The sequence below is a fragment of the Pantherophis guttatus genome, chromosome 3 (genome assembly GCF_059756535.1).
Source record: "Pantherophis guttatus breed Tessera chromosome 3, ASM5975653v1, whole genome shotgun sequence".
Classification (NCBI taxonomy): Eukaryota; Metazoa; Chordata; class Lepidosauria; order Squamata; family Colubridae; genus Pantherophis; species Pantherophis guttatus.
The window spans coordinates 18,021,401-18,165,579 of NC_142065.1; the positions used below are offsets into that span (position 1 = coordinate 18,021,401).

General features: G+C 40.0%; 1 protein-coding gene and 2 long non-coding RNA genes across 6 annotated transcripts; 2 read left to right on the plus strand and 1 right to left on the minus strand.

The window, feature by feature from the left end:
- Positions 1-55,145: 55,145 nt before the first annotated feature.
- On the minus strand, positions 55,146-91,915 carry TFAP2C (transcription factor AP-2 gamma). 4 transcript variants are annotated; one of them, XM_087889078.1, is made up of 7 exons: positions 91,717-91,915; positions 74,514-74,993; positions 70,086-70,137; positions 67,731-67,920; positions 65,139-65,257; positions 60,672-60,813; positions 55,146-57,521 (listed from the first exon to the last, which is right to left on the minus strand). In XM_087889078.1, the coding sequence occupies exons 1-7, from the start codon at positions 91,744-91,746 to the stop codon at positions 57,236-57,238; spliced, it is 1,299 nt and encodes a 432-aa protein (XP_087745204.1). In that variant the 5' UTR covers positions 91,747-91,915; the 3' UTR covers positions 55,146-57,235. The 4 variants fall into 4 exon arrangements, with proteins under 4 accessions (XP_087745204.1, XP_034288960.1, XP_034288961.1 ...); XM_034433069.3 differs by having other exon boundaries at positions 67,731-67,953; positions 91,717-91,914; XM_034433070.2 differs by lacking the exon at positions 91,717-91,915 and adding an exon at positions 81,718-82,097.
- LOC148114508 (uncharacterized) lies at positions 82,355-86,007 on the plus strand. Its single transcript, XR_015732975.1, has 2 exons — positions 82,355-82,630; positions 84,742-86,007. It is a non-coding gene; the product is annotated as an uncharacterized LOC148114508 (long non-coding RNA).
- A 1,068-nt stretch (positions 91,916-92,983) lies between the features above and the next one.
- LOC148114509 (uncharacterized) lies at positions 92,984-96,308 on the plus strand. The gene is made up of 2 exons (XR_015732976.1): positions 92,984-93,201; positions 94,937-96,308. It is a non-coding gene; the product is annotated as an uncharacterized LOC148114509 (long non-coding RNA).
- The last annotated feature ends 47,871 nt before the right edge of the window (positions 96,309-144,179 follow it).

Below are 144,179 nucleotides of genomic sequence, written 5' to 3' on the forward strand. Positions count from 1 at the left end.
ATCATGGAATAATAATTTCAGTTCCTTCCTTCCTTCCTTCCTTCCTTCCTTCCTTCCTTCCTTCCTTCCTTCCTTCCTTCCTTTCCTCCTCCCCCTCCCCAAGACACAGTTAAAGCTGCATGGTTGTCTTATTCAACAAGATAAGGTTCAGTGAAGATTAGGGCAAACCCCTATTTTACCCTTGGCCCATCACACTACAGTTTTTTTTATTTCCTAAAAGAGGAATGGATTGTGTTCTCCTCTTCTCATCCTGAGACTACTGCAAATATATCCCATGCCTATTTCTCCTAAAGTCTACCACCATTTCTATAGTTTTGAGTGTGTTCAGTTCCAGATTGTTTTGATCAACTCAAAAGTGCCATTTTCTGATCAAACCAACTTTGGTCCAATGGTCCATTCTAGTAGCACCCCAGCTACTTAGTACGATTATAAGAGCTGAAGTGGTAGAGTGGTTAGAATGCAGCACTGCAGGTGACTTCAGCTGACTGCTAGCTGCAGTTCGGCAGTTCAAATCTCACCAGCTCAAGGTTGATTCAGCCTTCCATCCTTCTGAGGTGGGTAAAATGAGGACCCAAATTGTTAGGGGCAATATGCTGACTCTGTAAACCGCTTAGAGAGGGCTGTAAAAGCACTATAAACTGATATATATTGTAAGTCTAAGTGCTATTGCTATTATGTTAGAATCATTCATAAGTCAATAAGGCTAGGTTTGCTACCATTTGAAGTAAATAAATTTACTATGTAAATAGGGGGACGTTGCCTTTCTTACACACACAGACACACACACATAAATGCACACTTGTACAGACATATCTTTTTACTCTGAATTCTGAGAGTTGTTGTTCCAGCACATTCTGGAAAGTACAGGATTAGAGAAATTGTTTTGCTCCTTCTATGTCAACAAAGTCAGTTCTGCTGGATTCCAGAGATGTCATGATAGCAAAAGCCAAAGCACACGTATTAGGGGGGAAAAAAAGAGAAGAACTTGACTTAATCCATGTATGCTTCTTGCAGAGTTTTTTGTGCAGATTATCTGGAAGAGAACTGGAAGACTCTAAGTTATCCAGTATGAACAAATGATTCATGCTTCAGCTGAATATCGCTGCAGCGGGTAGCGTGAGCCGGAAAAATGAGGAACGACAATGAGAAGATCCTGCCCTTTGAGCCAGGCTAAGCTATAACCAACCATAAACACAAAAGAAACACAGGCTTTTTCTATCCTCTTGCTACTCCCTTTAGTGTCCAGAGGTTGTATTTTTAGTGACAATATCTTAGGTGTCATAATAACATGGGCTCCTGTCTTTCCATGTCCTGGAATTTCCAAAGCAGAGGAATCTTCTTCTGTATTCTTGACGTATCTGAAAACTCACAGATGAATGGTTTCTCTCTATGCCTTTGTCTCATTGGTTTTGAACTATAATGTAGTGACTCTGTATGGAATGCACTCTGCACACATCAGGGAAAGCACATTAAAAGCCAACCTTGATATTGTAGGTGAGAGAAAGATAGCTGACTTAAATCAAGTGAGATCAGCTTGTGCCCATACTGTTGTCTAAGCTGAGTAGGAAAATGGACAGCAAAGATAACAAGTAGCCTATGTTGCTGCACATTCCCCTCCACCATCAATACAGAAATACTACCTGTCTCATATCTGCACACTAATATCTATATCTATCTATCTATCTATCTATCTATCTATCTATCTATCTATCTATCTATCTATCTATCTATCTATGGCTGTGTGTGTGTGTATGTTCCAGTATGTTGTTCTTCCTGTCTAATACAGAATTGGGATAAATAAATACCCGGGCAGTGCCGGGTTATCAGCTAGTTACTGATAAATTTCAGATACCTTGTTTTTCTTGTGCCAAGGATCTTTTTAAAACTCTTGGCCAATTACATGCATCCATAAAAATGACAATACGGGATCCATACCATAAATGTAAAAGAAGTAACCCACTGAATGAATTTCTGGAGGGAGGTTTCTCCAAAGGATTTATGTTCTAACACAGGAGTTCTCAAACTTTTCTATACCACGTGTCTCTAGAATGCTTCTGATATATTCTCGCACCCCTTAAAAATAGATAATTATATGCATATAATTATGCATATACACTATAATTTTGAAACTTCTAAACTCAAGTTTTCACTTCCCCTGGAATATCCTCTTGCACTTCCAGAGGGTGCGAACACCCCCGTTTGGGAACCCCTGTTCTAACAGAAACAAGGGCTTATAAATGTCCATCTCATTCACCTTACAGAAGCTTTGGACCAATAAGGAGGTCCTTTCAGGACAATGTACTTGGGTGGGTTGAAACTGGTTAGAGAAGGCACGCCTGCAAATACTTCATTGCACAGATATGTAGGGCATTAAAGGCCAAAAATGCCACTGTGAATTGCTCTTAGGAGCTAATAGGAAACCAAAGCAGAATTTTTGAACAGAAGTACAATATGTTCTTCTTGATCAGTTCCTTCCAAAAATGGAGTCACTTTTCTGGACTAATTCAAGCTTCTGGCTAATCTTCATAGCATAGCCATCTTAACAGCATTATGGGCCCTGGGCAAAGCAGTGTACTGGGGCCCCTACAACAACTACTCACAGGAATAAAAATGTAAATGGTTGATAAAATTAAACATATATTTATTTTATTGGCACTTGCCACAAAATCGGTGTTGAAACATTAAAAATATGTTGTGCAGCAACAACTAATCAACATGATAAACATTTGAACAATACATGAGACTTGAAAAACACAATAATACTCAGTAAGCCATACAGTTGCTGTATTTATATGATACAAGGTACATTGAAGGGTTAATTTACACAGATTAGTATGGGGCCCCTATGCTCGTGGGGCCCACGGGCAAGTGCCCGTCAGGCCTATGCATTAAGACAGCCCTGCTTCATAGGGAGTGCCATGTTGAACATATTGCAGTAATCCAGATGAATGGTGATCGGGGTGTAGGTTACTGTGGTATAGGTATAGCTCAGTGGTGGATTGCCCCCAGTTCGGACCGGTTCTCAAGAACCGGTAGTAAAACCGGTGGGAGGCCCCGCCCACCACCCTGATGTCATAATCGGTGATCTGCGCATTCCCAGAAGCAAGGCACGCATGCTCACTTTGCTCGCGTGTGCGTGATCCCATTGTGAACCGGTAGTAAAGGGAAGTAGAACCCACCCCTGGTATAGCTGCAATTAATGCAGCAGTATGCAAAATTGCCTCCTCTCCATGTCCTCTCACTGCACAATCATGATAACCATAATGCCTGCATTTAGAAAGTTGTTAATCACCCAGTATTTATTAGCATATTGCAATAGAAAACAAGATACCTCTTTGTATAGAGGAAGACTTGAATAAGCCCAGATGAAAATGTAGTAGTATAATCTTCCTTCCTTCCTTCCTTCCTTCCTTCCTTCCTTCCTTCCTTCCTTCCTTCCTTCCCTCCTTCCTTCCTTCCTTCCTTTCTTTCTCATTTAGACACAATAATGTCAAGTTCACCAAATTCTCCTAATAAGGTGACAAATATTCATCTCCTGAATTCAAAGTTCAAAACTAGAAAGTAATCTAATCCATTGACTCTCAGGTTGTAAGTTTCTAGCCCTGAGGTTGTTTGATATAGACATGAATATTCAAGAGACACATAAGAAAAGCTTGACAAATGCAGATTCTATCTCCACATATTTATGTAGGTGATTATTTAAATCTGATTAATTTAGAAGTATTATACTTAGAATTTGTTGGTGGTCAAATTGCTTACTGATTGCATTCTGTTGATTTAAGGAACCCTCAGGCATTATGCAACAATGACCTTGCTTTGACGTTTCTAGGTCCAATCCATATCGTATTATTTATAACAAACACAGTACATCTATGCACCTTCCCTTATTTGCTCACTCCTACTTTATCCCCTTGTATTCCTGATTTTTTTTTCCTGCATGTCTACTCCTTTTGCTTTCCTGTTTCAACCAGTTTGTTTGTTTGCATAAAGCATTTTTTATTCCGCACTTCATCTAGCGGCACATGGAATAAACCTCAGCAACTGATAACTGAGCATAATTTATTTGTTTATGGAATAGATTTCCATAAACAACAGGCTAGTAATGTATTAACTGAAATAAAGAAGGAAATCTTCTTAGAGGTTGGAGGCCATGCTTGATCTTTTTGAGGCAAATTGAGCAGGGCAGAACCAAGATTTCTTCCTATGTTGTCCAGGTGGTTTTCTGAGGAGCCTATTCATTCATGGATGCTGCTTTTTGTGGGTGGGTTTCCCATTTTTAGAATGACAAGAAACTATACAACCCATTCCTAGAAACTATGTTCAGGAGAGTTAAAAAAAAAAAGTTCAGAAATTACAGGTGCCTATACAGCCTCAATTTGTCCACCCTTAATTTAATTGGGGTGTGTGTGTGTGTGTGTGTGTGTGTGTGTGTGTGTGTTTTGTGGTGGTAGTGGTTTAAGCATTTTTATCATGTGGTTTTACCAAAAAAGACTGTCAAGACATTGAGAAGTCCTGCTGTTTTCTTAGGGCTAAAATTGGAGACTAATCAAAAACGTCATCAAAAAAGCACAACAAAGAACATTCTTTCTGTGCCAACTCAAAAAGCTCAAACTGCCCAAGGAGCTGCTGATACAGTTCTACAGAGGAATTATTGAGTCTGTCATCTGCACCTCTATAACTGTCTGGTGTGGCTCTGCAACCCAACAAGACAGACACAGACTTCAGAGGATAATTAGAACTGCAGAAAAAACAATTGCTACCAACCTGCCTTCCATTGAGGACCTCTATACTGCACGAGTCAAAAAGAGGGTTGTGAAAATATTTACAGACCCCTCGCATCCTGGATGTAAACTGTTTCAACTCCTACCCTCAAAACGACGCTATAGAGCACTGCACACCAGAACAGCTAGACACAAGAACAGTTTTTTCCCGAATGCCATCACTCTGCTAAACAAATAATTCCCTCAACACTGTCAAACTATTTACTAAATCTGCACTACTATTAACCTTCTCATCGTTCCCACCACCCATCTCCTTCCACTTATGACTGTATGACTGCCATTTGTATCCTTACGATTTATATTGATATTGTTTCCTGATTGCTTATTTGTACCCTATGACTATTAAGTGTTGTACCTTATGATTCTTGATGACTGTATCTTTTCTTTTTATGTACACTGAGAGCATATGCAGCAAGACAAATTCCTTGTGTGTCCAGTCACACTTGGCCAATAAAAAATTCTATTCTATTCTATTCTAAATAGATAGCCTTGCAAGAATGCCATGTAAAAAAAAAAAAACAACCAAAAAGAGAGAGCAGAAAAATTATTGTTAAAGGACTGAATTCTTAGGATACCCAGCATCCTAAATTCTTTTAGAAAGCAGAAGCTGACATCAGCTGATTTCTAAACAGAGCTGATGATCCAAGAGTTAGAATGGTTTGAATTTCCTTGCTGCCTGTGGGAGCGACACAGCAGAGCGGTGCCAAAGAAGAGAACCCAGAGAGAGAGATGAGCTGCCCTCATCAATGAAGGTGATTATTAAATGCTTTTAATTCTTATGCAGATGTTTTGAGAGGCAGTTTGAACTAATGGTTCAGGCACCAGGCTAGAAACGAGAAAACTGTGAGTTTCAGCCCTGCCATAGGCCTGAAAACATGCAGGGTGACTTTGGGCCTCAGCCCAACTTAGATGGCACTGAGGAAGGAGGCAAGTTTTGAGAAATGGTTGAAGAATAGCTTTAACTCTTCATTGCAACTTAATCAGAAAGATGGATGGGGATTTTCCATTCTTGCTTTCCTGATGATTCTTCCCCATCCCATTTGATCACTTGAAATATCTAATCCACACAGTGGCATAATGGACTGTGTATTGTCACAGGGAGAGGCTCTCAAATCACAAAGGAGGTGGCACTGGGACTTTGCAACGTCTATGAGCACCACCACCATGTGTAACCTGCCAAGAGAGGTGCAGCACACCATGTGGTATATTCATTTCTATTACCCGCTGTTAAATGGTTTGTTCAGGCATGAACTAGGCCGAGGTTGCGTTTAAACAGAACACTTTATTAAACAGCAACAGGCATTGAGAAAACACGAACAAGGCTGAGGAGAACTGACAGCCTATTTATACTCCTTAGCTTGTCAAACGATAACCAATCAGCAACCACAGATACTCCCGCTTTAGGGAGGCCATGCCTCTTGGCCAATCACGGGGTGGCGTCCCCAGTTGCTGGGGCCGCCGAACACAACACCCGCTCTATCCTCGTCTGAGCATTACACATATACAAATAACAGGTTTGTGTTGGAATAGATTGAAAATTCTTCAATAAATGGTTTAGAAAAATATGAAGTGATCTGGTCTCAACTATAAGCTGGAGATGAGAGAAAGGCTGTGTCTTACAGAATTGTCCTTCAAGAGGTTAGCCAAGCAGATGTAATGGGCATGTGCCAGATGTCTTCTAATGTCCTACTTACATCCGCTACTTCAGAAGAAAAACATCTACAAGACAGTGTGTATTCAAACTATGAAGCAATGGAACAAAAATTGCAGGAAATAAAATGTAACAATTCTAATGACTCGGAAATAGGCTTGGCACCTCAATTTTCTTACCAGTGGGAAATGCAACTTGAAATATTTGCCTTGGGGCCCAAAGACTTCTACATATGAACACTATCCCCAGAACTTCCACATACCATAGCAAAGTTCAGTACTATGATACTTTAACAGTATTCCTTTATCAAAATGACATACATGGAAAGTCTCAGAGACTTAATGCCTCTGATTCATTTAATAGACATTTGCATTCCATATAATTCTTTTCAAGGGTTCAAAACATATATCTGCATCTTATCTGGGAATGTTGTTTCTCCACCCTTTGTAACTCTGATTATGAAGAATTGTCCCATTCATTAAAAAATTTCCCTTTCAATCTAAACTCAAATACTAAAGTAAAAGGAAAATAAAGATCTATTTGCTTTCTAAGCCAACCCATGAAATGTGAGGTTTATAATCACTATACTTCCTCCCCAGAGGTTCCTTCTTTAAGGACACTTTCAAGTCAATTAATTTTGCATTTCCTCTAAGCTGGTCTATTGAGAATCATCAACAGCCCAAACCTTTTGCCAATAACAGATTGAAGGGAATCTTCATCGTCATCTTACATCAGCTCATTCATGCCTAGAAATGCCATCATGAGCTTGAGGAACAGTTGCTACTATGTTATGAGTTGACCAAATCTTGATTACAAGGTGGCGCAGTGGTTAGAATGCAGTACTGCAGGCTCACTCACAGCTCAGTCCAGGAGTTCTATTCTGATCGGCTCAAGGTTGATTCAGCCTTCCATCTTTCTGAGGTCGGTAAAATGAGGACCCAGATTGTTGGGGGCAATATGCTAACTCTGTGAACTACTTAGAGAGTGCTGTAAAGCACTATGAAGCTGTATATAAGTCTAAGTGCTATTGCTTTTACCAAATCATTTATTCTGCAGTGTTTGCCCGGGAGATATTTATTGTTGGATCTTGACTGCATGTCATGGTTAAACGCTATATATTATTTAAGATGATTCTGTCTTAGGAGTGACTGAAGTACCATTCATTTGATTGGTTAAACCATACATCTCAAGTGCATCAAACTTCTACAAATATCACTATACAAGATTTTGAACCAACTTGAAAGGATCTCTGGGCCTCTGTGATCCCACAGTACATTATTGGCTGGTTTGTGAGAGAAGCAATTTATTTTTTGCTCAGCTGCAGTGCAGTTGGAATTGTAGCCAATCTTCTCATTTGTACCCTGATGAGCTTCTGGGTGGTCTGGTGTCTTCCACTAACGGGAATGTCTCACCCCACCTCCTGGTTCCTGAACTCCAGGCAGTCATTATTTTCTTCCTTGTCTCCCCAAAAGCTTCAATTTAGAAAATACCTTGTGAACATTTTCTTTTCAAGACAAAGATTTCTCTACAACCTCATCACCACCACTTCCGGCAAGCAGCCGTCTGGTGCAGAGGTGGGCTTCAGCAGGTTCTGACCAGTTCTGGAGAACCAGTAGCAGAAATTTTGAGTAGTTCGGAGAACCAGTAAATACCACCTCTGACTGGCCCTGCCGCCATCTATTCTCTGCCTCCTGAGTCCCAGCTGATCAGGAGGAAATGGGGATTTTGCAGTAACCTTCCCCTGGATTGGGGAGGGAATGGAGATTTTACAGTATCCTTCCCCTGGAGTGGGGTGGGAATGGAGATTTTACAGTATCCTTCCCCTGCCATGCCCACCAAGCCACACCCACCAAACCATGCCACACCCACCAAGCCACACCCATAGAACCAGTAGTAAAAAATTTTGAAACCCACTACTGTTCTGGTGGTTTGCGATGAGCTGGTTTGTTACTACAGATAATAGATAACACTCTTGTCAGAACAACCACTGTTCAATTCACGTGAGATATTACGGTGTGTGTATTTGTGTGTGTGATTTTTATAAATAACTCAAGGAATGAACATCCCTAAACTCCTTAATCCATTTATTTCCCTCAAAACAGCAACCCTCTGAGGTGAGTTGGGTTGAGGGAGAATGACTGGCCCAAGGCCACCCAGCTGGCTTTCAGGCCTAAGGTGGGACTAGAATTCACAGTCTCCTAGTTTCTAGGCCAGCATCTTAACCACTGGAACAAATTGGCTCTCTTAGGGCAAGGATCTACAAAGAGTTAAAGTAATCTGGGTTAATCGGTGTTTTTACACTCATGCCACGGCAGCAGCAAATCACCATGGTTAGAGCAGTTGTGAGAAGCTCTAATTTTGCCTTTGAAGCTTGTGGTGGCTTTGAAATAGGAACAGAAGGCACTGTACATTTACAGCCAGGTAGGTTTCTCTCAGAGAAACTTTTTTTTTTTTTTTTTGCAGAGCCAGGTAAATGTACACATGTTATTAAATTGTGGGTTGAAGGGGAAAGAGCAATGTTTTTTCTCTTGTTTGAAGGTGGCAGCAAGTCTGTCATATCCAGTAAATCTATCTCTTTGATCCCAACCATCCATGTTATCTGTTGTTTTCCCTTTCTTCTGCATCTTCTCTCTCTCATTGCCAGAGTGCAACTTGCACAGCTCCACTACTCGAAGTCTTGATTTCAAAGACCAGATTTCTATTGTCACTGAGCTGCCCTTATCCTTTGTGCCCACTGCCTTCTTCCTTAAGTTAACCTCTTCCTTATTTCTTTAGCATAGGGGTGTCAAACTCAAGGCCCGTGGGCCGGATACGGCCTGCGGGGTACTTAGATCTGGCCAGTGGTAAAATCCAAATTTTTTTACTACTGTGGGCATGGCTTGGTGGGCGTGGTGTGGTTTGGTGGGCATGGCAGGGGAAGGATACTGCAAAATCTCCATTCCCTCCCCACTCCTGGGGGAAGGATATTGCAAAATCTCCATTCCCACCCCACTCTGGGGCCAGCCAGAGGTGGTATTTGCCAGTTTTCCAAACTACTCAAAATTTCCGCTACCAGTTCTCCAGAACCTGTCAGAACCTGCTGGATTTCACCCCTGGATCTGGCCCACAAAGCCATCCTGGAAACAGCAAAGGACTGGCTCATGGTGCCTCTGCCAGTGAAAACACTGGCAGAAGATTGCAGGAAGCCATTGCAGCTGAAAACAGAGCTCAAGAGTGCGTTTTAGCTGGCAGAGCACTTGGGCCACCACAGGCGCCCCTGACACAAGTGATGTCGAGCTGGTCATGCCCATCCTGGCCATGCCCACTTCCCCCCCCAAGGTCAAACACAACCCTGATGAAGCCCTCAATAAAATCGAGTTTGATACCCCTGCTCTAGCATATGGACTATCTACTTTCTGTGCCTCAAAATCTGCTTGGAGGAGCTGAAGCGAACATTTGTCTCAAACAGGTTTTTATCAAGTAGAATTACACCTAACCCTTGATAAAGAGCTTCCTCAAAACATTTTAGCAGTCCAACCTATGATGCAGCTGCTTTGTTGTTGCTACTCTTGGCATTTTTCCATGGCTGCTACTGATCCTTTCCATTCATGTCGCAGACCTAGCTGATACTGTCGTTTTGACAGTAAGCTGTAAGACGGTAAATAAGAGCTGAAATTGACAAAGAAAGGATTTCAGGTACACGTAACTACTGTAATCATGTGCACAAAAGCGTTCTAGCTGAATGTAACAGCCGAAGTGCTATTTTTTTTATGATTTGTTCCCAGATTTAAGCTGGTCTTCAAAGCATTAAATGTATATATCTTTTTTAAAATCATCATCATCATCATCATCGACGAGAAACAGAAACAGCAGAATCGACGAGAAACAACTTGAAAAAGTCACCAGATATCAGGACTTGAGAATAGAACTGCAGAGACTCTGGCATAAACCAGTGCAGGTGGTCCTAGTGGTACTCGGCACACTGGGTGCTGTGCCTAAAGACCTAGGCAAACACTTAAAACAATTGGCGCTGACAAGATCACCATTGGTCAGCTGCAGAAGGCCACCTTACTGGGATCTGCTCGCATAATCCGCCAATACATCACGGAGTCCTAAACGCTTGGGAAGTGTTCGACTAGTGATTTGGGATACCAAATCCAGCATGGTCATCTCGTTTGCTGTGAATACTCTCATTTTTGTGTATATAATAATAATAATCTCCTCTAATTGTGGATTGTTTCTCACACACACAAAAAGGAGCAGCAGGAATATCTTGCGAGTTTGAAGAGAGGTTGTCCACTTAATCCATTTCAAACTACTTGGTTCTACAGTGACATAAAAACAAGGCAGGTTTGCTCAAGGAACAGCCAGGGTGTTTTGGTGCCCAAGAGTACAAAATTCTCAAATCAAACACACATGGACACACACACATGCACACGCATAATGAACATAGAACACAGAATATAGAATAACAGAATTGAAGGGACTTTGGAGGTCATCTAGTGACCAACTTCCTGCACAGCCAGGAGCCTCTATACCATTTCAGACAAGTGGCTGTCCAGTTTTAAAAAATCTTTAATGCATGAATATGATTAGAAACCAAATGTATCAACCTGAAGATTCTGGAAAAGCCTTAAGAGTTATGTTTTGTCTTAATTAAGACATTTTGGAAATCCCAGAGATCTCCAGGCTCTAGCATGTACCTGAGGAAGGTGAATGTTTGCATACATTAAAAACGGATGATGTCATTTTTTCTTATAAGAGCAAAATGCAGTAGTTGAAGGCTGATTAAGATTAAAACAAAGGGTATCATTATCTGAGGATATCAGCATGCTGGAGTGAACCTCCAAATATAACTTGTATGACAGTTTTAATAGGCTTTATTTAAAGTGGTCTTTATATTTCTCATCTTAATTTGGCTTTATCACTCTTAATACTTTTTCTACAGGTAATGTTCTTTCTGCGCCAACTCAGAAAGCTCAAACTGCCCAAGGAGCTGCTGATACAGTTCTACAGAGGAATTATTGAGTCTGTCATCTGCACCTCTATAACTGTCTGGTTTTGCTCTGCAACCCAACAAGACAGACACAGACTTCAGAGGATAATTAGAATTGCAGAAAAAACAATTGCTACCAACCTGCCTTCCATTGAGGACCTCTATATTGCACGAGTCAAAAAGAGGGCTGTGAAAATATTTACAGACCCTTCGCATCCTGGACATAAACTGTTTCAACTTCTACTCTCAAAACGATGCTATAGAGCACTGCACACCAGAACAACTAGACACAAGAACAGTTTTTTCCCGAACGCCATCACTCTGCTAAACAAATAATTCCCTAAACACTGTCAAACTATTTACTAAATCGGCACTACTATTAATCTTCTCATCGTTCCCACCACCCATCTCCTTCCACTTATGACTGTATGATTGTAATTTTGTTGCTTGTATCCTTACGATTTATATCGATATTGTTTCCTGATTGCTTATTTCTACCCTATGACTATCATTAAGTGTTGTACCTTATGATTCTTGACGAATGTATCTTTTCTTTTTATGTGCACTGAGAGCATATGCAGCAAAGAGAAATTCCTTGTGTGTCTAATCACACTTGGCCAATAAAAAATTCTATTCTATTCTAGTCTAGTCTAAATGCTGAGCTGATTCTCCTCTGAGTATTAAGATATTAGTTATGAATCAAACCTGCAAAAAGAAGTTAGGAAATCGGTTTACATTCAAGTTTGGCCCAAGTGCCCAATAGCTTCTGCCTTTTTTGCCTAGCTAATATGTGAACAATAGGTACACACTTCAGAACACAACATTACAGGTGCCTGAAGCCCCTGTAGAATTAGAATAAGTAGATCTAATTTGAATATGTAAATACCTGTCTCCAAATGTGCACCTGTCATTCATATTTTCTGTTTACTGCGGGAAACAATAGTGAAAGTAACACAAGGACAAAAGGATTGGCTTGGCAAGTAGGTAGCTATATAAATTAACTGAATGAATGAATGAATGGAATGAATGAATTAATGGATGGATGATAGCAACTTTATTATATATCTAGAACAGCTCCAAGCCATTGCATAGAAGACTATCTCTCCCAAATGTCCCTAGATATCTGTCTCTGATAAATTTCTATCCCCACTTTAGTCTTCTAAATCCAACTAGAGCTTTCTAGTCCAGAATTTTGTCACCTACAAAGGCCAGGCAGTTTCATTCACAAAACCCAGAAGCAAGGATAGATGAATGGTGGCCTTTTTCCATTGGGCTCCTCAACAAGGAGTAATGGTATTTAAGAAAGATGCCTGTGATTCATGGGATTGTTAAAACAAGTAGATATTGCTATCCCTCCAATCTGTGACTATGTCCCGAGGTGGTAAGTAGGTGATTGTTACAATCTCTAATAACAGTGAATGTCACAGCTTAATTATATATTTGTTGCAGAAACTTGTCCCTTGTCCAGTTTCAATGGATGATTGCAAATTCTAACATTATAAGAAAGGGAAAAACAACTACTTTCCATATCATTCTTGATTGTATATTCCTCTTCTACGGTTCTCTTTCCTGTCCTTCACTCTGAACTGAAAAACCTCCAATGCTTCTTAGTCTTTCTAAAACCACATAAAGTACTGATTTTCCTGTTCTATCTTCCTAATTCTTTCGAATAACCGCCCTTTTTTTTTTTGCCTTGGAAAAATATCTCATTAATCTATCTAATATTCGTATTGGAGTTATTGTTATCTTGCAGAAAGAAGTCAATTGTCGGTCCAGAGTTGCTAGATATGGGTACAGTGCAGAGTTGACAATGGAGAACACGACTGGGGAAACAGAAATTGTTCCTCAATAATGAAACTTCTGGGTGACTTTGTCATCAGCTTTGTTGAGTTGAAGTGCTATCCACCCTGCTTGAGTTGGAAGACAGTAATGCAATCTAAAAGGAACGTGGTAGTTCAGTGGCTAAGATGCTGAGTTTGTTGATCGAAAGGTTGGTAGTTCAGCAGTTTGAATCCCTAGTGCCGTGTAACGAGGTGAGCTCTGTTATTTGTCCCAGCTTCTGCCAACCTAGCAGTTCGAAAGCATGTAAAAAATGCAAGTAGAAAAATAGGGACCACCTTTGGTGGGAAGGTAACAGTGTTCCATGTGCCTTTTGCATTTAGTCATGCCAGCCACATGACCATGGAGACGTCTTCGGACAGCGCTGGCTCTTCGGCTTTGAAACAGAGATGAGCACCACCCCCTAGAGTCAGGAACGACTAGCACATATCTGCGAGGGGAACCTTTACCTTTACCTTTACCTTTAAGGCAATCTAAACTACGGTTTGTCCTTGTTGCGCCTGAGGATTCTGAGAGGTATTTTATAAGGATAAAGGAGAGATCAATGTCCACCATTTTTTAGATTTCTTTAGAAAACCGGATAGAAAAACCAACTATCGATATTAATAATAGGTGTTTTCACAGCAATAGGTCTAGAAAGGACAGATTAGGCCCAGCTGGATAACCATCATACACCCAAATGACTGCAATCAGAAAGTGCAATCCATTGCAAACACCTTGATTAGGTTACTATCTCGATCTGGATGAATCGAACATATGATCTTGGATGAAGGGATCTAGCCACCCAGTCTAATATCCTTTCACTTCACTCTTAAACCTACAGAATTCTTTTCAGTTATATTCAGAGGTGGTACTCTGCTGATTCACACCGGTTCAGGAGAACTGGTGGTCGCTATGGCAGGTGGGTGGGCCCCGGCTCCAAGTCGTGCTATTTAGGCGTGTTTTGGGGGCCACAGGCATGCACGGAAGGCATGCAAGAGAGCAAAGCACATGCGCGGAAGGCCGGATGCATGCATGGACAGCCTAGTAAAGGTAAGTGAAACCCTGGTTATACTGTATATTTGATAAAAATTACAGTTGTGATATCAGTCTCCCCTCATGATATACCTTGACTGAACCATGTGAATGCATCATCACAGACCAACAGCTCACAGACCACTTTTTCATGGTTGCTCATTCAAAAGTATTTTCAACGGATCTGTTTGGAGAGCACTGTATCCAAATGCAATCCACTAGCGCACATACCTGTGTGAACCAGTCCCCAGAAATTATCATGCACAGTCATGGGAATACAAGCTTCTTGAGGCACACCCAGTGCAATCTTTTTTCATTACTGGGAAGAAGGGGGGAGGGGGTTAGACTCTTTCTTCATCAAATTCCTAACTGCATTCTTCAACATCAAAGGAATACTGTACACCTTGAATTGTGCTTTGCCTAGGAAAAGGGGATCGGTGACTTTCCAAGGCTGCTGACCAACAACTCTGCAGTCTGTCTGATGTCAACATTTTGTTTGTTTTTCTATGACAGCTTGACCGCACTATTCTATCCGACAGCCATTCCTCCCTACTTGTAGTGAAGCTGTTGAGGGGCGGAGTATGATGGCTACATTTGACATGAATCTGTTATAATAACTAAGAAGCTCCAAACAGGAATATTGAAGGATTTGTGACTGCTTGAATTTTCTCTGTACACCTATGTAGTACTAGGATTTTTTTTTAAAAAAAAAAATCCCATTAGTTGCTTTGTGCTCAAAGATCAAAGTCTGCCAAATGCTGTAATGTCACCTTGAGATTTTACAGATGAAGCTCATTGTTTCTTTGCTGGCAACAATAAGGCAAAGCTTGAGTGCATTTAAAACAAGCAAACAAACAAACAATTCCACTTCATCTCTACAGCTGGATCTTTTCAACTGACCAACAAAAGACACTAAACTCCAAGCTACCTGAAGAACCATCTCACCCCAATGGGATTTTCTCACCCAACTCATTCCAGCAGAAAGGGCATGTTGCAAACCCCATTGGTCAAGGAATTTCTGGTGGCAGGTCCACTGAAGGGCCTTTTCTGCCAGGGTTCCCACCCCCTGGAAAATCATAACCCTTGAGGTGAGATCCAGTCCCACCCTTCTGGTCTTCTCTAAGAGCTTCAGCGATTGGCCTAAGGCCCCAATGGGGACATCCGTGTTGCAGGTGGTTAGTGGACTAGGAAGTAGATTTGAGTAGCATCAAAGTGAAAGAGAAGTGAAGGCAAAGGAAAGGGGAAAGGGGAAAGGGGAAAGGGGAAAGGGGAAAGGGGAAAGGGGAAAGGGGAAAGGGGAAAGGAAAGGAAAGGAAAGGAAAGGAAAGGAAAGGAAAGGAAAGGAAAGGAAAGGAAAGGAAAGGAAAGGAAAGGAAAGGAAAGGAAAGGAAAGGAAAGGATAATATCATGACATATTGTTGAAGTCATTGAAGTTTGCTGCAGATGCTGGTTATGTTCCAACCAATATGCCACAATGACCTGATTCACAAAACTCAGAAAGACAGAAATGCTAAATCACAAACTATCCAAACTCATTTTATCATACAGTGTTCAACTCCCAGAATTACCCAGTCAGCATACTATAATAGCAATGTATGCAAATCCAGTGAGCCATGTACCAAATAGCAGCTTTTTACTAAAAACTCTAAGAAACTCTCACTGAAGCAGTTATTACCTATTACCATTTAAAAAGCCACATATCCTGGTAGCTGGTTGGTCTTTTGGGGGCTTCAAACTAAGCAAGGCTCAGTTTGGTTAGTACTTGGATGGGAGAACACCGGGCAATTTGAGGATCCCATTCTAGGCTTCAATGGCAAAGCAATTCTATATTGCTGGCAAGAATGATGTGACAATAAAATTACTGGGATTCAGTTTCAACTTGAAAGACGCGTTATCTTTAACTGACCTCCATCAAGAGGATTCAGTAAGGCAAGGAGAACACAGGCTGCCATTTCCTGCTTTCCTGAGAAAATCCAAGTAATGAGAGTGACCAATTAGTGAATCATTTCCAATTCAGAAAGCATGGGATTTGCATTTAGGACAATTGGCCTTGGAATCGTAACATCTGTCATATACTGCAAGGAGGCAGTAATTGCTAATGGGGCTACCCAGAAAATGAAGACCAGATATCCCATGTGCAGGATGCCGATGACAACAGACAGTGACATTCCCACGGAATGACTCAGATGCCATCAACTGACCAAGAATACGTTCTTCCTATGCTTTATTATTTGAGCTGAGAATTACTACCCCTCCCTTTTTTTTTTCAGAAGAGGCATTGGTTGGTTCATCTGGATTATGGAATCAATATTGTCCTCCTTGTGAAACCAGACTTGTCTTCAAAAAAATAGGCCAAAATTAAATCTCTTTCTCCAGATGATTAGATTCTAAATCTGGTCTTTTGACCTCTTTTGTGACCTATTTATATGCCACCTCTTCTTTAATAACCCAAGGTGGTTTATACAGTGCTCTCTTGTGAGTTTTGTTGGGCTAAGAGAAAGTGATGGGTCCAAAGTCATTAAATAGATTTCTGTGGCAGAAGATGGATTAGAATCTGAAACTCCTCATTGCCAGTCCATTTTCTTATCTGCTATACAGGTAGTCCTTGACTTATGACCATAATTAAGTCCAAAATTTATGTTGGTAAGTGAGACATTTTTTTCTGTGACTTTTGCTCCATTTTACGACTTTTCTTGCCACAGTTATTAAGCGAATCACTGCAGTTGTTAAGTTAGTAACATGGTGAATCTGGCTTCCCCATTGACTTTGCTTGTCAGAAGGTCACAAAAGAGGATCACATAACTCCAGGATGTTATACAAGCATCATAACTATGAATCAGTTGCCAAGCATCCAAATTTTGATCACATAATCATAGGGAGGCTGCAATGGTCATAAGTGTGAAAAACGGTCATAAATCTTTTTTTCAGTGCCGTTGTAACATTGAATGATCACTAATGAGCTGTTGTAAGTCAAGGACTACTTGTACTTGCAATGATTCCTTCTTAAACAATTAGGATCTGATAGGGGATTTTTTTTTTGCTTTTTTTTCCTTTTTTTTCTTTCTTTCTTTCTTTCTTTCTTTCTTTTTCTTTTTCTTTTTGCTGTATATCAGGAGTGTCAAATTCAATTTCATTGAGGGATGCATCTGGGTTGTGTTTGACCTTGGGCTGGGTGGGTGTGGCCAAGGTCACCATGGCCAGCTCAACATCACTTGTGTTGGGGGCACCTGTGGTGGCCTGGGCAGGGCTTGGGGGATCCTCTGCCAGTGAAAATGAAACTCCATTTTCACTGGCAGAGGCACCACCGGCTGGCCGGTCTTTCGCTATTTCCAGGGTGGCCCCATGGGCCAGATCTAAGCATCCCATGGGCCAGATCCAGCCCACAGGCCTTGAGCTTAACCCCCCCTGCTGTAGATGATCCTGGCACCCTGGAGCGATCCTTTGCTTTCAATAGCTGCTATATGAAAATATCTCAAGTCCAATTTCCACAAAACATTGGAAAAACTTCTGGCTGAAACTCTGCTGAGATCTCCTGCTGGACAGCATTGAAAATACCTAACTAAAAGTATATATCTAAGCATACATTTACATTTCAAGGCTGCCTGACACCATAGCATGGTAACAAAGAAAAAAAAAATTCAAAACACCAATTATATGTACTGATAGACTCAGCTTTGGGGTTTATACAATGCACTTAACAAATTATCTAGTTGACTTAGTTTGCACAAAACATTTGCATTTTAAACAAAGACAGCAGATTGGGTCTATATAATATATTAAGTTCTCTCCCCACACACACAGCCCACCAAAATTAACCCAGGTGAAATGCAACCAGGTATTTCCACTTATGCAAATCCATTCATTCAATCTTTAACTGGCCTGATTTAATAAATTGCTTGATCATGGCCTGTTGATTTTCATTTCTGGCTTTTGCTAAACAGCAGAGAGATTAGACACAGAAACAAATACCATATGTACAACCCGATGTTCCCACACATTATCATCCAGGCCAGAAAGCATGGCATATGTCCGTCTCTCAGCTGCTACTCATCAAGGCAATTGTGAGAACCAAATCTTGTGAGAAAGACAACTGTAGAATGCAAACAAGCAAACAAGAAAATTATTTGTAGCTGCCCCCCACTCGTGTGCAAATCAATTATGGTTAAAATGAGCACAGAAGCTAAAAATTACACCAGCGCTATAAAATCAATACCCATCATGGTATTAAACTATTTTATTAATTAGAGATCAGTAACCCAAACTAAATTTTTAAAAATACTAAATAAAACCTATAAACATACTAAACAAAACCTACCGAGTTACAAAATAGAACGTATATGACAAAAATATGAAAACATGCTTGCACTATTTTGCTATCAGCAACATACAAGTTTTACAAGCTGAGTATTAAGCACTATTCTCAACAATGGCAAAAGTTACTTCAAGTCTTTATTAGGTAATAAGAATAATTAACTGCTACTAAGAATGGTACATAAAACTTTTCAATTCATCTTCAGTTAGAAGGAGAATTAAGAGCTATTTATGTATATCTCAGTAGAAAGCACAGTATAACAGAATATGACTTCATGTTTGGATATTATCATCTTTACAAGGGCAGAACCTTTCCACATATGGAATTTTATGAAATTTTCACCTTAAAATAGCACCCATAAAATAGAGTGTCCATTATCTATAAACTGATGGTCTGCAATCTGACATTATTAGTCTGACAAGATTTACAACAGAATAGTCCTACCATCTAATTGTATTAAGCACTATTCCCGACACCTACTCAAATTTCCCCTGCAATTCCATCTGGATTATTAAAGAGATACATTTTCACATCTCTCTTAAAACCCTCCAAAATTGTATGAGCCTGGAATAGAAATGGAAGAGAATTTCATAACTAGGAATCCCAGTTCAGAAACACATGCAGTTCAGAAACACATCCACCTGTATACTGCATGAGTCAAAAAGAGGGCTGTGAAAATATTTACAGACTCCTCGCATCCTGGACATACACTGTTTCAATTCCTACCCTCAAAACAACTCTTTAGAGCACTGCACACCAGAACAACTAGACACAAGAACAGTTTTTTCCTGAATGCCATCACTCTGCTAAACAAATCATTCCCTCAATACTGTCAAATTATTTACTAAATCTGCACTACTATTAATCTTCTCATCGTTCCCACCACCCATCTCCTTCCACATATGACTGTATGACTGTAACTTTGTTGCTTGTATCCTTACGATTTATAGTGACTGTTTCCTAATATGATTTGATTGCTTATTTGTACCCTATGACTATCATTAAGTGTTGTACTTTATGATTCTTGATGATTCTTCTTTATCTTTTCTTTTATGTACACTGAGAGTGTATGCACCAAGACAAATTCCTTGTGTGTCCAATCACACTTGGCCAATAAAATTCTATTCTATTCTAATTCATTAGAAATATGACATTTAAGGCACTGCTAATGTTCTCTGAGGAAAACATTTTCCTTGCATGATAATGTTACCAAGTAAGGTAAAGAAATGTCTGCAAGGAAAATGCCAAACTCAGGGAAAACCAAGAATCCTACTCCTGAGCAAGATATATTCTCCATTATTTCAGCATTGATCTTAAAATAACTGACAGGAATGATTAGAAAGATAGACAAAACCAAGATAAACATTGCCAGTGATGCTCAGGGATTCTAACCTTAAAACTAGGATCTGATCATTAACAAGAGAGTCAAATGATAAAATGAATTAGCATGAGGAGGCAAGGAATGTCCCTTCCCCTAGGGGGACCCAGAAGAAAAGCCTTCTCCGTGGTGGCTCCCTCTCTCTGGAACATCATTCTACCAGAGATCAGAATGGCCCCCACTCTTCCGGAAGGCGCTGAAGACCTGGTTCTGCCAGCAGGCCTGGGGAACCCAGAGCAGGATGGAGCCCATTAAATGGTTTGTGTGATGTGTTGTTGCCGGGATGAAGGTGCGGGGGCTATTATATTGTTTTATTAATTTATTATTTTCTTCTATTTGTTTTATTTTATATATATGCTGTTTTTATATTCGTGTAAGCCGCCTTGTGCGAATAGGTGGCAATATAATTTTTTTAAAAAAAATTGATCTTTAGAAGCCATTTTACATCTTTAGAAAACGGGAACTACCATTTTCAAATGCCTGTTAGGAAAATACAGAATTAGAACAAGCTACAATAATTATTCCATTTTTCCTTCTGTTTTTTAAAATAAAATTTCAAAATACTTAGCCAAAGAACTCAGAGATATAGAGATTCTGGCTTTGTTCATGATACATTTTTGTTTAGAGTAATTTTAGGTGACTGAACAATCTAGATTCGTATGCAACGTTCTTCTTAATATGCTGGAGCACAATTAAAATCCTTTATGGGAAAGCAAAGCATACAAGAAAATTATCCTTTTAGATAAAAACATGTGTAATTGTGACCCTTTTAAAAGTATAATATCCTTATTGTTAATGAAGTTATATGTTTGTTAATCAGCTTGTAGTATACTTTTATTATGCAGCACGTTGCTAAATCAGCTCTGCCCAATACTTCCCAACAGCTTACAGGTAGTCCTTACTTAGCAATTGCCTTTTTTCGTGACTGTTCAAAGTTACAATGACCAAAAAAAAAAAAAAAAATTAGTGACCAGTTCTTGCATTTATGGCCTTTGCAGCATAACTCTGCTCTTATTTTCAGTTGATCATTTACCCTATACCAAGATCAGAGGTGCAATTCATCAGGTTCTGACAGGTTCTGGAGAACCAGTAGTGGAAATTTTGAGTAGTTCGGAGAACCAGCAAATATCACCTCTGGCTGGCCCCAGAGTGGGGTGGGAATGGAGATTTTGCAATATCCTTCCCCCAGGAGTGGGGAGGGAATGGAGATTTTGCAATATCCTTTCCCCAGGAGTGGGGTGAGAATGGAGATTTTGCAATATCCTTTTCCCCAGGAGTGGGGTGGGAATGGAGATTTTGCAGTATCCTTCCCCTGCCACACCCACCAAGCCACGCCCGCCATGCCCACAGAACCAGTAGTAAAAAAAAATTGAATTCCACCACTGACCAAGATGTCTTCCAAGAGAGAGAAAGAACCCCAGTTTGCATGAAAGGAAGTAGCAAGAAGCAAAGAAAAACTAAGGTAAAATTGTAACACAGAGACATGATCAGAGGATTTTCACTTTGCTTAATGAACAAATTTCCATCCCAATTGTGGTTGCTAAATGAGGACTGAGAAATGAGATTTGATAGGATCAGCTTGGGAAAGACTGTTGAACATTTAAAGATTTCAAAACATTAAAGGGAGTAAAAATGCCATTTGCCATCCATCAATGCAAACTGAGGTGTAGCACAAAATGAGGAGATTTTACTCACAATTTTCTGTAGAAAACAAAGTCATACTACAACTTAATTAGCAATGATAAAAGATCCCTTGCATTTGGGGGGGGGGCATTTTTTTTTTCTCCTCAGCATTTTGAACTGTGTGGTTTATTGTATTTAATTATGACTAATTGCTGGATGTGATTTGAAAACCCTTTTCCTGTATTTTAATTTTTGTTCCATTTTCACTAATTTCATCAGAAATGAGACATAAAAAAGAAGATTAGATAGGTAAAATCAAGAAAAATAAATATTTGCCATGTTATCCCGCTGAGATATATGGAAGACATGAGAAGTAGCAATTTTTCCACACAGGGAAGAATTGAATTTGGACATAAATAAACTTTCAAATTACATCCATTATAGTTTTTCCTACAGATTTTTCAAGTTTTAGGAACAAGAAAAGGCAAAAAAAACCCCATAAAGCTTTGAATTAGTTCATATTGCTAGCTGATTTAACAGTCTTGCAAAGTATAAGGACAAGAATTAATTTGTGTTCATTAGTTATTTGAAATCAACCAAGTTTATAATCATATTGCAGACAAGTAATGCGTGCAAATATCTTAAGAGGAAAACAATAGAGGATATGACTTCCTCAGTAGAGATTCCTTTTTTTATATAAAAGTTTTTTATTTTTATTTCTCATAAAACATATATAAATGTACAATCTCGTTAACCATTCTTATCACACATATTATCTTTTGGTTTCCATATTGATTCATTCTTCATCCTAAAACTTTAAAATACATTCGGAGTTGCCATTCCATATCTCCCTTCTTCCACAACAACCATTCCGCTACTTCTCCCCTCTTACCCTTCCCTCCCTTCTTCTATTCTTTTCAACTTTCTTCTTTTTTTTCTCCTCTCCTTCCCTCCTTTCCCTTCCTTTCCCCTACTCCTCCCCTCTTCCTCTCTTTCTAACCCTCTCTCCTACTCTTCTTTCCCCTTCCTTTCTTCCTCTCCTTTTCCCTTTCTTCTCTCTCTCTATCTCTCTTTTCCTCTCTTTTCTCTTCTTCCTACCTGTCCCTCTACTCCTCTCTCCCTTCCCTCTCCGTTGTTATATCCATTTTCAATTCAATATTTTGTCAAGATGGTATTCGAGCAACCCCGATCTTATATTTACCCACATATTCTTTTCAATTTCTTTTCTATTTTGCTGGTTAGACATATATCATCCTTAACGTACATTTATATAGTACCTCTTTTTTCATTTCCCCCCTCCTTCCCTCTTTTTCATTTACTCAGGTGTCATCTGGGTTTCTAATTTTTTTTTGTCTTTCCTCTCATTTATTTTTATTCATATTCCTTTTCTAGCCAATCATAAAAACATCCCCATGTCTTGAAATACACCGATTCCTCTTTATCTTTTATTGTTAATGTTAGTCTGTTCATTTCTGCACATTCTAAAATTTTCTTTATTATCTCTCCTTCTAACAGGATTTTTTCTGCTTTCCAGTCTAGTACAGATTCCTTACGCTAAGAAAACCTGTTTAAATTTGCTGTAGCCCTTGAGATAGTTTCTTAGGGATCATAGATTTCTTTTTGTTTTATTTGTCCTTCAAAAATTGGAAATAAAGCTCAGATTTTGGAAGAGGAATGACAGGCTAAGATTTATCTTCTATTACTCACCAACCCCCAAGACAAGACTGGCTTTCCTGTCTTCAGTAATCCCCAGAAGACAGGATGGTGAGGTTTTGGCAATTGGTAGAACAGGAAAAGCTTTAGATCTGAAATGCTTCCCAAACAAAAGAAGCCAATGTAAACAGGTTTAGAGCCAATCTAAATATATTATCTCCCATTGCCTTTAATCAAATAATACTCCTGTAAGGGGATAGCAGATACAATTCTCTCTTTTGTTTCCTGTGTCTTTACTTTCTAACCATCCAATTTGCAATCAGTAGGAATTCAGATTTTCAGAAGGTCCATCAAGAAAGAACTCTCTCAAAATCTTATACACATCTGAGATGAACTTCTTTTGGGCTCAGTGATTGGGTTTGTATAACATGGTAACCCTAATTGCAGATTTTTAAAACACAGCTGCTGTATTCATATAAATATCTTGTCTAAAGAAATCAACCATGTTAGAATTACCTTCTTACCACATGTGTTAAAACAGCAACCAGATTCCCATAAAGCACAATACAGAATAACAGGATTGGAAGTAACATTGGAGGTCTATACTCATTCCGGATGTCCAATCTCTTCTTAAAAATTCCAATGAAGGAGTACCAGCTTCTGGAGGGAAGCCATTCCACTGATTATTTGTCCTTTGTGTAATCTTGATACTTTTGTTGATGCAGCCTAGGTTTGCATTGGCTTTTTGGGCAACTACAATATACACTAGGACTCCTAAATCCATCTCACAGTAACTGCTGCTTAGCCAGGTACCACCTATTCTATACTTATGCATTTGGTTTTTCTTGCCTAAGTGTAAAACCTTACTTTTCTCGCCCCTGAATTACATTTTGTTGGATAGGGCCCAGTGTTCAAGTCTATTAGGACCCTGTCTCTCTTGAGACGTCTATAATGCTGGAAAAGGTGGAAAGAAAGAAATAGAGAAAGAGAAGTAAGCTGGATGGACAATTACAGCATTGATAGGTACACTATTGGAAAACCTGAAGAACAAGGCTGGGGATAGATGATCATGGAGAAGAGCTGATTGAGGCTAGATATGAATTGTTCAGGGTCTTTATTATTTTTGGCTTTGTGAAAACGATTTTACCAACAACTGGCTTCAAACAATGGCTTCTTCATACTTTTTCAATATGTATTTAAAAAGTAACATTCCCATAATCTACATCTTATGAGAAGCAACTTTCCACCCATCTAAAAATCTCTTCACATGAGAGATTTGTGAGAGGACACTTCAAATTACCTTAAAAGAAAAAAAACTCTGTCCTTTCACCCTGGAATTGTCATTAAAAAAAAAAAAAACAGCCTTCCTGTCCTTAGTCACACCTGTTTGTGTGTAATCAATTAAGAGACAGTAATCATCACAAACAGTTTCCACCATTTAGTTTCACAGGTTTAGGCCTGTTTGTTGCATTGCAAAAGATTGTCTCCTTCTCTTACTTCTTCCTTCTTCTCTTTCCCACAAAACTTTAAAAAAAAAAGTGCTGCAATTATAAATTGCTAAAGTCTCGCACATTCTGTGTTGCATTCTGGGATGAGTACAAATTAAAGCAATTCCCATGATTTTTTAATTAGTTCATTCCTGCTTTAATTGCCACCTTTAGAATCTTCACACTATCGAATTTTGAGCCATCTTGCTTGAGTGATGGCTTTTTTTTGTTGTTGTTGTACTGAATTTGTGTCCCACCTTACCTTCAAGCAACCCGGGGTGACATTTCAGCTTCACAGATACAAGAGAAAGGAGTCTAAAGGCAACCCAATAAGTGCAGCATCTCCTATGATCTCTGCTTATCATTAGATAAAATCTGTTTTTTCCCAGATTTCCCAGGTCTGTCACTGTACAAATTCTTTGATCAAAGACATGTCAGGGAACACTGATACTTTGTCCTTAGAGTGTGATGGTTAACTGGTAAACCTTGAGACCAGTAGGGTCTTCCACCCTAATTTCAAATGTCAATTGCACGTCTCTATAAGAGGGGTATAGGGATGCGGTGGCTGTTGGGGGAAATAAGCGTATTTCCCCCAACAGTTTGGGTCCTCATTTTACCCACCTTGGAAGCAGGGGTGAAATCCAGCAGGTTCTGACAGGTTCTGGAGAACCGGTAGCGGAAATTTTGAGCAGTTCGGACAACCAGCAAATACCACCTCTGGCTAGCCCCGGAGTGGGGTGGGAATGACGATTTTGCAATATCCTTCCCCCAGGAGTGGGGAGGGAATGGGGATTTTGCAGTATCCTTCCTCTGGAGTGGGGTGGGAATGGAGATTTTGCACGCCCACCAAGCCACGCCCACCAATGAGCACAAGCCACACCACGCTCACCAAGCCACACTCCCAGAATCAGTAGCAAAAAAAATTGGATTTCACCACTGCTTGGAAGGATGGGAGGCTGAGTCAACCTTGAGCCTGCTGAGATTCGATCTGCCAAATTGCAGGCAGCCGGCAGTCAGCAGAAGTAACCTGCAGTACAGCATTCTAACCACTGTGCCACCATAAGTTCCATACTGTAGATCAGGGGTGTCAAACTTACGTCCCAATGGCAGCGTCATGTGACGTATCAGGACCTTTTTCCCTTTCACTAAACTGGGCGTGGGCGTGGCCATCATGTGATGCATCCGGCCTGTGGGTCGCAAGTTTGACAGCCCTGCTATAGATTGATTATTTTATGTGCATGGGCAAGGTTTGCACATCTATCAGTGGAATATGTGAATGTGACTTGGATATTGCTAATACCTGGATCAACAAATGGCTAATGCCTCCCCTCTTTCCTTTCCTTTGATTATGCTTGGGTTTACTTACCCAAGGACAAGATATTAGCATACCATACATTTTTTGTTTTCACAAATAACAGTTATTGGATGTTTTCCCAGTCTGGTTTGCTTCATTATAGATGCAAAACAGCTGAGAATTCTGGGAGTTATATAGCCAATCACTGAAGTCTATAACTCTAGGGGACGAGGCTAAACTTGACTGTGCTTCTGAACTGGGGAAGGAAGACATCTCATAGAATGAGTTCCAGAGACTTTTTCTGTTGATAATTACGGAAACTATTACACAGCTCTCTCTCTCTCTCAAAAAAAACAACAACACCTCATTCATCCCAAACAGGCAGACTTCTAAAGACTTAATGAAAGAAATGTCCTTCTGGGTTCAGTTCCAAGTGGGGAGAAAGACACTTGGAAACATGGTGACTGCTTGGAAAGATGGTTTTTATGGTGGACAGGATTACATGCCTTGAAGATCTTGGGTGAAGAAAAAAAGGGAAGAGATGCTGAGAGTGCCTGAGTTTTATGCCCTCTCTGGGCTTTTGAATTTGAGCTTGTATTCTGATTGGTTGTCAGACTCCCATGGGGCCATGCAGGGGCAACTCTGTAGGCTGTGTTTTTAAGTCCCAAGTTTGGTTGACTCTTGCTGGGTGATGATGTAATGAAAGGGCTTTGAGCAATTCCTAGTATGGCTCTGCCCAGGGGTGGGTTCCATTTACCTTTACTAGCAGTTCGCAACGCTTTTACACATGCGCAGTTCGTTCATTCGTGATGATGTCCGGGCGGGTGGGCAGAGCCTCCCACCGCCATTACTACCGGTTCGCAAGAACCGGACCAAACCAGGAGCAACCCACCACTGGCTCTGCCTGAAGGAGGTAGATCTTATGTAGAATAGACTGGCCCAGGCCTTAATGGCCCATTGACAAGGGGGGACTGAGTTTCTGCCTCCTTTTTAAGGGAAATATTCTGCCCTTTTAATATCTGCTAAAATATCTCATTTTCCTAGGAGAGGGGTGGGTGCTAGCTTCCTACATACTAATGGCTGGCTGTCTTTCCTACCTGATAGCAAAACCAGATTTGCTGTGAAGTAGGTATTTATTTAAAGCTTTGTGGGTCTTTTAAAATATTACTCCAGGCTAGATTGCGAGAGGCTATAAATCAGGGATGTGTAAATCTTTCTATTGAAAGATATATTAATCTGTTGTGTGCAAAATAGTGAGTGAACAAAAGCCAGAAGTGGGTGTTATGAGAGAAAAAAAAAAAAGTGGGACGTTCATTTTGTCTCCTAAATATCTCCTTTTCTTTGTAACATCTTGTACTCCTTTCTGAGATTCTCTCTTTTCCAACTGGATTTCCAGTGGATGTGGAAGGAATGAGACCCCTCTTATAAGGTAAAAGTTCCCCTCATACATATGTGCTAGTAGTTCCTGACTCTAGGGGACAATGCTCATCTCTCTTTCAAAGCCGAAGAGTCAGCGCTGTCCGAAGATGTCTCTGTGGTCATGTGGCCAGAATGACTAAATGCCAAAGGCGCACGGAACGCTGTTACCTTCCCTATTTTCCTATTTGCATTTTTTACATGCTTTCAAACTGCTAGGTTGGCAGAAGCTGGGACAAGTAATGGGAGCTCACCCCGTTACGCTGCAACTAGGGATTCAAACCGCTGAACTGCCAGCCTTTCAATCGACAAGCTCAGCCTTGACGATCCATATATTACGATCCTTGATGCCTCTGACAATCCAAGCAGAGTTTTTTAAAAAGCCTCTGCCATCAGGTAACTCAGCTGGCATTGTCAGAGGCATTTAAAAGGAAAAAACCCTATTTTTCTTTTAAATGCCTCTGACGATCCAAGCTGAGTTTTTTAAAAAGCCTCTGACGATCAGGCAACTCAGCTGGGATCGTCAGAGCCTTTTGAAAGCATTTTTTTACAACCTCTTCACCGAAGAGGTTGTAGAAAAAATGGTTTTAAAAGTAAAAAAAAAAAAAAAAATTGGCCACATCCACCCAGTCACATTACCCCCCCTCCCACCAAGCCACGCTCACAGAACCGGTAGTAACAAATTTTAGATTTCACCACTCCTTCCAGTCAATGTGGGTGTCAGGCCTGGAAGCCATCTTTTGCATTGGATCTTCAGGCCTGCCACATTTACTACTGTGGGAAACTGGGAGGGGGGATTGTGTGGAGCAAGAGTGATATATAGTCATAATAACATTCCTTTTTCAGAGAGTCAAGGACATCTTGCCCTGCACCTGGACGGATGAAACTGGGAGTCATCTCCAGTTGGGACGGTGCTTTGATTGGACCATGTGATGGACATGTGGGTGCTGAGCAGGGACTTGGACTTTCTTTTGGGTGAGGTAAACATCTGGGTTTTCCCAGATGTACCAATATGACATCTCTAATAAAATGGAACTTTGAGGAACTTCAAGCCTCAGAGTCTTTTTTCGTTGGGGGTGTTCCTTGGAACCCTGACAGTGGGGTCACACATACTGTGCTAGAAAAGAGAGAGATCGAAGGACATAAATCATTAGATTAAGTACATCTGATATTGGGCAAGAAATTATTAAATTTAAATCTTTGGCTAATCTATACATTTTGAGGGTTTGTTCCAACAACTAGGTAATGCTACATTCTTTGGGCTTCATTGACTGTAACCTGGATTGCCAACCAATATTGCTTTTTGATCTTGTTGATCTGAGAAAGGTCAGCTATATGTACCTGTCCATACTGCCTGGGGATGTATATTCTTTCTATTTTCAGAGTTCAAGAAGAACCTTTTCCTTATCCCTTCAAGAGGGGTTATCATCAGACAGCAAAACTCCTCAGCGTTCACTTCATAAAATCCTTCTTGTTTTGGAACCGTAGATCTCATGACTTAAAATATCTTTCTTGCTTCTTTTCCATCCTTTACCCCTGAGGTTTGAGTGATTTTTGGCAGAGTGGTGGCTAACACCTGACAAAGATTTCTGGAGAACCTCCCTTTTTATGTGATTTCCGTTGGTCTTAATGAAAACACCACCAAGATATGGGATCTAGAGTTCTATGAGCTCCTCATCATTTTGGGTTCAAACCATCATGATGGTTATTACCTGCATGGGGCAGGGGAGTTGTAATTTTTAATCTGAACAGTCAGCCACTCTGATATTTCATGAAGTGGCTGGGAGTAGAACTTTATGATTAATTTATTAATCATGCTTTGTAGGAGTTGAATTTACTGCTCCTTTGAAAGATAGATGGAAGCATAGAGGTGTGGTTGCATAGTACATGAATGTTGCACTGCCCTGATAGGCAATTCTTTGCCTCAAAGATGCTGGTAGACTGAAGCCTTTTCCTGTTCCTTCTGTGTTATAGGTAAGAGTTTCGTCACCTGTGTAAAGTTACATGAGTTCTCAGTTCTTTTTTAAAGGCTGCTTTCTTTTTTAAAGACATGCACCTTTTTTTCACACATTCTAGAGATCTTAATCTCTTCACCAGGCTATTCCTCATTTTTTTTCTCTTCTCCTTATTGCATAGTCATACAAGAAAAGTTAGGGAGCAGTGGTGGATCAGAGCCAGCCAACTAGTTCCACCTATTGCTGTTTTTTTTTTCTTCTTTTCTTTACCTCTTACTAATGCTTGAGCAACCAAGTTGTAACCTGCAAAAGTTGGACAGGTTCACCCCATGCTAAGTCTATCCCTTTGGCCCACTTTTAAGTGGCAAAAACAACATGATAGAATATTTCCCCCATAACTGCAAAAGAATAACACGCCTGGAGAGCATCTGCTCTAGGCATCATGGTTATCTTTGCACAACACAGCTTGACTATGGTTTGCTCACTTAACCCAATTTTCCTGGTTTGCACAATACACTAAACCACAAAATAACCGCCCAAGCTAAATACACATCAAGTCATATGAAACTGAAATGTACTTGATTCATTTGTAGCTTTTTGAGTTTGGTGTAAGTAATCTGTGCCTACAGTATGAGGGTCCCATAGAGCTAAACTGAATGACCCTTGTAAATATATGGATTGCAAATCTCTTTGTTAGGACAATAGAGACATCCATAGGGGGGTGGTCAAATGATGAAATCCTGTGTCAATATTATATCAACTCTTTATACATAGATTGGGGTGTCACATGTACACAGGCAGAAGTCATTGTTAAACTTTCTGGAGAAATAGCAATAGCAATAGCACTTAGACTTATATACCACTTCACAATGCTTTACAGCACTCTCAGAGGAATTTACAAAGTCAGCATATTGCCCCCAACAATCTGGGTCCTCATTTTACCGACCTCAAAAGGATGGAAGGTTGAGTCAACCTTGAAATAGGGACTTGAAATGAAGATAGCATGGAAGCATCTATAGTTACATGTGGTCTAACGTAACCCAAAGAATTTTCATTTTCCAAGAAGAAGCTGAAGATCTTGCTTCAACCTTATTGTCAATCAGACCAAATGTTTTTCTGGTTCCTCAAGATGCAGACAACTCTGTTCCAGGTCAGAAACCTGCAACTGACTAATATAATAATTCCCCAAGCCCAATTCCTTACAACACAGCCATACACATCTATATGTTCCTTTATTCAAGAGCTGACAAATAAGGTAGTCCTTGACTCATGACCGCAATTGGGATTTGAATTTCTATGACTAAGCCAGGCATTAAGTGAGTCATGCCCAATTTTAGGACCTTTTATGTCATGGCTATTAAATGAATCATGTGGTTGTTAAGCGAATCCAGCTTCCCTCCATTTATTTTGCTTATTGAAAAGTCACAAATGATGATCACATGATCCCAGAATACTGCAACCATCATAAATACACAACAGGAGTCAAGCACCTGAATTTTGATCATGTAACTGTGGAGATGTTACAAAAGTTGTAAGCATGAGGATCAGTTGTAAATTACTTCTTTCAAAACTGTTGTAAGTTCGAATAGTCACTAAAGCAATGGATGTAAGCCGAGGACTTCCTGTACAACAGATGTCTGGGCATATCAGCAAAAATACATATTTCTTTTTTTTTTTTTTTAAATTAAACACAATATTTAAAGAGGGGGAGAATAAGAAAGAAGGAAGGGAAGAGGAGCAGGAAGAAAAGAAGGAGGAGAAGGAGAGTGGTTATGCATTAAAAGATACCCTTTTTCTCTTCTTGAACGGTGATGTGACACAAGTTTATCCAGTTTGTTTCATAAAAAGTATGAATTAGTTAAGTTCACATTAAGTGTAGCCAAAACACAATTTTTACTCTTATACTTAATTACACTTTCCATGTGCTAGATGCATAATGTTTCCCATCTGTTGGTCACCCAGGGACATGAGACAGGCTATTTTGATTTTTATGTATAAGCTAAGCCTACATTTCTCACATTTTGGTGAATCGTATGTAGAAAAAGCGATTGCATATTACAAAAATTCTAGCCGGGGTTGGAGAAGAACACCCTCTAAAAAGAGATGGGTTTCATTCTTCTCATGGAATGTCCAACAGAGTTTAGTCAGCTACTACCCAAATGGTTTAATGTGTTTCATGTACATATTTCCCAGTTGCACCCTTTCTGGATTGGGACACCTTGCGCACAGTCACTCACGCCTTCGTCACTTCCCGTCTGGACTATTGTAACGCTCTCTACATGGGGCTCCCCTTGAGGAGCACCCAGAGGCTCCAACTGGTCCAGAATGCAGCCGCACGAGTAATAATGGGGGCAACCCGTCGCTCCCATGTAACACCCCTCTTGCGCGAGCTGCACTGGCTCCCGGTGGTCTTCCGGGTGCGCTTCAAGGTGTTGGTTACCATCTTTAAAGCGCTCCATGGCTTAGGATCTGGCTATCTACATGACCGCATTCTGCCACCGATTGCCTCCCACCGACTGGTACGCTCACACAGAGAGGGCCTCCTCAAGGTGCCGTCAGCCAAACAATGTAGACTGGCGACCCCCAGGGGGAGAGCCTTCTCTGTGGGGGCCCCTGCCCTCTGGAATGAATTACCCCCGGACATACAAGGGATCCCCGACCTCCGCACCTTCCGTCGTGCAGTGAAGACCCTGTTATTCCAGCAAGCCGCTCTGATGGGATAAATGATTTTAATTTGGTTTTAATGGAGTTTTAAAATTGGTTTTAAAATGAGAGTTTTAAATTCGGCCCATGATTTAATTGTTTTAATCTGCTCTTAAATTCTATTTTTGTACATTGTTTTTATTATGGCTGTTCACCGCCCTGAGTCCTTCGGGAGAAGGGAGATATATAAATTAAATAAAATAAATAAAATATATAAATATTTAACTCTGCCAACACTAAGTTTTTCATCATAATGTTTTTCTTTTTATAAATGCTATTGAAACTTTTACAAAGAACACAAAAACTAACACAAATTAAAAAGCGTAAAGAAAGAAAAAAGCAAAAGTGCAGGCGGGGGGAAAGAAAGAATCAACTTTCAATTTCCTTTGCAGCAAATCTAAGTACAATTACAAAATCATTTCTTATTCTAATGTTGCAAAGAAAAAAAGCTCACTTTTCTCTATCCTTTTTTTCTAATCATCCAAAACTACAAATCGTAAGGGCATTTTTTTTTCCATTTCATGCAAAAAGTCTATGAGGCAGGGATGTCAAACTCAAGGCCGGATCCAGCCAACGGGGTACTTAGATCTGGCCTGCAGGGCCACCGTAGAAAAAGTGAAGAACTGGGCCATGGTGCTTCTGCCAGCAAAAATGGAGCTCGGGAGCTCGTTTTCACTGGCAGAGCGCACGGGCCGCCACAGGCACCCCTGACACAAGTAACGTCAAGCTTTATAATTTATAACCGTCTTATATTTTTTTGAACCCCAAAATAAGCGCTTGGCCTTATTTTCGGGGAGGTCTTATTATTTTGGGGCACGTGGAGCAAGATGAGGCTCCTCTTGCCATCTTACCTGATTTCCAGCTCTGCGTTTAAATATTTTTGGGGAGGGCTTATTTTCGGGAAAAGTTTTATTTTAGCGCATGCGCTCAAAAGTCCAATTGGGCTTATTATCAGGGGATGTCTTATTTTTGGGGAAACAGTATTTATCTTGATATGTCTCTACTTCTTCTGCTATCAAGAGGTGTTTTGGCATGCTAGGCTTGTTTCAACAGTTTTACTTTGGGGTTAAGCAGGGGTGGTATTGACTTACTTTCCCTACCGGTTCTCAAATTGAGCGTGCGTGTACACACTCTGGCTTTGCTTGCACACGCCACTTCCATGCATGTACCCAGCCTGCTGCACATGCACATTGCTCACATGCCCGCCTTCCGCGCATACACCTGGCCTCAAAAATGTGCCTAAATAGGACAGCATCGCCCACCTACAATTTCTGCTACCGGTTCGCCTGAACTGATCCGAACCGGCTGAATACCACCTCTGGGGTTAAGGCAATTTTATCTACCACTATATCACTTTGGCTACCCATAGACTACTTCTACATGCTGTCGGGCAAAGCTACTAACTGCCAGGACCAATACTCCCTTTCCACTCTCTCATCAAAGACACAGCTCGCTTGTTATGAGTCAGTCCCTCCTGCTGTGCCACACATTCCTCTTCATGCCTGTTAGCCTTAATGACGGGTCACAGCATGGAGAAGAGGTACGGCATGAAATGAAAGGGAGATTTCCCAAAGAATTGAGAAGGAAAGGTCTCTTCCACCTCATTTTTCACTCCTCCTCTGCCTCGTGACCTTTCAATTGGGCTATTTATTTATTTGGACATCAGTTTAGCACTCTTTCAAAAGAGCACTAGAAAGATGTTAAGAAGTAGCTGGAGAAGTCCCATATACAGAATATTTTCATGCCTGAAAACTAATCATTGGATAACCTAACCACTAGCTAAACCAATTATTAACACTCACTTAGCCCCGTCTACCCCACAATAATCTTCTGCTCAGAAATAAAATTCCCTATCCCACCAGGCTTGAAATTTTAGGCCTCGATAGCCTCGAACTATGCCGTCTATGTTCCGACCTAAGCTTAGTTCATAAGATTATTTACCAAAACGTCCTACCTGTAAATGAGTACTTTAATTTCAGCCGTAATAACACAAGGGCTATCAATAGATTCAAACTCAACGTAATTCGCTCTAATCTTGATTGTAGGAAATACGACTTCTGCAATAGAGTAGTAAATGTCTGGAACACTCTACCTGATTCTGTTGTTAGTCTTGCTAATCCCCATACCTTAAACTGTCTACCGTGGACCTTTCACGTTTCTTAAGAGGTCTCTAAGGGGGCGTGCATAAGCGCGCCAGCGTGCCTACCATCCCTGTCTTACTGTCCCCATTTATATGTAATCATTCTATGTGTTTATGGCTATGTTTTGCCTATTTATATCCTTTTATTTGTGCCAATTTTTTTTCATGTGTCCATGTCTATGTCTATACAGTTACTTGTTTCCTTGTACTTGTTGACAAAGAAAGAAAGAAAGAAAGAAAGAGAAAGAAAAAGAAAGAAAGAAAAAAAAGAAAGGAAGGAAGGAAGGAAGGAAGGAAGGAAGGAAGGAAGAAAGAAAAGAAAAGAAAAGAAAAGAAAAGAAAAGAAAAGAAAAGAAAAGAAAAGAAAAGAAAAGAAAAGAAAGAGCATGATTGGTTAGCAGGGGATGCTTGGTGGGAAAAGAAAAAAAGCCAGGTCAATCTATTAATCAGTTACCTTGAGTTGTCCTACGCTAACAATGTAAGAGCAGCACTGTCTGAAGAGATTGGAATTCAACAATAAGCAATCTTTTCTGCTGTCTTATAGTCTACAGAGTAAAGGACTTTAACTGACTGTGGAAAGGACAGAGATCATCCTTTTATTTCTTGGTAGCTTAACATATGGAGAAAAAATATTTGTAAACATTTTGATGAGTTGGAATGGGTGGACCTTAAATTTCCAGCACATTTCCTCCCCGTGTTTTGTAGGATTACTACCTGTTTTTGAGATAAAAATAAGTGTACTGGAACGGGCGGCAGAGAATGGGCGGCAGAGAACAGGTGGCAGAGAACAGGACACAGTGGATGGGTGGTGCCAAATGGGCAGTGGCAAACAGGCCGTGGCGAACAGGCCGTGCCGAAAGGATAGCAGCAAACAGACGGCGGCAAACAGACCATGCCAAATGGGTCGCGCCAAAAGGGCGTCAGCAAACAGGCATTGGCAAATGGGTGGCGGCAAATGGGCATCGGCAAACGGGCTGTGCCAAACGGGCAGCAACAAATGGGCAGCGGCGAACGGGTGGTGGCGGTGAATGGGCTGTGCCAAATGGCCGGTGGGTGGCAAACAGGCCAGATGAATAACGGATGGATGCTGGGAGCCAGAGGCAGTTTTTTTCCCCCTTGTTTTCCTCCCCAAAAGCTAGGTGCGTCTTATAGTCCGAAAAATATGGCATTTTTGTATTTTACGACATTTTATAACTCAATAAAAATGTTAAACTAAAAAGAAGGTGCCAAGGATAGAAAAAGACTCCAAAGATGCAGGTAGTCTATCCTGCTCTCCTCTCTGCCAACTTGTTTCTATGGATGTGCCCAACCTCTTTCTAGAGTTGCAGCCCTCCTGGTGGAATTAAAGGCATTTCCTCTTTGTGTGACATCAGGGTAGTTCAGCCCAGGGGTGAAATCTAAAATTTCTTACTACCGGTTCTGTATGTGTGGCTTGGTGGTGGTTGGGGTAATGTGACTGGGTGGGCATGGCCAATTTTTTTTTTTTTTACTTTTAAAACCATTTTTTCTACAACCTCTTCGGCTAAGAGGTTGTAAAAAAATGTTTTCAAAGGCTCTGGCGATCCCAGCTGAGTTCCCTGATCGGCAGAGGCCTTTTTAAAAGGCCGATCAGGGAACTCAGCTTGGATCGTCAGAGCATTTAAAAGAAAAAAAGGTTTTTTTTTCTTTTAAATGCCTTTGACGAGCTGCGCGATCATCAGAGGCTTTTTTTTTTACTTTTAAAAGCATTTTTTCGGCCGTAGTTGTAGAAAAAATGCTTTTAAAAGTAAAAAAAAAGCCTCTGATGATTGTGCGGCTCAGCTGGGCATGGGGGGGGGTTTCGGGGATTTTTGTTACCGGTTCTTCGAACCAACCGCCTCCATCGCTACCGGATCAGGCGATCCAGTCCGAACCGGGAGCATTTCACCCCTGGTTCAGCCAAGGAATCTCAAAGAAGAACTGCAGAGTTCTCCTATTCTACAGCTTACAGGTGTATATTTGAAGAGAAGCAGGAACCCTGATATGACGAGGCCAGTTTGGCTGGGGTGGTATGAGCAGCAGCTTGTCTGCGAGGGCAGAGAGAGAGCAAAGTTCTTCCATGCACAGTAAGTGGTGCAGTGAAGCCTTGCAATCGAGACCTAACCAAGTAGCAATGAACCCTCTTCCAAGTCTGGCGTTTGTTTCATCAATATCGGTTTGTCTCCTAATTGGCAGGCAGGCCCGTAAATGGCAGGCTTTCTTTTCATTTTCCTTTGTGTTAGATTCTGACAGCTACAATTAGTGCAAACATTATCCCTCTCCCCTTGCTGGTAATTCCTTTAATCAGTAGGTAAGATGTTTTGCAACTGTCTTAGCCACAATCACTAAGCAAATAAGAACTTAAGCTACATAGTTATTATGGAGTTTTCAGGCTGCTGCTTTGCTGGAGTGCGTTTAATGGGGGAAAGATCCACTTCATCAAGACACTGCTAACCTAGTGCCCATCCCTGTTCACAACTCCAGAATGGCCTTGCTTGGATCCAGAAGCTAAGCAGCCTTGACCTGGATGGAAGAAGTTGGGTGGAAAACCAGAACCGGAGGCCAGACTGGGAAGTTGAAAAAAAAACATTTCAGAAGAAGGCAAAGGCAAACCACTGCTGTCCAGTTGCTAAATAACAACATGTGCAATGACATGAAAGCCCCATCGATCAAGTTCGGTGATGGAGTAACGGAGATGCCAAGATTCACTGTTTTAATTAAAGGAATGAAATTGTCCAGTTTTCTTTCCACTTGGTAACCGCTTTTTGCTCAAAACTGAAAGAAAAAAACCCCGGGAAACTTGGATTGTAGGTTTTGATGATTAGAATGGTTTTGTAATTCTAGAAATGTTGTGAAATGTAAAGCAAAAGCTTGATGTTGTATTATTTTTGTAATCTACTGTACCAAAGAAAGTCAGAAGTCATTACTTTCCCCCCCTCTTTTTATAGTTTTCTCTCTCTCCTTTTTATTCTCTTTTTGTTTCTTCTATATTTTCATTTCATGATGAAACTCCATAAAAATTTATTTTAAAAAGGAGTCAAGTTCAGTTTAAAAGAGTATTATCTTTTTATAGCCCCTCCCTCCAAATACCCAACTATTGGCCATGACGATGAAGCTAATGGAAAACTCAGCATGGGGGTGAGTTGCTATGAAAGATGTTTTCTACAACCTATCTGATAATTCAGATCTTTAGACTGTACTCTAATGTCTTTTAGTCAAAATGAGTGTAACCATGATGAGTTGAGATGATGGGAATTATAGTTCAATATTTTGGAGAACTTCAGGAAAAATTAGGTTTCCTCTTCCTTTAGTGGGTAGCTCCAGAAAATTAGCAAGTGATCAATACAAAGTTGCAGCCTTTTGAACAGAAATATCACAACTCTTTTAACATAATTCGTAGCCTTTTTAAATCTTGCTATATCCATGTATGGGCATATATAGTTTTTTTTGTTTACATACTAATTGGATATAACAGTTCTTGGCATTGGATGAAATACTTCTTGTTCACGGAGTATACTATCAGAATAATGTTCATAAGAAAGCATTTTAAAAAAAGAAAAACAGATCATTCCAATAGCTGGTTCTCATCAGTGCTGTCCTGCCGAAGAAGGAGAAGGAGAAGGAGAAGGAGAAGGAGAAGGAGAAGGAACAAGGAGAAAGAAAGGAACAAGGAGAAGGAAAGGAACAAGGAAAGGGAAAGGGGGAGAGAGAGGGAGAAAGGAGGAGAGGGAGAGGGAGAAGGGCAAGGGTGGAAGCCTGACAATATTAATTCACTCAAAAGGCATAGCCTCTGCTGTAATCTGACTGCAAACAATTGAGTAAAGGGGTAAGGGTGGCATTTAATTAGATATCAATGGAATCTCAGAGGTTAAGTGGGATTAGAAAATAAATCCTAGTAAATCTTCATCCTTTTCATGGGATTGGCTTGTTTCAGAAACAGAGATGAGAAAGTAGGAATCTTCCTCACGGATATGTTCGTTTCTGATGTGACTAAGGAAATGTTTAGATTTTTTTTTTTTCTGCTCAGGTCCATGAAAATCCTGTTTTGGTGACATTCAAGCAAAGTAATAAGTAACGTTTCTTTCAGGTGGAGCAAAATTCCTTATAACTTGGACATGAATTTTTCTCGGTAGAAAAGGCTGTCTTACTTTTGGGGTGGTGTTGTTTTTTTTTACTTTTGTTTGTTTTGTGACTTCTTAAACGCCCATCAAATAGTAACCAAGCCTGACCCTGCTTAGCTTTTTAGTCAGCCAGGCAAGTCACTCTGCTGAAGCCATAGAAGGATAGATCTTATATTAACAGCTCAGACCTATTCAGTGGTGGTATTCAGCCGGTTCGGGAATACTGGTTCAGGCAAACCGGTAGTGGTGACCTGCAGGTGGGCCCACCTGCCCCGGCACTATGCCGTCCTATTTAGCCACATTTTCTAAGCCGCGCATATGCATGCAAGCCATGCACGCAAGCAAAATGCATGCACAGAAGGCCGCATGCTCACATTTCGGTGCATGGTGAACCGGTGGTAAAATTATGTGAAACCCACCTCTGGACATATTACATATAGCCATTTCAGTCTTTGATAGTATTGCATCAAATCTGTCTTGACGCATGTTTCCTGAATCTACTGGGTTTCTGCTGTTCTACTGTATTCTAAGAATGTATTCTGCATTGCTGTTGGTGGCATTTTGAATATATTTGGTTGGTTGAGGTTAATCAATATCATAATCATAAGTTTATTTGTCAAGCATATACAAGATAACTGGTAAAAGTATAAACATAATTTGAATACATGAAAAGAGTAAGTAAAAAGAAATATTAGGACATGGATGGTAGGCATGCTGGTGCACTTATGCACGCTCCTTACAGACCTCTTAGGAATGGGGTGAAATCAACAGTAGACAGTTTAAGGTTAAGTTTTGGGGGTTTGGGGAAGAAACTACAGAGTCAGGTAGTGCATTCCAGGCATTGACCACTCTGTTAGTGAAGTCATATTTTCTGCAATTGAGTTTGAGCAGTTTACCTTGAGTTTGTATCTATTATTTGCTCGTGTATTGTTGGGGTTGAAGCTGAAGTAATCATTGACAGGAAGGACATTGTGACAGATAATTTTATGTACTACGCTTAGGTCAGACTGAAGTCGGCATAGTTCTAAGTTGTCTAAGCCCAAAATTTGGAGTCTGGTGGCATAAGGTATTTATTTTAAGGTTGCAGGAAGAATCCTTGTTTTCATTGCTACATCTTTCTATCTGTTGGAATCCATTGAGTCTGCTCATCTTCCCAAACTCAGAGAGAGACATTTCCTCCCGAAGTCCTGCTCTGAGACTTGATGGAAAGCTTCCTTTGTATGGCTGCTTGTTGTGCAATGACGGACAAGACATTCGTGTATTTCCCCCCCCCCCGGCTGGTTCATCACAGATTCCACAAATGAGAGTTTCACTGCAGATCCCTTCTTTTCTGAAATAAATGTCGGAAGCATTTACCCCCACCCCCACCACCAAACTGAAAGACAACTGGTAGGACAAATGTAGGAGATATATTTTTGCACTAGCTGTTTAAAACTGTCTAAAACTAGCTGACTATTATCTGAGAAATAGTTGTAAAGCTGTGGTTCCTTTCAGGACAAAAAAAAAAAAAAACCCCTTTACATCTCTAACAACTAACTCTAGGTTGTCTTCCATATGGCATTCACATATATTGAAGGCCTTAGGTGTATGCAGATCTGTATAGTTTACTGGACTTCATAGAAATAGGTAACATGATGACCTCAAGATGTGTCACCCTATAACTCCACTCCATCTTCACTATTACCTATTATTCCTGTCATGATTGGAGAATATCTAGAGGATACTAAATTATATACCCTGGCTCCTGACATCAGCATTTGTAAATGGAAGTTGCTGTTCTTAATACATGAAAATATTGTTAAAAAATTCCTCTAGGAAGGAAACAAAAAGACTGGAACACATGTCTTCCAGATGCCAATATTCAGATAAGCAGGGATTCATACCAGGCAAGCAATTAGGCAGAAACCAATACTCTAATCAAAGAATTCCCAAGGAGGAAACCATACCTCCACCAGAACTAGCAGGGGAGGGTACTATCTATAAATAGGCAGAAAGTTCCATTTCACTTGCACTGATGATGTTACCGAGCTCTGGGTAGTGAAATGTGCAAGTGAACAATCAAGTTCAGAGAGCACCAAGAACTCCACAATTCATTCCTGAACTACAAATGTTCTTTTCCATTCAAGTTCCATAGAAATGTACAAACCATGAAAAGACGACCTTTAGAGAAAGTATGCCCATCCTGATTGCCTTCTCCCTGCAATATTCCAACAAGTTAGTCAAAGAACTTCAGGATTTTTCAAAACACAGTTGAAATATAACAAGTCCTATGTCAGAAGTCTTCATCTCCAAGTGTTTTCCAGGACTTTAACAATTATATTAGGACATATCACCATCAACTTCCATTTCTCATCTCTCAGTGCCCTGAACAGCGTAGTGATCTGAGTTGTTCTGAATGTTGTTTTTCTCTGCCTTTGGCCATGTTACTTAGGGCCAATTTTGTGTGCGTTCTTCTATTGGAAGACATTTCAGTTAATATTAATATCAAGATTTTTCAGTGTCATCAAATCAACCCCTTAAGAGAGAGCCGGGAGAAGCAGGGAGTGGGTTGGAAGAAGTAGGAAAACAAGAGAAGAACAATAATTTTGAAACTGTAGTTACTTGATTAAGGAGAAAATACCTTCTCAGAATTTCAACAGAAGTATCTTTGAACATACAGAGTCATGCTCTTCCCTTCTTGCCATTTTTCATTTTAATTGCAGGCCTCTCTGCAAACATCGCTCAAACCTACAAAAATGAGAGAAACTTACAACCGAACTGTCTTGTGTGATTTTGATGTACAGGATGTCAGAACCATTATAAATCCCTTTATTTCAGAGGGCTATCTTTTGTGCTGGAAGGCATGCTTGCTATTCATACATCTACGGCTCAGCTGTTCCAGTTTTTAGTTCTGCATAAATGGCCAGTCATTATGTCCAGAGGGTTTTGCCTGTAGCTTTGTATTTGCAGCCTTGAGGCACATGTCTTGATTGCTTAGAGAACTTAAAGCAAATGGCCAAATAACATGAGATTTTCCACAGCAACGAAGCTATTATGGGACAGAGTTTCTCTATAACATAGCATCCTTCACAATCAAATCATTATAACTAAGGGTCTAAAGCAGGCTCCCTGGGGAAGCGGAGAATAACAAAATCTCTTTGAGACTGAAAGAAGCTACATAAATAAATTCAGTAACTATCAAGCTGAGCTAATTTTTCAGATGTATGAATCAGGTGCCTTCTGCTTTCCAGCATTCCATTGGAAGGCAATAAAATAGAAATAGTAAAACAGGCTTTGCTTGATAATACTAAATCTGTCCCTTCAATGAGTAAACAGCTTTGTCCAATAGCAATTTCCTTCCTAAAGAAGGAAAATATATTTTAAATATTGAGGCAATTTTAGGTATTGTAGTGTGGCATAATTATTGTAATTTATGGTGATTGGTCATTGACAAGCTATATATAATGGTTTAAGTGCGCTTGTCTTATCTCTACTCACATAAAACACAAACCACCAAAAAAAATTACCACTTGTTGACTTTTACATCACTAACCACCAATACACCCATCCGTATTCTCTCACTTGCAAAATCAGCCCACCAGTCAATCAAATGGAATCCCTACAACTTGGCTAATAGCCTGAGTATGAAATTATAACAAAGAACGGAGCAAACATTAGTAAACATTGAGTATTGGCTTTTGAGTGCTTGAGTGTGTGTGTCAGTGGTGGGTTGGCCCCTGTTCGGACCGGTTCTATAGAACCGGTAATAAAACCAGTGGAAGGTTCCGCCCACCGACCCTGATGTCATCAAGAAGCTTCTGTGCATGTGCAGCCCCATTGCAAACCGGTAGTAAAGGTAAGTAGTGGTGGTGTGTGGTTATATTGGCTCTCTGGGGTTTTGGAGCTCATTGACCTAGGTATACTGAAAAGAACCCATGACAATTTCAAATAATGAAGTGTAAAAAAACTATGGATGAGGACACAAATGCATATAGTGCTTGTTGAAAAATTTGGGATTTGTGACCTCATTCAGAGTCGCTTCAACTTCATCATTTTACCAATTGTCTTTTTTCATACTTGCCACCAGCATAACTCCACACATTCCTGTTGAAATATAATTTTTGCTCTCTTTAAGCATCTGCCACATTCTCTTTCTAATTTATCTTTGGAAGATAAGTCTAGTTTTCACATAGGATTTGTTCTTCCTCCTCTAAATAACTTTTACACGATCCTCATTAAGAGGTAAGATAGCCTTCCTCTTTCTAATAGTTTCACTGATATGTATCTATTTTTTCTTTCATTTCATGCATAAATAATCTTTGCCATTTAATCAGGGGTGAAATGCTCCTGGTTCGGATTGGATCGGGCGATCTGGTAGTGATTGTGGCCGGTTGTTCAGAGAACTGGTAGCAATGGTGGAGCAAAGCTCCGCCCACCCGCCCAGGTATTGTTACTTCCTAGTTTTAACCAGGAAGTAATGTGTTTTTTACCCTCTGTGCATGCATAGGTGCATGCAATTCCGAACTGGTAAGGAACGTAAGTAGATTTCACCCCTGCATTTAATCATGTTATATTCTAAATTGAAATTTTCATACAACTTAGTCATTACCTGATGGGGTCATAGATATTTACCTCTGCTACCTGATTTAATCAATTGAGGCTTCCACAATATGCTTATTAGTAAGATAAGATATACATTAGTGCACCAACCTTAGTTGCACCAATAGCACCTGCAGCATTCCTTGGTGATGGTAAGGACATTGCCTTTGTGTCTTCGCATATTTCTAGTCAAATCTAAATTAAAGTCCTTTAATGCATGCAAAGTCTAATGGTGGTTTGCAATTATCCAATAAAAACAGATCAGCAGGCCTGGGAACCACAAATAGAGGCAAGTGATGCATTTTATTGTGTTGTTGCTGCCATGGGTGGTGGGGTGAGATGGGTTTAAAGGTTTCATATTATATGATGGATTTTTAAAATTTTGTAAGCCACCTGAAATCACAGTGTGTGAGTTGAGCAGTTACATAAATAAATAGTTAAATAAAATACTGATTCAATGGAATTGGACATTTAGCTTTTTAAACCTTAAAATGAAGGGATTGCCTATTAGAATGGTTGAAACTCAACATTTTCCATGTAATTAGTTGTTTGTAAGCACAAGAGAAGAGGTAACTTGATATTACTTATAAATGGAATTCAGTTAGCATTGAAATAGCCACAGAATTAAAAAGGAGATTTCAAAGGTCAAATTGAAAAACCTAGGCTTTAAATGGAATTGGGTTAAAAACAAACACACTTTATTTTTGAATGTTAATCATATTTCCAATCAGATCTTGCAATTAACTTTTCCTGGATCCTTTTACAAAAGCTACTATTAAAAGAGTCATTTTTTTGAAGAAAACAATGGTTTTATTATTGTGAATGTTCAAAGTTGGCTAATGCATAAACCTGATTATTACTAAGGATACCCCTTTTATTTTAAAGATGATAGTATACTTGTGTCTATGGAGATGCTCAATCATCAGGTCATGGTTGTCCCAAAGGTGTTTTTTCAAAAGGCAACTGGACTTCCTTTGTTTTTCCTTGAAGACATTTCACTTTTTATGAAGCTTTTTTAGTTCAGATATATCTTCAAGGAAAAACAAAGGAAGTCCAGTTTCCTCTTGAAAAAGTACCTTTGGTCAGAGGTGGGTTTCAGCAGGTTCTGACCAGTTCTGGAGAACCGGTAGTGGAAATTTTGAGTAGTTGGAGAACCGGTAGTAAAAATTCTGACTGGCCCCACCCCCATCTATTCGCTGCCTCCGAAGTCCCAGCTGATCAGGAGGAAATGGGGATTTTGCAGTAACCTTCCCCTGGATTGGGGAGGGAATGGAGATTTTACAGTATCCTTCCCCTGCCACGCCCACCAAGCTATGCCACGCCCATCAAGCCACACCCACAGAACCGGTAGTAAAAAAATTTGAAACCCACCACTGCCTTTGGTGCTTTTTATGCTTGACTTTAAATGAGAGTCTGAATATGTTAATTAGCTACAATAATGTATATAAACTATAATACATTTAATAAATAATAATAATAATAATAATAATAATAATAATAATAATAATAATAATAATTTTATTTCTATACCGTCCTTCTCCCAAAGGACTCAGGGCGGTGTACAGCCTATTTAAAAACAGAATCAACATCAATTTAAAATAATTTAAAAATATTAAATAAATTTGGCTTAATTTAAAACCCCAAAAATTTAAAACATCCAATTTAAAATTATGTTGCTAACCCAGCCTGGCGGAACAACAGGGTCTTGAGTGCGCAGCGAAATACCCGGAGGTCAGAAATCTTACGAATTTCCGGGGGCAGTTCATTCCACAGGGCTGGGGCTCCCACAGAGAAGGCCCTCCCACTGGGTGTCGCCAGCCAACATGACTTGGCCGATGGCACCCTGAGGAGACCCTCTCTGTGGGAGCGGACTGGTCGGTGGGAGGCTATCGGTGGCAGAAGACGGTCTCGAAGGTAAATAAATGATAAATAATGCACAGTCTGATTTTTAATATTTGTAGTTAGAAAAGTACATGGAAACGACATGTAGGAAACTGAAAATAGATGATACACCATTAGATGTTTATCAGAGTCGCATCAAATTCGCCAGATGTGGCTTCTTGCACCCACACACCCAGTCAGATGAAAAATTACTCTCTGGTTTGACCTGTTACTGGGCTGCAGTTTATTAAATTCCTGGGGAGGAAACTCTACAGTAGAAAAATTCTGATGCCTTATGATGAGTTAATAAATACTAACCACACTTCTGACTGGAAGGGTTGTTGACGTAGTCTTGCCATCCCAATCAGAATTAAGTTTCGGGCAGCTGCAGTCAAAAACCACAAGGCCATCTCAGAGTGATTTTCCAATACTATCAAGGCACAATATAAATATCTCCTGTTTTTTTTAACCCCACAAAATCTTTTCCAAATATGGGATTTGGAAAATATTTAGCTACAAAGAGGCAAGTCTGAAAAACAAGGATAGCCATGAATTAACGATGTTGAGTAGCAAATTATCAAAATATAAAGTGTATGCCATTGAGTAGGCAAAGGTTTTCACCACAAAGGATGTGATTTATTAAAGATCTTTGGTTACACCATGGCAGCTAAAGGAACTGGAATCTGGAAAAATGAAATGTATTTGTATATCCTGGACCGGGAGGCCCTGCTCACCATCATCCATGATATTGTAACCTCTCATGTAGATTACTGCAATGTGCTCTATATTTATTTATTTATTTATTTTATTAAAATTTATATGCCGCCCTTCTCCTGAAGGACTCAGGGCGGCTCACAACAATAAAATCACAATAAAACAGCAATAATAAATAAAATTAAAAGATTCAATTAAAATCCCACAATTAATTAAAACTCCCAAAACAGAATCAGACAATTTGCTTAAAAAGCCATGTCTTCAGGTCTTTGCGGAAGGAACGGAGATCAGGGGCCGTCCGGAGCCCAGTGGGTAACTCGTTCCAGAGGGTCAGTGTAGCCACAGAGAACGTCCTCATCCTGGGCGCCGTCAGCTGACATTGTCAGGCCGACAGCACCCGGAAAAGGGCAGCCCTATGTGAGTGCACTGGGGGGTGGGAAGCCAGTAGGAGGTGATCCTGCAAGTACCCCGGGCCCATGCCATGAAGGACCTTATAGGTGAGAACCAGCACCTTGAAGCGGATCTGAAGGACCATCGGCAACCAGTGCAGCTGGGGCTGCCCTTGAAGAGCATTCAGAAACTTCAACTGGTGGAAAATGCAGCTGCACAGGTAATAAATTATTCTGGCTATACGGCATACCGTATTTTTCAGAGTATAAGATGCACTTTACCACCACCCCCAAAAGAGGCTGAAAATTTGGGTGTGTCTTATATTCCGAATGTAGCTTTTTCAAAGCTTTTTTTCAGCCCTAACGAGGCGCTAACAAGTGAAGTGATCTTCTGTGCTTTGCCTGCTTTTCTCATTGCTGCTCCCTCTCAGCTGTGTTTTAGAAGCGGTTTTTCAGCCCTAACGAGGTGCTAGCGAGTGAAGCGATCTTACGAGCTTCGCCTACTTTTCTCATTGCTTCTCTCTCCAAAGATCAGCTGTGCTTTAGAAGCTGTTTTTTATCCCCAAGCATGCACACACTCAAAACCAGCACACTAATGTGCTGAAGCTGGCCAGACTAAGGACGCTAGCCAGATGAATACCTGGTAGGCAGATTTCCCCCCCTATTTTCCTCCCCAAAAACTAAGCTGCGTCTTATACTCCGGTGTATCTTATACTCCACAAAATACGGTATGTAAACACCACTACTGCTTGAGCTGCAGTGTTTCCAGGTGCAATTCAGGGTGCTGATTGTCACCTTTAAAGCCCTTCTGGCTTGGGACTGGGTTACCTGAAGGACCGTCTTTTTCCAAGAGCTTTTACCTGCCCAACCCAATCCCACAGATGCTATAGAACCCCCCATCCAAAGAGTGTCAACTGATGGGATCTGGAGGATGGGCTTTCTCTGCTGTAGCCCCCTCCTTGTGAAATCTTCTTCCTTCCTTCCTTCCTTCCTTCCTTCCTTCCTTCCTTCCTTCCTTCCTTCCTTCCTTCCTTCCTTCCTTCCTTCCTTCCTTCCACATAATGAAAGCAAAAAGAATCATGAGTGGGGTGGACATCAAACCCTCATCAGCAGACATGCTAAGCCCAAGGTCTCAATGTTGGGCAGTTGATCTCATAGCCTAACAGTGTCATAAACACAGAAGTGAGTAATAGTGTGAAGCATCTCAGACATGCTGCATAGCCATATATAGGAAATAATAAATGAGATAACAAGAACAATCTTATTTATGGAAACTTGTGTGGACAAAAGAAAAGTGCCTATGAGTTAATGCTAGGCAATACTCAACAAAACCTTACTTTTAATTTAATTCATTGAGTTAATCTTAAATTTGGACCTCTATCAAACATAAATCAGACGATGAATATAGTAACGCAATCAATAATATATCTGAGGGTTGGAGAATAAAGTTCTACATATTGCCTCTGTTATTTTACATTGTCTCTTCATGCTGTCCTTACAGAACAATCAGAGTGATGTGGCGATTAAAATATAGGACTGAAGATGTGCAAGTATATTCCAAAGCCCATACAATTTCATTAAAAAACCCTATTACATGCAAGCCCAAACAGCCATAGTATCTTCATTCTGCACTGACTTAGTTCTGTGGTTTCTTGATCTTCCAAGTAACAAACTTTTCCAAGAAACTGATCTCTTTCTGCATATTTTATTTATTTATTTATTTTATTCAATTTGTATACCGCCCTTCTCCTAGTGGACTTAGGGCGGTGCACAGCCAGAACTAAAACACATACCAATACAAAATTTAAAACTTTTAAAAGAATTACATGACTTTGGCCTAAAATTTAAAACATTCAAACTAAAACCCATTGACAATTTAAAAACTAAAAAAAAGGGGGGGGGGTTCACGCCAGCCCTGCTTGATGGAAAAGAAAAGTTTTTAGGGCATGGCAAAAGGCCCGGAGATCCGATATCCTTCGTATCTCCGGGGGCAAATCTTTCCAGAGGGCAGGAGCTGCCACAGAGAAGGCCCTCCCCCTGGGGGTCGCCAGCCGACATTGCCTGGCTGACAGCACCCTGAGGAATCCCTCTCTGTGGGAGCGTACTGGTCGGTGGGAGGCTATCGGTGGCAGAAGGCAGTCCCGCATATATCAGGATTCATAGAGAACTAATATAGTATAGAAATTAAAATCCTGTACTTGAACCAAGGAGACCCCAGTTTAAATATCCTACTCAACTGGAGATTTTGCCATGTGATTTTGAGCCAATCACTCTGTCTCAGTGGCCATGAACCTTAAAGAAACAGGACCTAACAAAATCTTTATTAGCCAGAAATTAAGGTACTAAGAAGAAAGAGAAATACCTTACATAGTTCTTGTAGTTGCTCTGAAGGACTTAATGAGGCTGGCATGCTTCTTTACACTGTTTCTTCCACAATTGTCTTTACGTTCAATTATGTTGAATTTTTATTTATACAAGTTAGCATTCTACTGAATCCCCCACATTTTTAGGGGAGCTTGAAAGCATGTGTGTGTGCTTGTGCATGCACACATGTGCATCACACAGAATAGGACATCCTTCGCAGCCATTCTCACTGTTCTGCAAGAATCCAAATTACAAAAAGATGGATTTTGAAGCTTACCATGCTTTTGGGGGAAGACTGGTTTCTGGTTTATTTGTAAACAAAAATGGACACGCTGTCTGGCACATTAGTATAGCATGTGTACAGGACGATGTGGTTTGATTTAAGTTTATCAGCCAGTTTTGTGTTTATCAAAGTTATGTAAGGAATATATGCCATGGTATAGAAAAGAAGGAAGGAAGGAAGGAAGGAAGGAAGGAAGGAAGGAAGGAAGGAAGGAAGGAAGGAAGGAAGGAAGGAAGAAGGAAGGAAGGAAGGAAGGAAGGAAGGAATCTGTTCAAGATCTGCAAAGGTCTTGTCCAACCCCTTTATAATCCAGCAATAGCAAACTTAAACCTCCTTCTGCAAGTGGATCCAAATGTTGATGTGCTCCTGTTAGTTGAATCTTTTGAATCGTTCGCCCAGAATATACTTTCTTGTAGATTAAGGTTATTCTTCCATGTCCTTCATTCTGGGGCAATACAGAACAAATCATGACATCCTTCTGTTGACACTTCTGAGATACATACATGTTGTGTTCCCACGATACAAGCAATCAGGTCCACAGCTGCTCCTGTCAGATCAAATTAGTGGGTCTGGTAGCATAATCGTATTATCTGGCTCAGAGATCACCACTCTGAAAACAGGGTTGCTGCCCATTTTCTCCAGGAAGTGCCTAGTATCCTATGAGTGCCTGCACCAGAAGATTACTGGCAAGGTTTTTTAGCATTTTTTCCCCTGACTAGGTAGCTCAGTGGCTAAGACACTGAGCTTGTCAATCAGAAAGGTCAGCAGTTCGGCGGTTCGAATCCCTAGTACAGGTCTTCTGTGTGAGCAGGGGGTTGGAATAGATGACCTCCAAGGTCCCTTCCAACTCTGCTACTGTTAATTTAATCTAATTTAATTTACATCATAAGCCACTCCATGGTCAAGCAGGCAGCAATAGTTGTAGTCCACCTATTGCTATGATACTGTCTTTGCTTTCTTTTGCTCCGATCTATTTCAATTTTCAGGTCATTGTATTTTGTGATTTTTCTCCAGTTATTTCTCCTTTATTCTGTTGTCTCCAGTATTGCAATGTCCGCTATCCAGATTTTTTTGTCGTACTTATCAACATTTTTTAAGTCTGAGGTATTATGTGGCAGGGTGCCTTTTTTTTTGAATTCTAAAATCCAAGAGCACTTTAACTCTTTATTTTCTATTGTGTGGTCTATTTTGTGATCCCACGACTTGTTGCTTGCAAGCAAAAGGTACTTCTAACTGATATTCCAATGTACCATTGTTGCTACTTTGTCATGCCGCTGCTTGAAGTCAGTTTGTGCAATCTTCTTGCAGCAGCTTATTATCAATGATGATAGAATTATTACTACCGTACTATTATTATTTCTCCTGAGTGAAATGGATAACTGTGTTAAAAGGAAAAAGAATACTGACCACTATGACATTTTGTGCAAAATTCCCAGAAGTACAATATTTTAATTAGTGAGATATTTCTTCTTCCTCTATGAAGCCGAAGTCTCTTAAGGTTTCTTAAGCACAGAACGAGGCATTGTTGTGATACCATCTGTATCATAAAAACAGCCACATGTATTAGTCAGGCAGGGAAAGTAATTTGTTGAATGCTGGCATCTGTATGAAGCACTAGTTCAATCCCACTAGGCAAAGTTGCTGGCTTCACTTGGATCCATGTTGTAATAAATGAAAAAATGCTTGTTTCTTCTCCCAGAGGGCAATTACTCCAATGATTCATTAATAAAAGGAATGCTTACATATTCTGCTTAGCTAATTTAAAATATTGTGTTTTACCATGATCAAAGGTTCTGAACACAAAGAAAAAAATAACATTCCAAGGGACAGAGACAAAATTAAATGTTTTCATCATTCTCTTTGTTTCATAAGAATTTGTCGTAATCACATCTTCTGCCTAAAATAACAATCCATTAAAAATTCATGTTTACTAGCACCAATTTATATGGGTTAAAAAGTAAATTTCAGTAAAATCAGTGGAGCTTTTAATAAATTTGCTAGCTGAGGATGATAGATATTGTAGTCAAATGTATCCAGAGGTACCTAGGTTAGAGAAAGTGAATGTTAAATTTCACTCTTTTTTGTAAATATGCATTTAAAATGATATTTTTTTCAGCCCATCTCTTTTGCTGTCTCCACGTATCCCAATGTGCATTATCTAGACTTGGTAGCCATGGCCTGACTTATTCAGTATTGCTGACAGAGGAATCAATATAATAACAAAAAATAAGCTCTCCCAAGTCTATCACCATTGATTAGCAATGGTGTATTCCATTGTGCCATTAACATGATAGCAGTGTTCCAATATCTCAAGGGCTGCCTCAAAGAAGAGGGAGTCAAACTACTCTCCAAAGCACCTGAGGGCAGGACAAGAAGTAATGGATGGTAACTAATCAAGGAGAGAAGCAACTTAGAACTAAGAAGAAATTTCCTGACAGTTAGAACAATTAATCATGGAACAACTTGCCTGCAGAAGTTGTGAATGCTCCAATACTGGAAGTTTTTAAGAAGAGGTTGGATAACCATTTGTCCGAAGTGGTTTAGGGTTTCTTGCCTAAGCAGGGGGTTGGACTAGAAAACCTCCAAGGTCCCTTCCAACTTTGTTATTCTATTCTATTTGCACAAAGCTTCTGATGTTTCTATTGACTGTTATTTCTAGGCACTTGATTATCCAGTCATATTATTATGATTATGGTTGGTCTGTATTATTATTGATTGATGCATTCAAGTATTGAACTTCTGCAGACTGGAATTACATCCTGCACTAGATTGTATAGCATTTTGTTTTTAGTCTTGAACATTATGCCATCTCTACTACTTTGGTTTATGGTACCTGTTCTTATTAACTGAATTTATACACACAGGTATTTTACAATATTTCTAAACTGCCCGAATCAATTGCCCTGATGATGTGCAACAACCAAACAAGCAGTACAGAAGAAATAAAGGATCAACAACAATAGCAACTTTGACCCCAATCATTCAAATCAATCATCTTGGAAGCCTTCAGAGATTTCCAAAAAGCAATAAAGGACTGTGCTATGCATACCTCTGGTGAAGGTTTATTCTAAACAATAAACACTATCAGCCAAATGTTTGCCATATTAGCCAGATTCCATGTACCTCTTGAAGCAGTGGGATCTTCAGCCGTCCTTCCTTCAACGTAGTAGTTTGTGATCTATTCACACAGCCATAAGGTATAAGCAGAACCTATCATTGGGCCCAGAAATCTATTAGCAATCAGTGCAGCCATCTTAAAATTGGCAGGTTTGGTCCATTTGCAGCCTGGATGCCCCACTGTGTCCCAGTTTTAGCTTCAAATCTGTCCAAAGACAGCCCCACATAAAGTACATTACAGTAGCCCATCCAAATGGCGATCGGGCATTACAGTAATTATCATTACTAGCCTGTGTTCTCTTTTTGAGAGCTGGGCAGGGAGGAAGGGAGCTTAGAGCCCTATGTAATAAAATGTTTCATAAACAAAGGGGCATGGTGGCTCAGTGGCTAAGAGCTTGTCAATCAAAAGGTCGGCAGCTCAGCGGTTCGAATCCCTAGTGCCATGTAAAGGGATGAGCTCCCGTTACTTGTCCCAGCTTCTGCCAACCTAGCAGTTCGAAAGCATGTAAAAAATGCAAGTAGAAAAATAGGGACAACCTTTGGTGGAAAGGTAACAGCGTTCTGTGTGCCTTTAGTGTTTAGTCATGCCAGCCACATGACCACGGAGATGTCTTCGGACAGCGCTGGCTCTTCGGCTTTGAAACGGAGATGAGCACCGCCCCCTAAAGTCGGGAACAACTAGCACATATGTGCGAGGGGAACCTTTACCTTTTAAACAAAGGGGAAACGGTGGCTTGAAGCATGCAGCGATGCAAACATTGCACTTCTGCAACTCCTTAAACTGTCCTTTCCAGGGATTGCATTGCAACTCCAGAGAGCAGCCATGCAGTCTCAGGAAGATATAGTTGCTGTAAGGAATTGCCAAGAGGTGGACTGCTCCTGTTTCCTTTTATTTTTATTCATGCACAATTATGAAGTAGGCTACAATGAAACAGAAATAACCTTGTGGAGCAGAAGGAATAGCCACAACCTAGGCAAGTCTCAGTAAAAGAAATCCAAGAGAAAGCATCTCAAGACAAGATCCTCTCTAGTTTTTTGTTTTGTTTTTTTTACAAAGATAAAGCGAGGGAGAGGGGAATCTTCAGATTTGCAAAATTCGGTCCCTTTATCTTTATACTAAAGGTAGCATTAGCATTCATAATGCTGGTTTCCTGGTAGAGTCTACCATGCTGGCTGGGTAGTCTGGGAATGGAAGTCCACAAGTTAAAGCTGCTAAAGTTCAGAAACACTGTCTTAGTGCAGGGTTAGAAACAGAGAAGGGAGCAGAAACTGATTCAGCCTGTTTAGCTATAGATTGAGGTTGGGATTTGGGGGGGGGGGATTATCCAAGATGACAACTAACATATGGTAGTTTGTAGTCAAGTTGTTTGTTGAATTGATATCTTTGTGGTTCTTCAGTGAGCCATTAGCCAGTCATTTGATTCTGACATATTGGCCAAGCTCTGTAACTAATTATGATCAGCATAGCCTGCAATTTCAGAGTTAAACTGAATAGATACATAAAAATCTCATTTAAGACAACTTTTCATGACTTCACAGCCACAAAGCTATTACCTTCTTTTGATTGGCCTGACTTCCCACCCTAATCCATAACCCTGAAATTTCCTAGTAGTCTCCCCATTGAAATACTACTCATTTTAGTTTTTTTATTGTCATTTTTTTTTAAAGATCGATGTCAAGGTCTGCAAAATTAACTAAGGATAACAGGAACATCTGCTTGCCAGCCCTTTTATATCTTTATATCCATGTTATACCCTTAAGCTGTTAGCCAAAATATGTATTCAGTATAAGTAGCCCTACAACTTTGTTTGCATAGATATACTTTTTGTTAGGCAGGTGAGGGAAGGAGACCATAGAGTGAGATCCTGCTATTAAGTCTCCTGGTACTCTACTTCACATGTAGAACAAACGTTGAAATGACAGTTTATAACAAAATAACTGAGTTGGAAGGGACCTTGGAGGTCTTCTAGTCTAACACCTTGCTCAAGCAGGAAACTCTTTATCATTTCAGACATTTCAGACAAATGGTTGTCCACTCTCTTAAAAACATGACTTTTGGAAGCAAGCCATTCCACTGATTAATTATTGTCACTATTAATCCCAAATTGGATCTCTCTTTGATAATCTTCCACTTGTTATCCCAAAGGTGCTTTTCAGGAGGCACCTGGACTTTCTTGTTTTTCCTTTGAAGACATTTCACTTCTCATCCAAGTAGCTTCTTCAGCTCTTATTGTTGCCTCCTGAAAAAGCACCTTTGGGACAACCAAAGGTGACATGGATGACTGAGAATCTCTATAGACTTTTAGCTATTCAATTTGGGATGGACTTCCACTTGTTACTTCTTGTCCTGCCCTCAGTTGCTTTGGAGAATAGCTTGACTCCCTCTTCTTTGCGGCAGCCCCTCAGATGATAATGGACCACCGCTCTCATCACCCTTAGTCCTTCATTTCATTCAACTAGACATACCCAATTCCAACAACTGTTCTTTATATGTTTTAGTCTCCAGTCCCCTAATTGTCTTTGTTGCTCTTCTCTGCACTCTTTCTAGAGTCTCAACATCTTTTTTATATCATGGCAAACAAAACTGGATGTGATATTCCAAGTGTGGCCTTATCAAGGCATTATAAAGTGGTATGAACACTTCACATGATCTTGATTCTATCCCTGTTAATAAAGCCTAGGACTGAGTTGGCTTTTTTAGCAGCTGCAGCACACAGCTGGCTCTTATTTAAATAGTTGTCCACTAGGATTCCTAGATCCCTCTCACAGTTACTATGATTGAGCCAGGTACCACCTATTCTATAAGTGTACATTTGGTTTTTCTTGCCTAAATATAGAACCTTACTTTAGTAGGGTTTGATGTTTGTGAGGTTTGTTAAACTTTACTTTTGTAGGGTTTGTTGTTCCATCACATTAGAAAAAAAAAATCAGTTTTCCCCAGTAAACAATATTCAATCTTTCTGCCCAGAATATTTGTATTAAGTGCATGGATTGTGATATACAATGGTATAGTGAATATAAGAAAATGTTCACAAATCTTCAAAAAAAGAGTGGTTGCAGTTTTATCCTATTTATTTGCACACACACATACACACACACCAGGGAAGGGAAGGGAAGGGAAGGGAAGGGAATGAAAGGGAATGAAAGGGAAGGGAGGAGAGGAGAGGAGAGGAGAGGAGGGGAGGGGAGGGGAGGGGAGGGGAGGGGAGAGGAGAGGAGAGGAGAGAAGAGAAGAGAAGAGAAGAGAAGAGAAGAGAAGAGAAGAGAAGAGAAGAGAAGAGAAGAGAAGAGAAGAGAAGAGAAGAGAAGAATAACAGAGTTAGAAGGGACTTTGGAGGTCTTCTATTCCAATCCGCTGCTTAGGCAGGAAACTCAATACCATTTCAGACAAATGGATGCATCTGCACTCATTCCAAATACTACCAAACATGTAGTTATTGCTCATTCAACAGACACTTCCAAACAGATACAACTCTCCAGTGGCCAAAACACGGGAAATTTTTATTTTATTTGTAAAAAGTTTTTAAATATTTAGCATAAAACAGACTGTACATCATCTAGCAGTGTATGCAGTTTAGCCAGTATTTTATTTATTTATTTCATTTTTTAATTATTATTTTTTTGTGGGGTGGGGTAAACTTTTAAAATCTGAATCCCATTTATAAAAAAAGTATTAAAATGTTCACCATTATTTACAAACCCCTTTTAAATTACACATAAATAAATATATACATTCAAGACATTGCTTTCCCTTATACACATAAAACTTCCCTGGAGACATACATATATTTATATTTATATTTATATTTTTTGGCCTATGTAGGCAAAGAAAAAAAAAATTAAAACTTACGTGCCTATTTTCAAGTTTTTTTCCTTTTTTAATTAAAAAAATGAACCTGATGATACACATAAAGCTGCAGTATCTCTTTTTCGTATTTTTAAAGTGGATGAAAAATTAAGATTTTAATATTAGCTCAAAGTAACTCTTCCTTGAATACAAAAGATCTGCTACAGAACATTTCAGTCTTGCAACTCGTTTTCTTTAAAACCTGCAACCTCATTATATTAAAATACGTGTTTCTTAAATTATGCCTAGAAATCAAACTTTTTTTAAAAAAAAAAAAAAAGGCAAAGCATATTCAAAACTATCACATTATTTCACTTTATTCCTATCTTCTTTTCTAAAAATTAAATCAGAAATCTCAGTATTTTGTCAAAAACTCAGAAAAACAGGGGCTAATACTGCATTATGTTTTACCTGCTGGTTTCCAATGAAGGAATAGGAACCCAGTCAAACCTCCATATCGCAACATGGGTGCACATTTAAAATTGGAATTTCTTTTGAGTGACTTTTTCAAGAGATATCACATGATGCTGCAGACGCAAAACAAAGCACAATACCAAGGTTATGATGCCACAAGAATTAATGTCACAAGATTTCAGCAACTGAGACCACTGAAATCCACCTCATTTAGTGACCAGATACGGTATCTGCTTTTTGGGGTGTGGTGGAGGGTTCCTCATGAATAGTCTAGATAGCTGTGAATGTCTGAGCATCAATTGAGGCAACTTAGAATACGATCAAGTCTTTGCCTGAATCTCACAGCACGCTAAAACTTTTTAATTAGTTTCTCAAAACTTTATTTACTTTTACAGACTACTATACAATCATGCTGGTCCTGTTCTACAAGATATGGGCATGAACTCTCTTAAACAGCCTGACTGATAAAAATTCTAACCATAATTTTAAAATGAACTTGGTCCAGCCAATGTACTTTCCTCTCCCTTCTCCATCTCTGTCTCTTAACACATATAGAAATCTGGTCCTTTTGCAGTGGCAATGAATACAGAAAACATCTTCTTACTCTTTAATTATAGCTTATTGGTGCATCTGAAGAGGTTACAAAATCTTGGCTGATTAAAAACAAGGAGAATCGAATTGCATCTTATGGTAGTTCCGTAAACCGCAGCTTGCCATTTTCAGATGCAACAATAAACCTTGGATTTTTGTTTGAATAGAAAGAAGATGTGATTGCTTCTTGTTCCCATGGAGGGAGAAACGGTGAGCACGTGTGACTTCAGCACATTTGTTCACAACCTGCTGAAACTGGTTTATTGCTGAATTTCATCGAGATTCCGCCACACACGAAGTATATTGGAGGAAAAACACTGCCTGCAAAGTGTCCAGTTACAGCGTGTAACAAATTTCCATACGAGGAGAAAATAAAAGAGATAGCACCACCTTTTACAATTTAAATTTAAAAAATAATAATAAAAATAATAAAAAGATAAATCCATGTTTACCTTCAGGTACATGGTCCCAAATGAATGGATAACAGCAGCTTTAAAGAGGAGAAAAGAGACAACACACGTCTCCAGAAAAGGATGTGGTTGAAAATTTAAAAAAAAAAAAAAAAGGAGAAGAAGATGCCCCAAAGCAAGTTCTAAGAAATATCTACATGCCTTCTAGGCAAGAAGATCTTAAGTCTGTGTGCAGTAACAGTTTTTAAGTCTATTTTCTCTGGATGTCTCTCTGTATCTTTTCTGTCTTTTTGTCATCTTTTCCATGCTCACTTCCTGTGCTTGTCCATCTTCTCAAGGTTCTTATTGCCATCTGGGGGGCTTTGATCTCCTGCATTCATGTACGATTTGTCTGCTAGTTTGAGAGCTTCGTTCAGGTAGTTCTGCACCGAGGTCATCGCGGCGCAGATGGCAGCACTCCCAAATCCATGTGTGATCAGGCTGAAGTGAGTCAAACATCCCTGGATACCAGGATCTAAGATAGGGCTTGGCCTCGCGTTGCCAAGGGGGGTTCGATCCTGAGTGAGAAGCTCTGTGAATTCTTTACAGATCTGTCTGGAAGAGGCAATAGGAAAGCAAATTAATTTTTAATGCTGCATGAGCCACGGTGGCGCAGTGGTTAGAATGCAGTACTGCAGGCTACTTCTACTGACTGCTGGCTACCTGCAATTTGGCAGTTCGAATCTCACCAGGTTCAAGGTTGACTCAGCCTTCCATGGTGGGTAAAATGAGGACCCAGATTGTTGGGGACAATAGGTTGACTCTGTAAACCTTAGAGAGGCCTGTAAAGTGGTCTATAAGTCTAAGTGCTATTGCTATTGTTATTTCCACTGGACAAAGGCAACTGAGTCGGAAGGACTTTTATCAATTTCCTCCTGCTGAGATCCTCAGATATGTTTAAGAGATGTTTTAGTGTTTCCCTTAAATATGTTTAAGAAAAAAGTCCATGAGTAACTAGGTAATGGTAAAGGTAAAGCTTCCCCTCACACATGACTCTAGGGGGCAGTGCTCATCTCCGTTTCTAAGCCGAAGAGCCAGCACTGTCCAAAGATGTCTCCATGGTCATGTGGCCGGCATGACTAAATGCCAAAGGCGCACGGAACACTGTTACCTTCCCACCAAAGGAGGTCCCTATTTTTCTATTTGCATTTTTTACATGCTCTCGAACTGCTAGGTTGACAGAAGCTGGAACAAGTAATGGGAGCTCATCCTGTTACGCGGCACTAGGGATTCAAACCCCTGAGCTGCCGACCTTTCGATCGACAAGTTCAGCATCTTAGCCACTGAGCCACCGCGTCCATACTAGGTAGCTGTATATTTAAAGAGAGTATCATGTGAATTCTTGCCATATTTTAAAATCTTCTTTTACCCTAGAAGCTTACATGGCTTTTGTATCTCATTTTTTATGGATTAAACTATCTAGCTCAACAATGATTCTGACAGAAGATAATTATTTGTAGCTTAAGCTTGACTCCAGTCAACAACAATTAATATGGGCAATCTGAACTAACATTTATAATTTTGCAAAACTCCTCTGCATTAGATTAGTTCAGGCCTTGGTAGAACATATTAGTTCCCTCCTTCCAGCCTTCTATTCCAAGAGAGAGACAGGGAGTGTTAGAAACAAGAGATTAAAGAATAATAAAGGGAGTGGATGTTCCTACTCACTATTTGTTTCAGCTTCATCTATTACAGGACACAGAAAGATTACTTGAATGAATAAGGCCCATGGCAGGAGAATAAGAACAGGTATCTTGAATTAAGATCATAAGCACATAGGCAAGCTTATATAGGTTTAATAGCAGCAATGAGAGGAACAATTTGTAATCTCACAAGACTAGCAATTTAGTTGACCAGGATATTAATTTTCTCATCAATACATATTTCCTGAGTTCCTTTCTTAACTCAGAGAGAAAGACCATCTTTATTTTAGAATCACAGATGTTGTTCCAGTGCAATTTCAGAACTAAACCCAGTTTTAAGCCTTTGCAGTTGCTTTCAGCTTAATTTTCTGTCTAGATTTGCTGTACTAAACAATTCAAAGGGAGTTTCAGCAGAATTTTCCCATCTGTGGTTTGCAAAACATTTTGGAAGAAGCAGACCTGGGACAGGTGGAGGCCAATGGCTGAGGTGGAGGCATCTACAGATATCTAACTGCCCTTTGACCTAGAGCTTAAACTAGCTTGCAAAACTGGAAGATATCTTGTTAGACATTGTTAAAATACTTTGACGATTTCTGTTTAAGTTTGAATACCCCACAGGTTTCATCTCTGCTACAATGCCAAACTCCACATTTTGAACCTGCAAATATTCATTTTTGTAGAGACCCACAAGCATTATTAAAAATTAAAGATGTTTCTGCCCTTAAACACTATTTTAAAAGGGAAAACTTTTCTATTTTGTCTCCAGGATCTCCAATAGAGGACACTAATTCTCAAACAGTAGCTAATACACATTTTGGAGCAAGTGACTTTTCTTCCTTTAAACTATTCCACCATTCAGTTCAAAACATTCATCAAATGCAGATAAAGCCTAAATTTTACTGTTTAAAATAGCCACACTGAGAATAGGATACCTAAGCCATACAGAAATAAACCTCGATTTTTAGTCCAGGCGATAACAGGAAGTCACTAAATACAAACAAACAAGAATGTTCTTGTACATAAAGAGACGCAAGGTAACACTTAAGACTTATCTATCGCTTCAAGGTGCTTTAGAGAACTCTCTAAGTGGTTTACAGATTCAGCATATTGCCCTCAACAATCTGAGTCATCGTTTTTATTGACCTCAGAAGGATGGAAGGCCGAGTCAACTTTTGAGTCAGTCAGAATCGAACTCCCGGCAATGGGCAGAGTTAGACTGCAATACTGCATTCTAACCAGTGCGCCACCATGGCTCTTAAGATACTAATTTATAATGCAAGTATCTGATTTAAATCCTGATTCTCTTCACTAAACTCTACAAGATGCTTCTTTGTAAGGCAAGAACTTCCATCTTTTCAACCTGCTTTCGGAAGGTTTTGGGAAACGGACTCTCCTACTTCATTGCCCAATGTTGGTTTCCTACCACTGAATTCTGGATTCCTACTGTAATCTTAAAATCGACTTAATGCGGCTGTAAAAAGGAGAACACAACCTTTGCGTATTTAAAATTCCAGGCTCTGCCCACATTCACAATAAGCTTCCATCCTCCAACTTCTATCCTTCCTCATTCTTCACACCATTCCCACTGGAACTAATTAAGGCTCACCGTTTGCCTGTCCCTGTTGTGGGGATTATTCCATTCATTTAGTGACCTTTCGAAGTTACCACCACACTGAACAAAGTAACTTAGTCCTCGCACTTAGGACCATTGCAGCAACCCCACAGTCATGTGATCAAAATTTGGGAGCTTGCAACCAGTATGCATTTACATTGGTTGCAGCGTCCTGGAGTCGCGTGTGACCTTCCATCTGGGACCTTCCCAGCTGGTTTCTGACAAGCAAAGTCAAGGAGAAATCTGGATTCACTTAACAACTGTGAAGAAATTGTAAAATCGGGCATGACTTGCTTAACGGCTTGCTTAGCAACGGAAAATTTACAACCCAATTGTGGTCGTAAGTCGAGGATTCCCTGTCCTGAGGAAACACTGCCTGAGCCTTCTAAGAGTTTTAATATATTCTATATATCTTACATATTGGCTTTCCACTCAAATAAAGATACTTACTTTGCGGCAAGGAGCATATTTTTCCTGCTGGCCATCTCGTTCCGGCCCAGATGGGGCCGAGTTAAATATTCCGCCACAGCTTTCGAAGGGAATTCAGTTTCACACACATAGCCAAAATCACGGGCAAGATGTACTGCTTCCCCTACAAATGGACCACAGAAGGAAAAAAGAAGGGGGGGAAAGCAAGAATTTGCTCATTAGATCACAGCCACTTAAATAACTGTTTGCAGACAAACAGATGAACAATCTGGGCTGTCATAACCAGCCCATATGTTTAACAAGATTATTTTTCTCCTCAGCTTATATTGTATACAAGCACCGTTAGAGTTCAGTTTTTAAAAGGGGGTGAGGCTACCTTAAGAAAGCTCCTCTAATTGATGAGTAACATTCTGATTCTAAGCTTTTCTCTGGGTATCTAATAGTTGCAAAGAAACTACCTTCCCCAGAATAATGCCTTTATGGTGTGTATTGCATTCTGTGGCACATAGCACAGCCTAACAGTTAGCAAAACTGAGAACTATGCTATTCGGGCATTAGGAAAATTAAAGTCCAATGCCTCTGGAAGAGACCAGATAGGAGAAGGTTGATTTAAAGCAATAGGCAATATTACACTTCCATTATAATTAAGGGTCAAACACCTTTACAGGATAATAATCTAACTTAAAATAGGTCACCTTTCAGTCCCACCATACAAATATTTCTCATCCTATAATTGCCATTTGCTCCAGTGTGTTTTTGCAAAATGTGAAGCAACTGCAAAAATATTTCCGTGGCAATAATTAGCATGAATTAGCACAAGTTCCAAGCAGCCAGGATATTTATAAGCGAAGCAGCAAATGAATTTCCACCGACTGCTCCTGAATGTACGAGTGTCACCTCTCACAATGTCGGCAGTTTAAGCCAAAATACACTCATCCCAAATTCGAGGACATTCCCATTCATATACTTAGGAAAGCAGGCAACTATTCGCTTTTAATGGATTTATATTTCACCCAGACAGCCCATTTGATCATACAGTTCAGCAAAAACTGTGGAATGCAACTATTCTGACTATAAGCATGCATGCACTTCCTTGGAAATAACTGATTTACCCATGTGAATTTGTCTTTGACTGCAGTAGCAAAGGTTGCCTATTGACATATGACTCAAACAGTATGGGCAAGTATTACAGGGACAAATTTCACATCAAGTTACATATTTCATTTCAATAGAGATAGGTCTTGTACTAATTTAACCTTTCATTCCAGCTCTCCAAGTACCATACAGGAATTACAGGAATGGTTGTGAGTTGAAGGTTTGAAACACGAAAACTCATTACATTTTGCTTAAGTCGGCTTAACAGACTTAGAAAATACATCCTGTTTCTAAACAAGACATAATTCTCATTAAATATTCTTTGTTATTTAAAGATCCTCTACTTTTTGTTTTTGGTTACAGTGGTTGGAAGGGATCTTAGAAGTCATCTCATTCAACTCACTTGCTGCACAACTATCCCTAACAACCAACCAGCCAGAAGTAGACACTTAAGCCAAGGAAGACACCGTTCTCAAAACTCTTTTAAGCCAAGGGAGACATCATTTTCAAAACTCTTTTTTGCATCCAACTAATCCTACAGTTTGAAGATTTCTCCTAAGAGTTTAACTGAAACTTGCTCCTCTTTCTACTGGTTTTTGGTCCACCTTCTGTAACAGCAGAGAACAAACCTTCTTCACCAGTGCAGTTCTGAAAACACTGACTTTAGGAACGACTGTAATTCTTTTGTCAAGCTAAGCAAGCCTCAGCTTGGTTCATATTTGAAGGGGAGACTTCTGGGGAAGACCTAAGATCTAGGCTAAAGCCTAGATTCCCAGAAGGCAATAGCAAACCTCTTATCGACTACTGCCAAGAAAACTGCGTGTTGTATCCATAAGGTCCTAAGGAGTCAAGCTTGACTCAGAGAATTGATTTCACTCCAGAAGTTACTGGTGATAGAAATATGTCCTGCTTGACTGAAACTTTTCTTATTAACATATTAATGTTAATTTGTTACCTGATCTTTGGCTCTTCTATTACTTGTATTCATATGACTATTTAGTTCATTGTTTTAGGTTGTTGTATGGGAGCCCTGAGTACCCAGAAAAACAGAAAACACAGTCCAAGAGATGATCTTGCTCATATTAAACACAACAAATTGCCATGCTACAGATTTGGTATATGAAAGGAGATGCATCAGTCCTAATTCCTTGTACAATGAGCTCATTGCACAACAGATATTTCTAATTTAACTGAACCTAATTTAATGGATTTTAAGGCTGCCTTACTCCAAATAGGTTCTGGGCGTCTTACAATATTTATATATTTCTAGATCATATGTCTATAGTTTGTTTAGCGTATATAAATGTCAGTTTTTGTTTTAAAAAGTGGCTTTAGAATTCCACTGGCCAAACATGTATTGTTGCAATTTATCTTTCTGATTTAGCAATCCAAAAATCTCTGGTTTAGGTACTTCTCTGTTCAAGGATTGCTTTGAACCCTTATCAGTCCTTGCCAATCTTTTCTTCTCAGCTTTTTATAGGTTTTTAGCTCTGCTTTACTCAGCGCAACTTTATAAGGAATTCTTTTAAGAAATCAGGCAGTGTAGCAAGAATTGAAGTTGCTTGTTAGCACACACATTAAAGTATCCCGAGAAACATAGTGATCAAAGAATGAAAAAAAGTCTTTAGATTCATGCCACACATGGAAAAAGACAATCTGATTCTTCTGAATCAAGCCATTTCTGCAGAAAATATCTGTCCTCATCTACCCATAATGAAACAAACCAACAAACCAGTTATTTAATTGGAATCAGCACTGACAAAAACGTTGGGGGGGGGAGAGAGAGAAATAACTGGCAGTATTAACCATCTGAGACTGCAATGAACAAATTTCACCACTGATCTACAATTATTATGCACTTTAAAAATTGACAATCCATTTTTACTGCCTGGGCAGTAAATTAAATGCCAATTTTACAGGGTCTATAAAACCTCCCAATCCAAAACTTTTTTTACACAAACATACCATCCATGACAAGGATGTTTATCCTCCAAGGTTATGCCCTAACATATCCTTCATTCCTTCCTCCCCACTTCTGGTTTGAGTATTAACATCTTCACTTGCAGCTCTGCAGTGAAAACATGTTTTAGCTACAAAAGGCAGTTTGGAATGAAAATGGAGCCACCGGGGCACAGAATTGGAAAGCGCCATTTAGACCTTCAAGTCTAACCTCTTACAGGTAGTCCTTGACTTACAACCATTCGTTTAGTGACCATTCAAAGTTACAACAGCACTGAAAAAGTGACATATGACCATTTTCCACAGCAATCCCCATGGTCCTGGGATCAAAATTCAGATACTTGACGACTGGTTCATATTTATGACGGTTGCATTGTCCTGAGGTCAAGTGATTACCCTTTGCGACCTTCTGACAAACAAAGTCAAGGGGGAAGTCAGATTCACTTAACAACCGTGTTATTAACTTAGCAACCGGGGCGATTCACTGTTGCCAAGTGAGACAGTTATGTGAGTTTTGCCCTATTTTATCACCATTTTACCATTTACCATATTATCATTACTAATTACCAGTTGTTCTGCGGCAAGAATGGTAATAAAATAGGGCAAAACTCACATAACTGTCTCACTTGGCAACAGAAATTTGGGGCTCAATTGTGGTCTTAATTCGAGGACTAAAACATGAAGAATGAAAACATATGGGGACTAAAAATATATGAAGAACAGCTGCAGGATTTTGATTTGGCTAGTCTAGAGAAAAGAAGGACTAGTGGGGACATGATAGCAGTGTTCCAGTATTTGAGAGACTGCCACAAAAAGGAGAGTGTCAATTTATTTTCCAAAGCACCAGAGGGCAAGACAAGAAACAATGGATGGAAACTAAATCAAGGAGAGACTTAACCTGAAATTGAGGAGAAACTTCCTAACAGTGAGGACAATTAACCAGTGGAACAGCTTGCCTTCAGGAGATGTGGGTGCCCCATCACTGGAGGTTTTTAAGAAGAGACTGGACAGTCACTTGTCTGGAATGATATAGGATTTCGTGCTTGAGCAGAGAGCTGGACTAGAAGACCTCCAAGATCCCTTCCAGCTCTATTCTGATTCTGACTACCTGTATTGAAAGAGTTGAAATTCCTAGCTCAGGCGACCTTGCACTCACGCAGAACTTTAAAGCTGAAGCGTCTTCAATCTGCCCAAACTCTACTTTTAACACATCCCTGAATAAGTCCATCATCTCTCATGGATCCGGAGCAAAACAGCTCTTACCCACTAGGTCACTTCCTTCTCCTTCAATTGGAATCCAGGCCATTATTTTGAGTCCTGCATCCATATATCTGAAGACTGTCCTTTTCGGAAAGACAGCTTGATCGGGTGAACACAAATTGCTCGCCTTGCACCTTTAACCCGGAAAAGGTTTTAGAGAGAAGAGCAACTGACCTTCCACCAACGATGTAAGTAAAGTCACATTTGCAGCTTTCCTTCTGCCCGCAGGAAGGTTCAAGCCAATTTTGTCCAGCTTCTCCCTTAGTGAGCGGCCCCCGTTTTTAGATTTGGCTCTGTGGATGAGAGAGAGAGAGAGAGAGAGAGAGAAAAGGATGGGGCGGGTGTGTTTAGATGCCTTTGTTGAAGAGGTCACATTTTGAAGCAATTGGGAAATGCAAGTTGCTGACATTCAATACACTTCTGCTGATGGGAGGGGGAGGAAGGGAAGAGAGGGCTGTGACAAAAACAAGAGCTGACCTACTTTTGAATGTTCCATCACATGAACATCAGAAAGCAAGATGAAAAGGGAAGGAAAGGAAAGGGTGGGGGGGAAGGAAGAGAAGGATACGCTTTTGCCTCTGCGTTTACACTATCAAGCATCATTACAATCAGGATGACCGACATAACGAAAATTAAAACCTTTTACAAACACAAGAGAGCATCAAACAAACTTTTGTTGTGGCAGTACCGGTACATGGATATTAAATTGCAGCCTTAATTTTATTTATTTATTTATTTATCTAGGATGTAAAAAAGTCCACTGTACTCCCGCCACTACAGATGTCTTTGAGGAGGGTGGATGGAGGGAATTGGGCACATCCCCCAATTTCTGAAAATTAGGCAATGTTAGCAATTCTTCTAAAGCAGTGTTTCTCCTAAGCATGCTGTTTAGAAATTTTGGAAGTCCATCCATCTTAAAGTTGGCAAGATTGAGAAACACTGCTCTAAAGCAGGGATTTCCAACCTTGGCAACTTTAAGCCTGGTGGACTCCAACTCCCAGAATTCCCCCGCCAGCAAAAATTCTGGGAGTTGGAGTCCACCAGGCTTAAAAGTTGCCAAGGTTGGAGACCCCTGCTCTAAAGCATAGTTAAACAATTCTGGAGAACTGCTGAACAGAACTACTTAAGATGAACGTTATTTCAATAGGTAGGGTGGATATGAATCCTACACGCAGAATAAGCTTTGAGTTCAAGAACTGGGGGATCATAGTTCATAATCTTGATGAAGCATCACACCATCTGAGTTCAGTTTCCACACAGAATAATATTTTTTTTAAAAAAAAAAAGAGCTGAAATTGCCTATCAAAAGTTGAAGACTCAGGAAACAGATTGAAATGTGCATAAGTTAAATCTGGGACATTCTTCCTCACTACAGTGAGATGGGCTGCATTCATATTTGTGGTAATTCCCACATTTGTTTCCCTATATATTTATTAGGAGATACAACTATGAGGTCAATTTGTATTCTCTCTTGTGGGGATGTGTTTCTTCTCCCCCAAAAAAAGACATCCCCTGATAATAAGCCCAATTGGGCTTTTGAGTGCATGGCAATAAGACCAAGCACTTATTTCAGGGTTCAAAAAAATATAAGACAGGGTCTTAATTTTTGGGGAAACACGGTACCATTAAAAGAGATGTATATAATACATATCAACTTCTACTGATCCCTCTAAAGCTAAAAAGGATCAGTTATGGTCAGTGTTTGGATGGGATACCACTAGTGTCAGGATACCACTAGCATATATCAGTGCTGTAAACTAGATAGAAGTTAAGTGATAAAATCAGAATCATTCCTAAGGTTGCAGCATACAAAATTTATTCAAGCCTATAAACAAGAATCTGGTCAACTAAAGTTCAGTACAAAATTGGCACTATATATAAAGGTCAACGGAATTCAAGTGGGCTGTACTTGGATCTCTTGTGGCAACACGACGACTCTAAACTGATGACATGTTTAACTCCACCAGCCCCAGCTCTGCCTGCTCGTCTCCTACAAGTGGTGGTCAATTATTTCCACACTGTTGCAGAAAAAAAATAACATGGGCATGGCCAAGTAGAATCCCATGATTTAAGCTTGACTGAAGGACTTTTCTTTGTCCTTCAAAATTGCAGCTGATAGCTTTGGATCTGACCCCCAGCAATTCTGCTTTCAGCAGCCCTTCATCAGTGTGCCAACAGCCAATAAACATCATACTGGGGTTAGAAGAGCTCCACCTGTCCGTTTCTAAACCTCAAAACCACCCAGGAATAAATCGGACTTGGCTGTTTTTCCCCAATCAACGACTTAAATACAATTTGGAAATTGTGTTGTTCTAAAACAATCCATGTATTTCTTTTCACAACCTTTTAACATTAGGCTGCAGTGGGTAAACCTGGTAGAAGACCTGACTTCCTATTCCATTATTTCTTTTTTTTTTTTTTTGCAATGCAGGGTGAGGAGGGGGTAGAGAGAGTCTGTTTAACAGGAAAAGAGAACGCACAATGAATCCTGTTATGGCACTTTTCAATTCTGGAAAGGCAAAAGGGTGCCAAGGAGAAGAAAAAAAAAAGTGTGAAGGCAAGGCTTCAAAATAAACTCTATTAGGATGCAGTGTTTTATCTCCTGTTTGCAAGATTCACAACCAGAAGAGACAAGAAGCTATTCTGTTCACAGGCCATTCAGCTCCGCAGGTCACCAAGGAAGCCCCTTTGACAGGACACGGTTTCACCCGAGAGGGGAGGGGAGGGGAAGGGAAGGGAGAAAGGGCAGAGGAATGATGCGCTTACCTTCGGAGGACTCCTCCCAGCAGAGACGCATTTAGACATTCGGGAGGAGACAATCTTCGCTGAACCTCGGCCACTGTCACTTTGTATTTCGATGTTGAACTGAGGAGAGAAAGCCGGCCAGGAACAGAGCAGAAGACTTCATTGGGATTGATCACTACACCGAGAAGTCCATCTTTCTGGCAAGGGAGACCTAATGCATTGTTTTTCGTTAGTGAAATGGGACCTGGAGAGCCAAAATATACAAAAACAAACAAACTACGATGGAGTGTTTCTCCCATCTTTCTTCTTTCCTGGGAAGTCTAAACCTTTTTAACGTAAAAGAGGTTGTGCCTCCCACGACTTGATGTCCTGGTAAATTGGGACTTTACCTACCATAATCCCCAGCTATTCTATGTCTGATAGCTAGGGATTGTGGTATCTGAAGACTTCTAGATACCAGGTTGAAGAAGGCTGCCTTCCATAACAAATCCAAAAAAAATTTCTAAATAATTAAAGAGCATTCCTGGCCTAACCTGAAAAGAGCAGGCAAGGATCCACTTATTACTTGAAGACACTTGAAGCAGTTAATATGGAAAGATTGTTCTTTTTATTATTTAACAAAGTATTAGGACTGCATTGCTTAAGTGCCTTCCCCAATTATGCCGATACAATCTATTGTTCTAGCAATTAAGAACAGTAATCTATAATCCAGCCAATAATAATTTTATATAAGCTCTTCTTTTTGCTCTAAGAATCCATAAGCCATGGATAAAATGCAAACAAGACAATAACTTTTGCTAAGCTAACAATTCTACCACAAAATTGCTGTCATATTTATTGCATATTGCAGAACTGCGAAATGGGTAGCCAATAAAATTTGGTAATAATAAGAAAACTAAAATGTTCTCGAGTTCATTCCTTTTAAGAAATGAATGCTTTTTTCCTTCCCTTATAGTTCCTGGAGTGGCATCTTGACTTTAGGAAAATTAAAACACAGAAAACCCAAGTCAGCAGATGTGTATTTGTGTTAAAGTATGCTCAACTGGCAGTTACATTCTGACAACAATTGAAACCTGACCTCTTCCCCAGGAATATTTTGAGTTGGAGCAGGCAGGAGAAGAAAGCGTTAAAGCGCTAAGCCAGACACTTTATTTATCAAAGGAGGAAGATTTTGAAAAGCAGGTGAAACAGACAGCAGAAAAATTGCTCTACTATGAGCTAATTCTCAAGTCAGCTATGAGCTGACAACAAAACATTTCTGGTTTTTCTCAAGCACATTTTCCTTCTTTGTCACTTTTAAGTTACAGACAAAATCGTTCTTTGATTTATATATTTACTCTAAAAACTTTGCGGGGGGAGGGAGGAGGGTGAATTGTGCAGCAACAACAAAAGGGAAATGTCTGTGCAGTTTCTCCACCATGGATCTGCACCTCAATCTTATAAATATCACCGGTAAAAGATGTGGATATACAACAGCCTTCTGCAACCTGATAACCACCCCTAAACTCAGGTTAAATTACAGCTGTTCATGGATAAGCACATATAATGGCTTGCTGTGGCACCAGAGGGAAGGCTACCACATATTTAACCAAAAAAAGAGACCCCTCTTTTTAAAAGGAAAGGGGGTGCTCTTCAATTTTTTTTGGTATCGAACAGAAATCCACTTAAAAAAATGTTGAAGCCGTGGCCAAAATGTTGGTTGCAGCAGGAACATTTCTTTGTTGATTTGCCCATGTTATAAACACAGGCAATAACAATGCAAAAAAAGAGAGGTCATTATCCTCAAATAAATATTTATATTATCCCTGAGAGCTTTCATTTCTCCCCCAACTTCTTAGATGAAGGAATTTTTTTTCCTTCCAAGGCATCTACAACTACCAATGAATGGATAATCACAAAAACAACAAATTTTAACAAATGGAACTCCTCCTCCAAAAATTTCACATTGCGTATTGTAACCCAGAACATAACATCCAAGGAATTGCTACAAAATTTCCAAGAAAGAAACTTAACCCATTTTAAATCCATTGTATTAAGCCAAGATCCAGAATGTAGATACTTTTTTTAAAAAATGTAAATTTGTAAAATATTTGTTTATAAATACATATTCAGGTCGATCATATCCACAGCCTACTTTTTTCAGAAAAAAATATATCCGTGGATATATATGACAGCTCATATAAAGAACCTGATGGCCTGGGGGGATATCTTACTTTTTTATACTCGAGTTGTTTGTTGTTGTTGTTGTTTTAAACAAAGTCTATTTTCAAAAAGGAACATAAAGGCAAATCTGAAACTCCTAAAAAGTTTACGAGTGAAAATGCCATCCTATAAAAGACAAAAGAAAACAAACCAGCAGAATGTAAACTTACTGACCTTTTCTTATGACTGTCTGGTCATGCATTAATAAGTGCTGATCTTCCACATTCTGGAGAGAGAATGTGAAATATTTTTTTTTAAGAATACAGCAATGGAATACCATTTCCTCCCCGCTTCCCCACCCAATATACAAACATATTTCATTAACACAGTCCCCCAATTGGTTTTAGCAAAAGCCACAATACTTTAGAGCAAAGATTTTAATAGACACCTGAACAGGCCAACCCAAAACCAACAAAAATTAAACTTTTTGGAAATCGCATCGAGATCAATGGGATGTATAATCATACAAAATTATGATTGTGCCTGTCAGTTTATTCAAGGAAGCAAGTCAGCAGATTCACTATTCAGTAAACATGCTGCCTTCGTTCCTGTGCATATATAGAATTATGATCTACTGACTTCAAAAGGGCATAGTTGTCACTGCATTCGTGGATCTACTTAAATCCCCAGTTAAACAAGTGAGGAAGTTTATTCATGACTGAGGCATTTAGGATGGCGGTGCGCACAAATACAGAATCTGTGGGTCTACATTTTCAAAGGGCAACGATCATAACTCAGAACATTTTCGAGCTGACCTTAAAATAGTTCAGGAAAAAGTGGTTTGTAACATCATGTTAAGCTATCGTATGGTCAGCCTGCTTGAGACCAGCTGTGATGTGTGAATACATGCCCAACATAAATTCTGATTTACAAATGACAAGAGAAGAGATCACACCTAATGGCAAAATTAAATCATGAGGCTGGGTGAACTGCACCAACATCTGAGCAGTTGAGCCTTATCTCCGGTCTACAGGTAGTCCTCCACTTACGACCACAACTGAGCCCCAAATTACTAAGTGAGACACCTGTTAAGTAAATTTTGCCTTGTTTTTATAATCTTTCCTGCCACATTTGTGAAGTGAATGAAGTTGTTAAGTTAGTAACACAGTTGTTAAGTGAATCTGGCTTTCCCCATTGACTTTGCTTGTCAGAAGGTCACAAAGTCCCCACAGGTCCCCAGGACACTGCAACCGTCATTAAATGAACTGCCATTTGTCAGAAATGGTGTAGGGTCTCCTGCTTGAGTGGAGGATTGGACTACATGACCTATAAAGTCCCTTCCAACTCTGTTAATCTGTTAAATATGAGTCAGTTGAAGAGACTCTGAATTTTGATCACAAGACCACTGAGATGCCACAATGGTTGTTAACTGTGAAAAACAGTCATAAGTCACTTTTTCAGTGTCACTGTACCAGTAACTTTGAACAGTCACTAAATGAACTGTTGTAAGTTGAGTAACTTAACCTGTATTTGTTTTCAGAGGATTATTCTAGATAACCTGAGCTTGTTTGGTGTAGAGATCAAGGCACCCGGCTAGAAATTGGGAGACCGCAAGTTCCAATCTTGCCTTAGGACCAAAGCCATCTGGTTGACCTTGAGCCAGTCATTTTCTCTCAGTCTGAAGAAGACAACGGGAAACCACTTGTGAAAACCCTTGTCTGTGCAGGAACTTGTCTATGCAGTCATCAGGAGTGAAAACCTGACTCACAGGGACACCAAAAAATGACCTAACCATGACAATGAAAGACCAACAATTTTCGGAGCAGACTACAAAACTACTATAAGACTACAGAAGGTCATTCTTGGATTACTGAGCTGTGAAGTGTCAGTTTAAGTGACACTTGTTAATGCTGCAGGCCTTCTATCCCACTGGTTAAAATCTGCAATCCGTGAGGCAGCTTATTTTGGAGCCAAACCCGAATACAGGTAATCCTTGACTTACAACAGTTCAGTGACCGTTCAAAGTTACAACAGCCCTGAAAAGGTTACTTATGACCATTTTTCACACTTATGATGGCTGTAGGATCCCCATGGTCATGTGATTTACATTTGGATGCTTGACAGCTGACTCATATTTATGACGGTTGCAGTGTCCTGGAATCATTTTCCAACCTTCTAATAAGCAAAGTCAATAAGGAAACTGAGTTCACTTAACAACCGTGTTACTAATTTAAGAACTGCAGTGATTCACTTGACAAATGTGGAAAGAAAAGTCGTAAAATGGGGGCAAAACTCACTTAACCAATTCCCTCACTTAGCAACATAAATTTTGGGCTCAATTGTGACCCAAAGTTGAGGACTATCTATAAATGGGACTCACTTAGCTAATTTCTCTTCCGGCCTGGAGGATTTCTGTACAAATGAAATGAACCACCTTGGCTGTTTGGTGTTGACCAAGAAGGCAGAATGCAAATGGAAAATAAAATAAAAAAAAAAATGCTTATTGCTATGGCTTTCCCCAACACCTGGTGACTCACAAATATGGAATGCTATTGGCCCTCATTCGCCGGGAACTGATTGAGAACAGCTGAAGGACATCAGGTTGGACAAAGCCAAGTTAGCAAATCAAGCTCCCTTCATTGGAAATGATGAAGCAGAGGTAGCTGTGTCATTGGTGTAGGATTGTTCCATAACAGGATTGCACAGGTTATGAAGCAATGGAGGAAAAACAGATTCTCACACCTCTGTGTTTGTGCAATGCCTCTTTCATGCCCGAGTGATATACACACTTCAGAGTGAAGTAGTGTTTGGTTTCAAACTCGATTCACCCATACTGAGCTTCTCATACAGATTTTCATAAAGAAAATAAGCATGTGTGGCTGAACAAAACTGTCCATTCTACAAGCATCTCTAGGAGCGTTTTCTTAGCAAACAGAAAATGCTCGTAACGCCTTCCACTTCCTTGCACAACATGCAGGAATCATTTTATGAGCATGAAATTCTCTCTGAGTGGATCTTTTGTGCTGCCCAACCCCACCCTTTATTTTAGCATTAATGTTATGGCACTGACTGTATACATCTTATATCTATTAATCTATTCACTCTAGATCATCACCGTGAAGGCAAAATGAGTGGATGAACCCCGAAGAAAAATGATTTTCTTTTAATCAAGTGCTAAACAACTAAGCAAAAACACCAGCATCTATTTTTTTTTCTCAGAGATGAGGGTATAATGCTCAAATCTGGGCAGGGTTACAAGGACTCAAAGGTTCTCCTCTTGTTAAGGGGAGCAAGCTTTACCCAGAACTGGGAATTTCAACCTCTCCCAATGCAAGTAGTCCTCAGACTTACAACTTACAATCGAGCCCAAACTTTCTGTGGCTCAGTGAGACAGTTATGTGACTTTTGCCCCATTCCACAACAATTCTTGCCAGGGTGAATCATTGCAGTTGTTAAATTAGAAGCGTGGTTGTTAAGTGAATCTGGCTTCCCTGTGGACTTTTGCTGGTCAGAAGGTCGCAAAAGATGATCACATGACCCCCAGGGCACTGCAACAGTCATAACTATGAGCCAGTTACCAAGCATCTGAAAGCATCCAAGCATCTTTAATCACGTGACCATGGGGAGGCTGCAAAGGCCGTAAGTGTGGAAAACGGACATAACTCACTTTTTTTTGTCAGTGCCGTTGTAACTTCCAATGGTCACTAAATGAATGGTTGTAATTCGAGGACTACCTGTAAAGCTTTCTTTAATAAGACAGCCCAAGTTTGTCTGAGTTATTAGTTAGAAAAAGCTGATAAAGGAGGATATTTGTAGCTCAGGGTTGAAAAGAAGGGTCCTTGGTGCACTTTGAGCTTGGTTGTTTTCTTGCAGACGTTTCATTACCTAAACTATAGTGGCCAAAATTGTGGGAACCTTTTGGGAAAAGTGTATTTTTGAGGTTTGATGGCTAATACCACCACTTTTTTGGGGGGGAGTTTCAAGATAATCATATTCCGATGCTGGAATGGCCTGGGAATAGCCCAGACCTTAACCCAATTGAAAATCTATGGAGCCGGCTAAAGAAACTTGTTAGTCAGAAGCGACCCAGCAATAAAACCCAGTTAATAAAAGCAATCATTCAATCTTGGTTTCACATTATAACAGCTGCAGAACTAAAAGACTTGGTTCACTCCATGGGAAGATGTTGTAAGGCCATAATTCATGCTAAAGGTTACCCAACTAAGTATTAACTGACATGGTGATAATTTTTGTATATCTCGTTTTTTTCTACGGTGATAATTTTTTTTTATCTTATTTTTTTCTACGTGTTTCACTTTTCTTTATACTGTAACTGCTATTCTAATAGCAAATCCTTCATCAAAGTTATTGCATTACATTTTTGATTAAATTATCTTTCCATTGAAATACAATTTTATGGTACTACTCCAAACAAAAAGTGGTGTTATTAGCTAGTTTTAGAAAATACATTTTTCCCAAAAGGTTTCCACAATTTTGGCCACTATGGTAGGTAACATCAGCAGCACTGAGGGTGTTACCTAGTTTGGTTTAACAAAACGTCTGCAAGAAAACATCCAAGCTCAGAGCGCACCAAGGACCTCCACATTAGCAAAAGCTGCCGTAGTATCCTCCCCATTCTATTATCACCCCAGAAAATGTTACCTGAACCTCTTCCATCTGGTGGGCCATGTCATGCAGTCCTAAATTCTCTGCTAAGCTGGTAGCATCGAGCCCATGGCCGTGGGGCAGGAGCAGCTCAGATCGCCTGTAGGTTTCCCTTCTTGCCCCAAGGGAGCCACTTTCCAGAGCTGGGAGATGAGGCACCAAGCCAGATCGGGCATGGTGGGATAAACCGGAAGGGTCTTGGCTGGTCTGACGGTTGGGCCAGCCAGTTTGCTGCTGGTTGGGAGGAGGAGGTGGCGGCTGATGGAGTGCATTGATAGAAAAAGGATCCCCGAGGTGCGAGTAAGGATCACTGGACTGGGAGTAAGGCAGAGGCTGATAGGGGGGAGGGAAATAAGGTGGCTGGAAATCGGAGGTCCCCGAGTGGGAAAGAGGGGGGGCTGGACTGTAGAGATGCTGGCTGACAGCGGAGAGGTGAGGCAGTCTAGGATTCCCGTTGCTGCTTCCATCATGGCGGTCCTGAGGGGAAAAAATGAATGCAACCCCAGTTAGTGAAATTCTGGAACCACGGGAAGACCTGAAAACGGCTGCCATACACTGGCACTCGGCTTGGAGGGCATCACAATATCACTCCATTGATATATTTTGGTGGTTTGGTGGTGGTTTGTTTGTTTTTTTTTTTCTTTTAAGAATCAGGAAAATTACTATCCAAGTATTTTGGGGCCAGTCAAGTGGAGAAAAAAAATCTAATACCTCATACACAAACATACCACCAAACCATACTCCATAATACATGAGAGAGAAAAAACACTGAATTTAGCTTCAACCTTCAAGGAGTCCAACTGAAAAGTAGCTTCCAACAGGACAAAACCAAGGTCTCTGGAGTTTTATGAGACTAGACTGCAGAACTATTGACCTCCCCCTTTCCGCTAATTCCTGTATTTTCCCTTTAAAATAAAAGCATTTGCTTTGGAGTAAACAACTTAAAGACAGCCCCCTAATTCCACTTGAGATGAGGATCAGTACTCAAATATGGCAGAAATCAATTTAATGTGACATTACTTAAATTAAAACCTGCTGTTTTAATCTTAAATACAACAAAACTTACAAATCAATCAATACCAAGGTTTACTTCAGCTGTATTGTATTTTATTCTATAATCTAAGAAAATATTTTATGAAAAAAATACCCAAGTTTTATTTCAGCTAATATATTTTGGGGCCAGTCAAGTGAGTGGGTGGGGGAAAATCCAATACCTCATACACAAGCATAATATCAAACCACACTCCATAATAAATGGGGAAAAAACCCTGACTTTGCAGCATTGTTTATCTTTGATTTATTGATTTACAAGTCATATTGATCACCTGTCTCATATGATGACTCTAGGCAGCTCATTAATTTATTAAATGTAGATGCCACCCAACTCCCAGTGGTTTACAATTGTTAATACAAAATACAAAAATAATAATAATATATGAAACCAAAACAAGAGAAAGGCACAAAAATGGCAAAGAAAATAAACCCGGGAGAACAGAAAAAAAAAGAGGGGACATCAATTGTCCTCTCTAAAAACCTGGGCGAATAGCCAGGTCTTTAATGTCCTTTAAAATCCTAGTAGAATGGGAATCCTTCGAATTCCAGAGAATGAGACTGAGAGTATCTCATTCCAGAGGGCAGATACTGCTACAGAGAATGTGAGCTCCTGGGATCCTGATATGTTGCATTCAATCAATGGCAGCTATTCAGAAATGCACGTATATTATCCTGAAATATTTGGCTTGCAATCTAACCATATACTTTGATTAATCAGAATAAAGTCTCATTGAGTTGAAGAAGTTCAATACATAACTTTGCCATTGATTCTACAGATATTGGGACCAAACCTCATTTATTTCAATGGGCTTTCAGTCTCCGTCCAAAATATAATCATAACTTCCAAGTTATTTTGTTTTTTAAAGAAACTATCAGTTCTTAAGGGAATTTACAAAATTGTGCCTCTAAATAACAACCATCCCTTTGCCCACTATTGCTGCATAAAACACTAAACACCCTTTTAGCAACTGAAAAGTTAATTAACTCATTAGCCAGAGCTTCTGACATGGAGCTATAGGATTCTAGTGTGTGTGTGTATGTGTGTGTATTTAATAATATTAATAACTACCAGCATTCAGAGGTTTTAAAAAATGCATGCACTATGGAACCTAACCAATCAGGTTGTACGTATCTTCAAGGCTGCTACAGGTCACCAATCATTGATTACTAAATGAGTTAAAATTAAGTGTTAAAACCGCAACCAGCATAACATCTCAATGCTGGGCCTCTGGGAGTTATGCAGCTTCTTCCCTGTTTAAAAAAAAAAGGGGAGGGGAATCAAAGGAAAACTGGAAATGGAGGCAAGAGGAAAAAAAGGCTAGGGCTACTGACAGATTAACTATAGGGTAGAGGGGTCAGGTTTAGGATGGCTATGAGGTTCCCAAGAAGCCAGATTGTACCCAACAGCATGTCAATCTTGAGAACGTACCAAAAAAAAAAAAAGTTTAAATTAACTCCTGCTCTATTTTTTTTTTATAGGAAAAATTCTCTCCTCCCCTCCTCTCCCCCATCAACAAATTAGGTTTATTTTCTTGCCCTCAGAGTACTCTTAAGTCTTCCTATCCTGGCATTGGGCAGCCAACTCTAGAGCCACATAAGTCTTGTTAAAGAGGCCCGGACTTTTTCCTAGTGGTAAAGTTGAGCCAACCAGTCACAGATATATTTAGACTTATGCTGCAATTCAGATTCTCTGACTTGTTAATTTAATTCCATAAAGATGTTAAAACAAAGAAAAAAAGTAATTCGCAGCCCCAGAAAAGATGAGCTAATCTGCTTGTCGGATATTTTTAAAAACCAGGGCTGCTTTTTTAGCTTTGCCTGTTACCAGACAGCCAGTCTCTATCCCAGAGGGCTGACTTCTCAGTCTCCTTGCATACCTTTAATTATTAAATATTGTCTCTATAGAGTCTTGTTTTGAACTGTCTTAAATCTGATTCCAGATCATTAAATTTGTTTTGTTTTGTTTTGCATCATGTCAAACCCCCTCCACCTCTGCCAGGGCATTTTTACCTCCTGTAATCCCTAAAGAAAAGTGAATTTAGGATCAATAAGGAATCCCCCAATTTACAAGGTTGCAATCCTGTACCCAATTTACTTAGCAAGGAACTCTACCAAACCTATTGGCCTTAGTCCCAACACTGTAGAAATCAGAAATGTCCCTGCTCAGCCTGTGAAATCCTCAAGTGTCTAAATGCAAACAGCACAGCACACTTAACTGGCTTGAACGATTTAGCCCTCATTGTGAGTTTGCATTGAACCACAAACTGATCAGAGAACATGTGTTAGATTCACACTCACACATGTTAAACCATAAAAAACTTTAATCAACTAATGTTCTACAAATGCATCTGGCATCTCTTTATCTTGCTTGGGTAAACGTGCCCTGCCAATACAATCACGGTGATCTTGAAATATATTCCTAATCAAGCAAAAGGCTCATCGTTTTGATGGAAAATATACCTTGGAGGGGAATTACTCAAGACACACTGGTTGCCAGAACACAAATGCGCTAATCGTGCTTACTCAAACCGTAGTTTGCTATCTATGGCTATGCATTTGTCTACGTTCACACAATGCATTCACCCACTACCCAGCTAGTCAGATTTCAGCCCAAGGCTGTTGTGTGATGTCAGCACTTTTTAAGAATCACTAGGGCTCTTCATTTTCCCATGGCCAGGAAAAGAGGATCTGGTTGGGTTCTTCAAATAGGGAGGGGTCAGGACATTTAGGAAGTGGGGGGGGGAAAGGGTTTGACATCCCAGTTACTATTTCTGCTTAAGCCAAAAGGCCGATACCCGATGTTTAAAAATAAAGTTGCAGGAAATTAGCCCCATTTAACCAAGACCCACCTTGCCTCCCCGCCCCCCAAGGACATTATAAAGAAATGTGCAGTCAAATGCAGGCCTACTCATGAATAAATTACTTGGGTGGGGAGAAACCTTTGGGGAAACAAAAGCTTTAATCAGAAAAGCTTTTTCTATTGCAGAGTAATCGATACCCATTAACTCCCCAATTCTTTTTTTTTCACAAGGCTTAAATACCCCATTCACTGAAAAAAGAAAAGAAAAAAAAAGAGGAAGATAGATGCTTTTGTTCACCAAAGCTGAGGGAACACACGATTTGGGAGAAGTCCTGTCCATCACTGGCCCTTGGGAAGGGGGGGGGTGCGGGGGCTTGTCAAATTAAGCAACCAACCTACCAACCTGAGCACACAAGTCCAGGGCCAATTTCTTAGGGATCCTTCAAGGGAAACAAACCCAGCTAGGATTTCCAAACCCTCCGGCACCCCCTTTTCCTCGCCCTTCCCCGAGGTGTTGCTTGGCTGCTTGATGCTAAAAGGCGCGCGAGAGGAGGGCGAGGGCGCTCCAGTGCCCTTTGGTTGCCAAGCTCGTCCACTTTCTGCCCTTCCTTCCCGAGGCTGCTTCTCTTTTTTCTTTCTTCCCTCCTGCCCTTCCCAAAACCAGTCCGACAGGCTGGAGCGCCGGCTTCGGAGCCTCCACTCGCCCAGGCCCTGGCTTCCACCCTCCGCAAACCTCCCCCCCCCTTTCCTCCTCCCCGCCGCGTGGGAGGACTTGGAAGCCCTGCGCGCACCTCGGCCTGGAAGCGTGCAAAAGAAAAGTTTGCCTGGATTTCCCGCGGGGCAGGATTGGGAGGGAGGGAGGGAGGTTTTTTAGAGTGGGGGGGGGAGAGTTGGAGAGAGCCGGCAGGGATTAATCATTTCCGTTCCTCGGCAAAAGCCAAGCAACGGCTCTTTCTTTTTTTTCTTCCCCTTCCTCCCCTTTCCAAACTCCTCGCGAGGAAAAGCGTTGGGCAGGCCGGGAGCAAGGGGGAAAAAAAGTTTTGTTTTGTTTTTCAAAGAAGAAAGCAGGACCGGGATCGATTTTGGGGTGAGGGTGGGGGGTGGAGAAAGGAGAAGGGTTTACAATCCTATACAGGGTATAAGCCCCGTAGAGTTGAAGGGCACTTCTTCTTTCCCATTTACCAACGGCTGCGTTCTCACAACACGTTTAACCCGGTTATTGGGGGGGGAGGAGGGAAACAAACCGCTTTTCTCGAGTAATAAGGTAATTCAGGCGGGACTCTTGCAAATAAAAGCGAAGGCTAAGCCTGGCATCTTGTGGGGACGCGCGCACTCAACGGGAGATGGATAGATAGATAGATAGATAGATAGATAGATAGATAGATAGATAGACAGACAGACAGACAGACAGACAGACAGACAGACATGTAAACCAAGATATGCAGCCTAGTTCAGTGAAATCACTATTCACAGTTCACTGAACTAGGGCTGCATAATATCTTGGTTTAGGTAGGTAGAACCTGGCTAAAGAGAAATACACATAAAACCTACGAAAAAGAAAGAAATACATACATACATACATACATGATGTATATGTATATATGTGTGTGTATATATGTATATATGTGTATATATATATATATATATATATATATGTGTGTGTGTGTGTGTATATATATATATATATATATATATATATATATATATATATATATATGATGTATATATATATGATGTATATGTATATGTATATACACACACACACATATATATAATATATTTTATATATATTAAAGAATCCGATTTAAGGGTTTTATAGCAATACAGCCTACCCGGATTACGCGGATTTAAAGCGATCGCCACCGAAGACTGGCGCAAGGGAGAAGGAATTTTTTTTTAAGTTGGAAGGCTTTCTCCGTAGTCTTTGCCGGGTTTTCACGATCCTCCTCCGGGAAGGACGAGAGTTAAAATCAGGCCGGCCAGTCGGTCGGTCCCAGGCGAAATAAGCGCCCGGCCTGTCTCTCGCGGGAGCCCTGGGGCGCTCGTGGTGTCCCAGGATCTGCACAAAAAGTTGCACGGGGGGCTTCAGGGGACGCGAGGCGGATCCGAAAGATGCTACTTGGGGGGGGGGGAACCGTTATCCACCTCTAGGGATGCAACGCACCGGGCCAAAGGGAGACCCTTTACTTTTGGAGGAAGTCAAACAAGTTATTTAAATGCGTCCGGGCTGCTTTTCAAGGACGACCCCGAAGCCGCCTTGGAGCGAACGACGGCGGGGATGCGAGTGAAATCCTACACCTCCCTCTAAAATTAAAAGCCCCGCTGAGAACTTTTTAAAAAGCCTTTATTTCAGACCATCGGGGGGGGCTCCGCTGGAAACTTGTCCAGAGAGGCAGAAGAGGCCGCCAAAGTTCAAGGCCGAGGACCTCGAGAGCGCCCACCACCGCCAGGGTTGAAAAGAGGGGGGGGACCCCAAAAATAACCGAACCCCTTTTTTTTGCAACGCAGGGGGGGAAAGCGCATCCCACTTTTAAGTTCTGTATCGCACCGAGATTTGCACGCACCGTCTCCATTTTTTTTTTTTTACCAGGGTCAAAAAAAAAAAAAACAAACGGAAGCGCGGGCATCGCTTTAATACAATTAATCCAATGAAAGCAGAAAACTCAACATTTTCGGAGATCCGGTGAGGAGATCTAGCGCGCTCCTTTAAAAATAAAAAAAAAAGTACGTGCAAGCCCGGAGTAAGTCAAGGCTGATCCGATTTCCCCGGGACCTGTTTTATGAGTAAGCGACTGAACTTGCAAGGTATCCTTTTAAACTGTAGCTGGACTTCAAAGTGCTTTAGGACTTAAATTTATTAACTAAGTCAAAGCCCTACGAAATGACAAGAAAACCCCATTACCATACCAGATACACATGCCCGGGACGCAGAGCTCCTAGAAGCCCAACTACTTAACACTCCCCAAGTACAACCTGGAGGAACGTTTTTTACCTTCCAAATAGCTCGGATTAAAACTCGGGCAACCGGCCACTAAGCTCCCTTGATCTGTCCTGTGTCTCCCCTCTCCCCCTCTTAACTTCTGCATGGACGTGAATGGGAAAACCGGTAATCAAAAGCAGCAATGAGAGACACCCCCCCCCAAAAAAAAAACCAGTAGTGGGATTCAAGTAATTTAACAACCGGTTCTCTGCCCTAATGATTTCTTCCAACAACCAGTTTGCCAAACTGCTCAGAAAGTTAACCGGTTCTCCCAAAGTGGTGCGAACTGGTTGAATCCCACCACTGCCCCCCAACCCCCGTCTGATCAATGAGGACTAGCCCCGTGCCCAGCCTTTGAAAACTCTCACCTCGCAGTCTTCTTCGTACTTGACATTGTCTGCTAGTTTCCACAACATGGCGTCCAGTATTCCCCAAAATTAAAAATGTAAAAAAATAAAAATAAAAAAAATAAAAAAAGTCACAATTTCTATAAAGGAAGGATATGAACCCGAAAGGGCGGGGAGGTATAAAGCACCCCAGCCCCACAAAGTATTGGTAAATCCAAGGAAGGAGGGAGGGAGGGAGGGCGCTGGAGAAAGCACAACTCTCTCCCCAACCTTTCAAGGAGCTGCTTTCAAGACAGGCATAGATAACACAAAGTAGCGGGGAAGAGAAATTCCGCCCGAGAATTTAATAACTGAGGTTCTTTTTCCCATCCCGCCACCCTTAATGGCCACCTCATTAGAATAACTCCTCCCCGGGGGGAGGGCCCAGGAGGAGGAGGAGGAGGCTTCCCCCTGACAGGCGGCGACCCAAGTTCAGCCAATGGGGAAGCAGTTTTGGAGCTTGAGAAGCCCCGCCCTGTCCGGGCTTTTTGGAACCTTTCCAAAAGCGCACACACACGCGCGCGCGCCTGGGAAAGCGCCAGCCTGCCCCGAAGGCGGCTCACACGCATGGCTTAGCAACGGGGCGGGGGGGGGGGGAGGAGAAGCGCTTCAATTCCGCGCACAGCAACTCCGGCTGGGAGAGCTTCATGCTGCGGCGCACGCTTCCAGCTGGACCCCCGCGCGGCGAGGAAACGTTTTAACCCCTTGGAGGCGCTCCCTTGCCTGGATTTCTCTCTCCCCCCCCCCCACCACTCCACATACCCCCCCATCGGAGTTGGGGAGACGCGAAAGCCAGGCAAGAACGAAAAAAGGGGGTGAAAGAAACCACTCTCGCCGCATGCAAGAATTTCCCCTCGAAAAAGCGTATAACCTACCCAAATTGAGAGTGCAAAAGGTAGTGGGAGTTTGGTAAGGGGTGGGTGGGGGAAGATTCTTCCGATTGCATTCACACGACCCGTTGACTCGGGTCAGCGGCCGCTGCTGGTTCTCCACCTCGGTTTAGGGTTGGGGTTGTTTTTTGGGGAGGGTGGCTTGGGAATCCTAACCGTTTGGTTCCTTGAGGAGGCCAATCTGTAGGGCGAGCTCGCCATTAAATGGATGAACCCGGTTTAAGGGAGTTGTGTGTGTATGTGTGTGTGTGTCACCCCTATCCGTAGTAAAGCCGAGATTAAAACAAGGGAAACGAAGAAAAGAGACTGCGCGTTGCCTTAACTCCTAAATAAAAACCGGGAGTAGATTTACAGTCGCGCAAACTTTATCCGCAACTAAACGTTTGGCAGCCAAAGGAGAAGAGGAAGCGCCCAAGGGGAACTGGACCTAAAGCCCGAATATTTCCCCTTGGTCTTTTTTTTCTTTTCCTTTCCCCGAATTCAGCTTTTAATACTGACGCGTCTCCTAGAGAACCAGCTTGAGGAAAGGTGGGGGGGAAAAACCCTCTCCCGACACCAGCAAATCTGCCTTGCGCAGCTCGGGAGCTCTTGAACGGGGCGCTTGGACATCTTTTTGGGGCCACCCGCCGTCCCGCAAACCCTCTTTCTTTAAATCCCTTGTAAAAAAATGTAGAAAGTTAGCACCCACCCCTTTCCTAGAGGAATGAAATATTGTGGGAAATATTAAAAAGGCAGAATATTATGTTTCCCTGGATGAGAAATGGAGAAGCATGTTTTAAAGCAGTCTCCATGTTTCCAGTGTCTTTTTCCCCACTTGGAGCAGAACCCAGGAGGATATTTCTTCCAACAAAAAAGAGCAGCGCTTCCTCGCAAGTTAAGGCTATAAGCGGTGCCAGCGACCGGGGCAGCAAAGCTGGATCCACCTCTCTGATCTCTCTCTCTCTCTCTTTTTTTTTTTACTCCGGGCCCGTAAGCAGCCAGAACGGTCCGGTTCGCTCCTTTTCTCCCACAACCATCCGGCTCTGCGGATGCAAGTCTGGGGGTGTGGGGGAGGCTCCATTCTCAGCTAGGGAGAAAGGGCGCCGATCCCTGGAGAAATTCCAGAAGACCCATATTCTACACCGAAAAAAAAATTGTCGGGGGGAGGGGAGGGGAGGGGAGCCTGCCAATCGTCTGGAACTCTCCCCCTCCCCTCTCTCTCTCCAGTTCCCTCCGACGCCGTTCGCCTTTTTTATTTTGATCCTGCTCCCCAGAATGAATTAAGCTCCTCCAGGGAGAGCTCTGCAGTGCGCATAAAGCAAGCGGTAACCTTTTCCCGAAGCGGCTCGGCGATTCTAGGGACGCCCGTCGCCTGATGAAATCAATTTAATAATAATGATGATAATAATGATAATGTGTTGTCCCGATTGTAATTGGAGCCCTTGGGGCAATACTCAAAGGGCTACCCCGCTATTTAGAAATTCTAAATTTACTGGACTTGAACATTTTGACTCTACAAAAAAACCACCTTACTGGGAACAGTTTACATCCTCCAACGATACCTTAACAGTTCCTAGATCCTTGGTTAGGACTCGAGCTGTTGAGCTATTAACCAGCCTCAAAGGCTGTGAATCTCACCAAAGATTAACCAATAATAATAATACATTTTCATGCATTTTAATAAAATTGATTGGAAATGATTCACGCCAGAATCATTCTTAAGAGGTCCATTCTATAGCTTGTTTTTTCTCTAAGTAAACTCCATGAAATTTAAGAATAGAACTGCACAGGATTAGGGCATTAAGCATTTTGGGTTCCTGCATCTTCATTTTTGTTTTTTAAGCTTCAAGAGGAGGAGGGAATTGTAGTATTAAGAGCTATTATTGAATGGATCCATGGTTAACTTAGCCATGGTTTATTAAAATTAATCACCCAAGATAACCAAAACATTGGCAGGGCTCTTCAAAGGAGGGAATTGTAGTATTTGAGTTGGCTCACAAGCGATTCTCAAGCTTCCTTTTTGACACACCACCTTCCAAGAAAAAGGGGCAGCGAGCGGCCGAAAGGAAAAACCAGACCTGGTCGGGAAAGCCTGCCCTGTTTTTACAGTATGGTATATTCTTTGTTATTGTTGCAGAATCGTCTTCACTCGTTGGGAATAAATACATAAACTGAAAAGGCCGTTATCTCTACATGGGTCTCTCGCCTTCCTCGCCAATCTAGCTAAAAAAACCTCCGACCATTGATGGAATGAATGGCAAGAGTTCGGTGTCCCGTTGCAATCAATACGCCGTCAAGAGAGCCTTGGCTAAGTAAGTTGCTCTGGCTTTAGGATCTTCGTTACCAAGTGAGATCCTCCCTGAGTCCCCAAAAGGAAGGGGGGGAACCTGCCCCCCCCCCCGCCCACTCGATCCTCATTTCAGGTCCACAGCCGGAATATTCCCAACCATAGGGAAGAGAGTGCTGGGATTTACAAAAAACAATTCTGCCTGGTGTGGAGGCAACCAAGTCCAGATGTAGTTGCTCTCCCCAACCTATGACTCTACCTACCTGTCTGTCTGTCTATCTATCTATCTATCAATCAATCAAAATAGTGAGGCAAGGCATTTTCTTGACCCAGTTTTGTCATCTGTAAAAAAAATAGGAGGAGAGCCCATCCTTTTGACCTCTAGAAGCTTTCAACAAAAATAATGGAGCCATAAAATGCAGGGAGAACCGGCAGGTTGGTTGCTCAAGTTTTGCCTGCATTTATTTGTCTTTAAAAAAAAATAGCAACACACAAACACACACTTCTCTGCAAGCAGTGCAAAGTAGATTTCCTTGGAAGGGAGTTTGCACTGAAATCAGTGGAAATAGATTAAGAAAGTCATTTCTCCATCCTGGGGAAAAATTTTTTAAAAAAACAACCACTTTCCATTGAAAAATTTATAGGCACACACACACACACACACACATATACAGATACTGCCGTTTTCTTTTGGTAGAGAGGAAAAGGAGTGCACTTTGGATTAGATTTGTCGTCCTAAATGTTGCAAGCTTTGTGGGCTGAGATCCAGATAAAGTTACTCACTTCTCACCACTTCAGCAAGTGCTTGGAATTGAGGGTTGAGGAAGGAAGTTTTATTATACCTGACTTTAGAGGGAATATGAAGGATCAGGATTGCTTCCATGGAAGTTACATACAAAAAGAGTTAAATTTTGTCTGGGTCAAACTTGCTTTCTTTTTTTAAAAAAAATTACTAGGCAACATGTAAAAGGATTTCCTTGTGTTTTCAAAGCAATTCTGTACAAGTTCCCCGCTGGTTTACAGATTTGATGCTAACATCAGGAAGAATCTGGTAGCGTCTTCAACAAATGTTATATGTGAAAGCTTATGCATTTTAATAAAATTGGTTGGAAATGATTCATGCCAGAATCATTCTTAGAGGTCCATTCTAGAGCTTGTTTTCTCTGAGTAAACTCCATGAAATTTAAGAACAGAACTGCACAGCATTAGGGCATTAAGCATTTGAGGTTCCTGCATCTTCATTTTTGTTTTTTAAGCTTCAAGGGAAGGAGGGAATTGTAGTATTAAGAGCTATTATTGAATTATGCTCTATGGATCCATGGTTAACTTAGCCATGGTTTATTAAAATTAATCACCCAAGATAACCAAAACATTGGCAGGGCTCTTCAAAAGAGTCTAAGCTAAAATCAGGGTTAGTTGATGGTTTAGCATGCTGCAAGCAAACCATATAACATACAAGCCATCACTTGGTTTATGCCTTCAGGCATAGCATCTTATGACAATGCTGAGAATGGCCTTTTGCTAAACCAGAATTAGGGATTGAGCATAATGTGTGAAACTGCCCACTGCATACCACACTTCCGTAAACCCCATCACAATCCTACATGATTGCCTAGTGACTTCAAACGTGTTTTTTTCCCCAGATCTCTTTCTGGGGAGGCTCTTTGCAGGAACTCCAAACCTGTTTCATTAACATTGATGGCGTCACTCCACTTCCCCTGTTTATTAAACATGTCACCGGCCAAAAATATTGCTTCTTCCCGAAGCAGTGGAAGATAAGATGGAGAGCAGGAAAGTTGAAAAGTACCCCACTCCATCCCATTTTCAAAATGACCCAGGTGAAAAGCTCAGAGAAGGTGCAACTGACCAGGTTTAAAAAAAAAAGGAGGGGGGAAGAGACTGAACTAATCAGCCAGCAATTAAACCCAGCCCTGTTATCTCTCAATCTGGCATGCAGGTGCTGATTCATAGCACTGGCTGAGGCCCTGGTGGAGCAAAAGAATCTGCATTTACCACAAAAGGGGGGGGGGGAAGAGTCACCCTCCCCTTGCAAGCACTTGGCGTCATTAAGACGAGGCATCTCAATAAGAAAAAGAGACAGCTCACCTTAACATTCCTCTATAGGAGAAAAACCATTATTTTCCCAACTGCTATTTGAAAGAAGAAGGGGGGGGGAAAGCCACTTGCTGTAGAACTGATTTAATTATTCTGGCAGAATGGCTGACCTCTGAGAAAACTCTGTGCTGCCATTTTTACAAAGATTTTTCCCAAAGGTCAGAAAGTCCACCGTCTTACTGAAATATAAAACAGACATATCTAGCCATTGCTCAGGCTTTCCTGAAAAGTTTTCTTGCAAGCCTTATTCATATTTTTTTTAAAAAAAAAAAAAATTAGCATGCCTTTCCTGAAACTGATGAAATAAGATTAGCGCTAAAGCTTTTGGGGGCATTTTAAATAAATCCCATTTATTTCATGAGAAATTTGAGGTGACAAATATACTTGCTGAAAAGCAAACCTCACTCCCATGGGCAGTCAAATACGCTGTGCCGTAAAAACTTCTGTGGGTCTATCTCTTCTTTTACGAACTGCCTTGAAGAAACCATCAATATTGGTTTGGTTTGTGAAAAAGGATTTTAAAAAAGGATTTATGTGCAGAAAATAACAATGTTTTTGGGCCAACAGGGAATGTGTCCACATAAATGAGGTTAAGATCAGAATTTAAGACCTTCACACTCTCTGGTTTACCAATATGAAATTAGTTAAAAATCAAGGCAGTTTTCAAAATTGGAAACACTGCTTATGCACCAAGACAAATTCCTTGGGTGTCCAATCACACTTGGCTAATAAAAAAATTCTATTCTATTCTATTCTATTCTGATCAAAATTTGAGTGCCTATGCTACACACATTTACTATGAAGGAAATCCTACCTGTTTAATCTTCCCTTAACCCTAAGAAGAGGTGTAAAGGTTTGGAAGCCTACAAACCATATTGGCTTAAAAAATAAACACACTCCAAGCACAATGATGCTTACCCCCAAGTAAGCATTGCAGTTGCACAATTCAGAATTGCTTCAACAGTGAGATGGGTAACATTAATAAATAAAATTACTGTGGCCATAAGCCTGAGGCAAAGATATTTGATATGAACATTCAAAGCCCTGTACCGGTAGTATAATACATTCCACTGAGAATCAATTTCAAACTTTTTGGGAATCAACCAGTTCTTTGTAGGACAAATGTATCCCATTATTAAAAGGAGCCACGATTTATAAATTTTCTGGATTTGTAAAACCCACCAAAGTACAAGCTAACCACAGCCTTGGGTTTGTACAATATAACAGGATGAAATTTATAAACCATGTTTACCCGGCTCAGTTAAAGAACTAGTGGTTTAGGACTATTATGAACACCAAAAAATCAGTTTATCTTATGTATGGTGTATTCTGCAAACACACACAAAATGGATCGATTCAGGTGCCACTTACACAGGCTGTGTCTACATAAAGAGGAAATGCAACAAATGAAAATGGGGGGAGATGTGGAGAGAACATTTTCATAGATTTATAGAGAATATTAATACCTGAGCATACTCTGCAAACTTATACAACTTCCAGTGGTTATTAACTTTGGACCAATGGATGTTCAAATCTTGACCCCTTCCACTTCAAGCAACCCTTTTCCTTTAACTCTTTGCTTATATCTTCCTTTGCTCCTTTGACTTATTCTAAAAATACCCAGTCGATTGATTGATGGAATTAGCCCAAACTGTCCACCTTCTATTCATGTTTAGGAACTAGTTAAGCAGGAGCATTTCAGATAAAAAAAAGAGAGAGAATGGTATAAAGGATTTGTCTGCTTCCAGAGATTAATCACCTATATTCTGTACAATGGTGTCATTCTCAGGCTTAACACATTTACTCTTAAGTATCTGCTTAAACATTTGAGATAGCACCAGCCATACAGAACACTGCAGGCAAAGAAAGGGGTGGGAGAAAAATTCTTGGAAAACTGCAATTGTCCTCCAGAACAAACTTTTCATTGGATTGTAGCCTTTCCTATAGAGATCTTGTGGAATTCAGGCACTTATATAAAAGTCAAAGGCCTTCGCACTGCAAAAAGTTTGACTTGTTTTAAAACTTCCATTTTTGAGAACTTCATAATTACAATGTGGTATCAATGCAGCTGTAAATCTATGTTTTATGCAGAGATTTATGCTATTGCTAACACACTTTTTTCTGGAACACATAATGAAGTAAGTTTTTGTTTTTTTTACATTGGGCTTGAGCCATTAACCCTACTTTACAAACCATAATCCTGGCTGGATTAACTGTGTGATAAACTAAAATCGATGAATTCTATTGGCATTAACCAGGTCAGTAATGAGTTTGCCGGTCCCAAGAAAAAAATTGTACAATTCTCAAACCCTGAAAATATTGAGAAATGAGCAAATTCTTGACAATATGCCATAAAAGTGGGACAGAACATTTTTTAAAGTATGTTTTTCGTTCTTATTTTTGCTCTGTGGAAGAGCACAAATTGGAGAGTGGTTAAGAGAAACAGTAAACTATACTGAGGAGGTTGTTAACTTTAAGCTAAAGATTTAGCTAAAGTTAGCAACCTTTAACTTTAAGAGAATTGTACTTCATTTGCAAACAGGTAGAAGTGGGGAGGGCACATTAAACCTCCAGTTTTTCATGAAGGCTAGGAGCAATCATTTCTGCCTATCCCCGGGCTCTGCCGATGTCCGAAATCACAATTTTCATCATTCCCCCCCAGCCATCCTGAAGGCGCAAAGAAAGCATGAAGAAGAGATCGCTACTTACTTCGGGCCCCTTCCTCATGCACATTTCTCTAACCTTCCTCAACTGCTTAAAGTCAACCCTTGTGGTTCAGAAACAATCCCAGGGCTACTTTCATCCACCTTAATTCTAAAGGGTGATATGCTGCTTTCAGCGGAATTCCTCCCCAAAACCCAAATGGAACAGAATGACCATAAGAAGAAGAAGAAAAACCGCTTCCTTTATCTCTGGCCAGGAAGTTCCAGTCACTCCTTGTCAGCAGGTGAATGTTGGGCTGTTCTTCAAAAAAAAAAATCACAGTGGAAAGACAGGTAGAAAATTCCCCTGCCCATTTTGACCTCAGGGGCCCCACCAACTTCCAGGAGAGCTCAACCACAAATGAGCCAACTTTTAGCCTACCATGTTATTCGACCTCCGGCTGACTTTAGGGTTAGGGTTTCCTGCAAATCCAGAAACTTGAGTTCTGGTGCAACCAACCATGGCTAAAACATATCCCGAGAATACATCTTTTTGCCCCTTACCTAAATTACCTCGTATTTTCAAATTGGGGTACTTGATGGAGAACAGCAAAGGGTTGGAAAGCTGATGATTTAAAAAAACAAAATAGCCAATAAAATCCTGACTAAGTTGATACGTGTTTTACAGTACCGTTTGTTGAGTTTGCACAATACCAAAAATAACAAAAAACAGTTCACCCAACAAGCTAAATTACTTCCCCCCCCATCCTCCCAAAATGGAAACGAGTTAAAATAAACTCTTCCGACATTACCTGTCCTATGAACGCAGCCCCTTAAAGGGGCAAAAAAAAAAACCGCACTGCCTTTTTTGTTCAAATATTATTTACGCATAGGTGTTGGCCGTAAGTGCGCCAAGATGGAAAGAGGAAGGGAGCCTAGAGATCTTGCCCCGGGGTTCAGAACGTGAGAAGACCGTCCAGCCTCGATCGCCCCTCAACTGCAATCAGAGAATCCCCCTGGCTTTCTTTTCTTTTCTTTTCTTTTCTTTTTTTTTAGGCCGATCGGAGCTGTCAGCCCCACGGAATTGCTGAGCTCAGCTGAATCAAGTTGCTCTGGAAAATGAGCGGCGCAAAGCCAAAAAGCTCTTGGGTCTCCCTTCGCCAGATTCCAGCAGTTCTGGCTGGACGCGGTTGGAGATCGCAAACCACCATCACCCCTTCTCCAGCCCCCCCTCCCCATCCCCCCAACAAGCTCGCAGGTGGCTTGGATCCCTCCCGGCTCCTGTTATTGCAGCCCATGTGAAATTTTTTAACTTCCAATCTTCAGGGGCGAGTTTCGTGGTTTGCCTTGAGGGGCTCCACTTAAGGGACTGACAGGCTACCCTGCCTTCTAATAGCACCCGTTTGTCTTTGCTGTAGAGAGCTGGGAAAAGCAAGCGCGGGCTCTCTCGCACTTGAGGCAGACGGAGCCTCCGGTTCAGGAGTTTCCAAAGGAGTTAAAGGTTACTCTTAGGAGTAAAAAAGTGTGCGGCGGGCAGAGGGCTGGGGAGCCACCGGGGGGGGGGGGGGCGCCTTGTCCAACCATCATCAGCGGCTGGCTCCGAAAGGAATCACTCCCCCCCCCTTCCTCTTCCCTCTCCGTCGCTATACGAGGACCGCACCGGGGCATAGGCAGAGTTTCTCTCCCCACGCACCCACCCACGCCGAGACGGTGCGGGATTCCCTTCCTGGCAACCAGGCGGCGGGGGAATCCCACCTCCAGCCCCCTCGACGTTCCGCCACGTGCTCGCGAAGCTCCGGAGGAGAAGTTGCGAAAAAGACTTCGCCTTGGAAGCAGAGAAGCTCCGCCAACAGCGTTTTAAGCCTTCCCCGGAGCTTGGCAAGAGGAGAGCGCCAGGGGGGCTCCGCAGGGCAAGCGGGGGGGGGTCCCCACGATCAACCGTCCTCCTCCTCCTCCTCCCTCTCTCTCTCTCTCTCTCTCTCCAGCAATACGTTCTCCTCCTCCTCCTCCCTTCTTCTCCTTCTCCTTCTCCTTCTCCTTTTTCTAGGGGAAAAGCAAGCGGCCCTACCTGCCAGTCGATTCTCCCCAGGAGAGCCATGAGCCGCCGAGGGGTGGGAGGGGGGGAGGCTTGACGAAGGGAACGGAGCCGGCGGGGGAGGGGACTGGAAGGCCAAGCAGCGGCAGCAGCTACTACTTTTAACTGGAGTCCCGGCCAAAGCGCTGCTCCACCTGGGCTCAGAGGGTGAGCCAAGAGAGCCCCCGCGCCTGCGCAGAAAAGAGCTGCTCGGCCTCTCTAAGGTTTGCAGCCGCCGCCTCCTCCTCCTCCTCCTCCTCCTCCTCCCCTCCCGGTTGAAGCGCCGAGCGTCTTCTGGCTGGCTGGCGCGAGCGGCTACCTGGCGCGCGGAGCAGGTTCTTCTTTCTCTCGCCTCCTCCCTCTTCTTTTCTCTTTCTTTCTTTCTTTTTTAAAGAGGGAAAGCCCCCCCTCTCCCCCGCCTAGGGGCTTCCCTTTTTTTTCTGGGAGGGGCGCTGCTCGGAGTTTGAAAAGCTTCAGGGAGGGGAGATCGGAACAGAACCACAGGGTTGGAAGGGGCCTTGTAAGGTCATCTAGTCCAACCCTCCTCTCCCGCCCAAGCAGGAGACCCTTACCTCCACTGTTCCTGACAGATGGCCGTCCTGTCTCTCCCTTAAAAGCCTCCGGTGATGAAGCTCCCACAACTTCGGAAGGCAACTTCTCTTCCGTTGCTCTCACGGTCCGAAAATGTCTATTTCTAGGTGGAATTTCTCTCCTTGATCACTTTTGCGAGATCGTCTTGCAGGTTCCGCTGCGTGGAAGTTCCACCCGCAACGCGCTTCTTTTTTATATACCCTGCTCAAAAAAAAATAAAGGGAACACAAGCAGAAGACATCCGAGATCTGAATGAATGAAATAGCCTTATTAAATACTTTGTTCGTTACATACAGTAGTTTTGTGTTCTCTTTAGTTGTTTGAGCAGTGTATAAACTACTGTATGTAAAGAACAAAATACTTAATAAGGCTATTTCATTCATTCATTCTGCTTGTGTTCCCTTTATTTTTTTGAGCAGTATATCTATATATATTTTTTATTGTGGTTTTTCTTTTCCATAACTCTATTACACAGTCAAAACAATGTCGTTTTTATATACTTTGGATTAACAGTTCATGTAATATATACATTATATACATATATATACATCCTCAACTTCCTTGTGTATATATTACCTATTTTTGTTTCTGTTCTGTTGCAAAGCACTTCTATTCTCCCCTCCCCCACGACCCCCCCCAACGAGCTACCAACTTTTCCCTTTTCCCACAGGAGCGCTTGCTCGAGTTTCCCGCTTTCCAAATTTGGAAGTCTGGTTGCTTCACCAGTTGGATTGCTGCCTCTTTGCTGACCTTCCTGCTTATGGATCTGGAGGTGGTTAAAATAAACCACAACATAGAGAGGGGCGGTAAAAAAAAAAATCTCTCCATCGTTAAACATCGGTATTTTTATTATTCCGCATTCTATTTCTATCCCGTCTTTCTATTCAGGTAGGTAGTCCTGGGGAACTGATCAAAATAAAAATAAGAGTATAAAAAGTCGAAAAGAATTCCTTTTTCAAGAAAGTGGCATTGCCAGCTCAGAACAAAAATCCTATAAAATTATTCGGCTTGGGACCAAGCAAAATTCCTGCCTAGGAGTTTTACCATTTTTAAAATAAAAATTAGAGGGAAATAACATGAATGGAGTAACTTCAGTCACCAGAGGCTGACTGGTTTTTGCATTATATTTGTAAAATATCCCTTCATGAGTTTGTTGGTGGACAACATGAGGGTGCATGTCACTTCAAGCTAAAATGCCCTTTTATGTTCCTTGATTTCAAAGACTGAGGAAGAGGCCTGATCCAGGGCAAATTTAGTTACTAGAGATTGCTCTAGGTTGATTGTCCAGTGATTAATTGACATTTTTGGCAATCTTATATATCAGTGGTTCTCCACCAGGGTGTTATGGTGCCCAAATGCACCATGGGCTTCTTTCGAATGTGCCACGAGATTTCTGTCTACATTATTTTTTCATTTTCTTTTTATATTCTCTCAATACATTCAATTTTTAAAACATGGTATAATTTTCCCTTGTGCCATGTTTTTTACAAGTCTTAAAATATATGTATATAATCAACAGCACTACGAAGCAGTAGTCTAAGTGCTATTGTGATCTCCTGCTGGGGGTTGGACTAAATGACCTTACAAGGACCCTTCCAACTCTGTTGTTCTGTTCCGATCTCCTTTCCCTGAAGCTTTTCAAACCTCCAGCAGTGCCCCTCCCAGAAAATCAATATTTTTTTTTTCTGGTTTGCCACAGAACTACTTTCAGCATTGTGTTGGATTGAAAAAGGTTGTGAACCACACAAGGAGGCTTACTTCAAATGGCACACAATTGAATCTGAATGCTCCAATTTCAGTGGAAGAGAACAGCTTTGTAACTTTTTTTCAGAAAAAGCCCAAGCCTAAGTCTAAATTCAAAAGAGGCTAGAGTTCCATCCAACTCATGTTGTCCAGATGCAATAGGACTTTTTAAAGTACCTGTTCTTAAGACAATATGCAACATTGTTTTGCAATTCCAAGATGCTCCTACATATTTAACAAAGAGGACTGTAGCAAGAAAGAACTGCCCTCATTAATCCAATTCAATATTTTGAGATAGATATGCCTCATGATGCTCATAGAAGTTTAAGATCTCTGAGCAAACACTCAGGCCTTTGCTGATAAGTGAATCTACTCCATGGCTGAGTTTAGACCAGGGGTCTGCAACCTTAAGCACTCAGAGAGCCATTTGGACCCATTTCCCACAGAAAAGAAAACACTGGAAGCCACAAAAACCCTTCCCATGCCTGACTATTTCTTGAGCGGCCACAAAACTAGCATATGTAGTTAAATAAAACGTTCTGTTTTCTTCTGATACTTTTCTTTTTTTGGATGTATCCAAGGTAGGTTGGCCTACCAGAGGTTGAAAAGCTCAATAAATCGCGTGCCGGTGGGTGTCACACATTGGCAGTTGCGACGCATATTTTGAGTGGCAGGGAGCCGCAGCAGAGGGGTGAAAGAGCCACATGCGGCTCCAGAGCCGCAGGTTGCTGACCCCTGGTTTAGACAATATGCTAAATCCTAAATCTGGGTTAAGGAAGAACAGTTTAGTTAACCTAACATGATTTGTTCAATGCAAGTAAATTGTACCATAGCTTAGTATGATTTGCTGTATATTCATACTTTCAATTTATGTTTGCAGCTCTGCAGGAGGTCAAAACAGCACACCCAATCTTTTCACTTTTTCTTCCCAACCTTAGCGATATGCAGAAGCTGTTCATCAAGAATGAACTAGGGAACTCTAGAACTTTTTGCTTCCCTCCACACCATGCCATTCTGGGGATGGATGGGCAGTCCCAGCACTTCCTGAAAAACCTCTGAAACAGAAACATATTCTGGGATAATCCAGCCTCCAAGCAAGCATGCTTCCGGTAAAATATTATGTCCAAACCACAGAGAAACATCTCTAATTTGGAAGATTTGATTCTGGAAACTACCAGGTTTCCCTCGCTTCCAGTGGCATGGCCTGGGAGGAAACCCAAACCTTCAAATGTCTCCAGAACTACCCATTGCTAGATGAACATATTCTGCACATAGCTAGATACCACATCTGAGAGCAAGGTTCAAGTTGAAAGATCTACTTGGACTCAATCCAACCTCCTATCACTTACATATGCTGCCCACCCCCCCATTTATTTATTTATTAAGTGCCTTTGAGTCAATCTTGACTCCAGACCAGGAGTGAAATCCAGCAGGTTCTGACAGGTTCTGGAGAACCAGTAGTGGAAATTTTGAGCAGTTCAGAGAACCGGCAAATACCACCTCTGGCTGGCCCAAGTGGGGTGGGAATGGGGATTTTGCAATACCCTTCCCCTGCCACGCCCACCAAGCCACACCACACCCACCAAGCCATGCCACACCCACAGAACCAGTAGTAAAAAAATTTGGATTTCACCACTGCTCCAGACAACTGTGTGGATAAGTCCCTGCAGTTTTCTTAACAAAATTTCAGAAGTGGTTTGCCATTGCCTTCCTTTCTAGGGCTGAGAGTCAGTGACTGGCCCAAAGTCACCCAATAAAGTTTTTCATGTCTAAGGCAGCACTAGAACTCATGGTCTGCCAGTTTCAAGCCTAGTGCCTTAACTACTATCCCAAACTGGCTCTCTCTTTCTCACCCGACCCCCATTCTGAACCCTGAAGTACCCAATATTCACCTACTCTCAGGTGGAGGAGATTATTCATTGTGACCTCTACAGCCCCCTTTAAGACGAGACCAGGGGAAATTATTAATGGAAGATGAAGTCAAGGGCTTCTGAATCTTGAAAAACTGAATGACCTCTTTGCAGATGTGCTTCCAACCATTGGCAACCAAGTTGCTATTTTTTGCTCTGCTGTCATTTAACCTTAGAAAGAAATTCTTACGTCTTGTCTTTATTGTGTTGTAACTTTCTGACATCTAATATTTCCATTACTCTAGTTTATTATTTCATTGTTTTATTGTTATTTTACTGTATTTTATGGCATTCCTATTTTATGACTGCTGTTACAATAATAAATGTATTTACTTACTTGAACAGCTTCTGAAAGAGTTGACAAGTGAAGGAGACTCTGTGAGTATCAAAGCCTGTTAGGGATACCACACCTGCTATACTTACACACACATACACACACACACACCTCCCTGACTTCTTATGTACCTAGTCACAGGTGCTCATGACATTTTTTACTATGATATAGATCATTATTTTTTGTTACTTACTTCCAAATAAGACCAATAGCTAAACAATGGAGCCCTCTTTGATCAAGATCAATACATCCTGAGATTAAAATTAGCCAGTTGCTTAATTAATAGGAATCTTTCCATACAAAGGTAGATTTGCTTTTTCATTTGCAAACAAATCATTAATTGCATGGCTAATGAAGATAATGTAAGGTTTACATCAAGAGCTTCTTGATGTTTTAAGAGGGCGAATTCCTTATTTTTCTTTTTATGAGTCTTTTATACCATTTCAGTTCTGACTGTAAGTATTCACTCAATAATGGATAATCAGTTACAATAAGTTCAACTCACAGTAGAATTCATGACATCGTATCCCCCTCAGACAACAGTTCATTAAAGGACTTCCAGAGTAACTATGTTTTAGCAAACAAAATGTGTTTTGGATCTCAGGTTAATTTAATACATTAGATTTACTCAGGTTAATTTAATCTATTACTTGGGTATGGGAATATTTGTTGATCATATTTGAATTGGAAGGTGACCCCTTTCGTCTAGACTTTTCAGTACTAATGGCTCTCTGCTGGATTAATGAATATCATTTGGGGATTTAGAACTGTACTCCAAATCTGGCCTTTTTCAACGATGTGTAGAAAACAATTTATGCAGTTGGTCAGGCAAAACCAACTCTGGTCATGTATCTTAATCTTTGTGCTGTCCTTTCTTTTATGTACACTGAGAGCATATCACCCATCTCCTCCCACTTATGACTGTATGACAGTAACTTGTTGCTGTATCCTTACGATTTATATTGTTTCCTAGTATGATTTGATTGTTTATTTGTACTCTATGACTATCATTAAGTGTTGTACCTTATGATTCTTGATGACTGTATCTTTTCTTTTATGTACACCGAGAGCATATGCACCAAAGACAAATTCCTTGTGTGTCCAATCACACTTGGCCAATAAAGAATTCTATTCTATTCTATTCTATTCTATTCTATTCTATTCTATTCTATTCTATTCTATTCTATTTTATTCTATTCTATTCTATTCTATTTTCTATTTCTATTCCTCTGTTGCGAGAACTCAGCCACCCTCCTTAGTAGACCAGAGTTTGTGACGAAATGCATTGTGTGAATCGAATCCATTTTGCTTAAACAAATCACAGTTAAGGAAAACCCGGATTAACAGGTCATGAGAACATAGCTGGCAGGTGTTTCTGCTTGGGTTTTGTTTGTTTTTTTAATTCTGACTTGAATCCAGCCTATTAAAGGGGCGTCTGTTGAATGTGCATTCCATCTCCCATTTCTGAAAGAGAACCAAATTTCTCAGCCCACCTACCTTACCGGGCTGTCGTAAATGGGGGGTGGGGGGAAACCAGAGAATTGACCTATGCGGCTTGGAGCTCTTGAAAGAAAGGATTCAAACTACGCAGCCTAATCTGGATGCAAATTAAATTCTGGATAGCTCTGCAGACTAAGCACTGTAATTTAACACCAGCTGTCTGCAATTAAAGTAAGTTCGAATCTCGCCAGGCTCAAGGTTGACTCAGCCTTCCATCCTTTCTAAGGTAGGGAAATTGAGGACCCAGTTTGTGGGGGCAATAAGCTGACTTTGTATAAAAAATATACAAAAGTATGAAGGCTATTGCTTAACGCACTGTAAGCCGCCCTGAGTTTCCGGAGAAGGGCGGCATATAAATCAAATATATAAAAAAATAATAATCCAGCACCAGCGATTGGAATCCGAGTGCGACAGTCGCGCTGCGTGGAAGAATTTGGGACTGGGACCAGGAATGGGGGGGCGTGGGAAGAGTCCCCCGCAGGACGGGGTTGGCGAGGGCCACCAGGGGCCTTCGAAAAACCCTGCTTCTATTCCCTCCGCGGCCTCCGAGAGAAGGGAGGTCCGCTCTTTCGGGTTTTTTTTTTTTTTTTGCGGAGGCTACTTCGGTTAAACGCTCGCTTCGAGGGGTCCAGTTTAGTAGCCCCGTACATAACGGAGACAAACGGAGGGGGCAAACTGGACGATGCCCAACGGTAAAGAAGCACGATTGTCCCCCTTTTTTCCCCCCAAGAGGCAACTGGACTTTGTGGGGGTTTTTTTCTATGAAGACGTTTCGCTTCTCACCCAAGAAGCTTCTTCAGTTCCAAGAAGCTTCTTGGATGAGAAGCGAAACGTCTTCACAGAAAAACAAAAAACCCCAGAAAGTCCTAGTTGCCTCTTGGGGGAAAAAAAAAACACCTTTGGGACAACCTGGATGACTGGAGAATCTCCATAGACAATGTAGAGGGAGCTTCACCTTTGCAGGAATTATTCAACAGGTGCAGCTACTCTCGCCAAACGCCACGTTCCCGGTTTTTTTTTTTTTTTAAATAAATTACAAAGGGCGGGGAGGGGGAATGAAACCTGTTGAAAACCTGCTTTTAATCTACCCTTAGCCGGAATGGCCGGCTAGCGGCTCCGAGGGTCGACGGAGCCAAAGCTGGGGGAAAGAATCTGGGACGGGCGAAAGAGGAGTAGAAAAGGAGACTGACTCGCATTTTAATCAGATCCGCGATTTCTGTCTCTTGCGCCGGGGAAGGGGAGCGCTGCGCTCCCTTTACTACCACTCTGCCCTACGGCGTGTAATCCACCTTCAAAGCAAAGCGAGGCCTCTCTCCGTTTCTGCTGACACATCTTAAAGCGTTCGGGAATCCGACAAGTCGACATACCTCCTCCTCCCCCCCCCACTCTTTTTTTATTTAATTTTTTTTTAAAAAAAAAACCGAGAAGATCCCGCTTTCTTTAACTCCCCCCCCCCAACACTCCACACACACACACCTTCAAGAATCCGGTTAATAATTGTGCCAGAAAATGCTTACTCAATCTGAGCTAAAGTCTCGGTGCGTTCCGCCGGAACGAAGTTTTTTTTTTTTCCCCTCCAGCCCGGCGGCTGTCAGCCAGGTCTCTCGAGAGGGTGTGGGGCAGGTTTTTCTTTCCCACCCCAGGATCGGAGACATGGATTTGAATCGCCGCTCACCATTTTATGAGTACAAATTGTAAAGCTCGGTCGGGATTAAAAGGCAGAGCTTTGAAGAGAATTTCGACGGGCATAAAACGCCTTTGCGTCGGTTCTGTTGTTGTCTAAAGCCCCCGGATTTCAGCAAATGAGTTTCCCAGACCTGTTTTCTAGAAATGTTTTCCCTCGTGTCAATCAAGGTTAGGTGTCTGCCTTATTTTTATTTTATTTTTTAAAATCAAATTCATACACATTTTTTTGCCCTCCCGGCTCTCTAACCCGAAAGTTTGAATCTGCCAGACGTAAATAATCCTCACGTAAACAAGACACGCTTCTTTACTCTCAAGAGACAGAACTGTGTCTTATTTACGTGAGGATTTAAAAAAAAAAAAAAAACGGGGGAAGGTGGAAGAGAGTTTTTTTTTTTGTTCGAAGACAACGTAAATATTCCATTCTGTTTACAGTATTTCAGTTTCTTCATAGTCGTCGACGGCCCAAAACGGAAAAAGAAAAAAGAACCAAAAAAAAAAAAGGGTGGGGGGAGAAGAGGAGAGAGAATTCAAACCAGATTCTCTCCCTTAATTCTCCTGTTTCTCCTCCACGAAGCTCCAAATGGGAAGTTATTTGAGTTTTGAAGGTATTTTTATGTGTGGTGATGATTTCCCTTTATTGTTAAGTGCCTTGAAATTTATTTGAAGAATGGCAGAGCAGATATGTTCTATTTATTTATTTATTTTTAAAAAGCCATTTGAAACCTCATACCCATTGATCTGGAACTAAGCCCTTGATTTGCAGAGTAACCACGTATAAAATTGCACTGCAAGTAAAAAGAGATATGTGGAAAATAATGGCACCTGTAAAACTGTACAGGAATTTTTTTACTGTTTATTAGGCTTTGAGGGCAGCATTCATGTAGGATTAAACATTGGTTATGCCTGATTCTGTCTCTACTGAATAGAGATTTCATCATAACTCACAGTCAGGCTTAACCAGTGGTGAAATCCCATTTTTTTTTACTACCAGTTCTGTGGGCGTGGCTTAGTGGGTGTGGTATGGCTTGGTGGGCATGGCTTGGTGAGCGTGGCAGGGGAAGGATACTGCAAAATCCCCATTCCCACCTCATTCCTGGGGGAAGGATATTGCAAAATCTCCATTCCCATCCCACTCTAGGGCCAGCCAGAGGTGGTATTTGCCGATTCTCCAAACTACTCAAAATTTCCACTACTGGTTCTCCAAACTGCTCAAAATTTCCACTACTGCTTCTCCAAACTGCTCAAAATTTCTGCTATCTGTTCTCCAGAACATGTCAGAACCTCACCCCTGGGCTTAACTCTTCATTCCTAGGATAGAGGTACTATCCTAAAATACTATTTTACTTTTATTTTTTCCTCTTTGACTTGATAGAGGCAGGGGCCAGTCCAGAATGGGGTGACACAGAAATCTCAGTAGCTGTAATGTTTATATTAATGGCTGTATTTAAATCTTTTAAGACCTTTGCAATTAGAGCTGCAAGGGACAGTAGATGGAAAGACCACAAAACTGGCTATTTCTAGATTCCAGCGAAGATAAGATCAATGTTTCTGCGATTTCTCTCCCTCTGCACTCTTCAATTGAAAGGCCAGAACTGGGCCAGAGCTTTGACATTATTATTTGTAGCATGAAGACCCAACTCAGGTCAATTGTGTGTGACTCCCAGGGAGTTTGTGGATCCAACAGAACCGAGAAGTGGCTGGTCTACCTTCTTTCAGAATATTTGTCAACTGCAGCTTAGCCTGCAACCCTGAGATTCCCTCCTTTAAATACCTTTAATTTCTTAGGATTTCTTTTAATTAGAGAGGCTGGATATTCCCCCAGATTCAGTAAGTAAATCAATCAGTCAATCAATCAGTCAATCAATCAGTCACCCAGTGATGTTGACTTCTTGATAGTGACATGGGCGGCATATACATTTAATCAATAAATAGTAAAATATAATGGAAATGTAAACTGCTTGTAGTCATGTAAAAGTAAGGTGGGCAGCCATATAAATTGGTTAAATAAATAAGTAGGGTTGATATTTCCAAATAAACCACATTTCTGTTTTTTTTTTCTTCATATGCTGGAGGTAGAAATGGTGATAGGTTTAATCACATCCATTCTGCTTTCAGACATGGCCTAGCAGATCCCTGTTATTTTTTCTCTCTCTCCACCTTTCTCAGTTTAGGATTTCCTACATGTCATGACTGGTAAACCACAATCCACTTAGCACAGCCCAGGTGGGACAGCTGAGGATGATGGAAGATGTAGTCTAGTTTGTCTGGAAGGTGCTAGGTTGAGGATCCCTGCAGGACAAGATATTTATTTGAAGGAGAGGATATTGATTTCAGTCATGCTCTTACCCCATTAACTGGACATTTCTAAACACAAGTAAAATAATGTGGGAGTTTACAACATGCACTATGGTACATCATGACTTTGGGTTAAGTCCATTTGGGCCTATGGCAGAGCTCACACACTATATGCTAAGCCATAATTTTGCAAACTATTGTTGAATAAGGCAGACGATAAATCACCGGTTTTGATTCAAAACCACAAAATCTAGAGCCATGCATAAATATGAAATATCACACCTGAATAACATCTTATGTCATGGCTACACTTGTTCATCACATTAAACCAAAACCAAATAAACTTCATTCTGGTTTAATGCAAGGTGTGAATCCAATCAGCAGTTTGCATAAAGGCTAGTAAATTGCAGGGCTGTGGAGAAAGGTAGCTCCAGTTTTGTATCAGTTTATAGATTCCTAATTCATCCAAGATCTTTGATGCCACTATCTTTAAATGCCTTTTTAAATAAAGAATTGCTTCAGAGGAAAGAGTAGTGTTAGAGTATTTCTTAACTGGACTGCAGAGTCTTTAACACAAGAATCCTACCGCTGATCCTTTTTTTTCCTGGCATGTTGATAGGGAAAGCAACACCTGCTAAAATTCTATACAGATGTAAAAAAAAAAAGACAAGACAAGACAAGAGTTTAGGGTTAGAAGCACTGACTCAGGTGTCATCACTCAGACAGAATGCCACCATACAGGCCATCAGGTATGTGAATTCCATTCTGTCTGAACCCCATGTGAAAGTTCAGTGATGTTTAGTCTATGCCAGCCATTCACACATGCAAATCGCTCCATCCCCCATTCCTCATGACCCCCAAAGCCATCCACAGACTGAATCATTAGAACCATTTCACACAGATGGCCCTTCCCCGTTCATCCATTCATTTATCCTATCACTTTCATCCAGATTCCAGTTGATGGGAAGGGATCTCTATCCCCATCCTAATTTGAGTTAAGTTGAATCAGACTATGAAAGGACTTGTGAACATTCCTTTTTTTTTTTCCTGATTGGATTAAGAATGACTGGGCAAATAATTCAATGGCGAGATAGATGAGGTAGCTTCTGCCCTAGGGCAGGGGAAGGAGAGCGTGAGAAGACCTTTGAAGTTTCCCCCAGACCTATGAATCTTAAACAAATGTCTCACCTCTATGGCTCCATTACCCATTCATCGGTTTTAAAAGAAAGAAGGAATCCATTATGGAAGGGGGCAGTTGGACTCGCTGCTTGACAGTCAGAAAGGACCCTCTAAGGATGACAGGCTAGGTGATAGTCCATCCTTAAATTTATGTGGATTTCAACTGCCTTAGTCCTATTGGCTTTATTAGACCACATCGGGCTCCAGATTGAGGAAAATGTTAAATAGAGTCCACCATTTTAAATCTGAACTTGGTTTTGCTGTGTAAAGTGTCTATCTTATGAGTGGTACAGCTATCCTGCATCCCACAGGTAGGTAGGTAGGTAGGTAGGTAGGTAGGTAGGTAGGTAGGTAGATAGATAGATAGATAGATAGATAGATAGATAGATAGATAGATAGATAGAATTCTTTATTGGCCAAGTGTGATTGGACACACAAGGAATTTGTCTTTGGTGCATATCAGTGTACATAAAAAGAAAAGATACATTCATCAAGAATCATAAGGTACAATACTTAATGATAGTCATAGGGTACAAATAAGCAATCAAATCATACTAGGAAACAATATAAATCGTACGGATACAGCAACACATTACAGTTATACAGTCATAAGTGGGAGGACATGGGTGATAGGAACGATGAGAAGATTAATAGTAGTGCAGACTTAGTAAATAGTTTGACAATGTTGAGGGAATTATTTGTTTAGCAGAGTGATGGCATTCAGGGGAAAAAACTGTTCTTGTGTCTAGTTTTGTTGTGCAGTGCTCTATAGCGTCCTTTTGAGGGTAGGAGTTGAAACAGTTTATGTCCAGGATGCGAGGGGTCTGTAAATATTTTCACAGCCCTCTTTTTGACTTGTGCAGTATACAGGTCCTCAATGGAAGGCAGGTTGCTAGTAATTGTGAAGGATGGGTTAGCTAAACAAAGTTTGGTATTACAACAAGTCAGATGCATTAATCCTTTTAATCCCAGGCAGTAAAATTAATTCCTTAAAATATAAGTCCTAAGGATCTGTGAACATTTCTGACTTTGCCTGCTTCTGCTCTTGGACCATTGACTTCAATGGAAAAAAACTAAACAAAGGAGACAGAAAATACTTTAATGTGGGATGTAATAAGAATAAATAGGACAAAGGAGGAAAATCTAAATGAACATTTAGTCCCAAAGGCCTCTCAGCTACATTTTCAGTTTGACCCACTCAATGAAATTAATTTTCATCTTCTTATCTGGTAGAAAGACAGATGAAAACTAACTCTCCTTAGAAAACATTTCTGTTGGAAATTGACTTTTTTCCCCTCCACATCTCAGCTATGGAAGATAGCAGACGAATCAAGTTTTTATTTATTTTAATTAATTACATTTCTACACTGCACGTCTTTCCTAAGAACTCTGGTTGGTAAGATAGCAAGGTGAAGGCAAGATTGGGGCAAAAATGACATATTTTTGCAGGGCTGACAAAGACGACTTCCATCAAAAGAGTAGATCTAATTTAACTGACATACTTAATCATACTAATGAAATGAGGGGACCCGCAATGGGCTCTCAAAATATCAAGTACCACCTATTTTAAAAGGGGGGGGGAGAAATCCCTCTGAACTTGCTTCTCCCTACGTTTTTCCGACAGGTGGTAATATAATTGTGTTTGCAAACAAATCCATGACTCGTATCAATTCTTTCAAATCATTTTGGAGTCATATTTCGTGATTACAGGAGGTTAGTTAGCTTTCCTTCTCCCTGTCATGATACTTCAGTGTGGTCCCTGTATGTTTTAAATAAAGTTTCGGCTGCTTTGAAAGCCTGCAGGGAATTACAGCTCAGTGCATTCTTTTCCTTTCAGCCAAACCCAGACGTAATAGTTTTAATCACCTGTACGGGTGAGACTCTCATAACAGATCCTCATAAAAGAGTTCTCATCTTGGTTTTACAGTAACTAAAATGCTTTCATTCTACGTAATGCTGACTTTTTATATTTTGATACACACATTTTTTTGAGGGTTTGGTAGTTTTGTTTATTAATTTTCTTATTCCCTATCTTTCCATACCACCTGTCTCACCGAGGTAGTTCTGGGAAACTTTACAATTTTTGACTTATTTCAGAATGGATTGAGGAATGATTGCATTTATTTTGTGTGCCACCAATGCTTATGCTGACTCTGGCCTTTAGCTGCAAGATATTGCTATTATGGTTCGTCACACAGTCAGCCAGATGTTCAGACTGGATTTGACATTTTTGTCCACTTATCGAGTCCTTCCCAAGGACCAGGGACAGGCAGACATGGATGTTTGAGGGTATTACAGGTATCATCACAGGATGCATGCTGTCCTGAGTAAAACTGCCTTTTGCAATTGACGGTGAATTTGTCAGTTCCAAATGGTATTCAATGGTGAAAAAAAATAAAGTTCTATACTTTTTGTCAAGAAAAACCAAATGCACAGGTATAGTATAGGTGGTACCTGGCTCAATAGTAGTACCTATGAGAGAGATCTTGGAGTTCTAGTGGACACCCACTTCGTGTAAATATGAGTCAGCAGCAGGGGTGAAATCCAGCAGGTTCTGGAGAACCGGTAGCAGAAATTTTGAGTAGTTCGGAGAACCGGCAAATACCACCTCTGGCTGGGCCCAGAGTGGGGTGGGAATGGAGATTTTGCAGTATCCTTCCCCCTGGAGTGGGGAGGGATGGGGATTTTGCAGTATCCTTCCCCTGGAATGGGGTGGGAATGAAGATTTTGCAGTATCCTTCCCCTGCCATGCCCACCAAGCCACACCCACAGAACCGATAGTAAAAAAAATTGGATTTCACCACTGGCCAGCAGTGTGTTGCAACTGCCAAAAAAGCCAGTACAGTCCTAGGCTGCATTAATATCACTTTATAATGCCTTGGTAAAACCACATTTGGAATACTTGCATCCAACTTTGGTCACTACGATATAAAAAAAGATGTTGAGAGTCTAGAAAGAGTGCAGATGATTATGGGACTGGAGGTTAAAACATATAAAGAACGGTTGCTAGAACTGACTAGCTGAATGAAAAGAAGGACTAGGGGTGACATGATAGCAGTGTTCCAATATCTAAGGGGTTGCCACAAGGAAGAGGGAGTCAACCTATTCTCCAAAGCACCTGAAAGCAGGATAAGAAGCAATGGATGGAAACCTAATCAAAGAGAGAACCAACCTAGAACTAAGGAAGAATTTCCTAACAGTGAGAACAATTAATTGGTGGAATAACTTGCCTCTAGAAGTTGTGAATCCTCCAACACTGGAAGTTTTAAAGAAGAAATCGGACAACCATTTGTCTGAAAAGACATTGGGTTTCCTGTCTGAGCAGAGGGTTGGACTAGAAGACCTTCAAAGTCTCTTCCAACTCTCTTATTCTGGTGCTCCAATTGTTTTAGGATTGCACCCAAGGGGCCTATTACTATTGTTACTACCTTTGGTTGCTTTTGCCACAGTCATTCTATTTCTGTTTGCAGGTCTTTGTATTTTATTGTCTTCTCCAATTCTTTTTCTTCTATTCTGCTGTCTTCCGGTACTGCCACATCCACTATTCAGACTTCGTTGTCTTTCCTATCAAGAATGGTTAAGTTTGGGGTCTTATGTGGGAGATGCCTGGCTGTTTGAATTCTAAAGTCCCAGAGCATTTTAGTTTCCCCCATTTTCTATTTTCTCTATTTTATGGTCCCACCAGTTTTTGCTTGCAGGCAAATAGTATTGCTTTCAGATGTTCCAATGTACAATTGTTGTTACTTTGTCATGCCATTGCTTGTAGTTATCAGCAGCTAACCAGATGATCCAATGTTTCTTGAACGTCTTTGCAGAGGAAGCACTTGCTATCCTTTGCTGTCTTCTCAGTTCTGGGTTTGTATCCATTACTACTTCTACTGAGCTGCAGTGGCGCAGTGGTCAGAGTGCAGTACTGCAGGCTACTTTTGCTGCCTGCCGGCTGCCTGCAATTTGGCAGTTCGAATCTCACCAGGCTCAAGGTTGACTCAGCCTTCCATCCTTCCCAGGTGGGTAAAATGAGGACCCAGATTGTTGGGGGCAATAGGCTGACTTTGTAAACCTTAGAGATGCCTGTAAAGCAGTATATAAGTCTAAGTGCTATTGCTATTGCTATTTCCACTGGACAAAGGCAATGAAATTGAGTCAGGACTTTTATCAATTTCCTCCTGCTGAGATCCTCAGACATGTTTAAGAGATGTTTTAGTGCTTCCCTTAAATATGTTTCAGAAAAAAGTCCATGAGTAACTAGGTAAAGGTAAAAGTAAAGGTTCCCCTTGCACATATGTACTAGTTGTTCCTGACTCTAGGGGGCGGTGCTCATCTCCGTTTCAAAGCTGAAGAGCTAGCACTGTCCAAAGACGTCTCCATGGTCATGAGGACCCAGGTTGTTGGAGGCAATATGTTAACTCTGTAAACCATTTAGAGACAGCTGTAAAACACTGTGAAGAGGTATATAAGTCTAAGTGCTATTGCTATTGTTAATATTACTATTATCACTATTATAGTAGTAATATTATTAGTAGTGCTATCATACTGCTATGTATCAGTATACTTTAAACAATGGCAGGCAGGCAAATGGATAACTCCATTTAATTTAAATGGATAATTATCCATTTAATTTCCCATAATCCCTCTAAGTGCCGTTCTGGGACATTATGGAAAACTTTAGGAATTGTTAGTCCCTCATTGCCACGTACCCCATCTTGTACAGCCACAATAGTTAGCGAAGCTAATCACTGATTAGCTTCATAATCAACTAATCATCACTGATGCGGTGGCTCAGTGGCTAAGACTCTGAGCTTGTCAATCGAAAGGTCGGCAGTTCAGCAGTTCGAATCCCTAGTGCTGCATAATGGGGTGAGCTCCCGTTACTTGTTCCAGCTTCTGCCAACCTAGCAGTTTGAAAGCACGTAAAAAATGCAAGTAGAAAAATAGGGACCACCTTTGGTGGGAAGGTAACAGCGTTCTGTGAGCCTTTAGCATTTAGTCATGCCGGTCACATGACCACGGAGACGTCTTCGGACAGCACTGGCTCTTCGGCTTTGAAACGGAGATGAGCACCGCCCCCTACAGTCAGGAACGACTAGCACATATGTACGAGGGGAACCTTTACCTTTTTTATTTGTAATATGGATAGGAGGAATATGTCATGTGGACACAATAAAAAAATAACCACTCTCATGGGTCCGTCTTTTGAATAAATCTTTGTCTTTGGCTTCCTGTCTTCTATTGTTTAAGCCCTTTCCAGTTCATTCCACTACTGATTTTAGAAATTTTATTTTGGCTATGAAAAAGTAATTTCAAGGAGCCTCTTTGCAGATTGCAAAAGGCTGAAATGTTTAAATAATAAAATTCTGCAGCTAGCATTTTTTTTTTCATTACTAAGAGGAATATCACATTGTTCCTTCCTGAAAGCCGGTTAGAGTCTGATGTCCTTTAGGAGAACATGAATCAAGTGATGGAATCTCTTCCTGAATTATGGAAAGTAATTGGAAAGGCCAGAGATGGCAACATTCCTAAGAGGATATTTTGTCATTAAGAGGACATCTTTGTGATTAAGAGTTTGGCCAACAACTGCAGGACAACAAATAGATCTGAAACTTGAGACATTTTTGTTTGCTTCCAGAAAATTATAATAAGGGTAACACGTGTTTAATTCTACACATTCTAACAGCAGCTAGGATCGCATATGCACAATGTTGGAAAAACCCAGAAACCCCTGCAGACGATATTATAATAAAAAAAAATTCTGGAATGTGCAGAGATGGATAGGTTAACCTTAAGGAAAAGAAGATTCGGACTATTTCATAACATGGGAACTCCTCTATAAATGGTTAAATGACAGATATTGAGATTAGAGGAGTGGAATTAGGTGAAATATGGTTTATAGGAGAAAGAAAAACAGATGAGTAAATATTTACGACGTTATATAATCGATACTATAATGGAAGATAATATATGTTATAATATGACTGATGTTATCACATATTTGTTTATATATATATGATCATAATGACGATGATGTTTGTATGCTTGTACGTTAACACCTTGGACACCTAGAGAGCACACTGCTCAATATAGAAAGGAAATGTATGATATAAAACAATGAAAAATATTTCAAAAAAAAAGTTTGGCCGACAACTGCAGTCAATGAAATATAACCTCTAGAAGTGGTTTGGTATATCTGCCACAGAGTTCATGCAAATGACTTCTAGTGGGCATATATTATCTGTATTTCTAAATCCAAGCGTTGACAGTGTCCCACTTCCTTCAGCTCTTGGAAACACTTCAAGAAGAGGGACATCTGGAAGCAGAAAGTAATCTCATAACCTCCCGGAATAATTACATTGTACTTTAGACTGTTAATGAGTTCCCAGAAGCCGTCTGAACCACAATTTATTAAATAAATCATAAATGACTGAACAATACTGCACAACACACTAAGCTATAAACTAGGGTTCCCCAACCAAAGTTGCTGAATTTACATAATACAGTCAGCCAAAATCCACATTATGGCTAAAATGTTGAACGAACCAGGCATGTGTGTGCATGTTTTAGATAGAACTGGATATTCCATAATGAAGGCAATAATACCGTTCTCTGAAAGAGCAGTTTTGATCCTATTCTAGGTAAGCCTTGTTGAACACATTACAAAAAAGTTGTTGAGATTTTGGAAAAAGTGCAAAAAAGAGCAAGATGGTTAAGAGGCCTGGAGACAAAAACATATGAAGAACGGTTGCAGGAATTGGGTACGGCCAGTCTACAGAAAAGACTAGGGGTGACCTGATAGCAGTATTCCAATATTTGAGGGGCTGCCACAAAGAAGAGGGGGTCAATTTATTTTCCAAAGTACCAGAAGGCAGGATAAGAAAGAATGGATTAAACTAATCAAGGAGAGAAGCAACCCGGAGTTAAGGAGAAACTTCCTAACAGTGAGGACAATTAACCAGTGGAGCACCTTGCCTTCGGAAGTTGTGGGTGCTTCATTACTGGAGGTTTTTAAGAAAAAAATGGATAGTCACCTGTCTGAAGTGGTATAGGGCCATGATGGTGAACCTATGGCATGAGTGCCACAGGTGGCACACAGAGCCCTCTCTGTCGGCATGCCAGCCGTCACCCCAGCTCAGCTCCACTGTGTGCGCATGTGCCTCCTGCCGGCCAGCCGTGCCCCATTTTGAGCCTGGAAAGCCTCCTGCAACAACCTGGAAACCAAAATGGGGCACGGGGGCACTGTGTGAGGGCCCCCCATGCCCCGTTTTGGGCCTGGAAAGTCTCCTGCACCAATCTGGAAGCCAAAATAGGGTGCAGGGGGCATGCACAGGGTGGTGGGGCATATGCGTGGGGGATGCACGCGCATGCGTGGGGGACACATGTGCATGCGCGGGGTGGGGCACATGCACAGGGGGTGCTCACATTGCATTTTGGGGGTTCGGGCACGTGTGCTTGTATTCGCGCGCATGCGCACACACTTTAGATTCTCAGCACCAAAAAGGTTAACCATCACTGGTATAGGATCTCCTGCTTGAGCAGGGGGTTGGACTAGAAGACCTCCAAGGCCCTTACAGCTCTTTTCTCTTTTCTGATTAAACTTGGTTTCCTTCTATTGCCCCTGCCCAAGCTGAGTCTCAAATGCCTAGTCTGGATGGGGACTCTGATGTTGTTAGTTCCAAAACATCAGAAAGATCTAAATTAGGGAACACAGTCTTAGATCAGACTGCCCACTATTGTCCTTCTCCCAACTAAAATAATGCAGGAAACAGAGTCCTTGTAGATGGCCTCAGATTTAAATAGTGTTCAAGTACCTTGGAATAACTGCCTTGCTCTACCTGTCAAAGCAGGTAGCAGTGTCTTCTGTCCCTTGCAGTTTACCTAGACACTGTTTTAGGCAACTGAAACAGAGTTTAGGTAAATTGCAAGGAGCAGAAGACAGGTAACTTAAACAGGTAATTGATTCAACTGCCCTCTCTGCTTTTTCAAGAAAAGCAGAATATTTCACAATGGTTTGAAAATGAATTGCAGTCATGAGCAGCATCCTTGTTGCAGAAAAGTAAACTATTTTTAAAACGATGTGTTTTTCCCTTTAAAAGTACAATCTTATAAAAACGGTTTAAAGACAGTTATTCTTATTATGGCAGAAACAATTAGAACACCTTTATAGCTGACAATGGCTTTCTTGAACTACAGTTCGCTTCACCAAATGGACCATGTGTTGGCCTGACCAGAGTAGTAAATCCATGCGATTATAAAATTATTAGGCGAGAGGTAGCTATTGACCTTATCCAGTTCATCAGTTGATCAGAAGCACTCTATCCAACTGAGATATAGAAGTATGTGTACAACCGACCACTGAAGTGTAGAAGAGTCTGTTTTTTGAGGTCAGGGCAAATTACTCATGTAAAACACTGCATTCCTCCAAATGAGAAGTCCTATCGAGTTACAGATAAGTAGATATCTCTGATGCAAACTGATGCAATCAGTAGGGTTTCAGTTAGCACATTCATCTTTTTCTCAAGGCTGAGTCAGTTCCACCATGAATTTTCAGAAGTTATTAATGCATAATATCATCTTGCTAGCCAGGGAGAGATAAGGTTGCACCGCATTCAAAAGAACCAACACTGTTAAGATCAGCCGTTGGCATATTTGAAGGGCTTCCCAGATTTAAGCTACAAAAACCCAGAAACTAGTAAGACAACAGCAGAGAGATATAAAAAAGGTCTTCTTCTGTGCTAATGACCATTCTGAAATTGGGAGCTTTAATTTTGACATCCTCCACGAGAGAGATTTCCTTCCTTCTTCCCAATCACCAGATCTCAGGCTCCTCACCAGATATATCTGGTATAACTATTTAGACCAGTGTGTCAACTTGCAAAGGGCATCTTTCGGAAACTTGACACAGTGTTTCTCAACCTTGGAAGCTTAAAGATGGGTGGACTTCAACTCCCAGAATCCCCCAGCCAGCGCCCACCCATCTTCAAACTTCCAAGGTTGAGAAACACTGATTTAGACTCATTGTCTTCCTGTAGAAATCTTAGGTGCCCTTTCCATCACCTAATTGTTTGCTGTTGGTTTTAAGATACTTTCTCTTACTCTCCACATTTCTGTAAAGCCTAAGCCTAGATCTCTGTGGATCCTCTCATCTTTCTTGTCTTGTACCCAGATTCATATCAAATTCAAACTTTTATAATACAGCATGGGTACAATGAGATTGACTGAACCTCCCTTCGTGCTCACACCCCGCCCCCCCACAACACAATACAACCAGTGGTGGGATTCAAGTAATTTAACAACCGGCTCTCTGCCCTAATAATTTCTTCAACAACCAGTTTGCCAAACTGCTCAGAAAGTTAACAACCGGTTCTCCTGAAGTGCTGCGAATTGGCTGAATCCCACTACTGAATACAACTCACAGTGAAAGACAAAAATCCCTAGACCAGGGAATCCTACTAACAAACAAACCCCTACTCCTATTGCACCCTGTGAACTTATTGTACATTGCGCTGGCCCCACAAGTCAATTGTACTATGTTGTTGTAAAGTTATTTTTTGTTCAGGAGTCTGACAGCCCACGGATGAAAGCTGTTCTTCAGCCTGTTTATGCAGCTGCCTATGCTTCTATATCTCCTTCCCGATGGTAGTAGGAGAATAAAGAAGGGCTGACCAGGGTTTGAGTCGTCCCTGAGGATTTTCCTCACTCTTCTAAGGCAGCAAGCCCTAGTGATGTCTTTTAGTGGTATCAGGGGACAGCCCAGGATGTTTTGTGCTGTGCTCACCACCCTCTGTAATGTTTAATGTCTGAACAATACTGCATATTGTTCCACATTATTAACAATATAAAAGTAGGGACTCCTTCATTCTCATTGGAAGTGGGAGAGAATTGGTATGAAGACTGAGTATTTGGTGATGGATCCTTAGGTTGAAAGACAGATGAGTGAAGTAATCAATGAATGTGCATGGGTGATATACAGTGGTGGGATTCAGCCAATTCGCACCACTTCGGGAGAACCGGTTGTTAAGTTTCTGAGCAGTTTGGCAAACTAGTTGTTGGAAGAAATCATTAGGGCAGAGAACCAGTTGTTAAATTACTTGAATCCCACCACTGGTGATATACCCCAGTATGACATTGGACTGAATGATGGAAAATAAATGAATGAAATCTTTTCATTCAAGAGTTCAATGTATAAATGCATGCATATGGATTTAAAACATTCCTAACTGATTGTAGTTCCGGATTACTAGAACTGCATTTAAATATATCTATTCATGTCTGATCACAAAAGCTGACTAAGGATAATGTACAGAAGAACTCTTAAGTTTATGTTCCAAAAAGTCTTTTTAAAAATAAAATTAAAACAGAATGATTTTACATATATTACTGTTTCAATTAATATCTTCCCTTTCTGCCTATATTCAATTCTCTAACACTGAATAATTTTGTAAACTATCTCGTAGAACAATTTCAGCTTTGAAATCTAACATTTAAAATACTTGAGCCTGAACTGGTAAATTCAAATAATTTGAAAACAGGCTTTGCTCTCTCTGGGAAGAAAGAGAATAATAAGAATTCAAAAATGGACATATAAAAAAAAAAAAACACCAGTACCTAATATCTTGTTTTAAGTACTTCCGATTAACCAAGGGGCATATAAAAATAATACCAGCTTGGTTTTCAAGTGTGAAGCGGTTAATTTTTTGTCACCACAGTTTAACCATAACCCACCCCATGGCAAAGTAAAGTTCAACAAAACTTCCATCTGGAAGAGAAGCTCTGGCACATATTTATGAGAAAAACACCAAAGGATTTGTTTTCTGGCAGCTTAGGTAAACATGCCATGAATTTAATTTTGCGCTAGTATAAATTAGAAAGCTGAAGTTAATTAGTGTTGTTCTACTACTGACAATTAAGGGATATGACTAAAAAACATAGTTGTAGAGTTGGCACAGTCATGAGTTTTCTATCCAAAATCCCATCCTGGCATTTCTCGCACCTTTCATAGAGAAATCTTGAGATTCATAGTTTGACAAGAGAATGTACTGGTCCAGCAAAGTTGTGCTATCCAGATCAAAGTTACATACTGATTGCTGGGAACTCTATTCAATTTTTTTGAAGTAGTGGTAAACAGGCTGACTTGTGTTTGCTACTAAAAAAATGAAGCTGATTTTTATCAGTGTTATATCTTGTGTTTGTGCTGATTCTGGTGGACCTTAAAAGACGTGAGGTCAAATTCTCATAATTCACATTATACTTTTTGAATATATTTGAAGTCAGTCTTGATGCATTAACCTCATCCAATCACGAAGTTGTTACAAAAATAATAATGGGTGAGAAGGTTGAAATAATGGAAAAGGGAGAAGATATCTTGCCTCAATATCCTTAAAGCTGAGTAGCTATGTAAAATACAGTTCCCATATTACACAAAGAAGAAAAACTACTCATGCTCTAAAAGAGTATCCCATTGTGCTACAAAACTTTGAGACTATAGATATGTAATAGAACATGGTATGGTATTAATGTGTTAGACTAGGTTCCAGAAAAACCAAGATTCAGGGCTATCCTCAACTATGGAAGTTTACAGAGTGACCTTAAGCCAGTTCCTTTCTCTTAGTAACCACCTGTCCTAACAGAATGTTGTAAAAAATTCTTCCAAAGGAAAAGCAGTCTATAGATCTAACATATACTAACTGAATCTAGTAAAATGTTTTTTTTTTCTCTATGCATGGAAGATATTAAGCTCAGAAATTCTAATTTCTGACTCACCTTTCTCAACTTGCAAAACTCCTCTCTCTCTCTCTCTCTCTCTCTCTCTCTCTCTCTCTCTCTCTCTCTCTCTCTCTCTCTCTCTCTCTCTCTCTCTCTCTCTCATATAAATGGGATAAAATGCAATGGGACAAAATGCAATAAATAGTCCACAAAATAAACTCCAGCCTTATTCTTTCAGTCGCAAGCAAGATGAGGATAAATCGCGCTCTCCAACTTTTAGGAAGAAATACTGATCAAGTTAGGTGACACCTAAAGTGTCAGAAGTGTAGAATAGTCACCCCCAAAATTGCAAGGCTTTTAGATGGTTTATATTCCAAAAATTGTAGCTGTTGAGACATAATCCTGTGTTCTTCCAGAATCTATGGGTTAAGGCTTTTGCATTCCCTGACAGCCAGATAATTAACTTGCAGGTAACATTTTTCTTTTAAAAAAAAAATCCCAAACAAATACAAAGAAAACATGAGGACAAGTAGTGCTTCAACTGCTTGGCTTAATAATGTAGATTGCTCTTGTTTAATAATGGTTGCATTTACATAAGCCCCATGGAGGCTTTGAAGTGAGTGGAGGGGAGGGGATGAGCTGACACTTTTGCTGAAATCACTTTTGTTTGACTGGAGACAGTTTTCTGCTGGACTGGTTTAACAAGGTAACAGTCCATTGGCTCCCAAAGATGCCAGCCCTGGAACAAAGGAGTAAAAAAATCCACACACACTCCCATTCCAAATCCTTCTATCTTGCCTGTGCACTTCCAGACTAACATCTGCATTCATGGTAAATGCAAGGAAAAGTACTTCAAAAAAAAAAAGCTCTTTCTCCTTACCTGATTTGCAACACCAGCAAAAGTTTATTTCTAACAAAATGTCTCTGAATTACAAAGCAGAGTCTTTCACCTGGCCAAGCCAAACCACGAGCAACCTTTTAAAGTCATTATTACGGGTTTCTTTTAATGATATTTGGTAGATTAGATGGGAAATCAGGAGACTCCATTCCTTTTGGGTTAATCCCCATTTTTTAAGACAAATATATATTATATTATATTATATTATATTAATTATATTAATTATATTATTATAGTACATGTATAATAATTTGCAAAGGCTGATTGGCAAAGAGCAGACAGATATTGATCCAATATTACTGTTGGGAGTCCTTTCCTCAAGTTTGTTTTACAAACCTTCCCTGTTTGAATGCTTTTATTCGCATTTTGCATAAATTCTATGATCTGATCCACTTTGGAACTTGGGAGTTTGCTTCTCTGTTTTACAGCTCATTTCATTATGTTGCGATTTTCCTGGTTCCTATTGATGAGGGTGTTTTCTGTTTTGGAGTAGAGATGAATAGGGCTCAAATGTTTCATTGTAATTCCATTATGAATTATCAGGGATTAATTTAAGATAATACATGTAGCATTAGATTGTAAAATTCCTTAGGGCTGCTACTGTTCTAGGACTTGTTCCAGTGTCTGTGAAAACAGCCTGATGAATTAATTAAAACCAACTTTTTTCTATACTGTTAGTCAAATGAGATGGAAATTCCTCTAGACCAGCAGAGCTATTAGTTAAGTTAAGTCATTGAACTCGGCTTGGACAGGTTCAAATTCTCTTGGATTTCTGAGTCACTTATATTCCTGAATTCTTCTTCTGCATGCACTTTGAATCCTGAGAGATCAAGTGTCATACAAATGCAAATAATAATAATAATAATAATAATAATAATAATGAATTGAGGATGAAAAAGAACGGTCAGCTTTACAAAGACCTAGGGAATGCTTTTCTTTTAAAATCATCAAAGAACTTCAGTATAAGGCAAACCGATAAATTGTGATTTAACAATGTAAATGGTCTGAATCTCCTGCCTGGCTCTGGCACCACTTTAGATCAAGAGTGGGAAACAGCCACACAGAGTCTCTCTCTCTCTCTCTCTCTCTCTCTCTCTCCCTCTCCCTCTCCCTCTCCCTCTCCCTCTCCACTCTTAAAATTACCATTCTTTACTTACTTAATCATCTGTTCTTTAGCCATCTCAGTCACCAAAGCAAGGCTGATAACATGGAGTTATTCTATTTTTAAAAAACAATAATCACAGCCCTAACAACATGGGACAACTGTGGGCATTAAATTTCAGCAAGATTATTATACACCTTGCCCTTGAAACCCCTCAAGACCTGAGACCTGACCATTTTGGTGAGGTGGTTGTATCATCAGCACCTTCTGGCTTTAGACTTTAAAGTTTTAGAGTATAAATCTTTGAGGTTGTTAATACTTTCTGAGCTTGGTTGTTTTCCTGCAGAGATTTCATTACCCAACTAGGTAACATTGTCAGTGCCCTCTTCTAGCCCTGATAATGTTATCCAGTTTTGATAATGAAACATCTGCAAGAAAGCTACCAAGCTCAGAGAGCACCAAGGATTCCCACAATTCAACCCTGAGCTACTCTCTTCTATTAGTATAAATCTTTAATTTTTTTTAAAAAAGGAGGAAGTATAGTGCTCAGTCCTAAAAACCTTCTGATGTCCATGGAGATTGAGATTGTTAGATAAATTAATAGTAAGTAAGTAAATCAATTGCCTTCCTTTTCCTTCCCTCTGTGATTTTGTAGGAGTTTTCTAAAAGGCTGAAATACAGTGGGGAAATCCTTGGTTTCTGGGGGAAGAAACAAGGGATTAAAAAATGGGGTCAACGAGGAGGAAGTTGAGCTAGAAATCACGGCTATTTAGTAACTGGCTTAGGCAGTTCTTGTCTCCTGCTTTGGTCAAACATGTTAAAGACTAGTAGGAAATTTCAGAATTGTGTAGGAAATACAGAGTGGGAAATTAAGCAAGAATGATTATCCATTGTAGTTGTGTTTCTAAACATCACAGCAAGCTTCCCAAAGCAAAAGCAAAAACAAAAACAGGAGGCTGGAAAGCAATGTTTATCGAAGAGCACAATCCCCGACTTCTTCTATGCTAAATTATCTCTAGTAGGCTAAGTAGATTATTTTATGCAATTAATTTCCATAGACTTGTGGGCTGAGTTTATTGGATTCATGCATGAAAAAAACATGGTGTGTTTTTTGTTGTTCTTAGTTGCGAAGTTTTGTCCGACCCATCGCGACACCATGGACAATGTTCCTCCAGGCCTTCCTGTCCTCTACCATCCTCTGGAGTCCATTTAAGCTCACACCTACTGCTTCAGTGACTCCATCCAGCCATGGTGTGTTTAATCATAGTTTATTAAATAGACCATATTTTATGGGTTAAAGAGCCAGAATGGCTGGGGTCACAATCATCCTAAAACCAAATCAAACAATATTAGGACTTAGTTGTGATATACAGCCCCAGCCTACGTCTTCAGAAAATTGCTCTTCTTTTTGAACACCACACATTAGACAGCACATGCTCAGCCTTAACACCTGTGACCACTTTTTTCTTTCCAGCTGGCCAGACTTTTCTGCCTTTAATAGCAGTGCGAGACTGAAAATTAATTAGGAAAAGCTTCTTTACATAGTAGGAAAGTCTTCAACTGCTAAATATCCATGTGTGAAGAGGTCATTAAGGAAAAGATGCCAAACCCAATTCCAGTATGGTATGCTTTTGAACAATCTTTATCTGTCATTCAGATCTTGAAAGGAAAATAATTTTCAAGTCCATAATTAAAACTAGCAGATCCCAAGGATGGGAGTCTAGTCATCCATACAGCAGTTTCTTGGTTTCCAGGCCTGAGAGAAATAATATTTGCTATGGTGTATCATCAGCACAGTACGTGTAATTTCTCTTAACCCCAGTGATTTATATTCTCTTAAGTGTATCATGTGTCAAACCACATTTAAAATCATTAAAGGAATTATGAGCTCCAACTTTCTACCGCCTTTCCACATCCCATTTAAAAAATGTGTCATTTTTTAAAATATATATATATTTCCGGCATAGACAGAACTGTTTAAAAAAATGTCTTAAAGAATACTGTATAAGAACATTTGGTCAGTTTTAATGTCCATATTTTGAAAAACCTTTTGGGCAACTGTCCGTTTTAAGTGTTTTCAGCCATTCAAAAAAGAATCAACATTTTAAAAATCCCAAGCAATTTGTATTTTTTAACATAAACCACATAAGAAAAAACAGTCGGCTGTAGATCTGATAAACCTACCCTGAAGTATTTTCTTAGGTTTTTCAAATATCAGTTTTATTTGGATTTTGCTACCAGTATTTGGTCTTCTATATATAATTTTTAAGCTTTCTCTAAAGCAGAAGGTGGAGTTAAAATATTTTAAAATAAAACAATATAAAGTACAAATTCCATCAGAGTATTACTCAATAATAATAATACTAATTATTATTACTTATCTTGCTGTTAATGTGGAAAAAATATGTTTGAAAATGGATGTACATCAAATGAAGAGATAAAAGTTTGCCACTTCCATTCCTGTAGAAAGGGTGGAACATAAATCTAATAAGTAAAAATGAGAACAAAGTCTGGAAAATTAAAAAAACATCACTGATGGGTTTTTTTCTTTGCACAAAATGGTTAATTCTTATCTTTGAACCATGCCCTTTCTCTTAAGCTTCTGATACCTTTACTAAACACACTCACTGGGAAAATTTTCTTAACGTTTTAAAAGGCTAAGCCTGTTAATCGATTATATCCTTAAGATAACTCAAAGATATTCAGGATCTGAATATCACAGCAGATTAAATTCCTCACCAATGCACCTGGGTGTGGTAACCTGAGATAACATTCCAGTCTATTGAGATGGATAAAGACTGAAACACATTCTAATAGAATTTGAAACTGCGGTAAAAAGAAACAATTCAGAATTTTTTCCACCTCAGTTTTGCTTTCCCTGGGAATTCTCCAAGAATATTTTGATATTACATTAGATCTAATCAGGAATGGTTATCTTTCCCAAAACTATCATCTCCATCTTTTTGCAACATTCCTTTGCCATCCTGATCTAATATTGCACATCAAACAGTTGAAGGATAAGTAAACTTATAACCTATGCAGAATCTTCCTAGAACTGTTAAATTCCAACCACACAAGAACCTGTTTTTCCCCCCTCTGGAATACACTACATTGGCCCAAAGACATTCAGACTTTTGTGGCTGGTCATTGAATAAATCTGATTTAGGTTCAACATATTAACCATTACACCAATGTTATGCCACCATTGCAAACCCAAAATATTTTAAAGACTTGTTAGGGATACAATGCAAACTAAATTTTCTTCGAATTTTTCCCCTCTTACAAACCCTTAGTCAATTATGTGAGATACAATTTGCTTCCTGGAGGAAGGGAATTGTGCAAAAACTATCACAAGTCAAGCATAGGATGAAAGTAGTGGTGAAGATATCAAGCCAGAAACTGGGAGATTGTGAGTTCTAATCTTGCCTTAGGCATAAAGCCAACTGTGTGAACTTGGGTCAGGCATTTTTTTTCAGCCTTAGGAAACAAGCAATGGCAAACCACTTCTGAAAAAAAAAAATTGCCAAGAAAACTGCAGGGACTACTCCATGCAGTCTGCAAGAATTAGACTATTCTCCAAAGCACCTGAAGGCAGGACAAGAAGCAATGGATGGAAACTAATCAAGGAGAGAAGCAACCTAAAACTAAGGAAGAATTTCCTGACAGTGAGAACAATTAATCAACGACTTGCCTCCAGAAGTTGTGGATGCTCCAACACTGGAGGTTTTTAAGAAGAGATTGGAAGAAGAGATTCAGACCATTGGTCTGAAATGATATAAGGTTTCCTGCCTGAGCAGGGAGTTGGACTAGAAGACCTCCAAAGTCCCTTCCAACTCTGTTACTCTATTATGATTAAATTGAAGAGAGGGGGAAAAAAGCATAGGATGTTTCCATGAAGTTATGGGATAGACAAAATATGTGTGTGACTCTCTCTTTCTGTGTATGTGTGAATTCCCTCATCTTTCCCAATTTTCTGTTTTCCACTAAATTCCAAGGATAGACTTTAAGAAGGAATTTCTCCCATGGTGCTTTTCAATAGCACTGTTGGAGAACTAATGATATCTGACTTTAAATGGCTTGCCTTGGCTTGGCAAAAGCAGATGTCATTATTTTTCAATAATTCACTGATAAATAAGCATGCAAATGCAAATTCAGCTGGATTTTAAGAATTCAAACTTTGATTGCTTCTAAAAGGCGTCTTAACTACAAGCATGAATTGTATTCATTGAGTGGGTTATCTTCAGATCTAGCAAGTGATTGTGAATCCATTCAAAGTATAATACATTTATTATTTGTATAGAAGATGGAAATGAGAGCGAAACTGTAAACACTCATAGTGAAACTAAAGTTTAACTATTTTGAGCACACAGTACAAAGAGAAGAGCAACCCTGGAAAATTTGAAAGCTAGCAATAAAAAGTTTGACAGAAGACATTTACTAAATATGTAGGCCATCCATCTTAGCATCAAGTGACTCTGAAAGATGTAAGTGTGTGTTATGAGAACTCATAAAAAGAGTTAAGGAAAGTCCTGGCAGAATAATGTCCATCAATTCACAAAGATTTGGAAGATACTGAACAACAATCATAACTGGATTATAATAATGTGGACAATCAAAAGAAGGTTAAGGGGAACTAATTTTTTCCCATCTAATGGTCTCTAATGATATACAGATGATACCAATCTAATGGCAGAAAGTGAAGAGAAACTAAAGAGCCCTTTGATGTGGGTGAAGGAGAAGAGTGCAAAAATTGGCTTGAAACTCAACATTAAGAAAACTAAGATCATGGCTCCCGGCCCTCTCAATTCCTGGCAAATAGATGGGGAAGAAATGGAGGAAGTGACAGATTTTATTTTCCTGGGCTCCAAGATCACTGCAGATGGGGACTGCAGCCAAGAAATTAAAAGACACTTGCTCCTGAGGAAGAAAGTTATGGCAAATCTAGACAGCATACTAAAAAGCAGAGACATCACCCTGCCAACAAAAGTGCGTATAGTCAAAGCTATGATTTTCCCAGTCGCAATGTGAAAGTTGGACCATATGAAAGGCTGAGCGCCAAAGAATTGAGGCCTTTGAACTATGGTGCTTGAGAAGACTCCTGTGAGTTCCTTGGACTGCAAGGTGATCAAACTGGTCAGTCCTAGAGGAGATCAACCTTGACTGCTTTTTAGAAGGCCAGATCCTGAAGATGAAACTGAAATATTTTGGCCACTTAATGAGAAGGAAGGACTCACTGGAGAATAACCTAATGCTGGGAATTACATTGAGGGGATTGAGGGCAAAAGAAGGGGATGCCAGAGAATGAGGTGGCTGGATGGAGTCACTGAAGCAGTAGGCGTGAGCTTAAATGGTCTCTGGGGGATGGTAGAGGACAGGAAGGCCTGGAGGAATGTTGTCCATGGGGTCATGATGGGTCGGACACAACTTCACAACTAACAACAACAATGGTCTCCTGGATTTTTGTAGCCAAATATAGTATCTTTCATTTGTTTAGTGCCTTTTAGTGAGTGTTGCCTGGACTAGTCCCTGCAGTTTTATTGGAAGCATTTTCAGACATGGTTTGTCATTGCCCTCTCCTTCCAAAGCCACCCAGCTGGCTTCATGCCTAAAATGGGACTAGAACTCATGGTCTTCTCATTTCTAGCCTGGTGCCATAATCACTCCACCAAATTGATATTTTTTTTAAAAAAATGCCAATCAATTGTTTTGTCCATGACAGCAACTCTATGTCCTCAAGCATTTTGAAAGACATTTCTGCTTTCTTTCCCCCTTGCATTTAATTTTGCCCTTGGAAAATTAAATGAGAGCTGTTCCCAGTTGCAAAATTGTAGATGGTTACTGGACCATAACCCTATTTGTATGTACAATCAGGCAAACCTAACGTAGGAGCTTAGAGTTGGCTGGGGATTATGGGGGATAAAGGCCAAGTAATTGAAGGATACCAAGGGGAGGAAAGGCTGTTTTCAATGCTCAGCATCTTCCCCAAACACCAATCAGTGTCCATCTTCCTCGGGTACCACAAAACTGATTATACTTCATGAAGAGGAACAGCTGGAGCCTACCTGACTGCATGCAGCCAACAGCTATTTAAAGGGTGAGTGAGGTGCCAATATAATAAACAAAATCCAAACAAATAATCCTGTGTGCAATCCACAGAGGTGTGAAATTGTGAGGGATGCAATAATTATCAGATCAGATTAAGCAGCTGCCTGTGTTGTTGAGCTGCAATTTTATAGATAATGAATAGGACTCATTTCTAGGTAGAAGGGTTTTCCTTTTATCTATGTTAATTTTCATTTGCAGCACTGTACTATCAAGAATATTCAAATGGAGGCCATGAACAATACCATTTATTTATTCATTTGTTTGTTTGTTGCTGGAACAATAAATTTATATAGCTCCATCACGGACTCCTCCACTCATAGAAGAATCATAGAAGAATCACAAGCTACACGCAAGTGAAAGAATTTGGTGCTTAGTCGCTTTGACTACAGGTAGTCCTCAATTTAGGGCCACAACTGAGCCCAAAATTTCTGTTGTTAAGTGAGACATTTCTTAAATGGGTTTTGCCCCAGTTTACGACTTTTCTTGCCATTGTTAAGTGAATCATTGCAGTTGATAAGTTAGTAACCTGGTTGTTAAGTGACTCTGGCTTCTCCATTGACTTTGCTTGTCAGAAGATCACAAAAAGGTGATCACATGACCTTGGGACATTGCAACCATAAAAATGAACCAGTTGCCAAGCGGCTGAATTTTGATCACATGATCATAGGGATGCTGAAAAGGTCATAACAATGAAAAAGGACCACCTGTATTTTGTTTTTTCTCCAAGTCCATCCAGCCAAAAACTTAAGCACGATTCTTTAAAGGGGAATCCATTGATTCCACAAGCTGAAATTCTTGATCCTTTAAAGGAGAATCCATTGATTCCACAAGCTGAAATTCTTGATCCTTTAAAGGAGAATCCATTGATTCCACAAGCTGAAATTCTTCAGGGGCAAAAGAATGAATGATCAAAGGAATTATAGAGGGGGCCTTTCAAGCTATGATATTTTGCTGTATATATGTTAACATTGAAATCAGTTGAATGAGGAAGGTGTGTACAAGTTTGTGAATGTTCACCAAACACAGGTGAAGGTACATCTGCTAACATGAAAGAGTGGTTTCAGTAATTTTATACATTTGTCTGATGTGCTATATATAATGTCTCAAAGAAGTGTGTGCAAGCAATATTTTAGTTACTGTTTTTATTTTATTTATCATATTTAGAACTGGTAAATCTCTCACACAGAGCAACTTTCTTCTTGTTACATATATTGTCATGTATTGTCAAATGCTTCCAAATTAGTGGCCATCATATAGAAAATGCTACTTGCCCTTTTAATTTTTCAATCCATCTTTTACTTGCCTTTTATTGATATACAGTATTGTCTATGGTTGCCAATGTATGGCTGTGAAAGTTGGACTATAAGAAAGGCTGAACGCCAAAGAATGGAGTCTTTGAACTATGGTGCTGGAGAAGACTCCTGCGGGTCCCTTGGACTGCAAGGCGATCAAACCAGTCAGTCCTAGAGGAGATCAACCCTGACTGCTCTTTAGAAGGCCAGATCCTGAAGAGGAAACTCAAATACTTTGCCACCTAATGAGAAGGAGAGGACTCATTTGAGAAGAGCCTAAATTTGGGAAAGATTGAGGGCAAAAGAAGAAGGGGATGACAGAGAATGAGGTAGCTGGATGGAGTCACTGAAGCAGTAGGCGTGAGCTTAAATGGACTCCGGGGGATGGTAGAGGACAGGAAGGCCTGGAAGAAAGTTGTCCATGGGGTTGCAATGGGTCGGACACGGCTTCGCAAAAATTGTATATGGTTTTTATGTTTTTAGTTGTATACCACTCAAAATAGGTCTGAGAGTAAGATGGATGGTCTGTAAATTTGATTGATAAACACATATTAGGTATGATGGTTTATTATAGTGCTTTTAAACACAGCAACTTTAATGTGTATGGTCTTCAGTTTTCAGAATTCCCCAGCCAGTCCATGCAACTTGGCAAATTGCCGAGTTTAAAAAAACACTGGTTCATTGAATTGCTATTATTCAATAAACCATTGTTAAATAAATCATGACTTAAAGGGATATATGAATTAAACCAATCATGGTTTAATGCAAATCAAGCCACAACCCAAAAGGTAAAGCCAAACACTATGTAATTCACACACACCCCATTCCCCATGAACAGCTATATTTTTTATCACAAGGATCAAAAGTCTATTATCTATTCCAGATGGAACTTTCTTAACAAGTCAAGAATAGTAAACACCAACAGAGATAATCTATCAAATTGGTTACATGAATTAGTTTCGATGCCAATGTACAAGAAGAGATATGACTTTAATCTTATCTTTTGGTTTTAAATATATAAATCTATTACATTTTCAATTAGGTAAATACACTAAAGCTGAAGTCTTTGGTGTTGTAGGAGGTTATTATTTTTTTAAAAAAAATCAAATAAAGTCCAACAAGCACAGACAAAATTAAACTGGTGTAGTTTTGAAACGCCCAAACAAGAGAATTTAATTTTACTAATTTATGTATCTACTTCCCTTCTGACAGTGAGTCACAACTTAAAACAACACCTTGCAAGTTCAGGAATGGATAAGGATAGTCACTTTCATCTCACCCAAATACAGTTTGTATTTCCTGTTTTGAAAGAAAAGAATGAAAATATCTATAAGGGACAGCTTTGTCTCACTCCTTGGCTGATCTGGAACCCGTCTGTTTCACAACATTTCATTTGCATTGTGATTTCCAATCTCCTGCACTGGAATTCCCATTTCCCTAATGACACTACTCAGCTTGACATAGCTAACACAAAGGCCTTTCTACAATCAATGGAACTCACATTGACATATTTTTTTGGTATTCTTTGGCTTTCTCCAACATGCATTATCAAAAATGTCTCTAAAACTCCAATTTTCTCCTCAATTGTTTTTATTGGGCATAGTTAAGGACTTTTTAAGGGGTGAAACAAAATTGATATTGTACATGGTGACAGCAGCTAGGTTACTGATTGGTCAATATTGGAAAAGGGATGTTATGCCTACTATTGAAGAATGGACTTTGAAGGTGGCCAGTTTTGCAGAAATGGCGAAGATATCAGCATACTTAAAAGACCGGACTCAAGAGACCTATGCATGGCAGTGGAAGAAATGGATAGATTATGTGCAGAATAAATATCAAACTAGGAAGTACCAGATAGCTTTTAGTTGAATGTTGTGTAGAAATGTATAGTATATAGTGGGTAGAATAGTTCAATGTCATGTAGAAATGTATAGTATACAGGGGGCAGAATAGATGGGTGGTAAAGTATGATATAATATGATTTGGATTTGGATTTCACCTTGGGGAAGTTATGGGAGGAGGGGAGGGCTAGGGAGGGTTAGGGAGGGAAAGGGGGGGGAAATGGGAAAATTTGTATTTGTAAAACTTTTTCAATAAAAAAAATGTCTCTAAAGCAGGGGTATCAAACTCGATTTCATTGAGGGCTGCATCAGGGTTGTGTTGGATCTTGGGGGGCTGGAGTGGGTGTGGCCAGGGTGAGCGTGGCCAGCTTGACATCACTCATGTCGGGGGTGCCCGTGGTGGCCCAAGCGCTCTGCCAGAGAAAACAGAATCTGTTTTTGCTTGTAGAGCGCTTGGGCCACTACAGGTGCCCCCGACACGAATGATGTTAAGCTGGCCATGACATGAGCTCTGTTTTCAGCTGTGACGACCTCTGCGGCCCTCCCAAGCTCCGTTTTCACTGGCAGAGGTACCATGTGCCAGTGCTTCGCTGTTTCCAGGGCAGCCCCATGGACCAGATCTAAGCACTTCATGGGCTGGATCCGGCCTGCAGGCCTTGAGTTTGACACCTCTGCTCTAAAGGATGTGCTTGTATACAGTTTATAAAAAAAGCCATTTACTCTGCTGTAACATTACCTGCTAAAATTCTTTTTGTGATTTTAATATCCCAAAGGTGCTTTTTCAACCATGACCTGGATGACTGAGCATCTCCATAAACATCTGATTGTAACGTACTGACAATCACTCAGCTATAAACATCAATCTGATAAAGTGGTTTCTTAAAATCATCTAGGAAAGCTTATGTCTTAATAGTGAATATAACCATTCATTGCATCAAATGATGGTTTGAGTTTTGTTTAGCATGTATTCAAATTCAGTTATTACAGTATATAGGCTTATGAGTTATCGCTTCCTGTAGGAACTAACTAATTCAATTTCTTCAACAAACCACAGATAAAATCTCCCAAGACTTAAGGCAGTGCATGGTATCAAATTTTATGTTACTTGTTAAGGTAGCTCAAAGCATCTTTAGCTGCTTGTGGAAGAAGTTTTCATTCTAAGCCAATATGGTTGAGGTTTTTTTCACAAGTGAAGTTAGAGGCGATGCTGACATTTCCACTGAGCTGACATTAATAGTTCAGTTTCACCTTAGGCTGTGAATCCATTCAGGACCTTCTCACTGACCCATCGTAATTATTTAAACAAGGAATTTAATTTAAATAAATGTGGGAATGCCAGGAGGTCATGTACTTCAGTCTTATTCATAGAGTCAGTAACTCCTGTGTAATAAAGTCCTTGCTCAGGGAATATTAAAAAGGAAACGTAAAAAGTTTTCTCATTAGTGATTATCATTACCTTCTACCACGTTGGTTTTTCAAAAATGCATACCTTCACCTCCTATGTCACCAACAATCACCAGGTACATACTATCATATGTGGTGGACCTGTAAAAAAGCAAGGAAATTTTGGTTACAAATTCAGATGTGGCTAGAAAGAATGGTTGGACAATGTATAGAATTTAAACCAGAATTTAAACCTATTTCTTTTTTTAAAATTTTTTTATTTTATTTTATACACAAACAAACATTTAATACATCAGTCATTCCTTCCATGCGACATCTCGGTGTTTTTTCTATGACTTCATCTTTTTTTTGTTTCTTCTGTCTTCATTTTCACCACATCTATTACAGCATTTCTCCAAAAGTACAAATTCTAATTATACCATTTTCTTACATAATTATTAGTTTGCTTATCTATATCTCTTTTCTAACCAATGGTAAAATTGATCCCATATCTTAAAATAGTCTAAATCCTCTCTTTCTTTGATCATCAGAGTTAATCTATTCATTCTGCACAGTCTAAATTTTTTTTAATTATTTCTCCTTCCAAAGGTATTTTCTCTGCTTTCCAATTTTGTGCAAAAACAATCCTTGCAGCTGTTATTACATGTATAATCAAATAAATATTTTCTTTGCTAATTTTCTCTGGAAGGATACCCAGTAGGAGCACCTCTGGTTTTAAATCAATACGTTGTATCATTTCTTCCAACCATGTCTCAATTTTATTCCAATAGTTTTTAGCTTCTGGACATATCCACCACATATGATAATAAGATCCTGGTAACTGGTGACATTTCCAACATTTAGCTGATTTATCTTTAAACGTTTTTGTCAGTTTCTCAGGGGGCATATGCCATCTGTAAAACATTTTATATAAACCAGAACTATTTCTATTAGGCATTATAACAGATGGCTAGAGTAAAGGATCAATATACCTAATACTACACATCCTGATGGCAGTGAGGATGATGTATGCACAGCAATGGAAAAGTGAAAACACCCCTTCAGAATGGGAGATAGTAAGCAAGATATGAATATGTGCAGAAATGGATAGATTAATGTTAGAATTAAAAAACAAAGGAGAGACAGAATATTATGACACATGGAACAGATTTTATCAATGGCTGGAAACACAGGGTGAGAGTGGGAACCCGAAACAATTAGGCTAAGTACCAGAATGAAAATGCTGGTCAAAAATAATTGTACAAAACTAGCACTATGTAAGTAGTATACATGTTATTTGTCTTTCACTGTGGTTTTTATGACGGATGAATTGCCAGGATGGCCACCCTGTGTTCGATATACTTGTGTGTAAATAATAAAAATAATAAAATTACCTCCTATGTCAAATACATACAGCATCCCGGCATATTGGACTCTGTCACTATTCTTTTTTTTTTAATTTTATTAAATTTTATTAGAGCATCAAAAAGAAAAATCAAAAACAAATATATAATAATTTTTCTATCACGGTGTAACATCGCCAAAATATCCATATATATATATACACCAGTATTCAGAGAGTAAAAATAGAGAATATTTACAGATTCTCGTATACAAATTTACCTTTCCAATACTTATTGATTACCATAAATATACAATCATCTATAATTATAAACCAACATTATCCTTTATCTCTCTCCCATCGTTTCTGGGTCCAATCATACCACATATTCCAACTACCATAAAAATCTGAGTCTCTTTTACCCTTGATCAGTTTTGTAAGTCTGTCGGACTCTGCACATTCCATGATTTTATAAATTATTTTTGTGTCCGTTGGTAAGTCCTCATTCTTCCAGACTCTGTCACTATTCTTAAAAGCCCTGGAAATTTCCTTCTGAGAGAGGATAGAAGTGACCTGGTCACCAATTTCTGGGAGAGCCAGACAGGAGGGATAATTACACCACCCATAGCAGTCAGGTGGACTCCTCCAAAGCTACTGCTGTGCCTTTAAAATGTAAATGCAGCTGTGTCTTTGTAAAAACAACACAAAATACCCAACCAGTGTCATTGAAATTTATTGTGAAATATTTTATGTTGCTAATTAGGTAATAATGATGGATGGAGAGAACATTTCCTGACTATTAAGTCAAACCCTTATGACCTTTGAGGTTAGTATCGGTTAGGAAGAAATTACTGCTTTTAAAAAGCGGTGGAATTTTTAAAAAACCAAAACAAAACGACATTACCTTTTAAGGTTTTTGAACCTTGACCATGCTAAATTGCAAAAGATGTTATTTTGCAAGATACCCAATTATCTGACTTGCAGGTTTGTAATAGGTTGGCGCTGTTTAGAAAAGCAAAATACATCGAATAACGAATGTATCTTTTATTTTATGTACCCTGAGAGCATATGCACCAAGACAATTTCCTTGTGTGTCCAATCACACTTGGCCAATAAAGAATTCTATTCTATTCTATTCTATTCTATTCTATTCTATTCTATTCTATTCATACTAATAATAATGGGCATTGGAAAAATATCTGAGGGACAATAAAGAAGATGCACAGAAGGTAATACACTGTGAAGGCTTGTGGAGTCTTGGGTAGATCAAACTGACCTACAAGAAAGCCCAAATAAATAAATAAGAAGACATGGCAAGGAAGAAGACATAGCAGGCAAAGTAAATAATAAGACCTGGCAATGGCTAAGAGCAGGAAAGATGAAGAAAGAGAGAGACGTGTTCTGGCTGTACAAGACCAAGCCTTAAGAAAAAATGCATACAGTATAAAGCAAGAAATGAGCAGACAGCAACAGGCAACAAATGCTGTGTCTGCAAAGAAACGAAAGAAACAGTGAACCGCCTAGTTATTTGCTGCAAGAAGATCACTCAAACTGACTACAAACAACGGCACGAGAAAGCAGAAACAATAGTGCATTGGAATATCTGCAAAGATACCATTTGCCTGCAAGTAAGAAGGGGCAGGACCACAAAACAGACAAATAGAAAACGCAGAAGCAAAATTGCTTTGGGACTTTAGAATTCAAATAGGCACCTGTCACATTACTCCTCAGGCTTCAAAATTGTTGCTAAGAAAGACAAAAAAAAAAGTCTGGACAGTGAACATGACAACACTTGAGACAACAGAATAGCAGAGGAAGAACTGGAGAAAATTATAACATAAAGAAAAAGGAGAATAACAGTTGGAAGGGAACTTGGAGGTCTTCTAGTTCAGCCCTCTTCTCAGACAGGAAACCCGACACCATTTCAGACAAATGGTTGCCCAATTTCTTCTTAAAAACCTCCAATGTTGGAGCACCCACAACTTTTGAAGGCAAGCCATTCCACGGGTTTATTCTTCTCACTTCTCAGGAAATTTCTCCCTAGTTCTAGGTTGCTTCTCTCCTTGATTAGTTTCCATCCATTGCTGCTTGTGCTGCCTGCAGGTGTTTTGGCGAATAGGATGACCCCCTCTTCTTTGTGGCAACCCGTTAGATATTGGAACGCTGTTATCATTTCACTCCCAGTCCTTCTTTTTAGTAACTAGACATACGAACCTCCTACAACATTTTTTCTTATGTTTTAGCCTCCAGTCCTCCAAATATCTTTGTTGCTCTGCAAATTGAAATAGACTGGGGCAAAAAAAAAAGCAAGGATAGTACCAGTAGTAATAAGTATCTTGGATGCAATTCCAAAGCAACTGGAACATTACATGAATACCACCAGCATTGAGAAAATCACCATCACCCAACTGCAAGAAGCAACTTTACTTGGAACAGCTTACATCTTAGAACAGGGGTGTCAAACTCAAGGCCCGTGGGCCAAATCTGGCCCGTGATGTGGTCGGATCCGGCCCATGGGGCCATCCTGGAAATGTAAGGGACCGGCCCGTGTTGCTTCGGCCCGGTCTACCCAATGTGAAGAGGAAACATTGGGCCAGCGTGGCTTCGGTCCAGTCTACCCAGTGCGAAAAAGAAACATGACAGCAGTTTGGGGAGTGGTGTCAAGCTGACCAAGCCCACCCAGTTGGCCATGCCCACCTGGCCCCCCAAGGTCAACCACAGCCCTGATGCTGTCCTCAATGAAATTGAATTTGAGATCTCAGACTTAGAAAGATATCTTTAACACATCAAACAACATCTGCCTATCGCAGGTCCTTGGGAAAGACTAGATAGGCTGATAAAAATGCCAAGTTTAAACATCTGGCTGGCTGTGCAAGGATCCAATCATATCCTTTCTTCTTAGATGTTTATGGAATCATTCACACCCAAGTAGAACATGTTTGCTCATTATGTGCAAGCCATATGGGTATATACTAAGGACTACCTTCCTTTAAGATGTTGAAGAAAGAAACCCTCTCAGTTGTTTTCCCCTTGCTCGGAATAGATTGTCCCACCAGATTAAAATGGTTCCTTCCCTGTTGCTTTTTCGGGAAGTCACAACTGCCTTTGGAGCAGGAAGTGAATAATCAGAGGTAGATATAGGAGAACGGATTGGTAGTTTGAAACCAGATAACTTTGGGTGAATGAATGAACAAATATAACCCAGCTTTTATTCAGGAGCTGAAGGAAGAATATGTAGAACTTTCTACTCTTGATTTTTCTCCACAGCTTTGTGTGGTGATTGGGCTGATTGATGATCAATCCAGGATTATTTGTGGCTGAGGCAAACAATAAACATGGGTCTCCCTGCTCATAGTCCAATACCTTAAACATGATTACACTGTGTTTGGGTTAAATAACCATCCTAATTTTGCCTAAAACTCAAAAGAGATTCTTGCTCCAATCAAGAATCCTATCCCACTTTTTTCTACTGGGATTAGACTATATTACAATTCCATGTTGGGATGCTGTTCCCATCACTTTTTGCTACACTTTATTTGAAAGGGGATGCCAGAGATCGGGTTTACAGTGTGGAAGTATGAAGTCCTTATTTCTAGGCTCTCAGGCTTCTTTTTCTTCTGGTCACCCTCCATTTTAAAGAATGGCCTTCATGAATCCTGTGTTACAATTATAGTCTAGATGAAACTGATGTTTCCAGATGTTTTGCATTGTAACTCAATTGTTGTGATGTAACAATGGGAATTGTGATATAACATGGAAAGAAAGTTTTAGGTTACATCTGAAACTCTGACTTGTTCTTGATAGGGTCTTAGACAAGGAAACTTTTATCTTATTATGCATTATTAGGAGCTGTGCAGGGTGGGTGTGGCCATGGTGGGCGTGGCCTAGCCGGCCTTCTGCACCACTGGGGGGGCATTTTTTTCCTCCCCAGGCTCCAGAGGCTTTTTTTGAGCCTCCGGGAGGGTGAAAACAGCCTCCCCAGGCTCTGGAGGCCCTCTGGAGGCTAGAAACGGGCCTGTTTCCAGCCTTCCCGAACTTCCAGTAGGCCTGTTTTTCACCCTCCCTGAGCCTTTGCGCATGCCCTGCACTTACCTGCATCCAAAACAGGCCTTATGGGGACTCCTAGGGAGGGGAGGGGTGGAATGGGAGGGCCAGCCAGGAGTGGGATTTGGGGGTTGTCCGAACTGCACAGAGGTTCTTCTGAACCCCTGCGAACCCCCAGCAGCCCACCCCTGGAGCCATGTTAGTACAGTGGTTAGAATGTAGTATTATTGCAGACTAACTCTGTCCACAGTCTGGAGTTCAGTTCTGACAAGGCTAAAGGTTGACTCAGCCTTCCATCTTCTGAGGTCGGTAAAATGAGCACCTAGATTGTTGGGGCCAATATGCTGACACTAAACCACTTAGAGAGTACTGTAAAGCACTATGTAGTAGTACGTAAGTCTAAGTGCTATTGCTCTGTGAAATATGACTAGCACCTTCATTTTCTGGACAGACCTCTTTCATAATATTAAGCTAGGACGCTGATGTAGGACCCCTTTCCCACATCAAATTTCTCTAGTCTCTCTGACCATGCTGCCTGGAGAAGTAAGGAAGCTGAAATTTAACATTTCTAGAGATCTTCTAATTAGGAAAGACTACCTAGAAATAAAATGCATAATTTTCTGTTGCATCCCGAAGTCGGGTTGCCAGTCATTTTTAATAAAAGTTTGCTTAGGACTTACTGAAATCTACACATCATAGGCAGGCAGGTCTTTGACTATTTTCCAAGAAATTTTCTGCATAGGTAATTTTCTGAATGTAAAAAGAGAAAATAATAAGCAGGAATGTCCTTCAGAGGCACATCAGAAAAAAACAATCTTGTTGACTCTGAGGAGTTTTAAAGGTGGCTTTAAACCTTTTAGGGAACAGTGAAAACAGATGCTTTGAGGGAACCGCATATTTGATTTTTGTATATCTGGGGAAGGGAGCAAAAACAGATCAAGTTGCTTTGTACTATCAGATTATTGGTCCATCTAGTTTAGGGATAACCTGTAGCGCACTAAATAATATTTAATAACAACTTCCAGCATCCTTCACCACTGGCCATGCTGACTGGTAACTCAACATTTAGCCTTTTGAGGAGGCTCACAAAATGCCTACTTCTGGTTTAAATTGTCAAGAAGTGACACACACAACCACCAGACTTGGAACAGAATTGTTGCCTAATCCCACATAGATATGCCATCAATCAAACTTGAAATCTTTTGCATGTGAGGCAGATGTTCTGCTAAATTAATCATGTTGGCTGAACTCCATCAATATATAGTCTCTACTGGTTCAATTGCTCATTAACCTATTTTGTGTTGGTCCTTAGGCATGTTTGCTGTTCCCTTCTCCTCAGTTTCCTTGGCCCTCAGGCTTAAGTTGGTATAATGACCTTTGGCAAACATTTGTTCCTCACCTTCAGTTTCTGCTGGCTTCCCTTGAAACATGGGAGTAATAATTGGGGTCAACACCTCTCACCATCTTTAAAACTGCTAATGCTTTGAGGCAGTGATGAAATGTAAAATTAGTTACTACTGGTTCTGTGGGCGTGGCTTGGTGGGGGTAATATGACTGAGTGGGCGTGGCCAACTTTTTTTTTTTTTTACTTTTAAAACCATTTTTTCTACAACCTCTTTGGCAAAGAGGTTGTAAAAAAAATGCTTTTAAAGCCTATGACAATCCCAGTTGACTTGCCTGATTGGCAGAGGCTTTCTTTTTTTTTTCAAAGCCTCTGATGATCCCAGCTGACTTGCCTGATCGTCAGAGGCTTTTTTTCCTTTTAAAAACATTTTTTCTATAACTCTTCGACCAAAGAGGTTGTAGAAAAAATGCTTTTAAAAGCCTCTGATGATCCCAGCTGAGCTGCGCGATCATCAGAGGCTTTTTTTTTTTACTTTTAAAAGCATTTTTTCGACTAAAGAGTTTGTAGAAAAAATGCTTTTAAAAATAAAAAAAAGTCTCTGATGATAGCGCGGCTCAGCTGGGCAATGGGGGGGCGGGGCAGGGATTTTTGCTACCGGTTCTCCGAACCACCTGCCCCCATCGCTACCAGATCAGGTGATCCAGTCCAAACTGGGAGCATTTCACCCCTGCTTTGAGGGCACCTTATCTGGGCTTCATAGCCAAGCAGAATTGGACCTGGTCTGTTCTTGGATTTATTTATTTTATTTTATTTTATTACATTTCTATACCGCCCTTCTCCAGAAGGATGGCGAACTAGAAGGGAATTCCAAGGCTATAGGTTAAAGTAGGATGTAAAAAAAAAAAAATACTGGAAGAAAGAGCCTGGTGGCACAGCAGACTAATAGCCTGTTATTAACATCCAGCTGCCTGCAATTACTGCATGTTCAAATCTCCCCAGGCTCAAGGTTGACTCAGCCTTCCATCCTTTCTAAGGTAGGTAAATTGAGGACCCAGTTTGTGGGGGCAATAAGCTGACTTTGCATAAATATACAAAAGTATGAAGGCTATTACTTAATGCATTGTAAGCCGCCCTGAGTCTCCAGAGAAGGGCGGCATATAAATCAAATTAAAAAAAAAAAAGCTTTATCAAGCCACTTCTGTATTTTTTTCAAGGATTTTTTGTATTAGTTTATAATATAATTTTTAAAAAAAATTCAAAAGAAAATAGTGGGAAAGTAAGGAAGCGGAAAGGGGAAAGTGTAGGGCAAAAGGAAAAAAAAAGAAAGAAAAGGTATTGACTTACGATTCCCTTTGGTGCAGTAGAATAAGATAATCGCATCAAACCTCAACTTTTTACTATAACGTAGTAATATAAACTAGCCCTTGCTATAACAACAAATCTATCTAAACGGTAAAACCCAAAATCAAACTTTCATATTTTTTCCACCTCAAGCACAAAGTCCAGAAGCGGTTTCCAAGTAGAAACAAAAGTAATTGTTGGGTTTTTTTTCCCTTTAATCAAAGCAGTCAATTTAGCCATTTCTGCTAACTTCATCGACTTTTGCAGCCATTCGTCCATTATGGGAATCAAAGTGTCCTTCCATGTTTGTGCCTAAACTTGCTGCCGTTAACATCAAAGTTCCAATTTTTTCCCCAAATCTTTATCCATTTCTTTTATCCAAAAGAAAAATTTCTGGTTTTATCTTTATATTCACGTTGAGAATCTTCTGCATTAAGATGTGAATCTTATTCCAATATTTCTTTGCTGCAAGCCACTAGTGTTTTGTGACTAAAGAAAATTTATGGTTATATCTACAAAATGACTTGGAGCTGAACTCAACTCCAAGGAAATATTATCTTTCTTTTAATGGAAGATGAACCAAAGGGAACTACTAACTTCCTACCTTGTATGTGCTTTGCTTCTCTTTGTATTTTATGGTGAAGGAGAGTGAATGGACAATAACTCTGGGAAGCAAATACTGCTACCTTTATCTCCTGAGGTCTTCATCTGATATCCAGTAGCCATGTTATAGTGGTCAAATTTACAGCATTTATTATAAGGATTATTGAGATTGTATCTGCAAGGAATCTTGTGTGATGAAATGTAAGCTATAAATGCCAAGGATCTGAGGTTGTAACAATGCAGAGAGAATGAAAACCAAAGTTAGACCTTTCCCCTCCTATCCACCCCCCCCCCTCACAAATGTTCAGCAGAAGCTCATGGAAATTCATGAAGCAGATTGTGAAGGCATAAAACTGTCCTGTTTGTGAGTTGAAGGGAAGGTCCATGTTGATACACAGACAAACAGAAGTACATTTGAGTGAAACATCCTAGGCAGTGACAGATGTTTCTCTATCAGGGCACAAAGAGAAAATATCTGCTGTGAGTTCCACATAGGCATCAGGAAGGGCATCTGGCCAGTAAACGCTCAGCTCCATTCAGTCGTCCTGACTCCACCCCAATAAAAAGGATTACAGCATCGTAAAAATAAAAAAATAAAAAAATCCAATTTGATATCTAATTTTAGCTAACTACAAATTACTTTACACCTGTCTTTAAAAGATGCCTCTTTCATTTCCTTCTCTGTTCTCCAGAATAACTGCACACCACGGGACCAGAGAGATTGACAGAGGAGAGCTAAATTTGCAAGATGGCAAATTCCACATATAAAGGGGAAAGGGCTTTGATTGTAACATTGGTTGCTATCTTGCACATTCCCTCAGGGCAACAGGAGTGGTGGTGGAAGTGTGTCAAAATCTGCAAGATGGCAGATGCGGTATTGCAACTAAAATCCCGCCTCTTTTTTCTTAAATCCTTCTTCAAAATTCATTTTTCCATCTAGAGGAGGGATGTCCAATCTTAGCAACTTTAAGGCTTGTGGGCTTCAACTCCTAGAATTCTGGGAGTTCATGCAATCTGGGGAATTCTGGGAGTTGAAGTCCACAGGTCTTAAAGTTGCAAGGTTGGACATCCCTGATCTAGAGTTTATTTTGTAAATTCTTTGAAGCCAACATCTTTAAGGAAAACTTCTTTCCTGCTTGTACATGGGGTATATTAAAAAGAAATATATATTTGTTCCTGCTGCTGCTGAAATCATTGTCTGTTGTCTTTCCTTCTGTTTCTCTAAAATCTTTCCAGATGAAGATAAAAATGGAGCTCTCCCAAACTTTATTTGCTAATTAATTTTTTGCCATCAATTTTATTTTTATTCCTATGGCTGTTGCTGGATTGCTGGCCGATGTTTGGCCAGTTGTTGTAATTATCATATGTTTAGATTTCTTTATTTTAAGTTGGTTTATTTACTGTCAAAGTGTTAATTGTTAATTATACAGTGAAGGTTTTAATTATCAGTTGTAAACCGTGAGTCCATGGTGGATTTGGCAGTGTAAAAAATATAATAAAGAAATATATATTACTTTATCATCATTATTATTACTATTATCTTCTCTATTATTTTCTATTATATTATTAATCCTATTAAAAATTCCTTGAAAGAGCTCAGGAGTTCATACTATTTTTATCGTCACAATTTAAAGAAGCATTTTTATAAAGGATGCTAGGAAAGCCATTGACTAGGGCAAGTTCTGTTTTCTATAAAAAACCCAAGTAGAATGATAGAAAGATGCTCCTGTCTAAACAAGCCTATGAATTGGCCTGGAGGATATAACTCTACTCTAAAAAGGCAACTGCTACTGCATGAATATATGTGTTATGGAGCACTCAGTTTTGCACACGAGAGTTCCCATCGCAAAGTTGATGGAGCATGCTCTAAAAGAGTATGGCTCATTTTTCATTAGTTCTGAAACAGAGATTAAGATGACGCCAAAGCCTGCATCTTTCAGATCTCTACTATCACACCAAAAATGGTGCAATTGCCCAAGGTATCAATTTACCTACCCGTCTCTTACCTTTGCACACATTGCTACCTTCTCCAGAGAAGAAAACAACACCCACAGCTTCTAAGCAATGTTTACGGCAACTCCAGATCTAGCAACGATCACATTCCTGTAATATTTCTTTCTAAATAGCCACATCATAAAACTTGCAGCTGGACAGCTACTTTCTAGAGTGACAGTAAAAAATGGGAAGATATGTGGAAAGAATTTGTGGGGGAGGAAAAAAAAATTCTTTTCTGAACAAACAAGTCAATAGGTTGCACCTCTGACCTCTTTTCTCTTTCCTTTCTTGCAGGTTGAGGGGCAGGATTATTGTAGTGATACTACGGTCAGGAAAGACAGGGCTGCCGGACAAACTAAGGGTCAGTCTGCAGCATAAGGAACAAGTCCCCCTTTGGGCCAGCATCATTTTCAACGTTGGCTAGTTGAAACACTGCACATTCAGACAGTTGGACTAGATATACAAACTATTATTATTATTTAAGATTTAATCTTCAATTTGATTCACAGTCTGGGACTGGTAAAAATTTAATAGTTCAAGTCAGCGTTGAAATGCACTTACCTTCACTACCGGTTCGGAAATGGAAGCGTGCACGCCTCTTCTGAGCATGCACAGAGCCTTCTGAGCATGTGCAGAGGGTCAAAAACGGGACGTAATGATTTCCCGGTGGATGGGTGGAGCCTCCTGCCACCGGCGCTACCGGCTTGCGCGAGCCAGATAGATGCGGCCGGATTTCACCGCTGATTCAACTCCTAACCAAGGACTTAACAGCTATTCAGGTAACATCTGAGTATATGGGCAGTTCCGAGTAAGATGGTTTTTTTACACAGTCAGACTAGGTGTAATAAATTCTAAATTTCCACGTATCTAGGAAGTCCTTTGGGTATTGCTCCAAGGGCTCCTATTCCTATTGTTACAACCATTAATGCCTTCCTCCACAATCGCTCAACGTCCATTTGCAAATCATTTTTCCCTTCAATTCATGCATCACCTGGTATTATTATTATTTAAGATTTAATCTTCGATTCACACTCTGAAAATTTAACAGTTCAAGTCCTAACCAAGGACCTGAGAGCTGTTCAGGTAACGTCTGAGTATATAGGTAATTCTGAGTAAGGTTGTTGTTGTTGTTGTTTTGCAAAGTCAGAATATTCAGGTCTAATAAATTCAAAATTTCCATGTATCTAGGCAAATAATCACATTATGATTATTATTATTTACACAACAGTGTAAAATCAAAGTTGCCAGTTCTTCGACTGGTATTATCCTTCATACACATCTGGTTCTTTCCAAGAACATAGGATGGCAGCTGTGATTTACATTGTTATACGATATATATAGTAATAGTAGTAATTGATGGTCTTTGTGATCCCTTATAATTTTGTTGTTCTGTGACTCAATTAGAGCTGATGGGCAAGCAACAGCCTTTCTCCATTGTTTGCCTTCAGAAATTGCCTCTACACATGAAGATTCAAACTCCCCAACCACTTTCCCTCTTCTTCCTAATTAGCTAATTAGCAAGATACTTCCTAATGTCCCCATTTAACATCACCATTGTCCTAAGTAGTGTGGCACACTTTCACACAAAACATTGGGGTGCAACCACCTGTCATTTGGGGTGGATCACTACTTGAGACTACCAAACTTTTAAAGAAAGATATGACAGCACTAGAAAAGATGCAAAGAAAATTAAAAAGGAAATCAAAATGTTTATACTGTAGAGCTCCTCTAAGATGAAAAACTGTAACAATTGGATTTCTCTAGCTTGGAATGAAGGAGATTAAGATGACAAAAGTGCCTACAATTAGACATGCATGTCATAGCATGAATAGAGACAAGCTTTCTTTCCTTTTTACATGTTGGAATTCCACAATACTTTGACACATGTGAAGATCTAACTCTAAAGAAGTTTCTAAGATGGAAGGAAAGAGAAGAGGATAATCAGCAGCAAGGTGAATGGACTTAATTATAGTGACACTTTTGACACACCTGAAGGATCAAGTTAGGGATAAATCATAAAGGGGAAAAAAACCTATGTGGTCACTAAGAGTTTACAGCACATTGATGACACAAAATCAATCAATGTTGGAATTCAAGGTTATTCATTGCAATCAAATGCAAGGAGATTCAGGACAGATAGAAAGAAATGTTTGTTGTTATTTGTACACAGAGTTAAAGGGTGGATTTTGTTGCCAGCAGGTGTGCGAATTTCAGGTAATCTGAAAGGATTTAAAAGGCGACTGGCATGAAGGATCAGGCTATTCTTGGCTACTAATTTTGATAATGGTTTACTGTCTCCTGTATTGTAGGCAGTAGACCTTAAATGCTGGGAGGCAACCCTTGAAGCGGGCTATTGCCCTTCAACCCAGGCTTTTAAAAAAACAATTATTTGAATATAATTGTTTGGTTTATCTTTTAATGTACAATGGAAAGAAAATGAAGGGAAGGGCCCGGAAAAGCATTCAAAAAATACACATTGTGCTCCAAAAATACTTAAAAGACTGATCATATGGAATAAAATCCTGTCAACCTTTCAGTCCTGTCATCACATCACTAAAAACTTAGGTCAGTGATGGCTAACCTTTTCCAGACCGAGTGCCCAAAATGTGTGTGCACGCGGATGCGCACGAATCCCCAAAATGCAATGCGTGCATGGCCCCGTGCATGCATCCCGCCCCCCCCACATGTGCACATGCCCCCCTGCACACACCCCATGCCCATGCGCACTCCATGAATGCACTCCTATGCATGCGTGCATGCCCCACACATGCCCCCTGCCCCCGTGGATGCGTGGCAGAGACCTGAAAACCAGTTGGCCGGCAGGAGGCGCATGCACATGCACAGCAGAGCTGAATTGGGGTGACGGTTTGTGTGCCATCAGAGAGGGCGCTGCGTGCCACCTGTGACAAGCATGCCATAAGTTCACCATCACGCACCTAGGTCAAAGCAGGTCAGAAACCATGAATTTCATGATCCAAAACTGTAAGTCTGGGGCAAGTTCATCTATCTAATGAACACTGAACTAAGCTCTGACCTTTTTTGCCACCTTTCATGCTTAATAAGTCCATCATTATTCATATCCTGAAAAATCCTGATATTTCCATGCCTTTAAATGTAATGCTCCTTGTAATGACACATTAACAATTCTTTTTTAAAAATTTTTTTTTTAAACTTTTATTAATTTAAGAAACCACATAATACATTTATAAATGCAAGTAAAACAATTTACAACAAGCATCATCTTAATGACATCTACCTATAATATCTGAATTGTTACAATATCAATATCCTATATTCTTCAGTATACATTATTTCTCTCACCTTATATAATGATATTATTTTATTGATATCTGGTGTCTCTTTCTTAAATTTCATTTGATGTAAAAATTTATTTTACTCTATTGATATCTTTTCTTTTATTTAATTTTAATAACACATTAACAATTCTATTGATAGTAAGACGCAATGGAATATTAATAGAACAAATCCATATTATTTGCATAGGTCCATTTATATAAAAATGTCCATGTACAGTATGTAAGTTTTACACTTCCAAACCTAATAAAGCTGATAATTAGTCCTTTAAAAAACATTCTCTGGAGAATCCAATAAACATGAATAAGTATATTTTGGGAAATCAACCTCCTCTTAATATAAGGAGAAATATATTTAATATTTTCAAAAACTCTTTACCTAATATAGGATATGGGAACTCATTATTCTAAAGGTCTTGCAAATATGTAACTTATACTTTAGTATAACTTTGATTGTTCATATATAATACGGTAGGTTTAGAAGTTTCTAAATTATGCTCCAGTAGTAATAATAATACAGAGGTTTTATTGGTGCCAACTGCAAAATCAAGAGATGTTTTAGAGGAATATTTTGACATTTTAGTTTACCTAAATTCTTCCTGCAATTGCTCTAGTGGTTTGACGTCTTTACAGGGAGTAAAATGATCTAAGGGATATTCCTTGTTGTTCATGACTATTCTTCCACACCCAAATGTTTACCAGCTCTTTTTAAATGGTGACTATTCCAACATGTAACTTAATACCACAAATAAAGCTCAAAATTATATTTCCCCCCAACAATTTCCAATGTGCCCTGCAGCTTTAAAGGCAGGAAATACCTATAGCAAAAGCCAAGCACTTGCTATGGTTTCAAAGGTTTAAAATAACTTTCCAACTCTGCCCAAAGAACTTTTAAATCTGAATTCTATAAGAAAAAAAATGGTAATAATCGTAATAGTCAAAGCAGTAGTAATAGTACCTCTATATAATAATACCATAAACCTTCAATCAGGACAATTAAAGCCTTATGATAAAATCATATGATAACCATAAAATAGTTAATCTAGGAGTTTTTCCCCATAAAACATTTTGTAATATCTTATCCAACTTCTTGAACTAAAGTTATTAATGTGTGAATACAAATAAAATAAGTTTGAAGTAATATGAATTCGCAATACGATTTATATTTTTTTGTGTTGATTATCATCTGAGAATTTAAAATTTTTAAGCTACTGATACATGCCAACTGTAATAGTCTATTCAGAATCTGCTCTAAATATAATTGATGATTGCGAATTCTGCTAATTTTTGATTTATATGAAAAAAGAGCAGCCCATTTGCTGGTGTGCAGAAATAACATTAGGAAAAGACTAAAAAAAAAAGCCCTCCATCCTAATGTATTGAAAGGTAAAATGGGTTGAAAAGTAACAGTAATTTAGATGCTGTAACGTTATCGTCACGTCAAATGTCTTTTCCATATTTAACAAACTAGTGCTATTGATTGTGTTTTTTCTGAATATGACAGTTCACATTATGAGATGCTCTAACCCTTTTATAGAACTCGATTGGGCAGATTAATAACTGAAGATGAAATCATCTTTAATTTACATGCCAGTATCACTGTCAATATTTTTAAATCAATATTGAACAAAGAAATTGAATGATAGCCTTGAACATAGTCATTCACCTCTGCATAGGTTTTTAAGATTTTTAATTTTTAAGTATTTTTATAGTGATTTTTTGTGAGCTGCCCTGGGTCTTCGGAGAGGGGCGGCATATAAATTGAATAAATAAATAAATAGAGTAAATATCCAAACCAGGAGTAATTTGCTTGCTGGTTGTTTTTTTTTTTTAATGAATATTTATTCTTTCTAGAAGATATAGACATTCAACTATAGAGGAAGTTTTATCTATGGTATGTCAAATGGGACTGAAATCTTAATAATTTAGAAAAAGGTGAGAAATTCTCTCTTTTAATTTTGTCTCCACTTTCTGGATTGAAACAGTAGTTCATCAGAAAAGTAATAGTACTTACAGGAAGTATTACCCTTGAGGCATTCCAAAGGATCTTTGAAGAAAGAAAGTTACAGCTACAATGACAGCAGAGATAACTGCTTATTAGGTGAATGCATCATTTAAAAGAGATCTGAAAGAAGAAATAAAACAATGGATGAAAAATAACTTTGAAGAATTTGCAGGACAACGAAGGGGGGAGGCGAAGCAAATGAAAATCAAGGTGGAACTATTTATTTAAAAAATAAAATAGAAAATAATAAAACAGAGGAAATACAAACAATATGATGGATTACTATTATATTTACAAAAGGAAGAATTCTATTTGAGACCAAGACTACTTATAGAACAATCTGGTGAAAATAGTAAGTCGAAAGCTGTTTTTACGTTAAAAAAAATTAGGATGGAAGGAAAAGGAGATTGCTGGAGATCAAGATCTATGACAGCATCTTAATGTCAAATTAAGTATTAACAATGCTATTATATTACGTAACAGAAATAAAGACAAAATTGTTGTTTTAGTTGTCCTGCAGAATCTTTAGTTATTTTTCATCCATTTTTAAAAATTTCTTCTTTCAGATCTCTTTTAAATGATGCATTCATACCGGTAAGCAGTTATGAGATAAGACAATAACTATAAATAGAAATCCTTTTTAAACTTTTTGTTGAAAATTGATAGAACTGAGTTAATGATTTTTTTGATTTATCACATGACTATACAGTACTAAATACACACACACACACACACACACACACACAATGCAATTTCAAAGGGGGAGATATATTAAGTCGGTTTGTAATTCCTATAAAAAGATTAGAAGTCATTTCTTTTTTCTTTTCTTTTAACCATATTTTACTTTTTTATATTTCCTGCATCTTCCTTTCTTTCTATTTTTGTTCCCTTTTTCTTTTCTGTCTTAATCTT

Bases quoted from the DNA above. Each gene is read 5' to 3' on its own strand.
- TFAP2C (XM_034433068.2), bottom strand. From the start codon at position 81,765: ATGTTGTGGAAACTAGCAGACAATGTCAAGTACGAAGAAGACTGCGAG. The intron at 67,954-70,085 runs GTCAGTAAGTTT...TTGGCTCTCCAG, and splicing joins CCAGACAGTCATAAGAAAAG to GTCCCATTTCACTAACGAAA. The intron at 57,522-60,671 runs GTAAGTATCTTT...TGCCTCTTCCAG, and splicing joins AATATGCTCCTTGCCGCAAA to ACAGATCTGTAAAGAATTCA.